This window comes from Rattus norvegicus, chromosome 9, assembly GCF_036323735.1.
Source record: "Rattus norvegicus strain BN/NHsdMcwi chromosome 9, GRCr8, whole genome shotgun sequence".
Taxonomy (NCBI): Eukaryota; Metazoa; Chordata; class Mammalia; order Rodentia; family Muridae; genus Rattus; species Rattus norvegicus.
In genome coordinates, this window is record NC_086027.1 from 99520905 (window position 1) to 99662007 (window position 141103).

A 141103-nucleotide genomic window follows, 5' to 3' on the forward strand; every position below is an offset into this window, starting at 1 on the left:
TGAAATGTTATTTTCCTAGTGGTTACTGTAAACGTTAGAAACAAATGATCGCTCTTTTCTCACACGGAATGGCCGGGTCTCTGTGCGGCGCCCTACGGTGCGCGGGGCGGGCAGAGCCAGGTTCAGGTTCAAACAGCCACAGAGGTGGAGCGCGCTTGTCCTCCTGCACAGCTAGAGAGGCCGGAGGGGATGGGCGGGGCCGGGCGCGCGTCCGTTGCCAAGGCCGCGCGGCCCTAGAGACCCGGTGCTGGTGGCACGCGCAGGCGCAGTGGCTAGCAGCGGTGCACTGTGGGATGGGAGACCGGCGCGCCGGGACGGCGGGCATCTCGAGGCACCGGGCAGAGGCGCGGTGCGCGAGGAGAGGCGCGAGCGGTCGCGGGCGGCAGCGCCATGAACGCGGCAGTGGTGCGGCGGACGCAGGAGGCTCTGGGCAAGGTTATCCGGAGGCCGCCGCTCACCGAGAAGCTGCTCAACAAGCCACCGTTCCGCTACCTGCACGACATCATCACTGAGGTAGGCGCCGACTAGTGCGGGTCAGGTCAGGATCCGGTTGAGATGGGGTGAGGGTAGGGGTAGGTGTGGGACGGGTTAAGGGTTCGAGTAGGGGCGGGACGTGTTGAGGATTGGAGTAGGGTATGGGACGGGGTGAGAGTCGGTGTCGAAGGTTAGGGTTAAGTGCGGGACCGAGTGAGTGTTGGGGTGAGGGTTCAGGTAGGGTAAGGATCGAGGTAGGATGCGCGTCTGAATAGGATTTGTATTGGGGTGAGACTCAGAATTAGGGTCGGGCCAAGATGAGGGACTAGGTAGCGTGAGGGTCGCGTTGAGGGACCGGGTAGTGTAAGGGACGTTGTAGGGTGACAATCAGGGTTCAGGTCAGAATGAGGATTAGTCTCAGATGAAGATGAGGATCAGGTCAGTGGGGAGATCTGTGTGACAGTCAGTCTCCGAGTGCTGACTGGATTGAGAGAGTGGTGAGGGGTGGAGGTGCAGGTCCAGCTGAGGATCAGGGTCAGGGTTAGGCTCCAGTTGGAGTCAGGGTAGAGTAACTGGTGCTGGTCAAGTGGTTTGGGTGGAGATATAAGGCCTGGTTCAGGGTCTAGGTTTGTGGGTCAGGGGCTGGAGCCAGAAGCTGAGGCTGGGTGGTGGTGGAGGCCAGGGATGACATCGGTATGTGAGGGAGAGCCCTGGGGCAGAGTCTAGGCCCAGGGTCAAGTTGCTGTTAAGGAGCTGGAGTGTATGTTGGAGTTCTGAAATTGTGTTGTGCTTATACTTGAGGCCTGGGTAGGGTGTAGGTCCTTGTCTGGGGCCTGGGCAAGAGCTCTCAAAGGTGCCTTCCATGTTAGGTTGCCAGGCCCACTAGGTCTTGGGACTTCAAGGAGCATGTCTTCCATTTGTTAGTGAGTCTCCAGGGAGCTACATAACACTGTACAGTAGTCACAATTGTGTGGAGTCTGTTAGGGTTCTTGGTAACCCTAGAGTGTCACTGCAGGGGGTGAGCACAATTGGCATGGTATTCCAGAGGGTGCTGTGGAACTCAGGGTGTGGTTGGGACTTAGAACTGTCAGTCTCCAGAGCTCAAGTTCTCTCCTGGTGTTGACCCTCACAGACTTTCTTGTCTCAGGAGGTTGAGCACTGTAGTCTACCCTTCTCTTTACTCATTTTGGCCTCCTACCTTACTTAGCTGGTAATGGGTACTTTCTCGGAACAGGGCCCCTTGCCTGTCAATCTTAGGTGTGTCCAGAAATGCTCTGGAATCCACCCACATCCCAAGGGGCTCTGCTGCCTGGTAGCCTCCTCTCCCAGACTGGGAGGCATTCGTAGCCTATCCTGGAAGGTCTGAGAAAGGGACTGACCCTTTCTGTGAGTTCTGTGAGAAAGTGAGTTTTCAGAAATGTTAGATAGGGATGCTCTGGTGGTCTGTGTGCCAGCCAGCTGTCTCTTCAAAATGACCTAGCACAAGCCCAGCCGAGCCCAGCAGTTCATCTTTCTGTAGTTTGCTGTGAGATGGACTCTTCTAGATTAATTAATAACTAGATGATGCAGCCAGAGTAGCTGTAGCCACATCCCTGAGGAGGTGACACTCACGCGGGGATGTCTTGCTGCTGGTGTTTTTTAAAGCCTGCCTCCTGTACCCATGGTAACATGTTTCTATGTATTGCAAGTCTGGTCATAAAGTCCTTACTAAGCACCACATTCACATTCTTGATGTCTTTTTTTTTTTTAATTTATTTCTGTTACCTGTCTTACTGATTTTTTAGTAACTTGCACTTTTGAGAATCCAGGACTCTGGCTGGATGTAGGGGCATTGGCGGATCAGAAAATTATTGCCCTTCTGTAGTGGTAACTAGGGCTACAGGAAGAGGCCCTGTGGAAAGAGAACAAATATGTTTGGATGGGAGAACACTCCTTTATGGTAGAAATGAGGGACTCTTCAGGAGCTTCTGGTTTCAGATACTCAGGCTAAGTAGCTCCTTTTCTTTCTGGAGTCCATTCCCGTGGCTTGGTCTGAGTGCAGTGGGGAAGGGTTGTGTGGTCAGGTCCTCTCAGGCCTAGTGTGACTGATTGCGGCGTCAGGTTCAGGGTCCTGCCACCCCATTTGGCTTTCATCCGTCTAATGAAACCTGTTGGACTGAACTTGGTGGTTGTTTTCTTTTTGTTTGGTGTGTTCTTCCCAGCTTTTCCTTGCAGTCTCTGACCTCAGTGGGATGCTCTTCCAGTATCCCTTGGCCCTCCTTCCCCTACTGTGAACTTCCTAACACCTGCTCAGTGATGGTAGTCTTGGCTGTCTCATAGCTGGCTGTTCTCCAGGCATCAAACCTTTGTTGAGGAAGGAGATGAAGATTAGAGCTGTAGGTGTGACTGGGTCCTGACCTCTCCTCAGTGGGGTTCAGTGGATGAGGTCAGTGAAGGGGCTACGGAGTGAGGTGAATGATGGTCCCTCTCTGTTTGGCAGGTGATTAGGATAACTGGCTTCATGAAGGGCCTCTACACAGATGCTGAGATGAAGTCAGATAACGTCAAGGTAGGTTCCCTTTCTCCACACTCTTGCTTTGCAGAATAGAGCCCATTTTATTCTGGGCTCTATTCATTTATTTATATGGCTGCACACTCCTGTGTGCCGTGTCTACGCTGATAGATGTGGAATGCAAGGCTGGTGGATTCCTGAGTTATATGTACCTTCTCTTGTTTCATTTTCCCATTTGTGACAATTGCATGCTATGCTAGATTTATCTACTGAAAAGCAGAATTAGGGGCTGTAGAGGTAGCTGGTAAAGTGCTTGCCATGCAGACGTGCAGACCTGGGTGGTATCCCCCAGCACCCATGTGAAAAGCTGGCTGACGTGTATACTGGTGATCCCAGAGCTGGAGAGGTACTCGTTGACCAGGTAGCCTAGGGAAATGGGTGAGCTTTAGGGCCCAGAGACGTTGTCTCAAAACACTGAATAGATGGTGTCCTGAGGTGAATCTCTGACCTTCACATGAACAGGCACATGTATGTGTGCGCGTGTGAGTGTGTGCAATAATCCCACCTTTACAGCCACATGTATATGCATGCATATCCATCTATACACATATACATACAGAACATAAAGAAATGTGAAAAAAAGCAATATTACAACCAGATGTGGAGATGCATAGCTATAAGCCCAGCACTCAATGACTAAGGCAGGGGTACTGCTGCAAGTTCAGTGAGTGCCTAGCCAGTCAAGTCTGCAAGACCCTACTCAAAAAGCAAAAGTACATCAGGATCAGTGGCCAGGAATGGTGATGCACTAGCTCTCGGGAGCCATGAGAGTCATGAGTTTGAAGCCAGCCTAGGCCACACAGACCATGTCTCAGAAGCAAAAGCCTGAGCCAGATTGTTTATAGTTAATGCTATCCCATTTGTTCCATTGAAAGATTGGATGAGTAGATTTGGTTGTAAACAATGAAAGTTCATAAAGGTTATTGTCTTAGTTAGGGTTTTACTGCTGTGAACAGACACCATGACCAAGGCAAGTCTTATAAAGGACAACATTTAATTGGGTCTGGCTTACAGGTTCAGAGGTTCAGTCCATTATCATCAAAGTGGGAACATGGCAGCATCCAGGCAGGCATGGTGCAGGAGGAGCTGAGAGTTCTACATCTTCATCTGAAGGAAACTAGAAACAGATTGGCATTCTTTTTTTTTTTTTTTTTTTTTTTTGGTTCTTTTTTTCGGAGCTGGGGACCGAACCCAGGGCCTTGCGCTTCCTAGGTAAGCGCTCTACCACTGAGCTAAATCCCCAGCCCCCAGATTGGCATTCTTAGACAACTAGGAGGAGGGTCTCCAAGCCCACCCCCACAGTGACACACTTCCCTCAACAAGGCCACACCTTCTAATAGTGCCACTCCCTGGGTCAAGCATATGCAAACTATGACAGTTATGAAAAGTCAGAAATTCTGAATTTGTCATACATCTAGAAATAGTTTTTCATATAAAAAGGCACCATTCTGGGTGAACATTGAATATACTGAGCCTATTGACTATATTGAATATATGAACTCCTCAAAGTATTTAAAATCAAAATTTTATTTTAAAACATCTTGTTTTTTGAAAATCTCACACATTTATGCAGTGTATTTGATCATATCTGTTCACCACTGCCTCCCTCCAGCTCTTCTGGTGTTCCCTACACTGTCTCCCTCCTGAGTTCTTGGCTTCCTTTTTAAGAACAAAGCAAAACTAAACTGTGTGTGTGTGTGTCCGTGTGTATGTTACTGTGTGAGTGCGGTTTGTGGAGTCCAGAATAGGACGTCAGGGCCTCTAGAGCTGGAGGTACAGGTGCTTATGAGCCACCCGATGTGGTGTTGGGAACTGAAACTCACGTCCTCTGTACGAGCACTGTACAATGTTAATTACAGTCAGAGCCATTTATCCAGCTGCAAGTATTTACTTTAATGTTTGTCTTTTCCATGGAAATATTTCAGGATAAAGATGCAAAGATTAGCTTCTTACAGAAGGCCATAGATGTGGTCATGATGGTGTCAGGAGAACCCTTGGCAGCAAAACCAGCTAGAATTGTGGCCGGGCACGAACCTGAAAGAACCAATGAGCTGCTTCAGTTGATTGGCAAGTGCTGCCTCAGCAAGGTAGGTGGGTGCCTGCCTTCCTGGTAGGCAGCTTGTCCTGGACTGGCAGAGCTGGTGTGGAATGCTTCCCTAGTTCCTGCATGTGAAGCCTGTGAAGCAGGGGTGTGAGCAGGAAGGCCAGTGCTGAGAGCTGCTCTGTCCCCTGGGTGGCTGTGAGGGATGCCGGAGCCAGAATCTGCTCTTGCTGGGGCTTGAGGTAGTTTTCTGTTGTGGAGATCCAGGTAACAGTTATCTCAGTTGGCACAAGTTTTGTAGTTTGAATACGTTAGTGATGTGTGGCCATCACTGTGATCTACCCTTCATTTGCAAGACTCACTCTCTGTACTCATTACCTCCCCCTCTTCCCACCCTAGTAACAACCTTTCCCTCTCTGCTGCTGTAAGTCTGACTGACAGTCCATGTATGAGGCAGTATGTCACTAACATGGTGTCCTCAGAGTTCATTCACAGTGTGCCATGGGTCAATTTTCTCCCCACTTGGTTAGCAATACTTTGCTGTGTCTGTAGACCACATTGTTTTTCTGTTCGTCTGTTAAGGGACATCTGTGTTGCTTCCACATTCTGGCTGTCATAAATCATGCCACTCAGAGCCCGAGTGCCACTGTCCCTTTAGACCAGCTTTTAGTTCTTTTGGGGTAAACCCAGGAGTGCTGTGGTCATGCTGATTATTGTGTGTGTGATATTGGGAGGAGCACCACACTGTTTTCTGGAGCACGGCACACTCTGCATCCCCAGTGGTTCCCAGGCTCCACTGCTCCCTATTATACCTGCAATTTTAGCATTTCTTTTGTAATAGCTGTCCTAAGTGATGTGTGCTCATTAGACCTGGGATTCTGTTTGATGACCTATGTAGTGCAATGTGGGTTACTAGAGCCACACACATGTCCACACTGACATTTGGATAGAGAGGAGACAGGATCTTAGTAATGGATCTCAAGCATTGTGCTTTGTCACTAACATTTTTGCTTACTAGTTTATCTCCAAATGTCCTTCATGGTAGGAAGAAATCTATTTAATGAGCTGTCCTTTAGTGCTCCATTCTCAGTGCCTGTACTCACTAACATCATCTTCCTTGCCTGGCCAACCAGCTCTCCAGTGATGAGGCTGTGAAGAGAGTCTTAGCTGGGGAGAAGGGGGACTCGAGAGGTCGAGTCCTGAGGACGTCGAAAGCACAAGAGCCCGACAACAAGAGTGTGAAGGAGGAAGAGTCCAGAACACAGAAAGAGGTGAGCTGTAGGACGCCGCATGTCTTTGACACAGCAAGTCTGTAAACTAAAGTCAAATATTAAAAATGACTGTCATGTCCATATGCTTTTCTTCAGGAGAAACGAAGCTCTGAGGTGAAGGAGAGAAGCTCAAGTGCAGAGCACAAACAGAAGGAGGAACTAAAGGAAGACAGCAAGCCTCGGGAGAAGGAGAGAGACAAGGAGAAGGCAAAGGAGGCTGACAGAGACCGACACAGAGAACCCGACAGGGACAGAAACAGAGACGGAGAGCGAGAGAAAGCCAGAGCACGGGCCAAGCAGGACAGGGACAGAAACAACAAAGATCGGGACAGAGAGACTGAAAGGGACAGAGATAGGGACAGGAGGAGTGACGGTGGGAAAGAAAAAGAGAGGCAGAAGGACCGAGACCGTGACAAGGGAAAAGACCGGGAACGGCGGAAATCGAAGAATGGAGAACATACCCGGGATCCTGACAGGGAGAAGAGCAGAGATGCAGACAAGTCAGAGAAAAAGGCATGGTCATGATCAAGACTTCCTTTCCTCTTTAAGATTTACTCATTATTTTTATGTTTATGTGTGAGTGAGTGAATATATGTGTACCATGTATGTGCAGGAGGCCCCGGAGGCCAGAAGAGGGAATCACACCTCCTGGTGCTGGAGTTAGAGGAGGCTCTGAGCTACTGTGTGGATGCTGGGAACTGAACTCAGGCCTCTGCAGGAGCAGCCAGTGCTCCTAACCCTGAGCCATCCCTCCAGCTCCGAGGCCTGTGCATGGAGAGTGTACTGTGCTCTGTAAAACAGCTTCTGCTCTACCTTTGTTTTGTAAAATACTGTTTATTTTTCTGCTTGTTTGTATGTGTCAATGCATGTTATGTATGCTAGAGACACGGGTGATTGTATGTATGAATGCATGTCATGTATGCTAGAGACACACGGGTGATTGTGAGCTGCTTGATGTGTAGGCGCTGAGCCTGAACTCTGCTTTACCAGAGTTAGCAGGGACTCTTAACCACAGCACCAGCTCTTTAGCTCCTGAACCTATTGTCTTACTTAGGGCTTCTGTTGCTGTGACGAAACACCATGACCAAAATGCAAGTTGAGGACAAGAGTTTATTCAGCTTACATTTCCGGATCATAGTCCATCATCGGGTGAAGTTAGGACAGGAACTCAAGCAGGGCAGGAACCTGGAGGCAGGAGCTGATACAGAGGCCATGGAGGATGCTGCTTACTAGCTTGCTTCCCATGGCTTGGTCAGCTTGCTTTCTTGTAGGAACCAGGGCCACCAGCCCAGGGATGGCACCACCTACAATGGTGTGGGTCCTCCCCCTTGATCACTGAGAACTTGCCTTACAGCTGGGTCTCATGGAGGCATTTCCTCTCATTCTGATGACTCTAACTCGTGTCAAGTTGACACATAAAATCAGCCAGGACATCTGTCATCCTTTTAATAGACTTTGGAAAACTTGGAATTGTGAATTGTGACTGTGTTTGATTCCTTGAAGTAATCCAAAGAGTTTCTTGCCAGGTGTCTGTTTGAAGAAATTTATTTATTTCTACTCTAATTGTTGTTATATATGGGTGCATGGAGTATGTAGGTGTGAGTGTGTGCGTGCCACAGTGTGGGGGCCAGAGCACAGCTTCGCAGAGTTGGTTCTCTCCTAACCTTTAGGCTGGTTCTGGACATCAAACTCCAGTTGCTGGGTTTGCATGGAAAATGTTTTTATTCCCTGAACCTCACATTGGCCCAGTTCTTAAAAACTTTAAATGTTTTTGTCACTTATTAATAGTAGCTCAACCACTTAGCTCAGTATTCTTCAGTAAGTTTTCAGACATCTTTAGAATATCCTTAAGCACATAATCTGGGTAGTACTTATGTTTACTGTTGAATTCCTGGCCTAATAGGGAACTGGCACATAGTAGGTATGCAGTAGACGTTAGGTGAAGCAGAGGGATGGTGGCGCTTCAGGTCTTGGGTCTTTGGATGGCTGTGAAGTGTTTAGAATACTGGAAGGTGGATCCAGGGAGGAGGCCAGTGAAACACTGCCGTCAAATGTCTTCTGTCCTCAGAGTTTGACAGTCCCTGCCAGGCCTCTAGAGAAAGCATCAACTGGGAGCAGGAGCCATTTGCCGAGGCCTTGCTTTGTCTTGCCAGATTATTCAAAGACTCTTCGCCTGCTATCATTGTGCCATAGTCCACATACACAGCTGACAGCAGTTGTGTGTGTGGTCTCTTTGGAGCATGGACATGACTCAAGGTCTCTCACGTTGTAAGTGCCAGAAAACTCATCTTCCTGTAATTCCGGAACAATGGCATTTCGGGTAAAATTAAGGTTGGCCAGGGGTTCCTTTGGCTTCTCACTGCTTTCTGAGTCAGGTGACTGGGACTGGCCCTGTGCATGGGTTACACACCAGTCACTTTTCCCATTCTTGTCATTCCCCCTGACAAGAAACAGTTTTCAGGAAGGTTTCCTCTGGCTTGTCTTTCCAAGGTTGAGAAGCCTTTTCCTTCATACTCTTTCTGGGACCCCAGCACATGAAGCTGTGCTTCCTATAGTCGACATGTCTTCCCAATTGAGTTAAATCTAGATGATCCTTCATTGCATGTGCTAAGGTTCCTCTCCCAGATGACTCTAGAGGCCAGTGGAGATCAGCCATCCTAGGTCCAGACTCCTCCAGATGCCCTGGTGGCCCAGTATGCACAGAGCATCCCAGTTCTGCAGCTGCTGGCCACAGGACAGCCGGGATCTGGGCTGGTTCTAAACCTACCTGCGGCAGTCTCTTGTTCCATACTGCATCTCGGTGTGGCTGTTTGTGAGAGGAGTGGGCTCTGTAGGGATAGCCATGCAGGTATCCTGACACTGCCGTCCCGGCTGTCAGCATGTCCCCCTCTCAGCACGGTGCACTGAGATTGCTGTGGTCTCATTGGTAGTTGGGTTAGCATTCTGCTGGGCACTTGGCTGTTTGCTATTAAGTCACATTTTAACCTCCCACTCACATCCTGGAGTAACGTTGTCCGTGTCATAATGTACCTGTGTCACAGTAACCTGGGTTCCTTTGCGAGTTTTGGAAATCATCTATATCTTCTCATTGCCTCTTTTTAGTGGCCTAAGAAAAGTTTTCATTGAGCTGTGTTTTAGAGGCACTAGTGTATTCTGATGTATTTTAGCTGTGTGAGGCAGTCCCTCGAGGGACAACCTTCCTCAGTTCTGACTCCAGATGAAGCATCACCTTGTCATGCTCACTGGAGCTGCTGATGGTGTGAATGCTAACAGAAAGGCAGTTCCAGAGAGGGGTGTTTGGATAAGAACCAAGTACAAGTGATAGTTTGTTTCAAAGGATAGGGCCCCCTCAGTCAAGTGAAATTCAGTTCGCTGGGGTCTCTGGTTTTGTCTGTCTGGCTCTTCTGTTGTTGATCCCAGGGTACCTTTATTGAGCTCTGTGGGTCTGGGAAAACACCACTGAAGTTTACTGTGGCCACAAGTGCCTACAGATGTGAGCTACTTCAAGACTCCTCACAAAGGACCTTCCTAGTGTTTGCTACAGTCTTGCCTGTCCCTAGTCCTGCTCTCTTACTGTCTAGGAGGAGGCAGAGCTGCCTGGTGGGAAAGAAGACAGGTGCAAGCATATGTGCAGTCAGCAGGGTTCCAGGGTGACATTAGAGCCTAGCCACGGGCTCAGCCTTTGCCCCTCTTGAGGCTGTGAGGCTGGACTGAACTTGGCAATCTTAGTGACCTCGTCCATACCTTCACCATGAACTTAATGATGACAGTCTGTCTCCTTTTGTCCAGATCTTTCAGAGAATTAATTTAAGGAATAAGATGGTATTTACTGTACTCATATGGTTCCTGACAATGTTTTCACTGTTGCTATGAAGACTCTTTCCATTCTGAAGTTGTCCATTACTGGGAGACACTCAGAAAACAGGAGTGAGCTTACAGTCACACCACATCTCACTTCTAATCTTGGGTAACTTGGCCCTACCTACTGCAGAGTGTTTCTAGGTGTCCTGCGACTTTCTTGGCGTTCTCTTGGGACTTCTGGGCAGAATAACATGGCTATCAGACCTGGAGTGATGATGCGCTCCTGCGTGAGAGATCATCTTGTTTGTTCCCCAGTGTATGTACAGTTTCTTGGTAGCTTCCTTTCATTGTTAATATTATAGATTTTTAACAATTCTAAAGTGTAAAAAGGATTCTTCTTTTTATAGTCAGCAAGTTCAGGGGAGATATCTAAAAAGTTGTCAGAAGGATCTTTCAAAGATGTCAAAGCAGAGATGGAGGTAAAGTTTTAAAAAACAGTTGGTCCGTTGGTCCGTTGGTCCGTCTGTCTGCCTGCCTGTCTGTCTCTGTTTGCTTTTCTGTTGCCATGATAAAACACTGACCAAACTAACCTAGGGGAGGTAAAGGCTTACTTGGCTTACACTTCCACATCACAGTCGGTCAAGGAAGCCTGGAGGCAGGACCTGAAACAGAGACCATAAAGGAGCACTGACTCCTGCCCTGCTCTCAGGCTCTCTCAGTCCGCTGGTTTCCTGTAGTCTCTGCCTACCTGCCAGATATGGCACTGCCTGTGGCAATCAACTGACGGAGGCAGTTTCTTTTCTTTTTTTCTTTTTTGAGATAGTGTTGCTCTATGTAGCCTTGGCTGTCCCAGAACTTGCTCTGCAGCCCAGTTTAATCTCAAACTCAGAGTCTTGCCCGTCTCTGCTTCCTGAGTGCTGGGATTAGAGGTGCTTGTGGCAAGTTGATAATAGAAACCAGTATAGTGTGTTTGTGTGTGTGTGTGTGTGTGTGTGTGTGTGTGTGTGTGTGCGCGCGCGCGCGCGCGCGCAAATGTAACCGTTTGCCATGATGTTTGTATGTAGATTGGAAGGCATCCTTGGTATGAGTCCTCTGCTTCCAGCTTTTTTGAGACAGGGTCTTCGTTGTTTTTGTGGTGTCTACTTGAGGCTAAGGTTTAAGGTTTAAGTTTCCTGGAGTTCTCCTGTCTTCACCTCCTGTCTCTGTAGGAACAGTAGGGCTGTAGATACTGTGCTGTGTTTGCAGCTCTTATGTGGATTCTGGAGTTTCAAACTCAGGTCCTTGAGCTTGAGTGGTGTTTTAATTACTTTTCCGTTACTATGATAAAAATCCCCTGACAAGCAATATAAGGGAGAAAGGGCGAGTATCAGTGAGTAGATAGCCACATGTGCTTGAGGGAACTAACTGATCATAGTTTTCAGCTAAGTGAAATGGTGCCATGAACAGTGAGGGCAGGGGTATCTTTACATCTCATTGATCTACTGTGATCCCACAGACATACCCAGAAGCCCATTTCCCGGGCGATTGCACATCTATAAAGTTGGCAAATTGAGATGCAGGATCATTTGCAACTGTCACTTTTACCCACCGAGTCATCTTCCTAGCTTCTAAACAGTTTAAGAGATGTCCGTTTAAACCTGCATTGTAGCCGTGAGTGCTCTATCCTTTCTGATCTGCTGGGAGGAGAGCTGTCTCACAGATGCTCCATTACAAAAGCTATCATATATTTGGCTTATTACCTGCTGGACAGGTGGAATGGTTTTCTGTGGGCATTTCCAGGGTTATGCCCAGCTTTGGGTGACAAGCATATATGTTTTTGTCATCTGGTAAGAGGGTGGGCTGGCTTCTGGGGAGAGGCAGGTGAGTCTGGGACCATGCAATATGTCTCCTTTGGCTGGTATGATCATGGCTACCCTGGGGAGGCTGCATTCATCATAAACACCACTGAAAAGTTGACACCAGCTTCTGTAATTCATCTGGAAGTATTCAGAACCATCTGGTGCAGGTGGCTGGAGCAGGGCCTAGGAGGCCGTGGCGTTACATGGGGATGGGAGTCTAGATCTGTGCCAGGCAAAGGGGGTGGTTGGGGGAGGAGAGTGAAGGAGGAAGAGGAGGGAATGCTTGAGAGGAGGGAGGGAAGGGTTGAGGGAGAGGACTGGGTTCTCTCTAGCGCCCCCCCCCCCCCCAAAATGCCCTAGAAGTTCTGACTTTCAGAGTTCTGCAAATCCCATTGTAGTGACATCTTGGTCAGTGATGGGCTGCATCTCAGATACTAAACACCCTGAGGTGTTGAGCCAGTGAGGAATTGCCTACCACGTAGCACAATTCCACCAGCGTCTTGTCCTTGAGCCGGAGGACTGTGTAGTAACAGATGCAGGCTTAGCACAGCCTTATCACTGTTTCTCTTAGGAAGTGGTACAGACAGATCTCACTGCAGGGCAAGGAGGGGCGGTGTCCTCTACCTCCCCTACCTCCCACCTCAGGTGAGGGTGTGGTACAGTCCTTCAAGCCGAGGATATGTCCTGTTCATACTCTTCCAGCAGAGCATGGGAAGTAACTTCAGTTAGAGCTGATGTGCAATGTGCCAACTGATTCTTTTCTCTCTTCTTTAAGGCTGACATTTCTGTAGGAGCATCCAAGTCTTCAACGTTAAAAGCATCAAAACGGCGATCCAAGAATTCACTGGAAGGTACTGACTGCAAAACTGCCTGTGGGTGTAGCTGAGACGTAGGCTGGCCCTCCTATGTCTGGCCAGGGTGTAGGAGATGGGAACTCTGGGGAGGAGTCAGCTCTGCATCTGGAGATTGTGGCTTTTGCTCATTCTCACAGAGGAGCATGTGCATATGTGTGCGAGCTTGTACCACCCAGTGCAGGAGAACCTGTTGAAATCTAAAGGGCGGGTTGGAGTTCCTGCTCAGAATTACTTGTCAGTCATCTTGGTCTCACTGGCTCTTCCACTGTGGTAGAAAGAGTTTACTCTGCTGCAGACCAGACACAGAGAGCTCACAGGTAGCTGCTGTTTCACTTAAAGAAGGAATCCTGTTGAGGGGCTGAGCTCTCAGGACAGGAGAGCCTTGGGGAGCTTTGTACAGTCGTTAGTGTTGGAGCCTTAAGTCACTGAATGCAAAGTGGCTTTGACTGAGCAATAGTAGTTCGAGAAAAATCACCTCCTCCTAACCTGTGACATCGTAAGCAGTAGGAGTATGGCACTTGGGGCTGTTACGTTAGCAATCACCTCTCACCCAGCTTGCGATGCCGTGGTGACATTTTATGCCAAAAAGCCCTTTCTTTGTGAGAGACAGCCACAGAATAGTTATTGACATGAGTTGAGGGAGATGTTAGGTCTCAGCCGCAGGCTTCTGTGGACACCTCATCCCACTCCTTGCCAGTGCTTCAGGTCCCCGTGGGAATGTGATTCCTGGTGCGAAAGCACTTCTCTCCGAGTACCTGTTCCAGCAATCTGAGCTCTGTGGAGAACGGAACAGGGTTTGTCTTCATGCAGCCCTCCTTAGGATGTCTGCAGGTTTAAACATTCTTCTGTCTCCTTGGGTGTGGTTTCTGACCTGCCTGAGGGCTCTACATTCCAGCTGCTTGTGGGTTTGGTGTTACATCTAGAGGTCTGAGAAGTGAAGACTGGTTTTATCCAGCATTTTTATTATTTAATCTTTTAAGTTAGTTACTTATTTTAATTAATGGTGTAGCTGGGGCTCTGGATTGTTCAGGATGGCATCCTGCTTTTCCTGGGCCTCTAGGACCCCGTGTTTTGTGTTAACTCCTGCCTCCTTCTACTCTTCTTATAAAAGAAGTTTTATATAAACTGCTTTTTGTTTTCTTTTGATTTTAGAGACAAGGTCTTACTATGTAGCCCTGGCTGGCCTTGAACTCAGAGATACCTATGTCTCTGTCTCCTAAGGATGGGGATTAAAGGTGAACACATTAAAAGTGTGCCTGGGGTGTATTATTTTGTTCTTTCTTCCTAATAATTTTTTTCTTTTTTAAAAAAATATGGCATGCTTCATGACTTTGCACGTCATCCTTGCGCAGGGCTCATGCTAATCTTCTCTGTATCGTTCCACTTCCACTTGTTTCTCATAAAGTAAGCAGGGTGACTTGTCAGGTCTTGACTTATCTATGTCTTCTGTAATTTGGGAAGGTGTGTGTGTGTGTGTGTGTGTGTGTGTGTGTGTGTGTGTGTGTGATGTGTTGGTGTCTCTTAGTTGAGGTGATTGATGTTCCTTGTGTTGTTTAATTTTATTTACCTCCCTCACCCTGCTTTTTCTTGGTTGCTTTGTTTGAGACAGGGTCTTCCTATGTAGCCAGCTTCAAACACACTGTGTAGTTCAGCAGGCCTTGTCAACCTACTAAGAGCTGGGATTCCGTGCGTACATTATCATGCCCTTGCTTTCTAATATTTGCTAACTTGTAGATGCTGTGTGTGTGTGTGTGTGTGTGTGTGTGTGTGTGGTGTGTGTGTGTGTGTATGTGTGTGATGTGTGTGTGTGTGTGTGTGGGTGTGTGTGTGGTGTGTGACACTGTCTTTCTTTCCCTCTTCCCTCTCTGTGACCCTCCTTTCTGTGACCCCCAAGTGAATTCACCATGAGGAAGAATCATGACTCTAGGCTTCACTGAGTTGGCAGCAGCTCAGTGGACTTCATCTTCCTATCTCACCAGCCAGCCACTGGCTCACTAGAGCCCTTCTCTCAGCAAGGCCGGCACTGCACCAAACATTCTGCCTTTCTTGAGTGGGTCATCATTTGAGCAAATGTCCTGACTCTGAGGTGCCTAAGACATAGGGTGTGGGTGTTTGGTTCACATCATGAGCCTTGCGACCACTATAAAGAACAAGGGGTTTGGGTACCGTGTTTGGCATGGATAGACTCCGAGGCCCTTCTGGAATCACTATAGCACTTAGAAGACTTTACAGGAGAATATGATGCTTACGTACTCAGAAGCAGTTCATTATGTCAGAACTTACTGAATTCATCTTAGTTCACTTGTTTGGTAAGTGCAGCCTTTGTAAGTTTAACACTTATTTTCATTGTGCAATTTCATGTCAGGAAGAAGGGACTCTAGAGCCAGTGAAAATAACCCTTCCCCTGAAAAAGAACGTAAGGCTTCCTACCGTAAAGCTAAGAAGGACCATAGCATGAAGCAGCTTGGTAAGATCTCATGAGCAGTAGTGAGGCTGGGGAGTGAGTGTCTGAGAGGGGACAAACTAGTCATTGTCTGGTCCTTGGCTTCTGCGTGATCTCTGACTATGGAGGGTGGCCACTCGGGGCTTGCCCCTTCATGACCTCAGGCCTCAGCCCCAGAGTGTCTCCCTAGGCTACAGTCGATGGGTCAGGACTGTGGGCTTTTGTCAGGACTGTCCCAGTGAGCTGCCAGGTCCTGCTCTAAGATAGCCATGGACTGAGGTTGCCCATTTGAACCTTCTTCTTGTTACTAGGCAGAATTCAAAGTGTAAAGAGATTGTTGGCGTGTAAACTTGTGTTTGTAGTAAGTCTTTTGAAGGAAAATAAACCCAAGAGAAGCAGGAGTGAGAGACTCAGGCAACAAGAGCCTCACTGAGACAGGCATCTGCTCAGCTGCCTGGGAAGAAAGAGGCCTGGACCAGGAGACCATGAGCTGCTGTAGGCTTGCCTGTATCCATGGCAAAAGCCCCACTGTAGACAAGAGTGGAGAAGGGGACAGTGTTGTAGGAGGGCCCATGTCAGCTGCCAGGGCCCCAAGAAACTGTCTTCTTGGCTGTGTGGACAGTAGGCATGAGTGGAAGGCCTTGGTGTAGTTTTCACAGGGCAGAGATGAGATTTAGCTCTGAAGGGGACATGGAGGCCGGAAGACTTAAGGAGCTTGTAGCACTGAGAGATGGCGGTGACTGAAGATAGAGGAGTAACTGCAGCTCGGCCCCAGAGCCACAATGGAAGCCGGGGAGAGTTAGGTAGATTCGTTATTACAGACGGTGGATTGAACGCCTCCAGTTAGGAAAGAAGGGACTCAAAGGGAAGAACCTTCTGGGAGACTGGGGTGGAGGTGCTGTTGGAGGGTTAGGTGTCAGTGCCAAGAACTCTGGGACAGTCAAGTTTGACATACGCAAAGCAAGGGGAGGTGTGCCTATCTGTGTGCATGTCAGAGAAAGTCATGGAAACAGGCGAGAGCACAGGTGAACGCTTAGTCTGCAGTGACGGTTACAGTGTGGCCTTTAGATGGTCGTAAACCCAGATGCCTGGAGGAGCAGAGAGCCTACCAAGACTCAGATTGGAAGGTGGGGGACAAGAGGAAAGTTGAAGAGGGCATGCATATTGGAGAGGAGAGGGGGGTCTTGTCCGGCCATCTGCGGGGTGTTCTGGGCAAATTGGGCACTGAGAGGACAGAAAGCTTGTTGGTGACCCTGGTAGGCCTTGTAAGCATCCTAACTAAAGCAGCCCAGATACAAACTCCTACAGCATTTTAATCTGCTGTTAACTGTTTTATGTCAGGAAGGAAAGAGGATAATATTTCAGCTAAGATTTTAGACTCCATAGTGTCGGGACTAAATGACGAACCAGATCAGGAAACGACAGCTCCAGAAATAGGTAAGAGAAATGCATCCTTCAATTTGATTCCTCCCGGGTATGATACAAAACAGTCCATGTCAGTGTCGATGCTAAGAGAGAAACTGTTCTTCAGTTTAAACTCTTCACCATTTGACACAGACTATTTACGTGTCAGTATAGCCATGGATCATGGATCATTTGTACTCTTAAGCACTAAGGTGGACTCTGTCCACCTTGATACTGACATTCAATAAGATAATGTGATGGTTACATTCTATACCCCATTAGCTCTACTTGGTTTCACTATGAACTCGCTACCATTAAGGCTTCAAAAAGTGGGTCATTGAGATCTTAACAGGTAAAAGACCTCACCAATCCTGAGTTTGATCCCTGGAACCCACATTGTAGAAAGAGAAAACCGGCTCCCAGAAGTCAATCTCTGACCTTTGACACAGACGCGCATGTGCACACACCACACTGAATATAAAACTTCCTTTAAGAGCATGTCCACGGCTTGTGACACTCAGCACAGTTACGCTGGAGAGGAAGAGAAGTGCAGGCACACCCTCTCTGCGGGGCACTGCAGTCTGCTGCGGCCTTAACCATACTCTGTAGAAACAGAAGCTTGAGCTGTACTCAAGGAAAAACATGAGGTCAACTTTGATTTTAGGAGAAAATAAAACTTTTTGGGGCTTAGCTTGCTTTGTATCTACCAGATTTTGTAGAGTTTGTTTTTCTTTTTGTGTGCATGGTCTGTGTCTGTGCACATGAGTGCATGTGGAGGGCAGAGGTCCACATCCAGTGTGTTTTATTTTGGGGGGAGCTTCTCCCATCTATTTAGTTGAGACTCCTCATCCAAGACCTGTGGGTGAGTCCCACTCTTCTGCTTACCCACCTCCTGGCCTAGAGCAGCCTCTCAGGTCCTTCCTGGGCCAGCCCATGCGCCCGTGCGCTCTTCTTTGCACGTGGGCATGGAGATGCCTGCTCTGAGCATGAGCAAGGTGCAACCTATTTAGCCGACAGCCTGGTGACACCATTAATATAAGATCAATGGAAGTCACCCCTGGGCTCATGCTGAACAGTCTATAGACATAAGTTCTGTCCGAAAGGAGTGTGTACTGTTGAGTGTTCAGTAGCTGAGAATAAAACCCGATGCCCTGGTAGTGTGAGCAGAGTGTTACTCCCATGTTGCCCCTAGTGGGGGTGATTAGAGTTAGGCTCCTAGGCTGTCCCCGGGTCATAGAGCTGATAGTGTGGGTTTAGGTAACTGTGGTGAGGAGCAGAGCCTGGGCTCCGGGTTGTCCCAGGTACCTCTTCCCTGACCCTTCTGCCGTTGAGTCCTGATACTGTTGAGGTCTCAGCCAGGAGCTAGCCCTGTGTCTGCCCTAGCACTCTCACTGTCTCACAGCAGTTGTTCTGGAATTGAGAATTTACCATCAGCTATCAGTTCTTTAGTGTCTTACACGAGCATGGTTTCCAGATCCACTGTCCTGGTATCAGCCAAAGCATCCTCTCCCTGTGACAGCCTTTCATTTCTAGTTCAAGTTCTTCAGAGAGGAACCCATCATCCATATTCATCCACCCATCTACCCATCTGTCCATTTGTCCATCTGTCTATCCATCCATCCATTTACCCACCTACCCATCCACCCACCCATCCATCTATCCACCCATCCATCCATCCATACACACACACACACACACACATCTATACATACATACATACATACATACATACATACATACATACATACATACATCTATCTTTTTCTTCCTTTTCATTTTCTTTTTGAGATAGGGTCTCACTACGTAGCCCAGGCTGGCTGTGGACTCAAGATCCTCTGCCTCTGTCTGCAGGACCTGAGATGGCAGGTGTGCACCATCATGCCTGGCCTGTGTTTTCAGAGAAAGCAGCCCTCTGTTGGCTGGCCAGTCCTACACTACTGATGGGCACTACTGTGGGTTTGCCTTGCCAGAGGAGAGTGTGTGGGTTTGTTTCCATTTCACTTTTCAGGTGTGACGAGCTCAACAGGAGCCCACCCATGTCTCCTCCACCATGAGTCCCTGCTTCCTGCATGTGCTGTGCTGTGCTGTGCTGTGCTGTGCTGTAATGCGAGCTTGGGCCATGTACTGTGTGCTGGTCTGTGGTTGGAAATCTCCTGACTTGTCTGTGCATGAAGCCATCACTCTATTTGCTCACTTTACCTCACTCATTTTGTTTAGTTGCTGTCATCAAAAATGCTGCAAAGCACAACGGTGCAGTTCCCAGTGTCCTGGCTCTCTGCTGCTTTACCTTAGCTGCAGAGTTTCAGGAATGATTACAGCATATGGTAAAAACATCTGCTAACTTTCTGTAAACACTTGAGCAGGCAGCTCCCAAACCCAACACACCAACACAGACATTCTCTAACATAGTCACATCAGATGCAATCATTCTCTGTTTATTATTTGAAGTCCAAGCTGCGTTCTAATTATTTAAAAACTTTCCCACCGTGGTTATGCACTCAGATCTAACAGCATCCCTGCCTTACTAGCTGACATCTGTGTGAAGCTCTACCACAGCACCAGAGTAGTAAAGACTGCTTCAGAATATGGGGCAGTGTGGCTCGGGTGAAGTGCTAGCTGTGGAAGCCTGACTGGAAGTCAGTCCTCAGGACCCATGTGTAGGCAAATAACTGACTGCACAGTGTTGTCTCCGACTTCCACATGCTTGCCCACACTCATGGGTCACATCCCTTCACCCAATACAAATAAAACCAAATAAAAAATATGAAGAGGATGAGTAGAAGCCAATCAATGCTTATCATCTCATCATGAGGGTGGGAGGTGGGCGGAGCAGGAGGATCTGGGGTTCAAGGCCAAGCTTGGCTTCATGTTGTATTTAGGGGCAACTTGGACTATCTGAAGCAAACTCTTATAAACAAAACAAAATAATGCCCCTAACCCCCTCTCCCCAAAAAACTCCAAAACCCAAACAAAGTCCAACAGAGCAAATCTAGTAGAATTTGAGAAGGGTAAAATTGTGTACAATATCTGAACTCAGAGGTCAGCTCAGAGGTAGGATGCTGGGCTAGACCATGTAACACACCACTCCCTAAAATCAATAAATTAATAAAGGCAGGCAGACAGATAGTGTGGTGGCTTCCCATGGCCAGACAGTAGTGAATTTTTACAAAAGTCTGCTGGCTTTTGTAGAACATAAATGCTTGTCACTTGTAAGACCAGTGTGACAGCTTGGATTTGACACAAACTCCTGTTCCAGCACAGCATGCAGGAGGCTCCTTGCAGTTGGCAGTCCAGTCTGTAGCTGCCGAACCTGCCTGCCCTTAGATCCTAAGATCCATGCTCTCTCCTTGGCTGTGCTTTACAAAGCATTTGCAGTACAGTTACATCATTAGGCCAGCATTTTTATAAATTGAAGGAAAGTTCTTGATAAAGCCACACACCACTACTTTATGTAGCTCTTCCTAACTTGAGTGGTCATTTAACAGATAACGGCAGGTTATGGTGAGAATTATTTCTTTGAATGGTTTTAAGAAGTTACACGGTTGGGTTTTCAGGAAGCAGACTGTTTTCTTCCCTGGGCTCTTGAGTGATGAGTCACTTTTAGAGTTGAGCCCACTGCTGTACGTAGCCTGCCCTGTGAGAACCTCCTTTTTCCTTTTGCTTTTAATATTGGAAGTATTTATTTTCCACACTTTATGAACTTTTTTCCACTTTTGAGACTTAAGCATTAGTAATCAGCAGAAAGTATTTGGGACTCTTTAATATGTACCATATCAAAAGTATTGTCCTTTTTCTCTTTCCTTCCTGATGTGCCGGCTGTGTGAAAGCTTAGCTTTCAGGCCTGGCTGGTATAAGTAGTTCTAGGAATGGGGATGTGGGGCCCGTCTGTCTGCCTGGGGAGCTCCCTGAGGTCAGCTGGCCTGAGGCCCTGGCCAGGGTCCTGGTGCTGTCCTCCTGCCCCAAGCTACCCTTGTCATCCTTGGCATGTGGCAGTGCCGAGCCACCCTCTAGTCACAAGCCTTTCAGGGCACAGTCTCGTGCCCAGCTTTGAACTCTTTATGTCAGGATATGAGAAGCCAATACTAACTCAACTAGTATTTCAGATGATAACTCAGCTAGTCTGTGGCGGGAGAACGCTGAGCCAGAGCCAGCAGTAAAGCAGAAAGGTAAGAACGCCCTTCACACTTCTCGGTGGGGGGAGACTGAGCGGCAGGGAGGAAGCCAGCTGCCAGGACCAGTGTCCTCTCAGGGTGCGGCCAGGCCTGAGGATACCATGATCTGGAAAGGGACTCACGCTTGTCTCTCCCATAAAGACCATTGCTTGATAGCACAGGCAAGACACTCTTGTGCCCTAGTGTGAAGTGGTGGCATTTGTGACCTTAGGGGTATCATAAATGATCTCTGAAGTAGCTTCTAAGGCCACTACTCAGAGACCTGCAGGTTACTCCTGCTCAGAGGACTTTAGACAGCCAAAAATATGGCTGCTGCGTGATTGTCTGTGGTGACTCCAGTCTCTGGATGAACATTTTTTTCAGCCTTTTCACCATACAGAGGACTATGGTAGAATACCCCTCAGGTGTTCCCAAAGCATGGGAGCCTCCCTCAGGCCGGCCTTATGCTGCTGGGGGCAGACAGGTGAGGGATGATGCTTGCCAACTAGTTTAAATACAGAGTGTTTGACAGTTACTATGTGTCAGGACCAAGGCCAGGAATGCATGGAAAAGTTGAGTGACATGTTGTCTGCCCTGGAGGTGGTACAGGAGCTGAGGTGAGGCTGCAGACATGGAGAAAACCCATTTGGCAGGAGATGCTGGAGGAGAGGGGGAGGGGGACTAAGGGTGACCTGGGAAACAGGAGAGCCTACCAGCCTTTCCGACAGGTTGTCCCCAATGCAGCTCATGGCTAGGAAGAGTTGTGTTGGCTGACATGGTGTATTAGGAACATCAAAAGCGAGATGTGGACCGGGAGAGGAGAGGGCCCAGCCAGGTCCTTTGAGACTTCGTGTGGTTATGGTAAGGAGGTTTCAGTGCTTCAGTGTAGAGCACTGGAAACGGTAATGTTTATGATAATGGTGACATAGATTATGTTAGATCTCAAAAGATCTGTGTTCACCTAGGCTTGAAGATGAGAGCAGAGATGAGCAGAGCCCAGCCCAGCCTGCAGGAGATAGCAGGTCTATGGGCAAGCAAGGGCCTGAGGATGCCCATGTGCCCTCTTCCTGGATTGAGTGGAGTCCCTGATGTCTGTTGCCTGGAACACTGTTCTGGGTCCTTACTGCTGTTTTTGGTCCCCTAGAGTTTCATACTGACCTAATGTCTAGTCCGTGACCAATTTACCCACTCTGTGTTGTGACATTGGGGTTTCCTGGGGCCCACAGAGAAAGGATCCTAGATCATTTTTCTTTTCCATGGCCTTAAGAACTCCTGCCTCCTGTAGATTACTCTGTCTAGGAGCTCCGCTCTAGTGCTCATGAGAGGATGTCCTGTGGGAGTCTGCTCCTAGGTGCCAACACCCTTGTGTCCCCATGTGGGGCAAGTCTGCTCTCGTATGGAGACCTGTGAATGTGTACTGCTCTCCCCACCCCTCACCATGTTGTCCTTTTGTAAACATGTTCCTGGATGTTAAGTGTGTCACAGGATTGTGTGCCTCCTGTTTTGTTGTCTGGGAGTGCTGGGGTTGGAACCCAAGGGACGTCTGGATGTTTGGCAGGCTGTGCTACTCCCATATTCCCAGCCGTGGTCTCAAATCCACCTTGTGGCACTTTTGTGCACAGAGTGCAGCACTTGAGGGCAAAGGACCCGGGCTGTGGGAAGCTGGTGGAGATGTAGTGTCAGTTCTGTAGGGTGGGCTGAACACGCTGGCATTGCTGGTCCTCCATGCTTCTTGTGGCTTTGTGACTTCAGTATTCACTACTTAGCTCTGTGGCTTATGTAGTTCTTCACAAGACTCTACTTTTTTCTTTCTTTCTTTTTTTTTTTTTTTTTTTGTTTATTTTTTGAGACAGGTTTCTCCATGGGTAGCCCTGGTTGTCAGAAATCAGCCTGCCTCTGACTCCTGAGTGCTAGTGTGGGCCCCCATGGCCGGGCTAGTCTCGCTTTAATGTGCAGTGTTTACGGTTTTGGTTGACTGTAACCAGTAGCAAGATGCTAGGGAAACGCCCAGAGGATCCCTGTCCCTAGCAGCTGTATTTTCCCTGATTGCTCAGGGAGTCACTGTGGTTCCCTTACATAAAGGCTAATTTCCTGATACTCTCTCTTCTTTTCTAGGTGACTCTCCCAGCGACGCAGGTGAGAGCAGTTCTGAGGTATTTGGTGTTGTCACACATGTGCACATGTCAAGCAGGGTCTCAGCTCTGTGCTTAGAAAATGTCCTAGTGAAAGTCTTTTACTTTAAAGAAATATGTTGATTTGCTGTGTTTTAAGTTTCAATCTTGTATGTGGGTTATACGTTTCTGTGTTTGAACTTTGAAGAGATCACATTTCAGGGTTCTTTCTACTCATAATGTTTATTTCTAATGTTCAAATTCTAATTTATCTCTACTTTTTTTCTGAAGTATAAATTTATTTAAATAGAATAAATTCCATTGTCTTAGTAATTTTATTTGTAACTTACTGGCTTGGCCTTTTTACTATAATGAAAAAAACAACTGCGTTTTAGCCAGGTGATTCCGCACACTTCTCTTTTTTTTTTTTTTGGTTCTTTTTTTCGGAGCTGGGGACCCGAACCCAGGGCCTTGCGCTTCCTAGGCAAGCGCTCTACCACTGAGCTAAATCCCCAGCCCCGATTCCGCACACTTCTAATCTCAGCACTTGGGAGGTAGAGGCAGGGAGACCTCTGTGAGCGAGATCCAGGCCATTCAGGGCTACGTAGCAAGAATTTGCTGTAAAATACAAGCAAAATTATGTACTGATTATAAAAACAATATGGCACCCAGCATAAGTGTAGATAATTTAGAAATGGAGCCCAGGGTGACAAAGCGAAAGGCATTTGATGATCCAACTGTTTATAACTGAAGCACACACACTCCTGAGGCCCCCATGTGTGTGACTGAGATCTGTCACTGCACAGTGTGGAAGAGCGCACCATGTGAGTGGGCTAAAGCTTGCTGAGCGATTGTCACACTGTGTGTGTGTGCGTGTGTGTGTGTGTGTGTGTGTGTGTGTGTGTGTGAGAGACAGAGAGATGGTATGATATATGTGGTGTGTGTGTGTGTGTGTGTGTGTGTGTGTGTGTGTGTGCGCGCGCGCGTGCGCATGCGCTGTCCTTTCCTCAGGTTCAGTTCATTTGGATCCATCACCCTTTATTTCCTGATTGGTTGGCTGGTTCGCATTAGCAGAGCTTCAGTGTGTCTATATTCCTAAATGTCTGCCTTCAGTGGTAGATGAAAAGAGTTCATTAAGTGTTCAATCACTTGATTGATGCCTTTTCAATGAATTTATATTTGAATTCATTGATATTTGTAGTTCAGTAAATTTATTTTTGTTACTATTGGATTCATTTTGAATTGTCATCTTTTCAGAAGGAGAAGCTGTACCTACTAGCCAAGATAAGCTGGAGGTGACAGAGAATGCAGAAGTCTCAAATGAGCTTCCCTCCAGCCTCAGGTGTGTCCTCTCCCGGGGTTTGGGAGTGTGGTCATGCCTAGGGCAAGCTGTGGGTTTCCCCCCATCGCACCTGCTGCCCAGTCAGCACTCGTGCTGAGTCCTGAGGAAGCAGCTGTACAAAGTGAGGAAAAGCTACCTCTAGTTTTCTTGTACCAGAGTTACATGCCTGTGGCTGGGGCATTGTACAAATTGGGGACGTTTCTAGTAGCGGGAAGGTCTGTCGTGCTCTGATGAAGGGCAGAGGTGCTTGGTTAATGGTGCCGGTGTTCCTCTGCAAAGTGACTATCATGCCGACAGTGGCGTGGGAGCGAACACTAGTTCTGGCCTGGCTGTTCGTTCTGTCCACTTTGAGATTTGTGTGTGTTTCATATTGTATTTTTTTTCTTCCAAAATTTATTTAGAAGAATACCTCGGCCTGGGAGTGCACGGCCAGCACCTCCCAGGGTCAAACGACAAGAGAGCACAGAAACACTGGCAGGGGACAGGTGAGGCTGCCTGGCCAGGAGGTTCTAGTTACACTGGAGCCACGTTCTCTAGTGCATGGGCCATGGGATGCCAGGGTCTTGGGCCTGTGCAGAGAAACTTCGTAGGATGTAGTACTCAGTGCTGGAAAATGTTGCTTTGAAGAAAGATAGGGTTAGGTCACTGCCTTAAACCACAGAGAAGCATTTATTCCAGACTAGCAAAAGGGAAAAAATACATGTGTTCATGTATAGGATGCCTCAGAATGCATGGGCCATTACTGGGCTGTGTTTCCCTGACCTCTAGATAGAAGACTTTCAAAGCATGAAAAGTTGTACAAAAGTTAAATCACGGGTACCCCAAAGCTGAAACACCCCAGAGGTATTGGGCACGGTAGCTGGACCTGTGAAAGGGGAGGTCCTGGGTCCCGTGGCCTGCATGTGCCACCTTTGCTGTATCTTAGAGTCAATGCCAGGGAACAGGGCGGTCCCTAGGGCCTTTGTGGAGCAGAAGGGCCAGTAAGGCTGGGGTAGAGGGCTGGGGTGGCCTGGAGCTCTGAACAGCATGGAGGCTGCTGTGTGGGAGGTGATATTCTCTCTGTTCCCACTGTTCCCTGAGATTTCCCTTCACCTGTCTTGGGCAATGGCAGTTCAGCTCCTTTCTGAGAACTGTGGGGTTTCCAGAAGCAAGGGGGTGATGATAACTGGTGGCTGATGGGTCACTTCTAACGGAATGACTCTTGTTGCTTAGGTCGGGAAGTGGTAAGACGGTCTCCACTGTGATCATCGACTCCCAGAACTCCGACAATGAGGACGACGAGCAGTTTGTGGTGGAAGCTGCCCCGCAGCTGTCGGAAATCGCAGAAATTGAAATGGTTAGTAAGACGTCTAAAGTGAGGACCTGAGCTTTTCCAGTTCACGTACATACAATTTTTCTAATTTTCCAGTTAGTTGTCTAGTTTATGTTTGTTTTATTTATTTATTTGCTTGTTTATTTGCTTATTTATTTATTTGCTTATTTTGAGGTAACAAAAGCATTGAAAGTTCAGCTTCCCTGATCTTTCTCCTTTCTGCCCAGGTGCCATCAGGGGACCTGGAGGATGAGGAGAAGCATGGTGAGTATAGACCACAGCACTTGTGCGTGTGTATACGTCCCTCTGTGAGTACTCTGAGGATGCTAGTGGCCATCCTCTGCCTAGCACAAGCTGGGTTCAGGGAGGGACACCGATGCTGCTGCCATGTGGGCCTGGAGGACCACAGGACCTGAGATGAGGATGGGCTCTAGTCATAGTGGCGGTGTGTCTTGTCTGCCCAAGACATTGTGTATATACATGCCTGTGTACACACATGAACATGAGACTAGAATTTGTTGTAAAGCTCAGGCTGCCCGAAACTCTCCATCTTCCTGCCTCAGCTTCCTACATACTGAATTATTGGTATACTCCATGTCCAACTCAGTTCTGGTTTTTATTCATGTAACTGTTCCTATAGCTTTAAGGTTAAATGTTCATAGCCAGCTACATTAAGAGGTGTACGTTTGTTTTGTTTTGTTGTGTGAGGCAGGGTCCCATTGTGTGGCTCTGGCTGGCCTAGAGTTCACTGTGGAGACCCACTTTTGACTATTCTTTTGCTTCTGTCTTGTGAATGTTGAGATTATAAGTCTACACCACCCCACCCAGCGCTGAGGTGTAAGACTTCTTGTTCTTCTTCCCTATATTCCTCTCCCCGATAGGTTCAGGTGGAAATATGAGAAATGATTCCATTTAAAAAATGTGAATATGTGAGTGTGTGTGAGTGTGTGTATGTGTGTGTGTGAGTGTGTGTATGTGTGCGTGTGTGTGTGTGTGAGTGTGTGTGTGTGAGTGTGTGAATTTGATAGTCTGCTGGCTTGCACTCCAGCACAGAGGCAGACATGGCCTCTCTTCATAGCAGCATGTTGTACACCATGTACATAATATGTCATCACTCATCCACTCAGTCTGCCTGAGGCATTTCGTATAGAAGATACTTTTAAGTGTAATTTCATTCTTTGAGAATTTCGTGAAATATATTTTGATCATATTTGTGTCCCCATTCCTCGTCCTTGCTCCTCCCAGATCCATCCAGTTTCTCTCCACTTCCTCTCAATTTTATGTCCTTTGTAAAAAGAGAAAAAAAAGAAAAAAGAAAAAGAAAAAATAAGAAAAGAAAACCAAAAAAACAAAACAAAACAAAAAACCGCTATCTACTTCATTTGGGCTGCCTGTAGCTCCTGGGTATATGCTAGGACCATCTACTGGAGCTGACTGACCTAGCATGAGCCACACCCTTCAAAACCAAGTCTCTCCCTCCCCCAAAGCCACCGACTGTCCGAGAGGGTAGCTCACTAGAATGTTGACTGACATTCTGACACTGTTTCTCTCCGTTCTTCCCTATTATCTGGCTCTCACAGCTGTCTTCACCCCTGTTCCATGACGTTCCTGAGCCTTGGAGGGCAGGTTAGGGTGCAGTGGAGCTGTCCCATCTGTGGCTGAGCTTGCTGTTGCCATGTATTGCCTGTTCTTTGATTGGTTGTGAGTTGCACATTAACCACCGTCCACTGAACGAGGACACTTGTCTGATGAGGTCTGAGGGCAGCACTGATCTGTGAGCACAGGGGTACAATGAGTGGGTAGTTTGATGGTGTGCCCATCTAGTAGAGTAGACGCTGTCTCCTGGGACTGGTGAGCTCCCCAAACATAAGTTTTGGGGCCAGACGTACAGAACTGTGTTTGACTTTCCTTTTGTAGAATGGGTCTCAAGTTCAATCAGAAAATGGCCGGTTGCCTGCATAACATTGATGCCACTGTAGCACCTATGGGTGGCACACTGGCCATTGCTGTAGTCAGCAGTGTAGTTCGAAGCTTGGTTACACTGATGGTAGCACACACCCCCTCCCCCCAGCAGCCTACACAGCATTGTAAGACAGTCTTTTTAAGGAGAAGATTGTTCATGAGCTCTTCATACCGTGGAGAATTCTAAACAAAATTTAGTATTCTTGCCCAATCTAAAACAGGCATCAGCACTATGAAACCATTATAATTGCTCTGTTTGCAGTGGGTAGTTTACATTTTGGTGTGTTAATCCACATTTCAATCTGTTTATTTCCAAAACTCCTATCTGTGACACTTTGGGACAAGCCTCTGCCAGCAGCAGGTGGTGCTGTGGTTTGCCTTGTCCTCGGTAGGAAGGCATTTTGATATGGAAAGAGGAAGGGTGAGAACTCCGCACTCTCTCATTCTGAGATGACATCCAAGAGTAAGGAGTAGCCTCTGGGGGCAGACAGTAAGCCTTAGCTGAAAATGACTGGTTTTTAACAGGTGGGCTCGTAAAAAAGATCTTGGAGACGAAGAAGGATTATGAGAAACTGCAGCAGTCTCCCAAGCCTGGTGAGAAGGTAAGAAACAGGCCTCACATGGACATTTGAAAAATCCTTTAGATGTTACAATGTTCATTGATTTTAAATCAGTGATCCCGTTCACACCCTTCAGTGCTGTTCTCCTTCATAGCGGAGGCACAGAGAATGTGCGGCCCTGCCTGCGGAGTCCTGCTCCCCGCGGAGTCCTGCTCCCCGCGGAGTCCTGCTCCCCGCTATCCAGGTGTTGTAGGGCAGCGACTGTTCAGGAGGCTGCTGTGCCTCCATTGTACAGCTTCCCACTGACCTGTTCCTTCTTCCTGGCTTCTGTGCAGAGTGGCCAGGCTGACCATTGACTCTGCGTCATTGTGAATTAAGAGCTGGGAGTTTGTAAGCCTGAATCTTACTTTGAGTTCTATGTGTATGTTGCTCTTAAGGCCTTTCTTACTGGTGCGCTTTTTTTAAAAATAATTGTTATAATGTAGGTAGGTCCTGTCTGTCATTAGCCTCCAGCAAGGTCAGAGGCAAACACATGAGGCTTCCACAAAAGAAGTGCTAAGTTACACTTAGTAGGAGGATGGAACATTAAAATATGGTGAATGAGTTTTGGTAGCTTCGGTGGTTTCAGTGGGAATGTCCCTTGTCAGATCTGACGTTTGAGCACTTGGTCCTCAGTTGTTGGCTCTGTCTGGGGAGGTGTAGGTGGTGTGGGCGTGTCAGAGGAGGTGGCTATTGGAGGCAAGCATTGGGAGTTTCAAAGACTCCTACCATTGTGAGTTTGCTCTGTTTGCTTCCTGCTTGGTGGCTCAAGATGTGAGCTCTCAGCTGCTTCTTCCTGCTGCCGCGCCTTCACAGCATCATGGACGCTAACCCTGGACCTTTAGGCCCAATCAATTACCTTCCTTGGTCACCGCTTCTTGTCACAGCGATGGGGAAGTGACTCTGGATGGTATGTTTATGAGCAGCCTTTCCCTCTGAGGAGCATGCGGGTTTGAACTTGCTGGGTCCCATCATCACCCTTCCCCTTCTGTGTATGTTGTTATTAGTTGTGCTTTCCAGGATACAATGTACATATGGTAGATAGTGTTTGTCTATGTTGCGGTTGCACACATGATGTATATCTTGGGATCAAGGAGCTTGTGTCTTATTCTGTAAATATCTTTGCAGTCTGTTATTTGACTTTTTTTTTAATCCTAAGGAAGTACTATTTTTAATTTTTTTTAAATTTTTTTAGATTTATTCATTTATTATATATAAGTACACTGTAGCTGTCTTCAGACACACCAGAAGAGGGCATCAGATCTCATTACAGATGGTTGTGAGCCACCATGTGGTTGCTGGGAATTGAACTCATGACCTCTGGAAGAGCAGTCAGGTGCTCTTAACCGCTGAGCCATCTCTCCAGCCCACTATTTTTAATTTTTAAAATTGCTTTGAAACTCCTCTTCTGTGATTCAGACTTTAGCTTTTTTCTGCACACAGCACAGTGGGTCTGAGGTCAGTTCTACCTGCTGTAAGGTAGTCATGTTTTTTTTTTTTTTTTTTAAATACCTGAAGCCATCTGCTTCACCCTCAGGTGTCTGGTCAGTCCAGACTCTCTACTGAGTGTGGTGATCCGGTTCCCTGACCCTGCAGAGCCAGCTCCAGTGACAACTACCCTTCATACTTGGTGTGTGTCTGAACAGCATGTATTTCTCCTTGCTTTAAGCAATTGCGGTTTATGTCTGGAAATGTCACTCCCGCCCCTCTCCTTCCTTCTTCCCTACATTCTCTGTGCTGTCTCTGCCACTCCTGAGTCTTGGGCCGATTCATGCGGCCCCTGCAGTGAGATTCCCTTCATGCCTGGTGTGGCAGAAAATCTCGCAATTTAGCCGAGATCTTTATGAATTTAAAGCCATGCTTGATCTAGAGAGTGAATTCTGGAGCAGCCAGGGCTATACAGTGAGACCTTGTTAAAAGAAAAACAAAAACAAGCAAATAAACAACAAAAAACAAAATAAACAATAAAATAATTTCTTCATTTCCTCGGTTACTTTCCTACCTGTTGTATCTTCAAACACCTCCTGGTGACATACATAGCCTTCTCATGCTATGTTTTAATTAAGGCAAACAGTCTGCAGTGAATTCTGTTAAACTGCGTTCCCTATGGGAGGGATTTTGGTCTCTTGGTGATGAGGGTGGCTCCTCAGATTCTTACTTGACCTCTAGGTGGCGTGGTGCTATCAGCCATGTCTCAACTCTCAGGGAATGCTCTGAGTATCTGATGATGTCATACACACAAGCTGTTTTCTGTTGTTATTGTCGTTGTTGCTGTTTTGTTTTAGTTTTGACTCAGTTCATCTGTGGTTCTTATATTCTTTGAGTTGATAACTTAGGGACATTGTTTCCATTGACATTCTGGGGTGGGGGGAGAGGGGACATACTTACTGCTGTTTCCTCAATGACCTTAATAGCAATCATAATATAGTGGTAGTGGCAGTGGCAGTAATTATTATTATTGCCATTATTTCTTTCCTTCACAAAAGCTTAAAGAAGAAGTCTGTTAGTTTGGGGGAATTTGGGTTGTTTTATAAGGAAATAAGATAACTTTTTGCTTTAAGTACAGAACATGATCATAGTGTCATGTGACCTGTGCATTCCTACCTTGCCAGCATAGTCATTCAGGGGAAGGAGAATAGGCCTTAAAAATAATGCATGTGCAGGGCTCAGGTGAGCACAGCTGCGGCGGGTTGCGTGTCTGAGGCTGGGAGAGCCAAGTTGGTTCCTGTTGAAGGTGATATTGACATTGTTTCATTTACAAGTCATAGTAGTTAAAAAGCAAGGTTGTGGTGAGCAGGGGCTGGAATGGACAGTGCCTGTGTCTCTGAGAGGACAGGCACAGAGGCTGGCTTGAGAGATCCAGTTGCTGAAATAGGATCCTGGAGTGTGACTGGCTGGTCTGTGCGGTTCCAATGATGCAATGAAAGACTTCTACTTAAAAAATCATGACCAAACCAACCCTCTGTCTCCTAAGCTATGCTGGGTGCACTCCTGTCAACCCAGTACTCAGGAGGTGGAAACAGAAGGTTTGGGAGTTCAAGGTCGTTCTTGGCTATATAACAAGTTTGAGGCCAGTTGAGACACATCTCAGAACAAAACAAACATAGACCAACCAAAGACTGACATGTGCTTCTTACCAGTGCCTGCCTTCCCATTGCGTCATGGGCAGTTGTCACTAAGGCCTTTCTGCTGGTGTCTGAGCTGAATGGTTTTTAAATGCAGATGTATTAGCTTTCTTTGATGCTTACATGCCTTCTGTTGCTGTTATTGGCTGGGATCAAACCAAAGCCCTTATTGTGTCTGCTGTGTCCCACCTATGACACTCCCTGCTCCCCAACCCTCATCCCTCCCAAAGCATGAGCAGCTGTGGTGTGTTTTTTCCAGAGACCAGCAGCCATTTCACTCTCCGTCTGGAGCCCTGCTATAGGGGAAGATCTGTTCCTGCCCACCGTGCAGGCCCCAGTTTGTTTATGTGACCCCAACATCTTAATAGTGTGCACTCTGCTTGTCACTCTGCTCTAGTAGGTGCTGTGACTACATGTGGCAGACCCACCTGCTTGTCTCCATTTCTCACTGGGGGATTACAGTGTGCACTACCATGCATGCCTAGCCTTTCCATTCCTTCACAAAAACATTTTATCCTGTGGTGATTGTGAGTCCCTCTGAGCTGTGGAGAAGCACTGGAGATGTGTAGAAACTGTCCTAGCTGCCTCTGCACCCGGGCTAGTGACACTAGTGTAGGTAAGATCCAGCATGCTCCTCCTATCATAAGAATGCTGCTTCCCAGTCCCCCCTTTAAACAAAGCCTCTTCCTCCCCCACCTTTTGCTCCTGGCCATCACTAGTGTGCCCCACCTCTGTAATTCTGTCTTCTCAAGCTTGAGTATATAAGAGGACTTGTTTATGGCCTAGAAGGTTTTTTTTTTTTTATTGTGATCTGTAATTTCAATTGTGATTGGTAATTTTCCAAGAGTTGTCTAGGTGATTCCGGATGTTTGGGCTGAATTAGTCTTCCATGATATACAGATACCACAGTTTATTTGACATGTCTGGGTTATTTCTAGCTTGTGGCTGTTTTAATACCTTTTCCTTTGTTTTTGTTTGTATTGAGACAGATCTCAAGGGGGCTTCCAGCTGGCCATGTGGCTGAGGGTAATCTTTACCTTCTGATCCTCCTGACTCTGCCTGCCAAGTGTTAGCGTTACCAGCATAAGCCACCATGTATAGCTTGGAACGAGTTTGGTTACAAAGGTCTCACCATTTCTGAGTAGACTTTGTGTGAATGTACGTCTCAGTTTCCTAAGTGAGTGCTTGGGTGCGCATTTGCTGGATCGTGTGTACATTAGTCTATACACCTGAGGAAGACAGCTCGGAGGGAGGATGTTGTGTTTAGGCTCACACCTACGGGGTTTCCCTGGTGCTCCGTTAGCTCCGTTGCTCTGGGCCATGGCGAGGCGGAGCATCGTGGTGGAGAGGGTGTACTGACAGCAGAGTGCAGCTGCTGACCATGCAGCTGAGGAGCAAAGGTCAGGGGCCAGATGCACCCTCAAAGGCAGCTCCTAGCGACGGAGTGATAGAACTTCCCCCAGTTAGGCCCACATCGTAGACAGTCCTTCAGCTGACAAGTTCCAGAGGATGAAGTGAAAACCTTTGCTACCCAGTCACCCAAGCCTTCGGGAGATATTCTTGGACTCAGGACTACTCTGGAGTAGTCTTTAAAGTCATCCCAAACTGTCTCACCAGCAACTCCAGTCCACCCAGTTTCCACTGCCTGGCACCAGGCATTGCTGTCTAAACTGCACTGAGAGTCACTGCGGCTCTTGGACACACTTTCATGTGCTCACGCTGACCAAATGTCACCTTCAGTGATGTGTCTGTGTCTCTTGTCCCTCTTCTGATTGGTTTGTCTATTGCTGCTACTGAGCTTTTATGTTGTCTCTGAATTCTATTTACTGCACATGTCTTTATGCAGTGTATGATTTGCCAATATTTCCTTTGTCATCTCAGCTCCTTTCGAAGGACTCTGCAGAATACACATTGTCATTTCTGATAAGTTCATTATTTCCCTTCTGTGGGACCTGCTTGGGGTGCAGTCTCTAGTTTGTCTAGTTGGTCCTTAAGACATTCTCTTCCTCCCTGCCATAACCAAAGGAGAGATCCCTTATCTTCGAGTCAGCATGGAAGAAGGAGAAGGACATCGTTTCCAAGGAGATAGAGAAGCTCCGTGTGTCCATCCAGACCCTGTGTAAGAGCGCACTTCCCCTGGGAAAGATCATGGACTACATCCAGGAGGATGTGGATGCCATGCAGAATGAGCTGCAGCTGTGGCACAGCGAGAACCGGCAGCATGCCGAGGCCCTGAGCAAGGAGCAGAGGTGGGGGCTGCGGCCAGGGTTTTTGGGGGGGGCGGGCTTCAGAAAGGGAGGGGTGGGAGGCGGGGCTTCAGGAAGGGAGGAGTGGGGGTGGGGCTTCAGGAAGGGAGGGGTGGGAGGCGGGGCTTCAGGAAGGGAGGGGTGGGGGCAGGGCTTCAGGAAGGGAGGGGTGGGGGCAGGGCTTCAGGAAGGGAGGGGCGGGGCCTGAATGAGACACTGACGAACTCAGAATTGTGACTGAAAGGAATAGAATAGCCCCTGGAGACTGAGATTATTAGAGAGGTACCTTTTATATGACCAAACGTGTAGACTTTTTTCCTTCAGAACATGTTATTGATTGAACGATATATCCATAAGTCCATGTTTCATGAAAGCTGAGTTATATTGGGTCTACTCTTCCCTTCCTTCCTTCCCTCCCTTCCTTCCTTCTGCTTTTTTTTTTTTCTTTTTCTTTTTGTCGGAGCTGGGGACCGAACCCAGGGCCTTGCGTTTGCTAGGCAAGTGCTCTACCACTGAGCTAAATCCCCAACCCCTCCTTCTGCTTTTTGCTTTTGTTTTGTTTTGCTTTGTTTTGTTTTTTGAGGCGGGGTCTCACAGTTTAGCCTGGTGTTCACTCTGTAGACCAGGTTGGCCTTGAACTCACAGAGATTACCTACCTTGTGAACATGTGATTAATGGTATGGACCAGCATGCCCAGCTAAAATTGTACTCTTTTTTTTTCCCCCATGTTTTCAAAATAATTTTATAGTAGAATTATATTCCTTTTCCTATTACCCTTCCTCTAACCCCTCAGATTGATAGCAGCTTTTATCATTGTTGCATACAGGTACATATATGTATGTGTATGCACAAATACATAAACACACCACCTAAGTCCTCTTATGTTGTGTGTGTATGGTGTCAGAGCTGACCGATTTTTATTGAACAGCTAATTTGGGGGCTCTTTCTTACTAGTCTGTTATATTAAAAAGTCCTACACATTTTAAAATATGTCACATGATGGAACGTAGGAAATCACCAATAGTATTGATGGTGATTGCAGCATGTACCGTTAGCCCAGAGAGAGCCTCCCTTGTAAAACCTGATCCTGCTCTCCTGCAGCAAAGTGTGTGTGTCGGGTATGGGTGTCTTTGTGTTGTATTAAAAGCCTGAACGGAGAGTGATGTTTGGCTCCAGCATTTTGAGGTATATTCTGTGTTGGGTCCAGTGCTCAGTCCAGCAATGAGGAGGTCACCTGTCCTTGCTGAACACATGAGCCAAGGACCTGGGTAGAGGGAGTCTGTCTAAGCCCTGTGAGCCTTATACTGAGGAGGTGTCTCCTGGTAAGGAGGCACTGGTTCAGGCTATGTTCAGTGTCTGTGGGACCTTAGCCGTCCGTCCACTTTCTTGCTGCCCCAGGGTCTCTTTTGTGTACTTTAAGGACTTCAAGCCTGTCACCAAGATGCTCCTTTTCACTTTACGTTTTAAGGGCTAGGGAAAGAGCTCTGGGAGAGTGCCTGCCTAGCATGTGAAGCCCTGGGTTCCCTCCCTGCTTCCGTAGGAAGTAAACGAATAAGCCATCAGCACCTCAGGCTGGATTGTACTCTAGGCCTGCCAGCTGCAAGGGGTACCTGTTTGCCATTCTTAGGGGTCTGACACGTAAACCCTTGCCTTGGGGTGGAGCCAGCCCTTTGCTGTTCATGGCCTCTGGGCTGGAGTGAGAGGCACAGACAAAGCTGATGACACTCACTGGTTGTTGTCCACCAGCATCACAGACAGTGCGGTGGAGCCCCTGAAGGCTGAGCTGTCTGAGCTGGAACAACAGATCAAAGACCAGCAGGACAAGATCTGTGCGGTGAAGGCCAACATCCTGAAGAATGAGGAGAAGATCCAGAAAATGGTGCACAGTATCAACCTGTCATCACGAAGATGAGTGGCCAGCACTGCAGAGATGGAACCATCCTCCTCATGATGGACAAGGGGGCAGGAACCGCCCCACTGAGCCCTGTCTGCTAAGACGATGGCCTGCTGTGCCCTGACCCAGCTAAGGTCAGAGCTTTCAGTTTAGGCACTAAACTATTAAAAGGCTGTGTTTCCCTCCTTCCAGCTGCGGTACTCACTGCTTACAAATAGCCCCCAGCTCGCCTTTGTGGGAGGGCTTCTTTCTTTGTTTGTTTGTTTTTTTTTTGTTTGTTTGTTTTGGTTTTTTTTTTTTTTTTTTTTGCAAATACGTTTTTTCTGCTGCAGCCTGTTTGACCCTATACCCTAGTTTTAGCAGGTAAGTTGTCTCATCCTACTGGGCAAACAGCAGGCTTTTGTTTCTGCTTTTGTGTTTCCCAGAAGGACTTCATACTGGCATGGAGCAAAGGACAGCTATGTATTTTTGGTGGGTATTTTATAAATAGAATGAGGCCTAAAATGTTTAAATTGCCATTTTATTTCTACCTGAAGGGCGTCATTTCAGCCCATGTCCTTGTAAGGTGCCTGTCGTCTGTGTGGGGTTGCTGCCCTCTTACTGCACAGGCTTCTTTCTGCAGCCTCTGCAGATTTGCTGTCTGCATTTCTATCCCTTAACGCTCATAGGCTGAGAAGGAGGATTTAGCATAGCCTCTATGGGCATTGTGTGATGGGAACCTGTCACAGGCTACCACTGAGGCTTTCTGCAGCCCCCAGCAGCATCCAGCTCACTCCTGATGGATGAGCAGTCCCCTAGGCCACCTTAAGAGGACATTGTCGCATGAAGAGGTAGCATGGTCCTTCTCCGTGAAGGCGTGCTCCGAGAGTTGGGAGTGAGGAGAAACTGTGAGGAAGAGAGTACACCAATTTACAATTTGTGTTTATTTTCCTTTTTTAAAGACCCTTTTTTTTTAAAGTAAAGTTGTTTTTTTTTTAAATGGTTTTTACTCAGTTTTTCACCTTCTGTAAATACTTATTAAGGTCTTGAATTATCGTATAAAGGATCTCTCTGTGTTTGGAGATGTTCTTACTGGCATAAGGTCTGAGGTGTTCCTTACGTTTCTGGGTATTTATTATGTACACTACGTCGAACCCTGGGAAGTGTGAAGACTGCCTTAGCACGGTTTTGTGCCTCAAGGCTTAGCACAGGTGGCACAGCCAGTGTTTCTCAGTTAGTGGAAGGCAGCAGTCCAGTTCTCAGGGGGGCCTGGACATGGTGGAGATGTCGCTCAGCCTCTGAGTCTCTCCTGTCTGAAGCATACCACCCCACCCTGCCAAACAGATGCTTCCAAACAGTTTAGGAGAGGGAAGGATTGCTTGCCAACCAGCCTCTGTATGTTCATGATCTCTTTTCGACTAAATTAAAAAACTTAGCCATAACCCTAAGTGGACCCCATATATACCAAGTTAATATATATACATGTACATGTATATATATCCTTTTATGAATTTGTATATATGAATAGAATTTTTATGTTGAGAAAATTACATACATTGTATGTGAGTAAAATTTTATATGCTGTAGTCTATCAGATTGTATCACAAAGTTTTATTTTTCTTTTTTATGTAAATCATTAAAATAATCACCTATTTTTCCTATAAGTGTATGGATTGTCAAATTTAGTTGATACGGAAAAAATGTAAGCTTTTGGATTTTTAATTTTTCAGATGCATAACAGGGGAAATTGCTTCTTGCTCATACTGCGTGCGACACATTGCCTCTCTTGTCATTTTGACATCTCATGAGCCTGCTTATCCTTTGCCAGAAGTTTAAGGTTGTTTGTAAAGTCTTGAAGGCCTGTATGTGTACCTGTCTCTGCATTTTGGGATATACAGACTAAGCCCTGACCTTTTTTATATTCCGAGAGTGTACAGAAGCAGGATTCCTAGTTGTCTCCCGGCTGTGGTTTAGACGTTTCCCAGGAGTGCAGAGTCACACTTTAGGGATTTGACCTCAAAGATTCGGATGACATTAATCTGTGCTTAGAGGAAATGTGTAGAAGAAACATGGGGTAGAGGGAGGGAGATGGCCCAGTTGGAGTGTGAGCATCTGAGTGGGAACTCCCAGGACCCACATAAAACTACCAGATGTGGTAGCACACATCTGCAATTGGAGAGCTCCTACAGTAAGATGGGAGGCAGAGATAGGAGAACCCCCAGGAAGTGGACCAGCTAGCTTGGTCTGTGCCGTAGAGAACAACAAGATCTTGCCTGAGATAAGGTGGAAGGTGAGGACTGAGAGCCAAGGTGGTCCTAGGTGGTCCTGACTCCCGCATGTGTGCCTGCACTCACACACACCCAGACACGTGGTATAAAGCAGCTCAGGGCGAGCACTCAGACCTGACACTTGGGTAGTCATACAGTTGTCCTTTCAGTGATCAACTTTACAAAGACGGCAGTGAGTAAACTCTGTGAGAACACAGGCGCCCTTCCCTGTTGTGACTCAGTGCCAAGAGCTTTGTGGGTGGGCATTAGTGGTCTCGGCAAAGGACTCCGGTCCCAACTTGGTCTCCAAACTGCCCTGAACTACCCAAGTTCCCCAAGTTTTTGATGTGCACAAATAAGCCAAGCAAGTAAACAGGCAGGCAGGCAGCAAGCAAGCAGGCAGTAAGCAAGCAAGCAGGCAGGCAGGCAGGAAGCAAGCAAGCAGCAAGCAAGCAAGCAGGCAGGCAAACAAGCAAGCAAACAAGCAAGCAGCAAGCAAGCAAACAAGCAAGCAAACAAGCAAGCAAGCAGGCAGGCAGGCAGGCAGGCAGGCAAGCAAGCAGGCAGGCAGGCAAGCAAGCAGGCAGGCAGGCAAGCAAGCAAGCAGGCAGGCAAGCAAGCAGGCAGGCAGACAAGCAAACAAGCAAGCAGGCAGGCAGACAAGCAAACAAGCAAGCAGGCAGGCAAGCAAGCAGGCAGGCAGGCAGGCAAGCAAGCAAACAAGCAAGCAAGCAGGCAGGCAAGCAAACAAGCAGGCCGACAAGCAGGCAGGCAGGCAGGCAAGCAAGCAAGCAAGCAGGCAGGCAGGCAAGCAAGCAAACAAGCAGCAAAGCGCTTAATATGGGTTTAAGCATTAAACTGGTTCAAGTAATTTTGAAACTTCCTATAAACCCTCCATGTAGGTCTTCAGCCCGCATTGCTGTGACAGAAGCATTTCTTCGGGAGCTTCACAGGCTGCTGCTTCCCAGCCCACGAGAGCGCATGCTTAGAGGCCCAGTGCAGCAGGCTGTCCCCTCAAGAGAGCTCTCCCTGTAAAACTCAAGGCCTCTTTACCCCTTTTTTCTATTTTTAAACCGGCCAAGGCATCCATCTTGCTGTTTAAATACTTTCTTGGACTCCTTAGCAGGAAGAAGGTTACAATGTCTACAGAGCAAGGAAGCTTCTGGAAAGAGTAGTATGGCTTCACTCTCCTTTGGACCCTGCTTGTTTGCTTTCTTGACCAGGAATGAGTGCCTCCTTGTGCCTTCCATCTGTCTGTGGTTTGTGCTTACTGGCCTGTCTGTCCTCTGGCCTGGTGTGTATGTCCCATCTGTCTCTAATGTGATGTGACTGCCCCTAACAGGGCTTAGCTCCCTATTTATTGAAAACAGGTATCACCACAGTTTAAGAAGCTGCTTTTTACTCTATTCTAGCAGTTTCCATTCCTAGGACCAGGAAACTAAACCATAGCTTCAGGATATCTCTTTTCTTACTGTATCTTGATTTTTTTTCCCCTACTGTGACATAAAAAGTATTCTGTGTCAGAGCAAATTTTGTATAGATAATTGAAACATTAAACTCATGACAAGAGCTGGAGAGCTGCTCAGTGGTTAGGGACAAGGACTGGAGGGACAGCTGTGGTTAAGAGCATCTGCAGGTCTTGCAGAGAAAGGACCTGGGTGCAGGTCCCAGAACCACGTGGTGACTCACAAGTGTCTGTTTCAGGGGACCTGTGCTCTTCTTCTGCACTCCTTGGGTACACACTTGTACACATACATATAGGAAAACACTCATACACATAAAATATGTCTAAAAAACTTAAACATAGAATAAAAAGGAAGACAAGGAGTGCATCTACTCACCAAGGTCACAATTTTATAATAATCTTATATGCTTGTAAGGGCATGAACAAAGTAGTTAACTTATGTGTGGTATATGTGCATATGTGGTATATATACGTGTGTGTGAGTGTGTGTGTGTATGTGTGTGTGCCCCTGCCTGTGTACAGAGACCAGAGAAGGATGTCGGGTGTTCCGTACCCTGCCTTAACCTTTAAGACAGAGTCTCACAGAACCTGGATCACTCACCTCTGTTTTCTTATATTTTCACTCACCTCTGTTTTCTTATATTTTTGGTTGTGAGCCTAGCCTTTAATGGCTGAGCCATCGCTCCAGCCCTCACCTCTTTTTTCTTTTCCAGCTAGACTGGCTGGCCAGCAAGGCCCTGTCTGTGATCCTCCTGTCTCCACCCCTTCCCATCCCCCAGCACTGAGGTTGCAGCTCTGTGTGGCCGCACCTGTCTTTTTCTGTGTTTACTGGGGACCCAAACTCAGCTCTTCATGCCCGTACAACAGGCACTCTACCCACCGAGCCGTCTCCTCAGCCCTGGAAAAGTAGGTAGGTAATGTGACTGAGGGAACTGGAGGCAACTTTATTTTGTTTTAAGAATCCCCTTCGTGCACTCAGGTTCAGCATCTGTTGGTCTGGATTGAGTGGTTTTTTTTTTTTTTTTTTTTTTTTTTTTTTTTTTTTTTTTTTTTTTTGGTTCTTTTTTTCGGAGCTGGGGACCGAACCCAAGGCCTTGCGCTTCCTAGGCAAGCGCTCTACCACTGAGCTAAATCCCCAGCCCCTGGATTGAGTGTTTGGCTGTTAGGCCTGTCCTGGAACCTGGAGAACCAAAGATACAAGAGGTTAGAAAGAATGGTTCACAGCCATTGTGGTGTTGGTATTGGTTATGGAAAAGAAGAAAGTGGAGTACAAAGAAGACATGTTAATATAATACTGATGTTAATATGATATATTAATATTATGTTAATGGAACATTGACTTGTGTGTGTCCTAAAGTTCAAAGGTTATTTTAGAATAACAGTTTGGGAGGTAGCCATTCTTCAAGGGTTTCAGTGATGACAGGTCACTGGACGAGAGTTGATACTTTGACTCCACAGAAACCTAAGAAAATGGGACTCCATCTCAAACCTGTCCTTATCGCCTACTAACAGAAGAGGTCTCTTGTTGGGAAGAGGACAGTGCCCAGCATGAAGCCATGAAAGCATTGCCCCTTCACTCCCCTAAGAACAAATCAGAATCACAGGGTGCAGAACTGAGTCTAGATCTGAGAAGGCAAAGGGCAGAGCAACCCCAGACCACCACACCATGACCCACTCTGGGCTGTCAGCTGGCTGTTCTGGTCTTTGTGCCCTCAAGCTGGGATTTAAACTGAATAGATTTCCTATAGGAAACACACACACACAATCACACACATTCACACGCACGTGCGCACACATGCACAATCATACTCTGCTGAAGTGCTTTTATGGACATTTCCCCTCAGAAATATTTCTCTCTGGAAAAATAAATTCACAGGATGTAATTAAAGCCATTATGTGTGTATGTTGGCTAAGCCTGTTCCTAAGTGCTTCACCAAACGGGCCACCGGCTCGAGAAGAGAAGGCAGGCTTTGTTCCTGTCTATCAACAATAATATTTATTAATTGCAGCACAGGGCGTTCTGAGCCTTTACGGTTTCAGAAATAGCCCAAGGAATACCATCGGTTCCAACCCCAGGGTGGCCTCCGTAGGAGCCTGGGCTTCCATAACAGCCCGCCTTCGGGCTTGCGTCCTTTGGCTTGGGGCCTGTGAAGAAATAAATTCTAAACATGAGAATAATTAACTTCAGAAAGAAAAAGTCCCCAAACCGTGCTTTTGGGTATCACAGCTACGAGCAGTTCTGTGCAGTGACTTCTTTGTTTTCTCCTGTCTTCCAAGTCCTCTGGGGGAGCCTTTTCTTCATGTCTGTCCTCGTAGGGGATCCAACGATTTGGCTCAGAAGAGGAATCAGTGTTGCTTTCTGGGACAGTGTGGGCGACTGCTGAAACATAAGGGACTGGGTGGCCCACTAGGCAGGCCACAGAGCCAACTGTCAAAGCTTTTGAGCTGGTGGCAAGATGACACTTTATGGGAGCATGTGACAGAGCAAAAGCACTCACTGCGTGGCCAGAAAGTAAAAGAATGAGAAGGGCTGGGTCTCACAGTCGCATGGTCTGATGTCACACTCCCAGTCACCCCATCCTCTGCCATTAAGCTCCACCTCCTGGGGTTCCCACCAACTTGCAATAGCACCACAGACTGGAGTCCAGGTCTTTAATATCTATGTTTTTCGGGAATAAACTATACTAGGGGTCTATGCTGTTCCAAGTGACTTTAGTCTAAGGATCTTCCCTCACATTTGCAAACTCTTTGCGTAGTTGGCTTGCGCTCACAGGGACCAGTTCTCCTGGAGGCCTCTCTCCAACACTCCACCCATCCACAGGTTCCCTGGGACAGTTTTCCGTGTTGATGGTCCCTACTTTTCTGGGTCTCGTTGGCTCTGGCTGTCGAGTGGTGTTGATCCACTTAGCCCTGTAAGCCCAGGCAAGTTCTCATGAGAAACACACACTCATCTCAGCATGGGGAGGACAGAGTGTCTGCAGGAGATAGATAGCTTCTGGGCAGCTGTGAGGTGGGGTGAGGTGAGATAAACACCTAGGACCACATGGGTGGAGCAGGGCTAGGAGCCCAGGGTCCTGCTGGTCAGATGGGACACCTGGCAGACTGGAGAAACAGTTCCTGGGAGTGTGTGAGGAGGCAATGAAGTCATATTTGTGTCTATGGCGGGGATATGGGGAGAGGCATAGCTGGGCTTCCCTAGGGAAGGGCCTTTAGTATCTGGCTAAGGGGCAGAGGCTGGCCTTAAAAGATCATTACCAGGTTTGTGAGTCCAACTGGCAGAAACCAGATGTCACCTGGCAGTGAGGAGGAAGGAGGGGTCCAGGCTGCCGAGGAGCCATCCTGGCTTACCCTGTGCAGCTGTACTTCTATGTTCTGGAGCCCCTCAGTTGTAGACTAGCTTCCAGATCTGGACTTGGACTCACTTTGGATCCTCCACCATCTGAGTTGCCATTCTAGTCCTTGTCCACTTTGGGCTGAGATTGTGTCAGCTCTAAGTCTCTTAGTACCAGTGCACAGGAAGCACCATGCCTAGGCAGGAGTTGTCTCTGCCCCAGGAGCTCTTTCAGACTCGGCTCAGGTGAGGCCAGGATTCTTCACTGCAGAAAAGAATTTCAGTGAGAGTCACTACAAAGCAAATTTCATGTTTATTTAGAAAAAATCTTCCCAACAACTGAAACATGGGAATTAGACTTAAACTGGGACGGAGGCATGGCTTAGTGGAGAAGAGTTTTGCTGCTTTCAGAGGACCCAAGTTTGGTTCCCAAGCACCCATTTGAGGGGCTCACAACTACCTGTTACTCTAGCTCCAAGGGAACCTACACTCTCTTCTGGTGTCCTTGGGTACTGCACAAATGTGGCAAATTAAAAGCACATAAATCAAAAAATAATTTTTAAAAAGGGAAACATGTAAGAGGACAGTAGCACCCACTCTGGCGTGGGCGTGGGCTTAAGAGAGCCACATTGCAGTGTCTTCAACTGTGCACAGGTTTTGGCTTTTGAAGTTAAATCATTTAAAGGACTTAAATATTAGGTAAAAATGTTTAAGCTAGGGGTGGTGGTTCATACCTGTAATGTCAGCACTTGAGGGACTGAGGCAGGAGATTTGCCATGAACCTGGGACCATCAGAATGAAGGGAGGAGAAAGGAGGGAGGGAGGGAGAGATTTGGGGCTGACTGACTGATTTGAGGAGCTCCTATGCTGAGACCCAAAGCCCTGTCACCAGAAGAGGCAGCTACTGGATGCCCCCCTGGAAAAGGTGAATTTCACAGTTCGGACTTTTATTGCAAGCTATGTGTACACGTGTGCATTCCTGGTGTTTGCTCATCTTTTCTTCAAGTGAAATAGAACTACAGGCACGGGCAGGGAGACACTGAGAATTTCTTTCCAGTAGTTGCCAGTTTCTGGTTCTTCAGTAAATCTGTGAGCAGTGGGCTTTCGCTTCAGGTAGCCGAGGACCAGCTAGGGAGCTGTGACATTGGCTACAGGGCTGCCGCCTTTGATGGCACCGGCTTGCTGTGATTTGTGTACCTGGAACTTTGGGGTTCTAGCTTTGAAAGGCTGGGACCACATGTTCTAGTTATCAGGGCTTGGACTTATACACTTTGAGGGTTGGAAGCCTGACTTGCTTGTTTCTTGTGTGTGGGGCTGTCAGCATGGAGGGAGGCACTGTTTGTGATTTTTATTTGAATCAAATAAAATAACCCTTAGCCAAGTATTATGACAGGAATATCCACAGGTACTCATGTGGAATTTTGGGTCACCACCACCTCAGTGAAGTGCCACTACAGTCACAGGGAAGGAACTGACACATGTGGAGAGATTGCCCCCTTTGGGCACCAGCAGGATTCGGACTCTGACTCCCAGAGTTTAACAAGTTGACTCCAGGGCTTAGGTACCGATTTCTGTGGAACAAGCTGGGGCTGGAAAAGATGATTCTGGGCAAAGATCAGGTCTTCAGGACTCACTGGTGAAACCTGAAGAGTCTTTCTGCGTCCACCGAGGATGGAGAAGAGGGGATGAGGCTGCCTTGGAACAGATACCCCAACAATGCCCAGGGCTTGGCACCAGGAGAGATGCCCATTCCAGGCCCCGGTTGACTTTGCTACTCACTTCTCAGAGGTAGCTTCATGGGCTGTGGAGGGTCAGTACATGTGACGTGGGGGCAGCGTCCTACCCTGTATACTGCTGGGAACTCAGCCTTGCAGCCCCATGTCGCTGCTGTGTTTGTGAAGAGCCCCTGGCTGCTTGCAATGTGATGGGAGGTGCCCTGGCTCCTTCCTGGGTAGGGTTTTTATCTTTTTTTTTCCCCAAAAGAGGATTTTTCTGTTTCTGGGGGTAATGATAAAGTGTGGGCCAGTGAGAATGTGACCTTCCACTTGCCTAATTCCGGGCACTGAGGATCCTGCCATGTGATTTGGGAATGGGAGACCACCTTTTCTTCATGAACCAAGGGCTGCCTGCTTCACTCTTTACAAGAGCAGGTGGCCTCCCCAGGGAGGCAGCAGAGGCAGATGACAAACATGAAGGTGTAGAAGGAAGACTCTCAAGCCCTGTCACCTCCATGCAAAGGCTGTGAAGAAATAGGGCAGCGACTTGGGCTCGCTGGGACTAGGGAAGGTGGCACAGCCAAAACTGGCTGCGTGCTGTAGTCACCAGAAACTCTGAGAGCCTGACTCAGGCCAGACTCTCCTGATCAAAATCTCATCTAAAATGTTTTCTTTTCATACAACGTATTTTGACCATATTTTCCCCTCCCCCTTCCTTCCTTCCTTCCTTCCTTCCTTCCTTCCTTCCTTCCTTCCTTCCTTCCTTCTTTTCACCTTAAGCCAAAACAACAAAAAGTACACAAAAAAATACAGTCCAGAATCTCTTTAAAAACAAAACAACAAGGACAAAAAAAACCAAATTGTGCTGAGAGCATAGTGAGTGGCTCACACCTTTAATCCCAGCACTTGGAAGGCAGAGGCAGGCTGGTGATCTCTGTGCATTGCCCATTGAAGGCTAGCCTGGTCTACACAATGGGTTCTGGAACACCGGGAGCTACATAGTGAGATCTTGTCTTGAAAAGGAAATAGATAAAATATAAAATTAACCACCTTAACCTTATAGTTTAGCCATTTTAAACATAGTTATGACTAGAAGTAAACACAGTGTAATCAACCCCAAACCTTTCCAAATGGAACAGTTTCCATTAAAATACTGACTTCTGAGGCTGGAGAGATGATGCACAGTGGAGCAGAGTTCAGTTCCCAGCACCCAGCACCCAGCACCCAGGTCACCACTGTCTGTCACTCAACCCAGCTCCAAGCTATCTAATCTGGCCTCTGAGACACCTTTACACACTCAGTGCTCCCGGCATGCACACACACACACTTTAAATAAATAGAAAAATAATCTTGCCAGGTGTGGTGGTGTACTTTCCCAGCACCTGGGAAGCAAAGGCAGGTGGACCTCAATGCGCTAAGTCGAGACTCACTTACATATGAGCCCCGGGCCAGCCAAGGGCTACATAAATAAGATCCTGTCTCTATTTGCACCATCCCCTCACCTCCCCCAAAAAAACTTTGAAAAAGTACTCACTTCCTATTTCTTCTGAGATAGGATAGAAAAGGAAATTATGGAGATGTGAGGAGAAAGAGGAGCCCTTTACCCAGGAACTTGGTTGAAGTCACTTGCCAACAGAGAAACGGGGATCCCAGCACGATTAACTGCTCAAAGCCTTCTTCCTTCCACACTTCCACACCTGCAATTTTCCAGGACTCTTACTAGAAACTTTTACAGGAAAAGGACACGTACAAGGCTCATGCAGCCAGTGGCTCCTAGCTTTATTTTGTCAGATTATAATTCCATCCAAGGTATGTCTGAAGCCACCCCATAATCTCATACACACACACACACACACACACACACACACACACCCCTTTTGAGATCTAAGTTGAGAACCATCAAAATGGTGTATATGGTAGCTCCATAAGGGTTGTGGAGCTATTCTTGGGCATGCCTTTCTTAGTTCCTTTCTTCTAAGTCTTGTGGTCAGAGTCTAATGTTAAACTATTTTAAATAAAACCTCAACATTGTTTCCATTAGTCTTAACAGTTTTTCTTTTTCTTTTTTTTCTGAGTCAAAACCATGAGTCTCGTTAGGCCTGAGTTTTGGTCACAATGAAGTTCTCAGTCTAGGGTGACAGCATGGAGTTTTATCTCTGTTCCCTCACCAGTGACACTCCCTTTTCTGGCAGCAAACTGGCACCTACTAATTCCACTCTGTTTCTACAAAGTTGACTCCTTTAGTGACCTCCTTTAGAATCATGCAGTCTTTATTCTTTATTGTGGGCTTAATTCACTGAGCATAGGGTCCTCCAGGATTGGCCCTGCTGTAACCTAGGACAGTGGTCTTTTAAAGGCTATGTGGATAACCACGGCAACGCATTTTGAGGTGTATTTATCTGATCATGCACATCTGGGTGGTTTTACACTTGTGGCATCCCAGTTTGGGATGGAGCAGAGCCATAAGGTTGGGCCACCTCTGGCTCTTTGCCTTGCAGCGTCATTGGTGTCACCTGTCCCGCATGCCAGTGGTGTTTGGTATCAAGACCAAACACCACTGCAGGAATCTCCCCGCTTTCCAATAAACACCCTCAGAGCCCGTGGCTCTGTTCCAGATTGTCTCACACAACTCCCCAGACCTGTGCAACTGATCTAATCTGGGCAGGAGGATTTGCTGGGCACCTATAGTCGCTAGCTCCCAGCTGGTGTGCCATGACCACACAAAGATGCAGACAAGTCACAGCCACGGTGCTGGGGACTGCGGCCTCGCCTCCGCCTCACCGGACGGTGAAGCAGCGCTTCTGTCTCCTTAAGGCGCAGCCTCCCCAGTCCACTGGGGTCCTCCCCCTGCAAGGTACCTTCCCTAAGCCGTGTAGGGGAGAATGAAAGGACCCGAAAGCGTCCATGCTTAAGAACTGTTCGAAAAAGCAATGCGCACAGTGTGACTGATGTAAAATCGGGAGTGCTCGGGGGGAAAGCCACCAGGACAACACGCCTTGGCCAAGTTACAAACACTGTTGGCTCCATGGAGACATTCTGGGCTGCCTTCACCTAACACAACTTTACAAGTTACTTGGAAGGCGCCGTTTGGATTCTCGAAGAAAGGACAGCAGCGTAGGCCAACGTCACTCCACTACCCTCAGCCGCTGCCGGACCGGCCCCGCCCACGTCCCGGCCTCCGTGGGCGGGGACAAAATCTACCAACCAGGAGTTCCTGAGGCATTCGAAGACGCCTCCACCTATAGAGGAGAGGCGTTTCCCCAAATCCCGGCGCTTCCTAGTAGACGCAGTTTTGTCAACCTTCCCTGATTAGCAATCAAGTCTATTAGCCAGACCGGAAGTGGAGGCCCCTGCACCCTGCGCGCAGAGCAGGAAGTACAGAAGGGAGGCGCATACTCGGCGGAAGCCGAGCTCCAGACACGCCCACCTGCCGGAAACGCCGGAGGTGTTTCTCTGACAGGGTTGCTCTTTGACAGGCTCGCTGAGGAGGCGGACAGGCGACGGGGTCTGGGCGGAGGCTGAGGACCAAGTAGGCATGGCGGAGGGCGGGAGCCCCGATGGGCGGGCCGGCCCAGGGCCCGCAGGTAACGTACGCGGCTAGGGATGGTGGGGAAGGTATTGCGTCTCCGGTCAGTCAGAGTGGCCCTCGGGCGTCCCGGGCTCGGGCTTCCGTCCTCGCGGGCCAGGGTCAATAAATGTGTACGTCAGGCTTCGCGCGACCCCAGGCGCGCACCCCCACCCTTGGTCTCTCGTGGACAGCCCTCCTACGGGGTTTCTTTCTGGTGGAGCTAGCCTTGTAACCGCCACCCTGTTAGCCGATCCCAGTCTGCGATGACCCTAGCTCTGCCATGGGGTACGGATTTTCTTCCAGGTATGAGCACAGTGGTCAGTAAAGGCCCTCAGAGGTCAGCCTTCGTCGGACAGGTTCCCTTTCCCCATCCTGCCAGTCAGCACATACCCGCTCGGTAGCCACTGGACAAACGTCCTCCGCCCCACCCCCACCCACCTTAAGGACAATGCTGTCCCCAGAGAGCTTGCCAGTGACACAGCTCTTACAGGGGCGCTTGATCCACCTGCAGCGAAAGGGTGACACTTGTCACCTGACTTAAAGAATCTCCACTTTGCCGTGTTGCTTCTATGGAACTAACAATTCCTGGGAGAATTTCCTGGTACAAGATCCACCTTGGGGTCTTTCTGAACCTGCCACATGTGCCCATCTCTGGTTTTGGAGAAGCACATGTTCTGTTCAAGGAGCTCTCCTAGGTATGCAAAAATCTCAGAAAGCCACAATGTTGACAGTCTTTTGTCATTCTTCCGTCCATCAATTCAACGAACATTTGTTGATGATGTATTATTTATTGGCTTGGCTCACCTGGGGCTGTGAAAAAACAAGACAAGGCCTCTACCACCAAGAGCTATGTTTGGCATTGAATTTGATCTCAGGAACAGACAAGATCTTAGAGTGGATTGACCTTTCATTCAGGAATGAGAGGTGGAAGAGAAGTGGTTGATTAAAGGACAGCTATTTCTTAACACATGAAAGGGTCCTGTGGAAGAAAAAGTGGTTTTACACACACCCGCCCGCCCTGGTCCTTTTAGTGCCTTTTTGTTGGTTTGTGTTTCCAGCTTGGGTGGAGGCGCGGGTCTTGAGTGCTATCTTGTAGGTATGGCCTTTGACTCTAGGACTTGGGGAGATTCTGAAGGTCCATTGGCGGCCTGGGCTGGGAGCATAGAGGAGAGGTGACCAAAGGGAGGTCCAGAGACTTGCTCAAGTCCTCTGATGCAGCCCACTTTCCTGACAGTTACCCCATGCATCTGAATCTTCCCCAACTTTGGCTTTGACTTTTATACCTGTTGGTAACTGCGCTGTGGTTACAGTAATTGAAGGAGGACCTGGAAGCGCTGGACAGAGCCCTTTCCAGGCTTGATGCATCTTGTTGGTCTGCTGTGCATCTGGTTATGGGATCAAGTGAACCACATAGGTGTTTGTGGACATTGTGCTGCCTCTAGCCTTGGTCTTAGCCCAGGCAACGGACTTTCAGAACCTGGAGGGCAAGGATACTTAATCATCACCACCGTGTACCTCTAGGAGAGTCTGTGGGGGCGCAAAGGATATTGTATTCGAATATGAAACAACTTCAGCATCAAGAAAAGACCTGTGTGTGAAGGGATATGCTTTTGAGCTATGCTTGGTAGCATGCTAGGACATCACTACAGGGTGGGGGACTTGAATCTAAGCAGTTAGAATTTGTGCTGTCTTTATAGCACCTATTGGTGCAATGTTTAACCTTTTCAGTTAGTTTGGGCTGTGATGTGAGCAAAGATGCAAGGTCTCCGAGTAGGTGGTTAGTTGTACAACTCTCCACAGACTACATGTCTTAGGTGGATTCTGTGCCTGTTTGCTACAGCTAAGCTATGTATACTAAGATTAAGATTTTCCTGGAGAATTGATTCTTTTCTCAATTGTTTTTTTGAGAAAACAATTTTGTTTTTGTTTTTGTTTTTGTTTTTGTTTTCTTTCTAGTCTGGTACGAGTTTTGTTATCTAGTATGGTAGAGTTCCTGCCACCTGTTATTCTTACTAAAACAACAAAAGCTATTTCCCTTATGTATATCTACAAATACATTTCAAAATCATTTTGGTATATCTGATATCAAATTTCAGAAGAGACTGGCTACATTTGAGAATTTCTCTAATAGTGAATCTCATCCTAGTACGTAGTATAGTCTTTCTGTTCACTGTTCACATCTCTCTAATTTTTTGTTATATAGACTGGATTTGTATTTATGCACATAATATTTTACTTTTCCTTTTTATTGAGATGTGATCTCTCTCTCTCTCTCTCTCTCTCTCTCTCTCTCTCTCTCTGTGTGTGTGTGTGTGTGTGTGTGTGTGTGTGTAGCTCAGAGGTCAGCATTTAGTGTTTTCCTTACTCCTCCTTATTTTTGAATCAAGGCCTATCAGTATCCATGGAGCTTATGCATTGAATTTGGCTAAACGAGCTGCCAGCCGGCCCAGGGATCCTAACCCTAAGTACCCTCCAGTCTGCCTCTCCTAGTCCAGTGGACTTGTAGCAATGTGGTCTTGGCTTTTGTATGAGTGTTGGGATCTGAGCTTCAGGGCTCATATTTGCATGGCATGCACCACCAGTTGAGTGACCTCTCCAGGCTCTTGAAGCGAGATTTCTATACAAAAAAGGTATACATTTGAGGCTTATTCCTTGTTATTTCACTTTTATTGCTATGATAAAAATCCCTGAGATAGTCTAACTATAAAGAAAAGAGATGTATTTAGTTCACAGTGTTGGAGGTGGGATATCATGTTGGTGAAGGTTTGGTGGGAACTGTGACCTCCTGGCCAAACAGGAAGCCAGAGACTAGGTGGGGTTGGTCGCTGCTCTTATAATAGCCCTCTCATAAGAACTAATCAGTATCCCAGGAGAAATTCTTCAGTCCTGCAAGAAGACATTTTCCCACTGACCCTGTGGCTGCCTGGGATGCCGCACTGATTAAAGGTCTTGGCTGTGTCCCAGCACAGCATGCTGGGACTGCACCTCTAACTCATGAACCCCTGTGGGAACAGTAGGGCTCTGCTGAACCCTTGTTGCTGTTTCCAGAGCAGCATGGAGTTCACCCACTCTCCAGACAGGCAACCCTGTTTGCCCTTTGCTTTTGGCTAACCAGCTACCTTTGTAGTAAAGAAAATGACTACCATTCTCCTTTCAAATGCCCCAATTTAAAGATCTTCTTACATCCATGGGATAAATTAGAGTAATTTCATGTTTTTTTTTTTGGCATAATATTTCAAACTTTAGTTTGCACGACTGGCTTGTTGTTCCTTTGTTCGACAGACCATCACATTTTTTTTCTTCCCTTTTCTTTAGGAAAAAAAAAAAGTCTTATTGGGCTTGGTGTCAGGAATGTGTTCGTTTAAAAAGGGAAACTTTCCAGCTTTCTCTTATGAATTATTTTCTGGGGATTTGAAGGTTCCTGTGTGGCTAGCAGGAGGGAGCCACTGCAGAAGGTGTCCTGTTTGGTCGGCCTTGCTACTGTTTCCGCATGCTTATAGGAGCCCCTCTCTTCAGTGCAGGTCCTAATCTGAAGGAGTGGCTGAGGGAGCAGTTCTGTGACCACCCACTGGAGCACTGTGAAGATACGAGACTCCATGATGCAGCCTATGTAGGGGACCTCCAGACCCTCAGGAACCTCTTGCAAGAGGAGAGCTACCGGAGGTGAGCAGTTCTGCTTGGGCTGGTGACGGGTGGGCCTGTGGGCCTGCTGGCCTGCTGGAGGCTGGGGTTTGTGCTTTGGATAGCAGAGTAAGACTCTGATGCTGCAGGTCTGCAATTTGCTTTTAGAGAAGGGATAAAAGGAGGAATTGTAGGTGGCCAGATACAGTGGGCAGGGATTCCTGGGGCCAAGTCGCCTTGGGATTGTCCTGGCAACTTGTCCTATCTGAGCATCAGTTTCCTCAGTGTTTGTTCTGAAGGCAGTGTCCAGAGAGGTTCCTCCAAGCCCCCCAAGACCCTTAAAAAGAGGTTTATTTACTTAGTTATTTTATTTTATTTGAAACAGGGTCTCACTATGCAGCCTTGGCTGGACCAGAACTCATTATGTATACCAGGCTGACATCAAAGTCACAGAGATCTTCCTGCCTCTGTCTCCTGAGTGCTAGGTTTAAAGATGCGCTCTACCATGCCTGGCTATTTTATTTTAATTGTGTGTATATGGGGGCGGGTGGGCGAGTATGAGTATGGGAATATGGGCCACAGAGGCCAGGAGGGCATCCCTTGGAACTAGGGTTACAGATGGCTGTGAGCTACCTAATGTGCAGAATTGGAATTGAACTCAGGTCCTCTAGAAGGGTGGTACGTACTCTTAACCACTGAGCCATCTCTCGAGCCCATCGCTATGGCTCTTTATCCTGGGTAGTTCTTCGTTTACAGCCACTTTATTGACATTAATTTGATGTCTCAGGTGTGTGTGATCAGCCATAGGCCCGTTGACTTCCCACTGGAGAGATGTGGTAGCTTCTATCTCCTTTGTTTTCCTACCCATAGCTTCTTTCCTCTTGATTGCCAAGTCCTTCTGATGCTTCCTTGATAGCAGAGCCTTGTGTGTGCCTCCCTGTTCAGGCTGCTAGGAGAGCACCCATTATTCTTTCTTGAGGCTCCTTGAGTCTTTTGTGTGAATGACCCTGCAGCCCCACTAGATCATTGAATACAACCAAAACTGGCACTTCTTTATACTTTAGTGAGTTTCTACTTTGCCTTGAGGAGAAGTTCAGTGAACTGATGGAAGTGCCTTTGTGTTTCTGCAGAAATGAGCTCTACTACCCTAGTGTAGACAGTTCCCAAGCAGGAGTCCAGCCAGGAGTGTGCTCCTTCCTTATCTATCCAGTGTCTTAGCAGTAGTCCATCAGAGCACATGTCAGTATTTAAAAAACAGCACAGGGCTGGAGAGATGACTCAACCTTTAAACACACTCTCACAGAGGACCCAGGTTCAACAACCAGAACTCACATGAGATACACTCTCTGAAGCACCAAGCATGCGTGTGGTTTGAAAACACACATGCAGGCAAAATATTTATACATGAAACAAAATGAATAAATCTGATAAAACCAAACAAAAATTTAAATTTATTTAATGTAACTCAAGCCCCTAAAAGCCTTAAGCATATGTATACAGCAGTAGAATGAGTTCAGTGTGGTTCATATTGTCCCCCCTCCTTCTCCCTGTCTCTCCTCTCTCTTCCTTCTCTCCTTGTTTCCTCCCTTCTCTTCCCCTCCCCTCTCCCTTCTTTCCTCTCGATTTGGACCTCATGTATCTTTGAAGCCCAGGATGTCTCCATCGCCTGAGCTCGAGATTATTGACGCATGCTACCACACTAGCTTCTCCCTCCTTCCTCCCTTCCTTCCTTCCTTCTTCCCTCCCTCCCTCCCTTCCTTCCTTCCTTCCTTCCTCCCTCCCTCCCTCCCTCCCTCCCTCTCTCCCTCCCTCCCTCTACCCCTTCTTCCCTCCCTTCTTTCCTTCCTTCCTCCCTCCCTCCCTCCCTCCCTTCCTTCCTTCCTCCCTCCCTCCCTCCCTTCCTTCCTTCCTTCATTCCTTCCTTCTTTCCTTCCTTCCTTCCTTCCTCCCTCCCTCCCTTCCTTCCTTCTTTCCTTCCTTCCTTCTTTCCTTCCTTCCTTCCTTCCTCCCTCCCTTCCTTCCTTCCTTCTTTCCTTCCTTCCTTCTTTCCTTCCTTCCTTCCTTCCTTCCTCCCTCCCTCCCTTCCTTCCTTCCTTCCTCCCTCCCTCCCTCCCTTCCTTCTTTCCTTCCTTCCTTCCTCCCTCCCTCCCTCCCTCCCTCCCTCCCTCCCTTCCTTCCTTCCTTCCTTTCTTTTGAGGCTGGAGAGATGGCTCAGTGGTTAAGAGCACTGTCTGCTCTTCCAGAGGCCCTAGGTTCAATTCCCAGCAACCACATGGTGGCTCACAACCATCTGTAATGATATCTGATGTCCTCTTCTGGTGTGTCTGAAGACAGCTACAGTGTACTCATATATAATAAATAAATCTTTTAAAACAAAGAGTTTACCCAACTCCAGAACCACATTAAAATCAACATACTGATGTTGATATAAACCATAAAGCATGCCTTCCTTTCTTCCTCTTCCTTTTTCTTTTTTTCTTTTTTTTGAGACAGGGTTTCTTTGTGTAACTGTGGCTGTCCTGGGACTAGCTCTGACAACCAGACTGACCTCTGCTTCCCTAGTGCTAGGATTAAAGACATAAACCACCACTGCCTGGTGGTTTTTCTTAAACTGGAGGTTTAGAAATCGTCCTTTATATTTTCTACTGCTGATCATCTCTCTGGTGGTGAGATCTGGACTTTATTGGCCCATGTCAGCCCACATGTGACTGGAGAAGGGACATCAGGGACTGGTTAATGAGACACTGCCCACTGCATGTTCTTAGCTTCTGCTCTAGTGCAGAAGCTGAGGTGGGGAACACCTTGGTTGCTACCTGAAGGGTCAGTGCACGGCACAGTTAGTTGGTTGTCTGGTGGCCATACTGCCTGAGAGCTGAATCTGGACAGTTCGCCACCACTTGCACCTAAGAACTCTGTGTCTGTAACCTTACAGATATCTTAGGCTCTCAGGTATTCTGGGTCAGGGTAAGAGGACATAGATTACTATTACTAATCGTCTTTATTGGGAGAGGATGCCAGCCTTGGATGTTTATAGGTAACCACTACTAAGAGAGCATCGTGACTGACCCTGCCTGTCCCAGCATGTGTCCCTGGTGGATCTATGTTGGTTTGTAGAGGCTGTGGAATGTGGGTGAAGAATCTAAGAACTAGAAATCTCAGTGTCAGTGCTGATTATTCTGTGGGAGCCTAAAGGTTTTTTTTTTTTTGTCAATGGTCCCTGAATGCCTGTCCTGTCTGGTCAGCAGGGACAATTATGAACATTTCAGGACACAGAGCACAAATAGCTGGAAATATAGAATATTTAGCATGTACAAGGTCCTTTGATCTTCAGCACCATGAGATGGAAGACAGAACACAGTGGAGGCATTTTAAATGTCAGGGTTAGTTACCTAAATGACTCTCTTTTGGGAACTTCTGCTAGTAAGAGAGGAGGGAGAACAGCTGGTCTGCCTAGGGTGACTCTTACAAGATCCCTGTGTTCCCATGTAGCCGCATCAATGAGAAGTCTGTCTGGTGCTGTGGCTGGCTCCCCTGCACACCACTGAGAATCGCAGCCACCGCAGGCCATGGGAACTGTGTGGACTTCCTCATACGCAAAGGGGCGGAGGTGGACCTGGTGGATGTCAAGGGACAGACGGCCCTGTATGTGGCTGTGGTGAACGGTCACCTGGAGAGCACTGAGATCCTGTTGGAAGCTGGTGCTGACCCCAATGGCAGCAGGCACCACCGAAGCACTCCTGTGTACCATGCCTCTCGTGTGGGTAGGGGTGACATCCTGAAGGCTCTTATCAGGTCAGTACTGCCAGGGCCGTGTGCATTTATTTCCCTTCTTGTGTGCTTAAGAGATGACTTCTCAGAGGCCTCTGTGCTTTCAGACCCACGGATGCCTTCCTTATGCTGGCTGTTAGCTTTCTTTTTGAATTGGGGGCTTGTTTATTTGTTTCCTAGTGGTGTAAACTTACCATGTCATCTACTTTCATGTATAGCTTAGGCCATACCCTCTAAAGTTCCTTATTCCTTCAATGTTTAAAAACATTGTGAGCGTGCATGTCCGTATACACAAGCATATTCCAGAGCACGCCTGCAGGAATTGGTTTTCTTTTCCCACTGTGTGGGTCCAGGGATGGAACTCAAGTCATCAGGCTTGGCAGCAGGAGCCTTTGTCTTTGTGGAAATGTTTTTAGTAGGATCAGTTAATGCAATTCCTTATTAGTTGAGAAATCCCTGAGGCATTTTAGTTAATGCATCCTGTCTCTTCTGTGGAGCGCAGGGCACTGTAGGAAAGCATGGCAGCAGGGATTATTTTATTTAACATTTTCTGTGTTCTAAACTCTATGATGACTGCCCTTTAGATGTGGCAACTTGCTGGTTGTGGAGAGCACCTTTGTCAGCACTGTGGAGGCAGGGGCAAGTAGAGCTCTGAGTTAGAAGCCAGACTGGTCAGGTTCTAGGCCAGTCAGGGAACATAGTAAGTCTTTGTCTAAAAAGAAAAAATCCAAAAACAAAAGAAGGAAAATGGAAATGATGCTGTTAGATTACTTAACGGGTAATATCTTCTAAATATGAACCAAACCTGCCCTCCCGCCCATCCTCTCACCTTCCTGCCTGGCTCATTTTTCTTGTAGGTTTGCCTCTCATCTTTCATTATTGCAATTTCCGGCCGTCAGTAAGGAATCTCCCCTTGTGGTTTGTAAGCCCCCTGCTCTCCGTTACTGATGTTTAGGATAGAAGGTAGAGGGGCTGCTTCTGTGTGGTCAACCGTTACATTGATTTGTCGAGCTGTTTGGCTTCCTTGTAGAGATAATACAAATAGAGAAATTTAGAGAATATTCACAATTAAAATTAATTGGATCTCGTCTCTGAGATCCAAAGCTGAGTTTGATGAGGCTCAGAGGCTGTCTTCCCTACAGCTCACTTAGTATCAGATTGGCATACTGGTTAAGATTATCAGCAGTTTGGCGACCTGTCTCCAATGAGGATGGATAATTCCCGTGTGAAATGAACTTTTCCTGTTGTTAGTCAAAAGTGCAGGGAAGTGAAGTGGGCCACTGGTTTTCTGCTTAACCTCTGAGCCATCTCTCCAATCCCCACTGCTTTTCTTCTTGTAGAGTGCTTTCTCACTCACAGCGCATCTCGAAGGGAAGGGAGGTGCCAATGAAGGACAGTGGCTGTCTTAGTTAGGGTTTTACTGTTGTGAATGAGAGGGCAACTCTCGTAAGGACAACTTTTAATTGGGGCTGACTTACAGGGTACAGAGTCCATTATCATCAAAGCGTGAGCATGGCAGCATTAATGCAGGCCTGGTGCAGGAGGAGCTGAGAGTTCTCCATCTTCATGTGAAGGCTGCTAGGAGAAGCCTGTCTATCAGGGAGCTAGGATGAGGGTCTTAATGCCCACGCTCACAGGGACACAACTACTCCAACAGGACCACACCTTCTAATAGTGCCACTCCCTGGGCTGAGCACATACAAACCATCACAGTGGCCGTGTGTGTCCTCAGGCCTTTGCTGCCCCGAAGAAGCGCTTTTGAGATGAAGTTCCTTTGGGTACTAAAGTGCTGGAGACAGTTATGAAGCAGGACTGCTGGATGAGACTGTGGCCCTCTGCTGTCTAGGGACATGGCGCTAGTCCATCTTCTCCAGTCCCTGAATATTAGGTCCCCACTGTTGAATGCCCTCATCGTTGCTTCCTGTGTGCAGTCACCGCCTGTTTCAAGTCAAATACTCAGTGATGACGCAGCTTGTGAGACTTCACAGAACTACCTGGGGCCAGAGAAGGCTTAAGTACATGGGTGGCAGATCACTGAGTTACCTACTTGAGGATCCTAGGGGGCAGAGATCTTGGCAGAAGTGACTCCTCCTTACATTATCTGGTTCCTGGTGACTTTCACTCTGATCCTGTGATGACAGTGCTGTCTGCCAGGTTTTGCACTGTAAAGCTACCCTTCGCTCTGTAATTAGAGTTTTGTGGGGAGGTACTTTGCACACGTGTATGCCCTATGCTCAGGTTTTATTTGTTAGTGTAGACTTAGGGTTTCTTATTTGTCCAGGGGGAGTTACACCCACCCTCCCTTGTTTCTCAAACACTAATAGCAGTGTGTTTTTGTTAGCTATACTCAAACTAGGTCACGGGAACACGTTCCTGTTTACCTTTTCCCATATGGATTTCCAGTTATCCCTGGAGGGTGGGGTATTAAAAAGTTCGACACTCTTCTCCCTTAACATGGTTCCTTGCTGTATACACTGATTTTCTGCTTGGAAGTTGGGTCTGTTAAAAGAAGTGAGTTTACATGGACCTGCTGGTCTGTCCACCTGTGGGGTTGCGTTGTTTTACAGCTCTCTATAACGAGCCCTTCTCATGGTGGGGCTGTGTCCTCTGCCTTGTGGCTTTGCCTTTTGATCTTGTTTGATCTTCCAAATGAACGACATACATCGTTGAGGGGCGGGGTACTACTTAACTGTAGTTAGCTTCAGCAATTCAGGAACTGAGTTTTCATTCATAAAAATCAAACTTGGGGAAAGTTGGTGGCATGCTGAGCCTTTTCTAGTATTTGGTGTGTCTTTCTGCTTTCTGGGGTCTTTCGGCCTTAGTTGTTAGGTTTATGCATACGTGGATCATTTTAGACATAATTCTGCTTACATGATGACTTTCTGCTTCGTCTTCAAACTGGGCTTTGGTTTGTATCCGTCTGTGTATATGGGCTGTCATTTCAGTCTGCTACCTTCATGCACTATCCTATTGCTTGTCATTTATTCATTCCTTGCAGGCCGTTTTAGATTTTGTAAGCCTTTCCTCTGAGCACAGACAGTGGTTCAGAGCCCTGCTTACTTGATTGCTGTCCTTTGCGGATCACACTCCTCAGTGTTTAGCATCAATGTTACGGAAGCCAGCATGTGGCTGGGTCTGTGTGTGCTCTCCTTGCAGCAGGAGCACCCCTAGTACTTCCTTGTGAAGTAAGACGATGAGTTTACTGGAGAAATGTATTTTATCATTTTAAGGAAATAGCTGTCACTTTCTGTTTCATAGAAAATTTTAAAGTAGGCATAATTGTCTACAGTGGGACCCTCTGGGACCCACCTCTGGTATAAATCATGATACGGAGGCTGTTCTTATAGTTTAAAGCTTAGGCCTCTAGCTTGGACATTCTCCCAGCTAGATCATCCAACTTAACCCAACACTTTTGCCCACAATCCACCATGTGACAGGTTAGCTCTATGCCTTTCTCTGTTCCATGCTGGTCCATCTGTTTTCTCTGCGTCCCTCTCTGAATCCCCTCTTCTCAACCTTCTCTCTGCCTGGAAGTTCTGCCCTTTACTTCCTGCCCAGCTATCATCTGTCAGATTTTTATTATAACCAGTCACCAGCAATGCAATCTTTGATACAATTCTAGGTTGCTTCAGGCATAGAGAGCTTCCTGACCTTCAGGTGTCTGAGCAGGTTGCCTGTGATGCCACAAACATCACAATACCAAATTCCTGCTAGCATTTTGCTCCCTGGGAAGGTACGGAATTAACAATTGAAAATACAGAGACACCTTCACACAGTGTAAACAACTGCCAGCTTTTGCCCTTTTTTCATTATTAGTGGTAATCAGAATTTTTCCTTTAGATCCATTAATAAAATATGTTAACAGAATTTCTAATATTGGAATTAGTTTTAAATTCTTAAGGTGGTCCCTAGTTTTTTCTATACTGCTTTTCAAATATAAGTTCGAATTTTCTTTGTAGTAATTTTTTTGCTTGTTGAAGATTTTTGTTTGGTTGTTTTTTGAGACAGGATTTCTCTGTGTAGCCCTGGCTGTCCTGGAATTCACTCTGTAGACCAGGTTGGCCTTGAACTCAGGGATTCATCTGCCTTTGCCTCCTAAATGCTGGGTTTAAAGGCATGTACTACCACACCCAACACTTATTGAAAATTTTAAATTGAATTGGGTTATTGTATTAGTTTTATAGTGAATGTGAAAGTGTTTTTTCCACTTAACTCTGTATAGTCTTGGAATTATTTTATTTTCGAAGGTCTGAAAGGCTTCATTTTGGAATTTGTGTGCATGAATGGATTCCATGTTTTTACTTGTTACCTCCTTTTGCTGGAAGTACTGATACCTTAGCGTCATCCTTGGTATCTCTGGGAGATCCGTTCCTATCCTACTTGATACCAAACTCTGAGATCCTTCAGTGTCTTACATGCAAAAGTATGGCTTCCGCATGCAGTCTTGGCACATAGACTAAAAATACAAGTCTACCGTAGGTGTGTCCTGCTGGAATCTTTATTAGGCTGTAAGGACAAGAAAGGGACTGCATTCATTATAGGCTGTACTCCCAATATCCCCCAAATGCTGCGTCCTTGGATGCAGTAACTGCAGATAGAGAAGGTGGCTGTGTTTGTGACCTGTAGAGTCTCCAGGGACTCCCTGTGTGACTCTGTAATGCCTCCCAGGGTAGCTGGATAGTCCTTGTGGTCTGAGTTTGACTTACTCTAACTTATTCTTCTCTTCTTGTAGGTATGGGGCAGATGTTGATGTCAACCATCATCTGACTCCTGACACCCGGCCCCCTTTCTCAAGGCGGCTAACCTCCTTAGTGGTCTGTCCCCTATACATCAGTGCTGCCTACCACAACCTTCAGTGCTTCAGGCTGCTCTTGCAAGCTGGCGCAAATCCCGACTTCAACTGCAATGGCCCTGTCAACACTCAGGAATTCTACAGGGGCTCCCCTGGGTGTGTCATGGATGCTGTCCTGCGCCACGGTTGTGAGGCAGCCTTCGTGAGCCTGCTGGTAGAGTTCGGAGCCAACCTCAACCTGGTGAAGTGGGAATCCCTGGGTCCAGAGGCAAGAGGCAGAAGAAAGATAGACCCTGAGGCCTTGCAGGTCTTTAAAGAAGCCAGAAGTAAGTGGCATGAGCTCAACTCTATGTTGTGGTCTGGGGTTGATTGAGCCAGTGAGACCTCGTACTAATTAAAACAGACCCAGAGAGATGGCTCAGCCGTTAGGAGCTTCTCTTTCAGAGGCCTCGGTTCCCAGAGGCTCACAACTGTCTGTAACTCCAAGTCTAGGAAGCCCTTCTCTGGCTTCTGCGGGCACTATATGCATGTGGTACCCAGACATACATGAGTGTAAAACACATGTACATATGAAAAGAAATAAGTAAATCTTAAATAACAAAACAACACCCCACAACTCCCAAAAATTCCAGCTAAGCACTTGATTAAAGCCCTCAGGACCAGCAGTTCTCCAGAGTGGTCATTGAGAAAGAGAGAGAGAGAGAGAGAGAGAGAGAGGTGGGGGGGAGGAAGAAGAAGAAGAAGAAGGAGAAGGAGAAGGAGAAGGAGAAGAAGAAGAAGAGAAGAGAGAGGGGGAATATGTTTCTCAGTGTGGGTGGGTGTAGGTGTGTGTGCGTGTGTGCACTGTTCACCTTTATTTTGAGTCAGGGTTTCTCACTGACCTGGGAGTTGGCAAGTAGACTTAGCTGACTGTCAGAACCCTGGGATCTGCTGTCTCTCTTCCCAGTGCTCGGCCTGCAGTGTATGGCACACTCCTGCTTTCTTTGGGAGGGTGAGGCCTTATGCTTGCATGGCAAACACTTTACTGACTAAATTCCCTCCCTGGCTCAAGATGATTATTTAACAATTCCTGAATACCAAAAGCTGATACCCACAGTCTACAAATGTAGACATATGCTTTCAAAATTCTTAGAATTATATTCTCTACCTTTTTGCTTTTCTTAACTGATGATTTCTGTGCGACATTTCCCCTTTTTTGAGACAGCATTTCTTGTGCAGCCCTGGATATCATGGACCTTGCTCTGTAGACCAGGCTGGCACTGAACTCAGAGATCCACCTGCCTCTGCCTCCCAAGTGCTGGGATTAAAGGTGTGCACCACCACCACCTGGCTTCTTTTATTTATTTATTTTCCTTAATTTGTTTTTTAGGTCATTTTATCAAGTGATGGGTTTTATCATGATATTTAAAAATATTTTAGTATGCGTTACTTAAATGTATGTGGGGGGGAAGCATGCACATGCCATAGAGGTCAGAAGATACTGTGGAGTAGTCAGTCGGTTCTTTCTTTCTGCCGCATGCGTCCATGGGTTATGCTCAGGTGGTGAAGTGTGGGAGCAGCACGCTTACCCTCTGAGCCGCCATGTTGTCCACCATGGTGTCTTCATTCATGGGCCATTAGGTTCTGTTCTTCATCTCTGCCTTCTCTGCCCGTCTTAGCCCCAGACTTCCTCTTCACATGCATTTTAATGACCAGAGATACAAGCTCATTTTCTAGAGTTCCTCTCTTCACTTTAAAAAATTCCATTCAAATATCAGAGGGTAGAGATGTGTGATAAATCCAGTTTTTGTTAAAATGAAAGACAGAGTCCGCCTGTTTGAGTGGAAGGATTTTGACAGGGAATTAACAAGTCAATGGCAACAGAGTCTGGAGTTTACCTGTGCTTGTATTTGCTGTCAGCTCTGTCCCAAATGCAGAGATTAACCTGTGTGTCTGTCTTATTTCCTGCCCGAGGCCAGCCCCTCACTTTTCCCATCTTGTCAGAGGACATATGACCTGATGGTTTTGTCCTTAGTCCCTTGTTTCTCAAACATTAATGGTAGTGTCACCCAGGTGACAGAAAGAAGCTGCTTGTGGTCAGAAACTTTTTTGTGTTACCTTCTCTTCCTGAAGCAGGGGATTAGCTGTGTGGTTTTGATTGAGGGAAGGACTGTCAGCCTATTCTCAGAGTTTAAGTACCATGCACTTGGTGTGCCCAGGCCTCTGTGAGCTGTTGGGACAGAGCAAGAGTGAAGGACTTGCACTTGCACTCATTTGTGGGGTCTTCCAGCTTTTTTCCAGGACACTAAACATTGCAGAGGGCGGGGTGGCTGGCAAGAGAGCAGATGCCCTGGTTAAGATGCAGATAGCCAGCCTTCCAGTGGCTTCCAGGGCCCCCTCCACTCAGATTAAGGTGTTGTGACGTTGGTGCAGTCGTGCCCACTGTAGTCTGCTTTGGGCCTTGTGAGCTAGGAGAGAAGTGACCTTTCCCCTTCTCGTTCTCTTCTCACTCTCCAGGTATTCCCAGGACCTTGCTGAGTTTGTGTCGTGTGGCTGTGCGAAGAGCTCTTGGCAAATACCGACTGCATCTGGTTCCCTCGCTGCCGCTGCCCGACCCCATAAAGAAGTTTCTGCTTTACGAGTAGCATTCAGATGCAGCGCTGACTGCAGTGAGGAAGCCGATCACCTGCAGTGAAAACTGACACAGACTCTGGCGTCCTGGGAACCGTGTCCTCTGCTGCCAAGTTGGTTCTTGGCTGTCAGTGAAGAAGAAACGGCCATGTTCTCTTGGACAGTGATTCCATCTCAGGTGCTGGGGCCGTCGAACACTCCTTGAGTCATTGTCAACTGAGAGGCGCATACAAACTTAATTTTGTTCCTCTTCAAGCTCTTTGTTTTGAATTCTTCCTGATACACATTAATGAAATGGGCTGTGAAATGTGTGCAGTGTGGGCTGAGCCTGGCGATAGCTCCAGTGGGGAAGGCTTTTCCCCAGAGCTATGCATCTGCTTATTTCCTACTTTGCAATTTATTGTCCTTTTAAGGCTTGATATCCAAACAAAAGAGGTTTGCTAAGAAAACATGGAGGGAGCAGGAATGCAATTCGTGCACTGGCTAGCCTGCTTTCTTGCCTGAGTTTGTCTGTATATGCTGCTGATGCTCGTCTGTATGTGCTGCGGGCACACATCCCTTCTCACAGCTGGCCGCAGTGTTCTCTCTTGGGAGTTGTCTTCATCCCAAGATGGCTTCTGGACTGCTATCTTAATGCATGGAGGTTCCAGAACAGTGTTCACAAGGCACCATCTGCCCACTCTGCCAAGGGTTTACTGATGTCTCACCCTGGGGAATCTTCAGACAGTGGTTACCTTTGGGAGACCCACTTGTAACTAACCAGTATGTGACTGCCCACATTCAGACCAGGGACCATCTTAATAGCACTCACTGCCACTCCTCACAAGATAAGTTGACACGGGGTGCTCTCTTCAGACCCTCCCTCCTATACTGGAAGTGGGAAATGTCTCGGTCACCCGGCTGGTTCCAGAGTATAGCTTCTTGGTGTCCACCAGATAGGCCATCTGGGTGTTGGGTGACTGTTTCTCCCACTTCTGGCCCAATGCCTTTGTGGGTGCTCCTAGAGGTCTTTCCTTACCCTGCCCAGGGTTGTTGATGGGTGAGAGAAATGAACTTATTGTAGGTGTGTTTAGCTCTTGAGGTGTGAGAGTCTTGAGCAGGTGCGTGAGTAACCACGGCCTTAAGCACCCTTAGGGTTCACTGCTCAGTGAAATCCCCTCTTGTCATCTTGAAGCCTGTTAGGATTATTGTGTGGATCTGTGCTGATTACAGACCTGAGACTGTTTGGGACAAGCGGGTACTGAGTCTGCTGAGGTTTTGACCATACAAGGGGTCTAACTTGTAGTACTTTACTGTTGCACTGTTTTGTGTTTTAGCTGACCAGTGAGGCAGTGGTAACCTTTGTATTCTGTGGATGGAGTTCCAACCCCAGCCTAGTGTCTCAGGAAGGCCTTGGCAGCAGCACCAAGCTGGTCCATACTGCATGCTCAGTCCTGGGCAGTGAGCACTGTGTGTGGGGCAGGACTGAGCTGTCCCTAGTCTCCCCACAGCGGTTCTGCATGGTCCGGGCCATTGTCCTTCACTTGGACATGAGTAGCATCCTCTGTTCTAGGTTTTCAGACCCTCAGCACTGCGAGGCTCTCCTGCTTTCAAAACTTCGAAGTCTAGTGACTCTGAATGTGACACAGCACTGGCACTGACTGTCTGTTTCCCCTGGTCTCCAGCAGTTCTATGAAAGTAGCTTTCAAAACTTCAAAGTCTAGTGACTCTGAATGTGATACAGCACTGGCACTGACTGTCTGTTTCCCCTGGTCTCCAGCAGTTCTATGAAAGTACCACATGCCATTGCTGTCAAGGATGAGGTGCGTGCGGGGTGGGAAAGAGTAGCACTCTTCCTGGAGTGCCCTAGGTTCCTGAGAGGCACTGGGAAGTTGATGTGGACTCAGTGAGCACTGGCCCTACTCAGCAGACTTCTGAGCTCTGGTTACCCGTGTCCTCCCCAGCATGGAGATGTGGTAGGCCTGATGAACCTGCTGCCTTCTGCTGAGCTGGTCCTAGCAGAAGAGCTCAGTAGTCTAGAGGGAAGGAGCCTGCAGGCCGTCCCAGCTCATCGAAGGAGAGTCTGTGCTTTGTTGCTGTTACTGGGGCAGCCACTTGATTTAAGTGAAGGCTTGTGCATTGAGTCTTGGCCAGGCAGGTTGGAACCAGTGCTGAGTCCTCAGAATTTATCTTTTCAGTTTTGGGCTTTTAGCCGTATGTCTGGAAACCTGCCAGTGCAATGCCTTACATTTTATAGCTATTTTATTTGTGATGTCTGTCTGCCTGTCTGTCTGTCTGTCTGTCTGTCTGTCTGTCTGTATTTATTTATTTATTTATTTATTTATTTATTTATTTATTTATTTATTTATTTATACTCTTCTTCCAGAAGAGGACTTAAGGTGGAGAGTCTTATTTTGACAGTAGGTATATTTAGGCAAAAACACTGGTGAAGTAGGTAATTAGTAACTTTCAACTGTCGACCAGTACTGTTGTCATTTCAAAGTTTCCCCTTTTTTCTTTCATGAATTATTATTTTTTTTTTTTAGATAAAAATTTCCTGACAGAAAAAGTACTGACTGTGAGTCTGAGCAGAGGGAAATTATGCCTGAGAGCTGCCTGTGCTCAGCCAGTTCCTGGAGCAGGGGAGGCTCCGCTGCAGACAGGAAGAGCTTCCTGCTGCGCCTTCAGGGGATGCTGGTGAGGGTCCTGGCCCCTGCAGGCACTTTGTTTGGGAGTGGTCTCTGTCCTGAGGGAACTGCTTCTCAGAGGAAGTACGCTTAAGGTGGTCACAGTGCTGAGAGCCCACAGTCTGGAGATAGGGGATTGACCTTGTGGGGCAGTTGGATCATCTCGGCCCACAGTGCAGCACCGGCAGAGAGCCGTGCAGGAGGAAGGGTAAGGACAGCTGGTAATCAAGTTTCGTCAGCTGACTGGACTGTCTTTTATTCTTTGGTCACGTCCTTCCTGACAAGTAACAGAAGGTTTGCTTGAAAGGGGTGGAATGGTGCTGCGACTTTGCATGTAGAACACTCTTGACTGCAGTCCACTGCAGTGTTCTCGTCACATTCGCTTGCTGCTGAGATCCTGGCGCGATCCGGTGGTAGTGGATGTTACATATTAATAAGGAAGTTTTGGATCCTATAGCCTGCCTGGTGGTGAAAGGCATTGTGGCTTTCCCACCACGTGGGGTCTAAGCGTAACCTCAAGGATCACTATGTATGACCCGAGAAGTCTAGACATGATTTTGATGGGCCTCTAGCACCCCAGATCCATGAGGTCACCCACAGAAAGTCAGTGTGGCCTTCTTGGTAAGGCATGCTTGCCCCTCACTCAGGCCTTGGGAACCAGTGGCACCTAGGATGCTGGTGATGTCACCAGTGGTGGTTTGCTACCTTTGTCTCTTTGGTGCCTATGCACCAGGCACTTGCAGACTAATCCTGACCTGCAGGGTCTAATGACTTTCCTTCAGCACAGAGTGATTCCTGGAAGTGCCTCTTGACCTGGCAGCTCCCTTCTTCCCCTCGTTCATTCCCCTCATTACTCTCCTTCCCATAGTTCCCTGGTGTGAATAAAGGAACATGAGCATAACTGGTTTAGGATTCTTAGTCATCCCAGGAAAGTCCACAGATGGGCACACGCAAGCTTCGAAGTGGGCAGTGACCTGTGGACTTCACTATACACTTCCCTGACAAAGGACGATGATGTGAGGAGAATGCAGTGGACCTGCTGTAGCCTTAACAGGCACCGGGCACCCAGTGTCAGCCATGCACAGGACTCTTCTGTACTGGGCTCGCACCAGATCCTGTGCATGAGAGGCAAGCGCTCTACCACTGAGCTGTATCTCTGGCTTCTTTCTTTCTTAGATTAACCAAGGAAGGATGTTTGTAATCTGACTCGAGATTGGCATTTATGAACGCAGCTGTCTTGGACATGCAATGTGACAGTTTGCTTCTGACCTCTTGCCAGCCGTGCCGTTTTCCCTGCAGTGTCTGCACAGCGTCCACTACTTCTGTTGTTCAATGTGTGTAGTGTTCCATGCGCTGGGGCCTGTGTGCTAGTGCTGAAGACGTGCTCACTGCAACACTCTATTTCCTGTTTGAGGATGAATGTGTGCTCGCTTGCAGTGGCCAGGACTGACTGTTTTTGCCCTTGTGCCTAGTTAAGAGATTTCAAAAGTACAATGACACTTTTTATACGTTGTTATAATAACTGCTTTATTGCCCTCTGATTTTCTTCCCACATGCCTTAATTTTGTGGCCTGTATCTCATTGGATAGAAGCTTCTCTGTGCAGCCTTTTCTTTACATTAGTTCATTTATTCATCCATCCATTCATCCATTGTGTTTGATGTGTGTATCTTCTTGTGCCTGTGCTCCGATGTAAGCCATGGTGTGGATGTGGAGATCAAAGGATGTTTGGGGGTTGGTTCTCTCCTTCTACCGTATGGGTTCCAGGGATTGAACTCAGGTCATCACATGGTAGAAAGTGCCTTTACCGTCCGAGCCATCTTATAGCCTCCATGTGCAGCTGTATGCACAGTTCAAGTGGGAGGGGTTGGCTCTTGGATAGTTTCCTGTGGCTGGAGAGAAGGTCCTGAAGCAAGAGTCTATAGCTGTTCAGTGGATCTTGGGGCTGCAGGGAGAAACCTATACCTTTGCCCAGGATTTGACTATTTAGTGTGGCCTGGTTCACTGGTGGCTCTGCTTCCAGGACTGAAGAGAGTAGCTTCTCACAGCTTTCCATCCAGTAACATTGCACAGCATTCTGTGGTGTGGGGATGTGAGGGACACTGCCATTTGTGCCCCATGTAATATATGACTTATTTTGCCAGTTGAGGGTAAAATCTGGCTGTTTGGGATAAGCCTGGAGTGACTGAACGGAATAAAGGAATTTCTTCACCCCTAGCTCCGCGCTGTGTCTCTTCTGCTTCAGAGGCTGCTTCCATTCCTTACCCAGGGTGTGCTACTGAAGGAAGAAAGGTGTCCTCAGCCCTTCACCATTCGTGTGACAGAGGCCAACTGTCCAGTCACTCTCCATCCATTGCTGTCTGCTATGCAGAACTCTGTATATTTGAGACAGGGTCTCATTCGTCCTTGAAGACCTTGAACTCTGTGATCACAGGTATGCACCACTGTGCCTGGTCTCATAATGGTACTTGGTTTAGTTTGGAGTCTGGACACTTTGGTTTCACTAGTGAAAGCTGCATAATTCAGTCACTTGTGTGGCTCTGTGTGACCATCTACCATCATTCCTCCCTAATCCTTTTGACATGACAGAGCCTTTCAGAGACTGGATGAATGATAACTCAGAATATCCTGAGAATGCTGGTGAGGATGTGGAGAAGGAGGAACACTCCTCCATTCTTGGTGGGATTGCAGGCTGGTACAACCACTCTGGAAATCAGTCTGGAGTTCCTCAGAAAATTGAATATAGTACTACCTGAGGACCCAGCTATACCACTCCTGGGCATATACCCAAAAGATGCTCCAACATACAACAAGGATACATGCTCCACTATGTTCATAGCAGCCTTATTTATAGTAGCCAGAAGCTGGAAAGAACCCTTAACAGGAATGAGCACAGAAAATGTGGTACATTTACACAATGGAGTACTACTCAGCTATTAAAAACAATGACTTCATGACATTCATAGGTAAATGGATGGAACAAGAAAATATCCTGAGTGAGGTAACCCAATCACAAAAACCACACATGGTACACGTACTCACTGATAGGTGGATATTAGCCCACAAGCTCAGATTACCCAAGAAACAATCCACAGACCACATGAAACTCAAGAAGGATAACCAAAATGTGGATGCTTCAGTCCTTCTTAGAAGGGGGAGTAAAAATATCCATAGGAGGAGATATGGAGACAAAGTTTGGAGCAGAGACTGAAGGAAAGGCCATCCAGAGACTGCCCCACCTGGGGATGCAGCCCATACACGTACAGCCACCAGACCCTGACAATATTGCTGATACCAAGAAGTGCATGCTGACAGGAGCCTGATATAGCTGTCTCCTTAGAGACAGAACCTGTTAGAGCCTGTCAAATACAGAGGCTCACAGCCAGCCATTGAACTGAGAACAGGGTCCCCATTGGAGGAGTTGGAGAAAGGATTGGAGGGCTGAAGGGGTTTGCACCCTATAAGAACAACAATACCAACCAACGAGAGCTTCCAGGGACTACTAAAACACTATCCAAAAAGTACACATGGACTGACCCATGGCTCCAGCTGCATATGTAGCAGAGGATGGCCTTGTTGCGCATCAATGGGAAGAGAAGCCCTTGGTCCTGCCAAGGCTGGGCACCCCCCCCCCCCAGTGTCAGGGCATGGAGGGGTGGGTGGTTGGGTGGGGAAACACCCTCAGAAGAAGAGGGAATAGTGATGTAATAGGGGGTTTATGGACAGAAAACCAGGAAAGGGGCTAACATTTGAAATGTAATAAATAACCCCCCCCCCAAAAATGACAAGGGAACAGAGAAGCTGAGCTCCTGGAAGTCTAGCACTGAAGATTCTGGCGCCTTTGGAAGTATTTGAGGGAAAAAGTGAGACCAGCAGGCCTGGCCACCAGCCTTCTAAGAAGCAGGTAGCTCCTGCCCACGACACACTAGGCAGTCGAACTCCCTTTGGCCCCATGGGTGACAACATTGAGCTGCAAGACTTTCAGCTCCATAATGTTCTCAAGGCAGAAAGTGCAGCCAAAAGAGGCTTCTCTGAAAATCCACCTCAGCTCCAAAGGAAAGACAGGAAGAGATCAATGCAGTGTGTGGCCAAAGAAATGACCAGAGGATTCCCAGTGAGAGACTCCTGAGAGCACGGGCTTCAGTGTCCAGGTTACCAGGGAAAGCTTGTGCTGTCAGAGGTCACTCAGAGCACTGGAGAACTGCTGGAGGGGGAAGCAGTGGTCATACAAAGTGCCCTGAGCAAGCGCTGGTGGACTTTCCCAATGCCACTCTAGGATGAGGACCTAATTTCTGAAGGGAAATTATTTCCAGATTAACTAAGTCACTCTGTAAGACTTATGATCTCTAAAAGTTTAGGAAATTACTTGAGGATATACTTCAAAATGAGGGAATAAGCCAAGAAGGAAGGGGGCTTATGGTGGAAATTGAGGTTCCAAAATAAAGAGGTAAGTCATCAGGCATGGGATGTTTGTTGAGTCTTCAGATCAGACACTGAACAACACTAATTACTTCTGAACACCTGGCAAAAGATTTAGAGACGAGGTGGGCTCAAAGTTCTGATAAATATGAGTGTAAACCAGTTAATCAAAAAAAGTTATCACAATAAAAGCCATCATATGTCAGGTGTGACAGAGTGTGTGTTCCTAATAAGAGGGTACTATTAAATAGAGCGGCACCACCAAGTTGAGCCATGTCAGAATGGAGGCAATGGAAACTACTCAGTCCCCATTATCCACAGGGAGGGGCGAGCAGGAAACACCCAGAAGGGAGAAATTAGTATGGTAGAAAATAACCAAGAGAATATAGAGGGTAGAAGGGAACAGTCACAAGGAGAAGAGATTTACTAGATAATACCCCAAATATATAACAAAGCCCAGAATTGCTGCCTTTGAAAGAAAAATGGGTGTGTGGGGATCCCAGGTAGAAGATAAGAAGATACAGAAACTGTGAGACATTTTTCAAATGAGTCTCCTGAATGGATCGGAGAGTTGGCTCAGCAGTTAAGAGTACATTTTACTCTTGCAGAGGACCCCAGGTTCAGTTCCTAGCATTCGTATAGCATCTCACAACCATCCAGACCCAGGGGATCTGATGAGCTCTTCTGACCTCTGTGGGTACCAGGCATGCTTGTGGTACACAGACATATATGGAGGCAAAACACCCATAAACAATAAAATAAATCTAAAAAAGTTTCATGTAGTCCAGGCTGACCTCTAACTCATTGTGTAGCTGAGGATGACTCCAAACTCCTGACCCTTGTGCTCCTAAGTGTTGGGATAACAGACAGTGGATGCTATCATGTCTGGCTATTACTAAAAGGATATGCACCCATCACTTGGCTCGACCTGCACAAATCCTCACTACGTTCCAAATCTTATCTTTATCCCCACAGAAAGTGTGGCTACCACCGCTCATCAAAGAAACTCCTCTTTACATGAAACGGAGACCATCACAGCAAATCACAGCCAGATACATGGCAGAAATCAGTGGATCTCAGGGAGCCCAGCCACAACGGACACATCAACATGTGGCCCTAGCAGCAGGCATCACAGCATTGCAGCCGTTACCTGAATATGGAAATGGGAAACGAACAACCTTTTTTTTTTATTTTTTAATTAACTTGAGTATTTCTTATATACATTTCAAGTGTTATTCCCTTTCCCGGTATCCGGGCAAACATCCCCCTCCCCCCTCCCCTTCCTTATGGGTGTTCCCCTCCCAACCCTCCCCCCATTGCCGCCCTCCCCCCACCAGTCTAGTTCACTGGGGGTTCAGTCTTAGCAGGACCCAGGGCTTCCCCTTCCACTGGTGCTCTTACTAGGATATGCATTGCTACCTATGAGGTCAGAGTCCAGGGTCAGTCCATGTATAGTCTTTGGGTAGGGGCTTAGTCCCTGGAAGCTCTGGTTGCTTGGCATTGTTGTACATATGGAGTCTCGAGCCCCTTCAAGCTCTTCCAGTTCTTTCTCTGATTCCTTCAACGGGGGTCCTATTCTCAGTTCAGTGGTTTGCTGCTGGCATTCGCCTCTGTATTTGCTGTATTCTGGCTGTGTCTCTTAGGAGCGATCTACATCCGGCTCCTGTCGGTCTGCACTTCTTTGCTTCATCCATCTTGTCTAATTGGGTGGCTATATATGTATGGGCCACATGTGGGGCAGACTCTGAATGGGTGTTCCTTCAGTCTCTGTTTTAATCTTTGCCTCTCTCTTCCCTGCCAAGGGTATTCTTGTTCCCCTTTTAAAGAAGGAGTGAAGCATTCACATTTTGATCATCCGTCTTGAGTTTCATTTGCTCTAGGCATCTAGGGTAATTCAAGCATTTGGGCTAATAGCCACTTATCAATGAGTGCATACCATGTATGTCTTTCTGTGATTGGGTTAGCTCACTCAGGATGATGTTTTCCAGTTCCAACCATTTGCCTACGAATTTCATAAAGTCGTTGTTTTTGATAGCTGAGTAATATTCCATTGTGTAGATGTACCACATTTTCTGTATCCATTCCTCTGTTGAAGGGCATCTGGGTTCTTTCCACCTTCTGGCTATTATAAATAAGGCTGCAATGAACATAGTGGAGCACGTGTCTTTTTTATATGTTGGGGCATCTTTTGGGTATATGCCCAAGAGAGGTATAGCTGGATCCTCAGGCAGTTCAATGTCCAATTTTCTGAGGATTCTCCAGACTGATTTCCAGAATGGTTGTACCAGTTTGCAATCCCACCAACAATGGAGGAGTGTTCCTCTTCCTCCACATCCTCGCCAGCATCTCGAACAACCTTTTTAAAGCATCCACTCCCAAGGAAATTGGATTCTTAGTTAGAGGAAGTGCATGTTTAATGACACTAGAAGTCAGATGACTCATAGCAGTGGGCAAGCAAAAATGACAGGAGGTTTAAGATTGTCTCACCTGGGCCCAGTACAGACCTCTCTGTTCCAGGTTTTGAGGTCCTGCCCTTTTCCTGCCGATGCCCTGACTTTGCTTAGGAGACTGATAAAAATGCAAGTTTAGCACTGTTCAGAGCCAATGCAATTAGATACCAGATGTGTGTGTGTGTGTGTGTGTGTGTGTGTGTGTGTGTGTGTGTGTGTGTGTGTGTTGGAGCATGGGGGGGTGCCTTTCGGCTCTCTTACTCTTACTGCCTTGATATTCCGTGCTGGACTACCAAACCTATTTGCCATTCCTTTCTGCTGGTTCCCAGTGCTCCCAGAGGACTCAGTTGCCCACTATAGCACATGAAGTCACTTACCACTGTGACAAGTTCTTCCCAGCAGCTACTGAGGCTCTCAAGGCCCTTGCTTCATTTGGGTTGTCACAGTCCTAAAGGTGATATCTTGATACAATGCAAGTGATGGACAATCAGTTCTGAACAGAGGCATCCTATTTTTTATTGGCTTTGAGCTGAGCCCTACATAGGCCTACCAGTATGACCACAAATCAGTTTCAAAACCCATCCTTGGGAGACCATCTCCCATGTCACCTCGGGTACCGATTCCAGGTGACTATAGCTACATTACTAATATGAGCAAAAATCGGCTTGAGAGAATTTGTAACTTTCTCTGGAGATGGGATAGTTCTAAAGAATATTCTTGGGGAGAGTAGCCAAGCAAGTGGGTGAGCTGGAAGGAGAAGAAGCCCCTCTTAAGGCTCGATTGGGGATTCTAATGAAGAGGTCATATAGTTTTAGCTTAATAGATGCCAGAGAAATTTTCCTGGATGATCTGGGCCAGAGATGGTCTGTGAGGCTGGGATGAACAAGCCAGGAACTAAGCTGTCATAAGGGTACATGGCTCTTCCCCAGCATACCTTGCGGGTGCCTGTGGCGGGGAAAGGTGCCAGCAAATTCTTGGAGAAGTCTGCTGGGGTATGGTTGGATTTGCAAGGCTAGCAGCTAATGGAGGCGGCTTAGGGTGTGGGGTGTCAGCAGCAGTATCTGGGTGTTCCTGAGCCCTCCATGGGGAAGCCAGCTGAGTGGCCCCCAAATCCCTGGGAGGTGAGCCCCCCCCACTGGGTTGCGGGACTGTAGCCACAGCCACTGGGATGGACTGGGGAAGCCTGGCAAGTGAGAACCAGGAAGAGAAGGTACTTCCTCCTCCAGTGTTACTCTGGCGACCCCTGCTGGTGGACAGAGCTTAACCTTGCTGCAGCCGGCAATGGAAGCGTCCAGAACTGCAGCAGGATAATGCAAGGTGAAGTTAAAGCCTAGATGCTGCGCGCTGGCAGTTGGTGCAAGAAACCTTGTGTTCAGCCGATGTATCCGTGATGCTTAACATACAACCAAGACAGGAGAAAAGAACCTCACACTGGCCCATCTCACCGATAAGCCGGCGGTTAGCAGTATGCCAAACATAACGCATTCAGGTCATGGTGGGCACATAAGTGCCAGCTGACTCTCCACCAAGAAGGCTTGTTCTCCCTTCATGGCACACTCTCTGAGCGGTGGCCCTGGTCACCGGGAATCTTGCTTGGAGACTGGTGCGGGGTCAGGCTTTCCAAGTTAGGCTTTGAGAGCAGGGCTTCAAACGCGTGGCCACACTTGAAGGCTATGGCCTTTTCTGCCTTGAGTTCAGGAGATGAGCACTCCCTGGGATGACGGAGTTGGAGATGAAAGCACCGGGTTAAGGACAGCTTCTGATAACCAAGGGTCTTGTCTTGGCCGGTTACATGAACCGTATCCATGCTCCCCATTGTTGATTTAGCATTTATGTTCCAGCTTAGCCTGAGGTCTCCTTGTTTGGATCACTACTGTGTCCTTCCCTTTTCTACGGACTGGGTCCCAGCGGGTACTCTTAAAGATGCATTTACCATTTACCGGGGCTGGGGATTTAGCTCAGTGGTAGAGCGCTTACCTAGGAAGCGCAAGGCCCGGGGTTCGGTCCCCAGCTCCGAAAAAAAGAACCAAAAAAAAAAAAAAAGATGCATTTACCTCCAGGAACCATCACAGAGTCCATTCCTCTGGGAAGCCGCCTGCATTGGGTTTGATTCACTCTTCTTGTCCATTCTCCTAGCAGCTGCTGAGATCCTCCCAGCTTGCTTTCCCCAGCATTTTCTTTCTCAGACCCCAATAAAAGGGCCCTTGAATTAAAGCAAAAGCTCATAACCTCGCTGCTTCTGCTGTGGCACAGTTGGATTTGCGAGCTAGCTGCCAAGAAGCCCTGGTGACTGACCTCAACTCCATCTCTGAGCCCTGAGCTCTAGTGTGCGGTGGTTTTGGAGCCGGCTCTGAGGCTGCACTGCTAGACCTCAGTTCTGACTTGACTATTCACAAGGAGGAGCTGTAGGATGTTCATCTGCAAAGTGGAGGGCAGCACTGCCTATCCAAAGGGGTTCGCTAAGGGGTGGGGGAGGGCAGATGTGGGAGCCCAGGCCGGTAACCATGCACTTGTGGGATGGAATCCATAGAAAGCTGGAATGCACATGTGAGCCCTGAACACCAATTATAGAGACGCCCAGCCTCCTCCATCGGCCTGTGGCTTGCTCTCTGAATTCCCGACTGTTGAAAAGGGTCACCTGATCCCCAGGCTCTGATGTCGGGTCAGAGGTTCCTCTTCAGCCCTCCTTTTTGGGGCTACAAACCTAACATCCCTGGTGTGAAAAAGCCAACATCCAAATGCTCCCACACCTGGAGCTCTTTGCGCATTGACACAAGGCTCCGAATCGAGGATCCCCGTGTCGTGAAAGCTTGTTTCTTTCCCTCTTGCATAGAGTTCCTAAAGATATCACCTGACATTACTGCTAGATTATGTATGCACATATATAAGATATTTGTGAGATACAAAGGAATTTTACACTTAGACTCGGATTCCATTTCCAAGATACCTTCTCATTGTTTCTACGTATTTCCAAGACAGAAAATAAAAATCAATAATAAAAATACATAATTTCTGGCTCCAAGCACTTTGGAGAAGGGATCCTGAACCCTGTCACTCTATCTTTAGAATAGGGACCGTGGCCTCCTGCTGGCAGTTTCTGCTCTGTCTGGCTGCTCACAGCCCAACTGGCAGGCACAAGCCTCACAGAGGCAGAAGGCAGAACACTGACTTTTTAGATTGAGCATTGGGGTGGCACCTTGGTGACAGTGGTGAAGATGATGACTGGTCCTACTTTGAAGTTTGTTTGGTCCTAAGTGGCCCATGGAATCCAGCCTGGTTTTACCTTCATTGAGGACATGGAGGCTCAGGGTAGGGCATAAATGCCACTGGCTGTGGTCACACCCCATTGACCTGGTGGTACTGGACACTCCCAAACTGTGTCCACAATATGCCCTGCCCTCTGGTGCCAGGACTCAGCAATGGCCTTGAGCAGAAGAGGAGCCATTCTTTGGGACTTTTTGTAGCAGCTGGTGTTCCCCATAGAAAACAGTTCTTGTAGTAAGGGAAGAGGCAACTTATTCGCTTCCAGTGTTTCCTTGCCTGCCCCTACAGAGTTGGCTTACTGTAGGTGTGTCATAAATGCTAGCTGGCTAGCTGGCTGAATGATGAATGGATGAAAGAATGAATGAATGAGCAAATAAGTGAATGACAGAATGACATGCTTTGACAATAGTGAATTCATTCTGTAGGTTGAATTGGTTTCTTTTGGAGGACCATCTGCTGAGGCCCTGGGGTGCTGTGTCTTACCCTGGGCCTCGGAGGCTTCCTGAGGTAATCTTCTCTCTCCCAGATCCTGGATCTGAGGTCTGGCTTCACACCCAGCAGCCTGAGAAGGGCCTCTTGGAAAATGTGCATTCATGCTTCTGAAATCCCAAGTGGGCTGTGCATGGTGTTTCGGAAGGAGTGACTGTGGTTCTGGAGCCAAGTTGTGGTGAGCAGTGGACTCTGAGCTCCCTTGAAGGGACCCTGGGGTCAGCTGGGGGGGTCTTACTCCACCCAAGGGCTCGAATTTCAGGGCTTGTGAAATGGGATGGGAATTCCAGGTGTGTGAGAACAGGCTGTGTATGCTTTGAGAGGCTTTGCGGGCGGGCGAGTCATGCCAGATCCAGCCTGCTCCCTTCACATTCACTGCTGCAGGGACTTGGGAAGGCGCCTAGCCCCGTCCTGGCAAATGCATCCCTGGCTACTTGCATCACTCTCCCCTAGCCAAGGTTTCTGGGGACTACTCCCTTTCCTATGTCCCTTCTGCACGTTGGTGACAGCTGCTCTCCAGTGCTCCGTGAGGTCCATGATCCAAGATCAAGTCCACCTTAAGACTGGAGTATAGATTGGCCACTCACCTGTCTCAAGGGCTGGGCTGGATGCTGTGTGAACATGTTGGGGCCTGGCTGCAGAATGCTGGTCTCACTCAGTTGGTCTCAGTCTGACGATTAAACCTTTCGTTTCCTCTCAAAGACCTCAAGGACCAGATTGGTGATATTCACTTAGAAACTAAAATTTTGAACCCCACCCCCCTCAAGCATCCTAACACAAGCATCTTCTGCCATCCTCATTCCATAACAGAACAATGGAAGTTTATTTCCCAGGGTTGGAAAGGCAGAGAAGTCTGAGATCAAGATGCTGTCTTCATGTAGTAGAATCAATGGAGATCCAGCTAGTTCATAATGATGGAGTCTTCTTGCCTTAATCACCTCTTACAGAATCCCACTGGAAAGAGAAGCACCCTCCCATCTACCACTGTACCATGGCATGGAGACACTTCGGAGGGTAACTGCTCATTGCCTGGACTGATGGCTTGGGATGTGGGGGGTCCCTTGGCAGACTCGTGGAAGGGAGAGTTCTCAGGAGTCATTTCCTCTGACTGGAGAGAACCCTGTGTCACAGACTCTGAGGGACCTGCATCTCACAGGGCTGCCAGCTTGTGGACACCCCGTGAGCATCAGGTAAACAGAGAACAGTTTGCAATATTTAAAACAGAGAACAGCTCTATGCAATATTTAAATGAAACCAATCCGGTCTCTGATATTTTTATTGGCTAAATCCAGCAGACCCATTTGGCATAAGCTTGAGATTGAAATTCAAAGTTTTATGAGTGTATGATGCTCTCTGTGGGAAATCTAGCTTACAAATAAGGATGGGGAATATTTTGGAAAGCAGAGTGATCAGACGCTGTTGGTTTTCTTAATGAAACTGACTGGGCCTTTTCTACATTAGCTTCAAACAACCTAATGAGACCCAGCAGTTTCCCAGATGCTCACTATCTTGCCAATGGGAACTTCGAGATGCCTCTCAAGTGTGAAAAACATGAATGTTAGCAAAAGACTCCCCTAAAGCCTGGGTTATCATACTGACTGGTTTTTAAAATATTTTATTTTATGTGTGTGTACACCGTACATATGCCAGAGTTCCATGAAGTCAGAAGAAGGCACTGGATCCCCTGAAACTAGCGTTACGAGTGGTTCTAAGCCACTTTGGGTTTTGGGAAGCAAACCCCAGTCTTCTGCAAGAGCAGCAAATGCTATTGACTGCTGAGCCATCTCTTCGATGTTGACTGTTTTTTTTTTTTTTAATTTGTTCCACCATTTTCTTCCTGTTATTTCAAGATGCCTTCCCATGGGATGGTCTTGATTCCCCCCCCTTTAAAAAACAAGTGTGTGTGTGTTGAATGAATGTACTTGTTAGTGTCACATGTGCACAAGTATGCATGTGTATGTGGAGGCCAGAGGTCAACATTGGGTGTATCCCCCCACCCTACTCTCCCTTTATTTTAATTTTTTTGAATTATGCATTTACTTTATGTATATGGGTAATTTTGTCTGCATGTTTGTCTGTGTGCCACATGCATGTCTGGTGCCCAAGGAGGCTGGAAGAGCATGTAGGATCCCCTGAGACTTGAATTACTAATGGTTGCCAGCTACCGTATTGGTTCTAGGAATTGAACCCAGGTCTTCTGGGAGCAGCCAGGGTTCCTAAGTTCTGAGCCATCTCTACCACTCTTCTACCTTTAATTGTTTTGGGACTGAACTTGAAGCTCATCAGTTCAGCTTTATGACCACCCAAGATGTCGGCAATCTCTCTGTCTCCATCTCCCCAGGGCTAGAGTTACTGGGGCACATTATCACCGCTGGCCATTAGTGGGTATGTGGGATCTGAACTCAGGTCTTTATGCTTGTGTGGCTGTTACTTCACTTCCTCCAACAACAGGCTGTGACCTGGAATTGTTACCCAAATAACTGCTTTCATCCTGTTGCTGTTGCTTTTGGTCAGAGTAGTGTGTGTGTGTGTGTGTGTGTGTGTGTGTGTGTGTGTGTGTGTGTCCCACCCCCAGCCCCCAGCAACATGGAACTCCTATAAAGAAAAAGAAACCCATTTTATTAGGGCTGGCTTACATTTCAGAAGTTTACTTCATTATCCTCACAATAGGAAGCATGGTGATGTGCCAGCAACACGGTGCTGGAGGAGATTAGAGTTCTACATCTTGAACCCCAGGCAGTAGAAGACACTGTGTACCACACTGGGTGTAGCTTGAACATATGAGATCTCAAAGCCCACACCCCATGGTGACATACTTCCTCAACAAGGCTACACCTTCTAATAGTGCCTCTCTCTGTGGGCCATAATAGGCCCACATGAGCCAAGTGTTCAAGCACATGAGTCTATGGGGACCAGGCCTATTCAAACCACCACAGATCCCCTTTTTGGTCTATCTTGGACAATTTCCTTTGAGTGCCTGTTCCATCTCTACCCTACTCTCTCCCCAGAGCTCAGATGAACTGACATGTGGCATCCTGGTTTGGACCTCCTAGGTCTGATCTCCGCTGCTTTTCCTGCCTTTCTGTGTCCCTCTGTTGTTCACAGTGGGTTATGTGTGTGTTCTCTCCCCCATTCACGTTCTTTGCTCTGCTCTTCTTGGCAGAGCCTTTCTGCTGAGTTTGCCCTTTTCATTTGGCGTGGCGTTTCTCAGTTACAATGTTTCCATTTGTTTCTTTTTCTTAGGTTCTAAGTCTTGGGAGACTTCGTCTTCATAAGGGCCCGGAGTCTTTTCACTTCCTTGCTGAAGCATCTTGCTGAGGGCTGCCCTAGGATTCTCACAGTTCATTTCCTCTGTCAGTCTTTATTGACGCGGATCTAACTCAAGTCAGGATGCTGCCGTTTCTTGGTGTGACTGGTGCTTTTCAGCTGGGTTTAGGTATCCTGATCTTGTTCTACTTTAGCAGGCTTCTTCTGATGCCTCACCTGAAAAGGGAGTGTGGGATAGAGAAATATGCCTTATCACCCTGACTGTGGGGTTGGTAGGACCTCTCTGACATCACCCTGGCTCTACGCTTGTTAGGGCCACTTTTCCTTGTCTTGCTCAGAGGGAGCCTATGCCCAGTGATGCTTTCTCAGTGATACTCAGAGGACCATAGATTTCAAGCTTTGTCTGTTAATCTCCATTGAGCATGGGATGAAAAATCAAAGCTGTAATCAGAGCCAGGTGGCCAAGGAGGAGAGGCTTTGGACCTGCCTGGCCGCTGTGCTCAAGTCCTATAGGGCGTTGTGGTGAAGGGACTGGCCACGTTGTTCTGTGTAGGGTGAGTCTTGGTGTGGACAGAGAGCCTGCCAGACAGAGGTTTTGAGTGTGGGGCAAGCCGAACCTCTGTTCTGTATGCTGTTTTCCTCCTTTGCAGACCAAGGAGGAGACCGAGGTCTCTGCAGGGTGACTTTGCTGCTCTACCATTTCATGTTTGTCTGCAACGGGCAAGACAAGGCCATAGGGAGATTGGAGTTACTCTGAATATTGGACCAGAGTGGGGACTTTTAATCCAGTTGTCCTGAATGGGGCAGGGGTGCAGGGCAGCAGGATGAGCACACCAGAGGGACACTGTCCTTCGCATGCAACTCTACCATGGACATTTTCCCCAAAGGCCCTTAAAACTGTGGTCAGCTGTGCCTGTCACTCAGTTCCCCAGGAAGCCCAGAGGACCTAACATTGCTCTGTCATGGGCATGTTGAAGACAGGCTGGCCCTGGGTGAGGCTGTACCTCCACCTTTGTCACTGACCTTGTTCCCAGACAGGCCCAGTGAGGAAGTGGCACTCCTGCTATTTGCCAGACTCAGAGTGGATTCTACCCATTCCAGGACTCTAAGGCATGGTTTCTCAGCCCATGGGTCGAGATCCCTTTGGGGGGTCACATATTAGAAGTCCTACAATCCAATATTTACATTACGATTCATAACAGTAGCAAAATTACAGTTATGAAGTAGCGAGGAAATACTTTTATGGTGGGGGTCACCACAATGCAAGGAATTAGGAAAGTTGAGAACCACTGCTCTAGGGGAGTTGGGTACTATCTTTTGATGTCACGGGAGTCCAGAGAGAAGTGATGGTCTGCTGTGGAATGGTGCTGGGGTTAAACAGAAGGAAAGTCTCTGGAGTCTGAGGAAAAGAGATTTTGAATGTCTTCACTTACCTCAGAAAGTTTTATAGGCAGGTAGGGGTCATCAAAAAGAAGCCTATGCTAGTCATGGTAGCTCGTACCTGCAATACTAGCAATTACAAAACTAAGGCAGGAGGATGTCTGTGAGTTCTAGGCTAGCTTGGGCTATAAAACAAGATTCTATTTCACCACCCATTGGCAACCCCATGCCCCAAACCCAAACCCAAACCCAAACCAAACAAAAATACAAAACTCCCAAACAAAAACAAATAAGTCTGGGTTGCCCTGAAGAAACACATGCCAAATATATATGGGGACCCTAAGTCAGATATCTGGATCCCCAGGTCCTGCCTGGATTGGCCCTGTCAGGTGGGGACTGGCCCAAGCTACCCAAGACATTCTGGGAGAGCCGCCCTATCTGGGACATCCCTGAAGGCAACCTCCCTTGCCCAGCCCAGAGCAAGGAAGGGGCGGTTCCTACTGTCGGTCCTCTGATGGAGGACCTCTGAGCAGCCACAAGGCTAAGATGGTCCCTCTCAGTCAGCCATCGATATTTTTCCAGGGTTTGTAGGGACTAGCTGCAGGATGCAGGGGGCCAAGCAGGGCAGGTTGGGAGGAGGCAGGGAGGAGGCTGGGAATGGGCCAAGGAGATTTGTGCCTCGTGTCCGAGACAGCCTTGGGAAATGAAAAATTTCACTTCAACCTCTGAGCGATTTAATCCCAACTTCGACCAGGTTGCCAGCAAGTTAAAGGTGAACCTCATTCTGAGTTTTATTGTTCAGATGTTGGCTCTTATGTGTGATTTGGCCTGATGTAGGGCTGGGAAAATGCATTGTCTTATTTCACCCTTGACATTTTTATTATAAGGAATTTTCAAATCTGTGGGAAAGACCGCTCGGGCTGTTTCCTTGGGAAGTACTTAAGGAACGAGTTAGCTACCGAACGGGGCAAGAGCGGCAGCGTGGGGGTCGGAGAACACACATGCCTACACCGCCCAGCACTTTCTTCCTCCCTGTTTTTTTGCAACATAGTTCCCAAGGTAATTGGTGGATTCCCAATGGCTCATTTTCCCCCCATTAATCAGTTGTGATCGGAGCTGTGATCTATTTCTTCACAGGGAGAGGCGCCTGCCCTGCTTTGTGACTATTTGACTATTTCCCTTCAGTCCTCTGGGTTTGTAGAGAGAAACCAAGAATGCCTCAGGCTCAGGCTTGTCTCAAAGCAGAAAGGCATTCATTTGCCCCCTCAGCAGGGATTTCTTGAGCCAGCGTGGACTTACTGGTCCTTGCTGGGAACTGGCTTCTGCTCTCCCGAGGTTTACCAGGGGTTTCCTGAGCAAAGGCTGCTGGCTAGTGGACCATGCCTCCAGGCTTTCGAGAGGGCTTCTGTGGGGAAGTTCACTTGACTGACGTCTGACATCTGGGAGAGGATACTGAGGAAGAGACAGATGTGGAGAGACCTATGGGGACATGCACTGGCACTTTAAGGGGGGCCAGAGAGGCAGTCAGTGAGTGTACCAGAGGCAGAGGAACAAGGAGGTCAGAGTGGCCAGCAGGCAAAGGCCAAGGAGCATCCTTGGTCAGGTCAGTGGCTTGTGAGCTTGGAAAACCCACATGACAGTCTGGCAGGGATTGCCACAGTACTCAGAATGGGACATGAACTATGGAAGGAGCCTCTGTGTGCAGGAGTGGCCCTAGGCTTGGGAGAGGCCAGCAGTTTGGTTGTTGCTGGGCCTGGTCATGGGGATGATGCTAGGGCTGGTGGAGAGGATGGACATAGGGCTGACATCAGGCTGTTTAGGAAAGGAAGTGCTCTGAGCCATGGTCAGTGATGATAGTGAGGAAGGGGAGGGTGTCAGGATGAGGCCTAGGTTTTTACTTCGTGCTGCTGGATAGGGCATTTTGTTCTGTAGCTAGGAGATATGAGGAGATCTTGCCTTAGAGATGTTGAGTTTGAGAATAAAATATGGGGTAAGTTAACAAGATGTAACACTTGGTACTCAGAGGTGGGGTCTTGCTCCCCCCCCCCTTTCATCCATTCTTAGGTCATATAACAGCCTCACAACCTTGCTAAAAAATAAACTGTACCCCTTGCTACAGTTTGAACGGGGCCCTTTACTCCCTTGTCGCAGAATATTTGCATCACCCACAAATTCATGCAGAAAACCCAGCCATAACCACGATGGCATCAGAAAGCGGAGCCTCTGTGTGCTGACAAAGCCATGAGGTGGACCCTGCTGGGTGCGGTTGGTGCTCTGGACTAGAGCCCTCCAAGTGCCTTGCATCTCCCATCGAGTGAGCACACCACCAGAAGACAGAGAGCACAAACCCCGAGGGCAAGCTCTCTCCAGATGCTGAATCTGCCAGCACCGCGGCCTTGGACCTTCCAGAACCATTAGGGGTGCCTCATGTTGCTCATAAGCCCTGGACCTCAACACCCCAGTTGCTCGAATTTAGTAACAGCAGAAGCAGACTCCAGTGTTCCTTCAGCCACACCCACTTTTCCCTTTCCTCCCAAGCATGGGTCAAACATCTCCAAATTTGCTGCTCCGGAAGGCAGTTCCTCTCCATCTAGACCGAGCACGCTCACCCTGAAACCAGAACAAGTCACCGGCCTGAAGGTGTTCTGAAGTCAAGCCAAACAAAAAGGAGAAGTTTCTTGCTCTTGAGGGCTGAAGGACAGCCTTGCCTCTGAGCCCCTGCTTCCTCTGCCCGCTTGGGTCATGTTGCTCTTTGTGGTGAAAAGGGCTCTTCCCAGGTGTGGAGCGGCTTCATGGCCTCCTTGTCGGCAGAATGTGAAGACTCAAGCGGTCTCCTTTACTTAAGTGCTAAGTCAGTTTATACAGAGGGCACTTTCATCCAGACACATTTCTCAGCAGTTTTCTGGGTCGTAAGTGAATGTCAGTGGGGACACTGTTAGGACCATGCACATACATCTGTTTGAAAGTCCCTTCTCTCCTTTCTTTATCCCACATGTTTGTCTGTCACTGCCTGTGCCTGTGTATGCAGTGAGGGCAGAGGACGTAGTGTATGAGCATGCAGGAGGTCAGAGGTCAATGATATGTCTTCCTCCATCGCTCTCCACCTTGTGTTTTGGAGACAGAGTGGCCCATGAGCCTGGAACTCACCCCTTGGCTAGAGAGTGAGCCCCTGGGACCCACCATCTCTTCCTTTCACTGATTGCAGACCGGGACTGCCTGCCTGCCTGGAGTGTTGGGAATCAAGCTCAGGTTCTGATGCTTGTACAGACCCACGGAGAGATCTCTCCAGCTTCTTTTTGCTGCTTCCTCCCTCTCTCCTCTCGATCCTCCTCCCCACCTCTCTGTGAGCATGTGTGCATTCATGCACATATGCATGTGCACAGTGTGTGCATGTACTGCATGTGTGTGTGTGACAACACGCATGTGTCGATCAGAGGGCGGCAATCCTGTTTGAGACGGGGACCACGTGCTTTAGCCAGAGTCATCTCTCCAGCTCTGAGTTCTTCTCCATGAAATTTCAGACTTATTCATATTCATATCTTATTTATCGTTTTCTTGTTGTCGGACGTTTGTTTTCTAGACGGCATTGTGAGCAGTATATGTGATAATTAAAAGAAAAAGATTTAGTTTTATTTTATGTGTATGGTGTTTTGCCTGAGTGTTTATCTATGTACTATGTGTATGCAGTATCCACATCGGCCAGAAGAGGGCACAGGATCCCTTGGAACTAGCTGCCTGTAAGCTGTTAAGTGTGTACCAGAAAGTGGACCTCCGTAAGAGCAGCCAGTGCTCTTTACTGCCAAGCCATCTCTCCGGCTCACATGGTAATTTTGTCCACACTGGGCACTGGGGCCGTATTTTTTTCTTTTTCTTTTCTTTTCTTTTCTTTCTTTTTTTTTTTTTTTGGCTCTGAATGATGTTACCTTTCCAAAATATTCTCTTTTGCTCACTTCAGGCAGTTAGGTTAGCAAGGATCAATTTAACCCAAGAAGATAGTGAGCTAACAAGACGATGCCCAGCCCCCATCAGGCACCTCTGTTCCTTGATCATCCTAATTTGCTCTCCATGCTCCCTGGTGCCCTAACTGAAATCCTCTGTAGCAGAGAGGCACGTGTAGGGTTCTGGGTAGCCTTTTCAGATGCTTGACTTTCGCTCGCTCTAGAGCAAACTGGCCATCACCTTGAGAAGGGAAACAACACAGCCTTGTGCTCAGTTTCATGAACTTTATTTGGTTCTGGTATGCTCAGCTCTTAGCTGACTTAATAGCCCCGGACTCCATTTTGTTCCCTCAGCACAGAGACAGAAGAAACTGCTTGTGTCCTCCCTGGAAATTTTGTCCTCCCTGAACTTTCCCAAGGGACAGGGGAAGAGCAGGGTCTTGAGTTGGTACTGACATTGCCCTTGCCCTAAAGCATGTCTGAGAGAATGAATGGGGAGGGTGTCTGGCACCCACGTGACTGTCCCTCTCATTACCTTTGGCTTGTTAGTGTGTTTTTGGAGGATGGGGTACATCTAGAATGGTGGTATTTGGTCCCTACCATCACTCCTCAAGCCTAGGGCTCCTTTAGTTCGACCTTCCTGGTGTCTATGTGTGATCTAGGAAATCTTAGACCCTCAGCATATTATAACATGGCTCCTAGGAGTCCTGGTCTCTCCTACCCTATGTGAACATACTGACCGAGAATCTAGAGGCTTCTTAGTGCACCCTGTAGTGAGGACCTAGCTCCCATGTATGTGTCCTTACATCCAGTTCCTAGAACTTCTACCAAATGCAGAGCACTCCTGATTCCCACCTCAGCCTCCTGGAGAGGGGATAGATTTGTCCTCCCTCCCTTTTTCCAACAACCTGGGGCTTCCTTGCTTCTCAGAGCTTTGTATCTCTGTCTTGTAAAAAGAAATGTTGGCGTGGTAAGCTCTCTCCCCAAATTCCCTGTTGCTATAGACTGAACCCTGCTCACTGAAAACTCGAACACGGAAGTCCTGGCCCTGAGTGTGACTGAAGTTGGAGTTGGGCCCTGAGGGAACTAATGAGGCTAAGTGAGATCATGAGGGTGGACCCTGATCTACCGGATTGGTGACATAAGAAAAGGAAGGGATACCAGCGAAGAAGCTGTATGAGGAACGCAGAGTGGGAGTCAACCTCTGAACCAGAGGATTGCTCTCACCAGCGGCTGGCCGCATAGCATGACGGTCTTGCACTTCCAGCTCCCAGAGCTGTGAGAGAATCCACTTTGCACCGTCTGCCTAGTATGAGGGTATGTTGTTAGGGAAGCCTGGGCTCACATCTCTCATTGAGCACTGACCTCACTCACCCTGAAAGAGTTCCTCCGGCTACCTACCTTACCCTCTACTGGGGAGGCCACACATGCTTTCCTGTTTTTATTTTTTTATTTTTTTTTACTTTTTATTAAGAACATGGCTATGGTTCACGCATGCCAGGTAAGCTCTCTCCCAGCAAGCTACACCATCAACCCTTTTTATTAGACTCAGGGTCTCACTTAGTTGTCGTGCTGATGAGAAAATGTCTCCATTAGACTGGCCTGTAGGCAAATCTGTGGTAGCATTTGCTTGGTTGACTGCACTGCCACCCCTGGGCTGGTGGTCTTGGGTTGTATTAGAAAGCAAGCTGAGCAAGCTGTGGACTGCAAGTCAGTAAAGGGCCTTCCTCTATGGCTTCTGCTTCAGTTTCTGCCTTGGTTTCCCCTAATGAAGGACCATGATCTAGACATGTAAGCCACACGAACCCTCCGCTCCCCAGGTTGCTTTTTGTCATGCTCTTTATCTCAGCAAGTGCAAGCAAACTAGGAAGCTGCCCTGGCCTCACCTGTGAGTTCTCTCTCCTCAGCTGCCTGAGCGGCTGAGTGTACAGGTGTGTGCCACCATGCCTGGCTTGCCTGGTGGCTTCTTTTTCATTTTTTGAGATATTGTCTATGTGGTGTTAGGGCCTGAACCCAGAGCCTCTTGTATGCCAAGAGTGGTTATATTTCCAGTCTTCCCAGCTTAAACTTTTTTTTCCTTAAATCTTACAAAGCATATCTAGTCCTAGTCTTCTACATACAAAGACTTCCAGTTAAGATCTCTCTCTCTCTCTCTCTCTCTCTCTCTCTCTCTTTATCTCTCTCTCTATATATACATACATATATATATATACACATACATATACATATTTATATGCATTTATGTGTACAAATATATACACACATACAAATATGTACATATGTGTATATCCATACGTATATCTCATATATACCATGTATACATCACAGCCCTCTCACCCATACACCCTATACCCTCTACACTCTACCCCCACAATCATGCACATTACAAACATTTAAGTCTCATACCCTCCCCACTCCATACCCTCTGTGCCACATACACAATGCCTTCCACACTCTTGACAGTTTCCCCTACATACGCTATACATGCCCTGTGTACACACGCACACACACACACTATACACACACACACATGGGATCTATCACCATCACTAGACCACACTAATACCCATCAAGTTACTCACTCCTACATCATACATAATATTTACTCTAACACTATATACTATATGTACTCCATACAAGACACAACCTGCAAACCACATACCATATGTACTACACACCCTATAGCTACATATGACCACTTCTCACTCCTATATCATAAATAGCATAAACCACTCCACAACCCCAACTCCCCAACATATATCACATATGCTTCTCAAATTACCACATGTCTCATACCATATATATCACATACACCATGTACTGCACACAATGAATACAAGCATTGTGCAGCATATATATGTATATATATTGATATTACACATACCATATGACACATTGACCTACACATAGCGCACACATCAATTTCATATACCATATATACCACACGCATACCATACCTCACACATTATATGTGCACCTTATCACACACACACATACATCACATGTCTCATATACACCCACATACACACACCCTCCACCACACTCCCGCTTGTCCAGCTCCTTACACAAGCACACTCAACCCAAGCACACCCAACCTCCCGTGTACATCCTATGGCTGCGGCTTGGCTTGTGTGTTTGGGAGGTAAGCGAACTTTGCTTTTGTTGCTGGAATCTCGGGTGTGGGACTGGCGATGGGGGTGTCCCACGCAGGAACGCTCACTGCTGAAGGACTTGATAGATTCTTATGGTGTGTTGACAGTGTCTTCCAATGGCTGTGCTGGTGCCAACCTGCATTATCCATGAGCGTGGTAGATGATGCCATCCCAGGGCTGGGTGGGACGTAATCAGTTTGCTGCCCCTGAAGAGAGCAAGGAGAGGGGGATCTGGACCCGAGACACAGATGAATTTTTGGTAACTCCAGTGACTGGTTCTTCCAGTAGCAGCTGAAGCTGATTGGATTGCACAGGAGCTGGTCTGGGAGACAGTGTGCCCCGCCCTTCTGGACAGACAATGGAAGTGTCTTGCTGGGTTATTGTGTTGCCCCTGCAGGGTAGAGGTGCTCAGTCACACACTGATGGATTCTGACTCTCGCTTTGATTCTAATGTTCTGGGACCCGTGGACCTCAGGGACAACCTGAGCCTCATAATGGAGGTGACCTTTGATACTAGGATTTTTCCAGGACCACGTAGAAAGTCGGACTTGAGGGAGGGTGTTCAGATGGTGGCCTGAATAAAAGGCCTGTGGTTTATGGTTCATGTTTAATGATATCACCCTGGATGAGGTTTGAGTCAGCTTTTCGCTGGCACAGGTTCCTAAACACTGCTCAGTGGGCCGGGGCCTCCTTCCCATGATGCCCCACATCCCACAGAAGACTTTCCAAAAGTTGCTTCTAATTAGCTTCACCTTTGGCCTACATGGCTGAGGCTGGGGGTGGGGTTCACATTCTTACAAAGTGTTTGGAATTGTTCAAAAGTGGGAGAGGCCGCCCTTTGATCACAGTCTGAGTGGATATTGTACTCTGGCCATCATCATCTTGACAAACTTCTTCCCCTCCCAAGCCTCCCTCCCTGCCCCACTCAGAGGGGCCTGGAGCTAGGCTGGAGTGACCTGGACTGTGGGTCCTCCTGCACCCAGCCAGGTTGGCTCACCATGGCAGTCATAGCTATTTTCAAGTCCCGCCCTTCCTGTAGGGCCTGTTCCCCAGAGGGAGTCTCTGGGCCTCCTCTGGCCCTCTCAGTAGAAACTCACCAAAGCCTTAGAAACGAGGAAACTCTGCTGTAGGGCTGACACCCCACCCCCACCCCCACTCCCATCCCCATAACCCCTCCCCCCACCTAGACGCTGATCCAGCCCTGAGAACTGTAGAAGCTCCCCACCTCCCACCCCTACCCCACCCTGGTCCCTGTGTCCTGTCCTTGGTCCCTGTGTCCTGTCCTTGGTTCCTGTGTCCTGTCCTTGGTCCCTGTGTCCTGTCCTTGGTCCCTGTGTCCTGTCCTTGGTTCCTGTGTCCTGTCCTTGGTCCCTGTGTCCTGTCCTTGGTCCCTGTGTCCTGTCCTTGGTCTCTGTGTCCTGTGGGTCCCTGTGTTCTGTTCTTTTTGGTGCCTGTGTTCTGTCCTTGGTCCCTGTGTCCTGTCTTTGGTCCCTGTGCCCTGTCCTTGGTCCCTGTGTCCTGTCGTTGGTCCCTGTGTTCTGTCATTGGTCCCTGTGTCCTGTCCTTGGTCTCTGTGTCCTGTGGGTCCCTGTGTTCTGTTCTTTTTGGTGCCTGTGCCCTGTCCTTGGTCCCTGTGTCCTGTCGTTGGTCCCTGTGTTCTGTCATTGGTCCCTGTGTAGTGTCTTTGGTCCCTGTGTTCTGTCATTGGTCCCTGTGTAGTCTTTGGTCCCTGTGTTCTGTTATTGGTCTCTGTGTTCTGTCCTTGATCCCTGTGTCCTGTCCTTGGTCCCTGTGTTCTGTTATTGGTCCCTGTGTTCTGTCCTTGATCCCTGTGTCCTGTCCTTGGTCCCTGTGTTCTGTTATTGGTCCCTGTGTTCTGTCATTGGTCCTTGTGTTCTGTCATTGGTCCTTGTGTTCTGTCATTGGTCTTTATGTTCTGTTCTTGGTCCCTGTGTTCTGTCCTTTGTCCCTGTGTTCTGTAATTAGTCCCTGTATCCTATGCTTGGTCCCTGTGTTCTGTCCTTGGTATTTGTGTTCTGGTCTTGGTCCCTGTGTTCTATCCTTGGTCCCTGTGTTCTGTTTTTCTTGGTCCCCATGTTCAGTTCTTCGGTACCTGTACTGTTGGTATTGGGTTCCTGAATCCTCCTAAGTGGGCTTCTGCGTTCTTACTATGGCTTCCTCTTTTCTGTAAATCCATGTTATCCTGTAATGTCAGTGAATCTCCAATTCCAACTTGTGGGATCACAATGGCCCAGGGTCGCAGGAAGTGTCCCTGGAGCTTCAACCCCGGATTCCTCAAACATGAGGTCAGTAGAAGTTTGCTACCCATCCTCTCCCAACCTGAGGCCATAAAGCCAGCTCCCCCACGATCGATCGATCGTCCCTGGCAGGAATTTATTACCCTGACAGTTACGAGGCTTCAACTCCTAGTTTGATCCCCAGACCCTACAGCCCATGAGTATATAGATGAATTATCTTCCAACATGTCTGCCCTGGCCAGTGCTACACAGCCACACAAACCTTGCCCCAGAGACCCTGTCTGTCTCCTCAGGGACATAAATACCCCTTTCTCCCCCCATAAAGGAACCAGTTCTCTGAAGCCTGTTCCCAATGTGTTCTTTGCCCATCATCTTCACTCACCCGTGCCCCACTAAGCTTCCCTCCCTCCAGTCCAGCCTGGTGTATAAGGAGCCTAGCTACCCAGAAGGAGAAGTGGACACAGGGTGGCACTAACCTACCCAGGCTTCTTCTATTTAACGGGAGGGAGGACGGGTGGGTCCTAGTGTGTGAAAGGAAAGATTCTTGTCTCTTCACTTGTCACAGGATGCCTAGTGGCATTTGTCTCCAAGAAGTGGTGCTGTACTTTGGCCCCGTGGGTACCCTCAATACACTTACCACACATGGACCGGGTGCTGATCCTGACAGATCTTGCCGTGTTTTATCTGAATCTCACCGCCAGTACTCATCCCTCTCTGCCCCGGTGACTGCGGATACAACCTGACTGGCTGTCTGCCTCCCTTTCCTGTTACCAGGCCTTTCCTGTTGTGATGGATTATACATTCAAATGGCGAGCCAAAACAAACCGTCCCCCACTTCAGTTTCTCTCGTCGATTCTTTTTCTCTGCAACGAGGAAAAGAACTACAATGCCGTCTGTGTTCTTTGTGCGCACTCTTTCTCTGGCAAAGCCTGACTTGCTTATTAACCTCGACAGGAGGTCAGTTTTGCTTGTTGTTTCACTATAGGGTTCTTCTTGGAAGGTCTGAGCAGGAGCTGAGAGCCTCTTGCCTCTGAGAGAGTCAGCATGGGTGTAGCAGGGTGTGGCAGATGGGGGACCTGATCACTGGTTCACACCATTGTCTTCATCTCGTGGGTCTTGTTAAGTCCTAGTACTGGGAATGGGAGTGGTCATGTCTTCCTTCCCAGGCCCTGTAGAAGATAATAACCATGACCTGGATGAAGAGGGTGCCTCAGCCCAAGCTCCCCACAGGTTCCTGGACAGCTCACCTGGGGCAAGAGCTGAGGCAGCCTGAGTAGGTGAGAGCTATGCGTCCTCCAGAGGCCAGACCTGTTGAATGGGCTGTTTGTGTTTTATGAACAGCCCAGGATTGCAGGAATGTAGCCCAGCCCACAATGGGTAAGAAGGAGCTGGAGTCGAGAAGTCATAATAAAACAACCTTCCCAGGAGGGGAGCCTTCCCATGAATCACAGTGAAGGTGATAACAACCCTTTTGGCAAATGCGTTTTCTCTCCCCTGAGCCCAACTACGAGCAGAACACAAAGGGCTCTGTGACAGCAAGGCTGCCTGTCAAGTGGACGCTGTCAGGGTCCTCTAAGTGGCGAGTTTTATTCTGGTTCTGGCCAGGAGTTTAGAGGATGCTGACGGTGGGCGAACTACCTTGAGGAGTCTGATTGTGGGTAACAGAGTATTCACTGGTGTCCCAGTCAGAGGAAGCTAGAACACCTTGCTACTGATCTCACTTTTTGTTTCTTTGTGCTTCCACACATGTGCAGGTGCGTGGACTTGTGCATTCATGCATGCGTGTGCATGTGTATGTAGGTCAGTTCATTCATTCTTCTTCCCTTCCCTTTCCCTTCCCTTTCCCTTCCCTTTCCTTCCTTTTCCCTTTCCCTTCCCTTTCCCTTTCCCTTCCCTTTTCCTTCCCTTTCCCTTTCCCTTCCCTTCCCTTCCTTTTCCCTTTCCCTTCCCTGTCCTTTCCCCTTTCCCTTCCCTTCCTTTTCCCTTTCTCTTTCCCTTCCCTTCCTTTTCCCTTTCCCTTCCCTTCCTTTTCCCTTTCCCTTTCCCTTCTCTTCCTTTTCCCTTTCCCTTCCCTGTCCTTTCCCCTTTCCCTTTCCCTTCCTTTTCCCTTTCTCTTTCCCTTCCCTTCCTTTTCCCTTTCCCTTCCCTTCCTTTTCCCTTTCCCTTTCCTTCCTTTTCCCTTTCCCTTTCCTTCCTTTTTCCTTTCCCTTCCCTTCCTTTTCCCTGTCCTTTCCCCTTTCCCTTTCCCTTCCCTTCCTTTCCCCTTCCCCCTCCCCCCTTTCCCCCTTCCCCCTCCCTTCTCCTTTCCTTTCTCTTTCCCTTTCCCCTTCCCTCTTCCCTTTTCCCTTTCCCCTTCCCTCCCTTTCCTTTCCCTCCCCTCCCCTCCCTTCCCTTTCCCTCCCCTCCCCTCCCTTCTTTTCCTTTCCTTTCCTTTCCTTTCCTTTCCTTTCCTTTCCTTTCCTTTTTCCTGACAGGGTCTTTATTAGCCTGGAATTGGCCAGGCAAGCTAGGCTGTCTGGTCAACAAGTCCTAGAGATTCCCCTGCCTCTGCTTCCCAGCGCTAGGATTACAGGTATCACCACACCCACCAGGCGTTTCTAGAGCTTTTCCTGGGATCCTGGGTAATCAGATTCAGGTCCTTGTGCTGGGAGGCAAACATGTTGCCCACATCTCCTCAGCGTCAAGCCAACTCTTTCTGCTGTTGCTTTGCTTTGCTTGTTAATCGGGAAGATGGGAAACACTGTGCACAACACCATACACATGGGATGCTGAGGGACGCTGTGGGAGTGCACTTCTGCCCTGTTTCTGCCGCCCTTCCCAAGCTTGAGCTGTGATGTGGGACCATCATTGAGGCTTCTAGCCACAGGCTACCTGTGAGTAGAACATTGGAAATTAACAAGAGCAGCATCCTCCATGTATCTCGGTTGGTAGACTGCTTACCCCACACTCACAAAGCCCTGGCTTCCATCCTCAGTGCTATAAACGGATGTGGTTGTGCAGGTCAATAGTTTGGGTACCCAGGAAGAGGAGGTAAGAGGGCCTGAAGTTCAAAGTCATTCTTGATTATGTGGTGATTTGAGGTCATACTGGGTTACAGTGAAAAAGGAAAAAAGAAAAGAGAGGGGAACAAGCCTGTCAGAGCAGCCAGGGTAACCTTGCCAAGAGCTAGACAACAACCATCTTGGTAAGCAAAGCAAATGTGTGCAAAGAGAACTGTGCATTTATCAAATGAGTATCCATGGTCACAACATGCAGGGACCCGGTCTAGGCTTTGTAAGGAAAATGGATGTGGAGTAAGTATAGACTGTGCCTTCTGGGAGGTGGTGTGAGTGCCTGTGCACACACCTGCTGCCTTAGGGTCTCTACTGCTGTGGTGAAACACAATGGCCAAAGCGACTTGGGGAGGAAAGGGTTTATTTCATCTTAAGTATCTTAGGTTTCCAGGTAACGATCCATCGCTGAAGGAAGTCAGGGCAGGAACCTGGAGGACCTGATACAGAGTCCCCAGAGGGATGCCGCTTATTGGCTGGCTTCTCATGGCTTGCTCAGTCTGCTTTCTTATAGAACCCAAGACCAACCTATCCAGGGATGGCCTCACCCACAATGGGCTGGGCTCTTACACATCAATCACTAATACCCTACAGGTTTACCCTCCTACAATGCGATCTTATGAAAATATTTTCTTCAAGTGAGTCTCCCTCCTCCCCGATGACTCTAGCTTGTGTCCAGTTGACATAAAACTAGCCGGGATGCCTGTGTCTTTGCATATATGTGTGTGCACACAGGTAATACAGGAAGTAACTGGCTGTGTCTGGAGCTCTCCTGTGTGAAGGTTGGTCTCTGGCATGTGTTCATGTCTATGCCTCTGGGGGAATCTAACGCTTATTTTCTAGGCGAGAGAATGGAGACATAGAAAGTTAATGACACTCTTCCGTGGATTTGTAGTAATTTGATTGGTGAGCCAGGATTCAAGACTTGCCATCTGTCACCTGTCATGCCACATGCAGCTCCTATACCTGTCCTCTTTCAGTCCAGAGAATGCCTAGAAGATGAGAGACAGTATACTCTGTGTCTCAGTCAAGGGCCAAGGTAGGGGGCACATGGGGCAGAGCCACAAGATTGTACCTTCTTGGAGAGAGTCCTGTGTCCTGGGGATGTGCCCTCCACACAGCCGTCTTTTTGTACATCATACCAGTGGCTGGAATCTGTTGGGGCTTCGAGATACACGGGCAGCTCATGTATGGGAATACAGCATGAGCACTCCTGTCTGCTGTCCACTGAGATGCCCACCTAGGGTGCTGAAACAGCTAGTCTGACTCAGCCTTGGGAACGCGAGTGAATCTATGCAGCCTGCATGCCTTCTGCCCTTCTTACGCATGGAGGGATTGATTTCCTTGGTAGCTGTTGCCATGGTAGCTGTTGCCATGTCTTTTCAGTATTGAAAAATTGATACATACAAGAAACACACACACACACACACACACACACGAATACAAACCCAGTTACATATTCTGAGAGCCCCTTAAAAAAGTTCTATTTTCTTGAAGCTTCCTAGCATGTAAATCATACAAATATGTTCTATGGGGGTCACCCATCCTCCCCTGCAGTCAGAGGAGGACTCAGTGGACTGAGTGGTTCACTCAGGATGTCTGGATGCTCCTCAGGAACAGATATAGACCTCATCTGCAAAGAGACCCCTGTGCACGCGGCCCTTACGGCCACACTTTGGCTGTCTAGGCACGCTGGCCTGGTTCTCCAGCTGCCCTTCCCTTGCGAATGCTCATGCTGGTGTAGCATCTCCAGATCTGGCTCTCGATGCTCTGTCTGTCTCTGTCCCCAACAGAGGTTTATTAAAGAATATTCTGGGATCAAGTCTAGGACCTGGTTGCTCGCCGCTCAGCAGATGCTTTGAACTGAGCTCTCTTTAGTACTTTTGGAGATAATATTCCCCTAACTTGCTCAGGTCAGCCTCGAACTTCCTGTGCAACCCAGGCAGGTATTAACCTCTCAGACTCACTGCTTTACCTTCTAGGTGAGACTGCAGGCCTGTAACCCCAAGGCTCTGCTGTGGGCGGGGTGGAGGGGTGGGGGATGGGAGGTCGGGTGGAGGAATTGGGGGAATGAGGGGAGGTTCAGGTAGGGAAGTTGGGGCTTGGCACCCAGGTGAATCCAGGTTGTTAGTTTAGTGAAAAGTTAAAACACACATGGGTCCTCCTTCGAGAAGTAGGAAAAGTTTTTCATGTGCTTCCCCCCCCCCCCCGCTCTGGACTTAAGTTACTGCCATGATATTTGAAATTCCCATTAAATGGCCTACAGCTACAGACTCTCGCGGGTGCCCAGGCTGACCCCGTGACTTGGTACAGATGACAGGTGAGGAAGCATGCCCCTGACTCCTACCTTCTCCCACCTAGTCCTGGCTCTTCCGTGAAGGAGCTGGGGTGGGGTGGGGCCTGTTGTTGGGTGAGCGACTACGTCGTCTTACAGTCTTTATGATCTCGGGGTACTGACTATAGAGCTGTGACCCCCCCCCCCCGAGATACAGTCTCGAGCTTCAGACATGGAGGAACTCTGAGGCCCTCCAAGACAAATCTCTGCCCTTGACCCGAGTCATCTGTCAATCAAGGTACATCCATCCCTTCCCCAGGATGGGTGGGTTTAGGTGTAGATCTCCTCTCTGGGTAGCCAGCCAATTCCTGGTGTTTTGCCTGTCATCTGCCGTGGGAGTGGAGAGAAAGCAGTTATCACAAAGTTGTTTAAAGGAACCCGCCTCCCGTCCACTTCGCCCTGGGGGACAAGACGGAGCAGAGTGTGATGCGGAGTAAATGCAGGAGAGAATGCAGATGAGAAACACCTGTGCCGGGGCGCCTGGCCAGGCATTGTTGTAGATCTGAGTGTTTCCCTTTCAGTCCGTGCAGACTCAATATAGCGGCAAAATTAAGTACATCATCAGCTAGAGCTACCAAACCCAATTCATAAATGGTGGGATTTGAAAAACACGGGATAGCCAGGGCAAGGCTGGCCCCTGGCCAGCCAGGATAGTTGTACAATGGAGCAGTGTGTGCCCTGGGCCCTGTGTGCACCCAGACCACAGTCGGGAGGAGTGTTACCACCCTTGGGTGGCCTATACATCTAGTCCAGCCTAAGGAAAGGTTCCACGGGGCCCCAGAGAGCAGGAGGGTTGCAGGGGCTCCAACCTGCAGACGTGAGCCCCCAAAGCCAGCTGTCATCAAGCAGACTGCTAAGGGATGTGTGGTGTGGGAAGTGGGGGCAGCCAGGATCCAGAGGGGGAAGGCGCAGAAATCCGACACAAACGCCAATGTTTTACCTTCTAAATCACCTTGGTCTTTGCAGTTGAAATCTGCACTGAACTTCCCACCCCGGTGCCTCCTGGGGGTGGGGGGTTGGGGAGCCCGGCTGCTTCTCACTTTCCAAGGTCACAAGTCGTAATTCTTCCTTGTTCTGTAGCCTCTAGCTGCCTGGATTTTGAAATGTACTGTGGAGACTGCGAGAGTCCTGTTCATGGCCACAAGGATCCCATGTCTCTCTTCTCCAGAGCCAAAGCCCCTAGATATGAGAACCCAGAGAAGCTGCTTCTAGATGCCAAGATGCCTCATTTCTCCCTGGGGAATCCACATACTGAGACAAGTGCACAGCTTAAGAGTTCTTAGGTAGCTTTGGTCTCCTAGGTCTCATGGGTTCCACCTTGTCTCTCTCTGGCCCCTCTTAGTTCCTGCCTTACAGAGTGGTGGCCACTACAGGAAGGCTGTATTTCCAGAGTTGTGTTGCAAATGAGCCCAAGTCTAGTGACTTTGAAACAATGCAAGCTTATCCTCTTATAGGTCTGGGGTCAGCCATCCACAGTGAATTCTTCTGGGGCTCTGAGGGGAACATGCTTTCCTCATGTATTACAGCTTCCAGAACTATCTGCAATTCTTAGCTCAGAGCCCCTTGATCCAGGACTGCTTCTTTGCATGACTCTGTCTTCCACATTGAGGCTTCTGGTGCCAGACTCTGAATGGTTTAATGCTGGCTTCAAAGAGGTCCCACACTTATCTGCAGAACCATGAATGATCCCTTATATGGCAGAAGAGTAGCCTGGTCCACCTCTGCTGTAACAGAGCACCGGAAGTTGGCTAGCTCACAAGTGCCAGGCATGTAATGTCCCCAGTGCTGAAGCCCATGTCTGCAGAGGCCTCAACTACTTCATCAACCCTGTCACTGTCTCCCCAAATATGGGATGGGCAAGCATGTCTCTGAATTCTTATAGAAAGGCGCTAATCCTATTGATGAGGACAGTCTCACTTTGTATCCCATCACATTGGGTTAGGAGTTGTGATGGTTAGCTTTAATTATGAGTTTGACACAACCTAAAATCACCGAGGAAAAGCATCTCAATGAAGGATTGTCTACAGTGCATTGGCTTGTCGGGTACGCCTGTGGGTTGTCCCCACAGTCCCCTACGGGTGGCACCATTCCTTAGGCAAGAGGTCCTGATTGAAAAAAGTGGCAAGTTTTGGCACCAGATATATAAAGTGAGGACATGAAAGCTCAAAGGTATGGTCGAGGGGTACATCTTTATTGTCAGTGTGAGGGAGACTTCAGCCAGAAGTATATGGAACAGTCCAGAGCAGGGAGAGACAGTAGAATACTGAATATGGCCTGTAAGTTAGAGAGGAAGCCGGGGTGGGGGGTGCGCCGCGGGGGGGCACACAGTGAGAAAGAGAGAGATTAGAGAGAGGGAGAGAGACTAGAGAGAGAGGGAGATTAGAGAAAGGGAGAGAGAATGAGAGAGAGAGAGAGAGAGAGAGAGAGAGAGAGAGAGAGAGAACGAGACTAGAGAGAGAGGGAGAGAAGGATTAGAGAAAGGGAGAGAGGATGAGAAAGAGAGAGAGAAGAGAAGAGAAAGAGAGAGAAAGAGAACCAGGAGAGCAAATGGGTGAGTGGCTGAAATGGCAGGGTTAGATAGGAATGAGAAGCTGGGGGAAGGGAAGGAAGCCCACTGGCTGAGAAGTTTAGGCTTGGGTGGGGTGGGGGCTGTGAGAAGAGCTGAGAGGAGCCTGGGCTCTGTGACAGGTACTTGTGAAGCTGAGGGAGCCTGGAGGCCAGCATGGCTTTGGTAGCTAATAGGCAGCATCATGGTTAGCTATTTGTCACGGGTTTCTTTTGAACTTAATTCGCTCGCTTGTGGCAGGCACACATTCTCTGCTCTTGACTGGATGTGACTGGCTGCTCCAAGCTCCTGCTGGTCACTTCCCTGCTACAATAGACTGTAACCTGGCATCTTAAGCCAAGTTAGCCCCTCTTTCCCTAAGTGGCTTTTTTGTCAAGATATTTTATCACAGCAACAGAATGAGACGGGAATAGAAGTGAACGCATGAACCAGGACAGGACAGGCACACATGAACGCCATGGTGGTGCCCTTACAGATGCCATTGAGATCCTGGGATAGGAGGTGTCCTGAATGGAGGGTTCTCTAGAAGGTGGGGAAGGGAGGAAGGGATCTGGCTCTGCTGACCTCCCAGTCTTAGCTCAGGGAGACCAACTTTGGATTTCTAAGCTGCAGATGGGAACATGATAAATCCATGATCCTTTTAGATTTGCGGTGAATTGTGAGAGCAGCGATAAGCCGGCATGGACCGCCCTTGGATTTCCCCACCAAAGAAGATTTTATGAGAAATAACCTGGCTGAGGGGTAAGGGACAAGATGGCTTATCACTGTCTGGACTGACATGTGAAATGATCTTTCTGCCGTGTGGGGGCTGGGGTAGTGTGTGAAAATGGTCTGGAGTTTGACTGAAGGAAAATCCTCTCCCAGGACCTGAACCTCTTCTTCCCTGGGCGTCTAATGGTGGTTGCTGAAACATTTTAATCTTTGTATTGACTCTATCATGATTCAAAATTTTAATATGCTCCTCTAAAAGTTTGTTCTTTTTAAGGTTTATTATTTATTTATTTATTTATTTATTTATTTATTTATTTATTTATTATATAAATACACTGTAGCTGTCCTCAGACACACCAGGAGAGGACATCAGATTTCATTACAGATGGTCGTGAGCCACCATGTGGTTGCTGGGATTCGACTCAGGACCTCTGGAAGAGCAGTCAGTGCTCTTAACCACTGAGCCATCTCTCCAGCTCCCACTTTTTTAAATTTTTATTTATTAGTGGTATATGCAGAGTATTTAAAGATCCAAGCAGGCAAACAGCAGGATTCCACACTTCTGTCTTTAACAGTAATCTTTTGGTATTTATCCTGGTGTCTCTAAGCAGTTTTGTTTCCCAGTTCCTGGTTCTTGGCTTTGGGCATTCATGTGATTCGGATGTGCCTTGTGTTCCAAAGGGTTATGTGATGGGATCTTGGTCCCCATGTGGTGACATTAGGAGGTGGTTGAAACCTTAAGAAGTGGGGCTGGGCTTGGGGAGATGGCTCAGGGGAAATGTGAGGACCAGAGTGTCTTAGTTAGGGTTTCTCTTGCTGTGAACAGAACACACGGTGACTCTTACAAAGGAAAACATTTGATTGGGGGCTGCCTTACAGTTCAGAGGTTTAGTCCACTATCATCATGGCAGGAAACATGGCAGCGTGCAGGCAGACGTGGTGCTGGAGAAGGAGCTGAGGGTTCTACATCTGGATCTGTAAGAGGAGACTGTGAATCACTGCCTGGCTTGAGCATTTCTTCAACTAATCTGTAAACATCTAGGACGCTCAGCCTCTCCACTCGATTGTGGAATCCTGGAAGTCACTTAGGTTCCTGCTAAGCACCTTTCTCATCCTGGACCAGCAGGGAGCACACTGTGCACCCCATGTGATAACCATGAAGGCTTTGAGGTTAGAGACTCTGGGTTCTGAAGATAGTGTGTGGAGAAGTGGGGCTAATGCACTCTGCTTGTGTGGTATCACCTGGTGTGGGGATCCCCAATTCGCTGTCTGAGGGGGACCCTAGTGTCTCTGAGTTGGGATGGAGGAGTATGGTCCAGTGTAAGGTAGTTCAAGTCACAAACAGTGCGGGACAGGCCAAGGGACATCCCAAGGGGAGTACAAGTCTATGACTCAGGTTTCTATCTCATTGTTGGTCCCTGTTTCTACAGCCCAACAAAAATCAAAGGCAGCCGGTGTGATGGAGGTGGGCAGTCCGGGGGAGGGCACAAAGGTGATATATCCACCATTTCCTTGGTGACAGGTGTCACCGGCCACCTCTTCATACGCTTACCGGTCACTCTCATTCTTGGAAAACATCTATTCATCACCTTAGTGTGTTTTCCCCAGTGGTGCTGAGATTTGAACCCCCAGTCTCCCACGTGTGAGACATGTCACCCTGAGCTATGTCGCTAACCTTTACGACTCTCTTTATGTTGGGTTAGGTGCCATTTTATAATTATGTTGTAAGGAACAGGGATGAAGGATATCAGAACATGACTAAGTGGGGCTCACACGGGCTCACGGAGATTGAAGCCACAAGCACACATGGGGCCCGCAAGAGTCTGCACCAGGGTTTCTGTGTATACATTATGGCTGTTAGCTTGGTGTTTTTGTGGGACTCCTAACAGTGGGAGCAGGTGTGTCTCTGACCCTTTAGTCTGCTCTCGGGACTCCTTTCCTCCTATAAGGTCGCCTTGTCCAGCCTAGAGATGAGGGCTTTTGTTTTGCCTCACTGTATTCTGCCTTGTCGTGTTTAGTTGCTGTCTCTTGGGGGTCAGCTCTTTACTGAACAGAAACTGACGAGGAATAAATCTGGGGGAGAGGGGAGGTGGGGGCAGCTAGGAGGAGCGAATGTAGGGGATGCTGTGGTTGAGACGAATTATATGAAATAAAAATCTATTTTCAGTAGAGCGGTGGTGCCCGACTTTAATCCCAACATTTAGAGTCAGAGGAAGGTGGATCTCTGAGTTCAAAACCAGCCTGGTCTACAGATCGAGTTTCAGGACAGCCAACACTACACTGGGAAACCCTGTCTCAACAAACCAAAACCAAACCAAACCAAACCAAACCAAACCAAACCAAACCAAACCAAAAACTCCCAAACAACAACAACAACAACAACAACAACAACAACAACACAGCAACAAAAACAAAAAAACAAAAACAAAACAAAAACCAAAGCAAAACAGAATAAAACCAATCCAAAAAACTGAAAACCAAAACCAAAACCAAAAATCAGTTTTCAATGAAAAAGAAGTGTTTTTGTTTGGTTGTTTTATATTTTCTGGATGTAAATCTGCTCTAGTTTGAATCTTAAATATCTCCAAGGGAATTAATATGAACAAGATACATAGAACCATTCATGCAAGCTTTACAGTCAAGCCCATTCCCTTGCATCTACACCAAGCAGATGTACTCAGCCTGGAATTTGCTCAGTGGCAGAGAACTTGCCTCGCAAGCTCAAGGCTCTAGGTTTAGTCTTCAAGCCAGGTGAGGAAGCTAGCAAGTGTGTTTGCCTTTCTTTTATTAACTTCCTTCTGAACACTGTCTTCACATGATTGGACATGAAACGGAAACTTTTTTTGTAGTCTTTTTCTTCTAGAAGATGCTTTAGGGTTTTCTACTAAAAGACTACGTGACCTGTGAAGGAAGATACTTTTTTTTTTGTCTTTTTTTAACTTCTTCCTTAGAGTCTTGACATTTCTTCTTCTTGCCCAGTTGCCCTTACTGGAAGCTCCAGTGTGATTCTGGATAGACATGTCAAGAGCAAACAGCCTTGCTTTCCAAGTCAGAGAGAGAGGAGACATTCATTCTTTTATCATCAAGTAGGAGTGGCCTGGATGTTTTGGTAAATGCCCCTTTTTGTTGAGTTTTTTTTTTTTAATCACAAAAAGGTGTTGAATTTTATCAAACCCCTTTTCTATGCCTAGTGATTATCATACTTTTTATTTTCTGTATTATTGGTATGGCATAGCGTATCAATCAATTTTCAGGTGTTGAACCAACCTTGGATTCCTGGAACAATGCCCTCTGGGTTACGGCATGTGCACAATTATTTCTAAAGGTGGCCGGGCGCAGATGGCAGGCACTTTACTGATGATCTTAGCTCCGCGTTCATAAGACCCCTTGGTTGAGATTTTCTTTTCTTGGGATTCACTTTTAAGGTTTCAGTCTGCAGGAGCACTGGGCTCCTAGTTGAGAAGGGTTCACTCTTTTTGTTTTTAATGATAACTTAGTTCTTTAGGTGTTTGGTAGAATCCAGCAGTGGAGTCCTGTAGCTTTTCTCCCTGGACACGTGGCCTGTGAAGGAAGATACTTTTTTTTTAGTTATTGGTGAGTGGCTCAATGTCTTGTTTTCTTGGGTGTTTTAGTGGTTTGTGTCTCTTTAGGGATCTAGACACTCCACCAAAGATACAGACTTTGCTGCTGTGGGCTTGCCCGTGGCTTGCCTTTCTAACTCGTCCTGTTTCTTCAGCCTCAGCTGTAGGCCTCCTTCTTTCATTCTGATACTGGAAACAGGCAGTTCTCTTTTTTTGACTCAATCCAGCTAAAGGGTTTTGGATTTTGTTGCTTTTCTCAAGGAACCAGTTTTCTGCCTCACCCATTTGTTCTGGTTTTTGTTTGTTTGTTTTGTTTTTTTCCTATTCTCTATTTAACTAATCTCATCTCTCTATTAATTCCCCTTTTCCACCTGGGTGAGGTTAAGTTTGCTTTTATTTTTTCAGTGTCTCAGGTTATTAATTTGAGAGTTTTTTTCTTTTGTGACCTGGGCGTTTTATGGCTATAGCTATCCCTTTAAATCCAGCATTAGCTGCATCCCATACGCTTTGGTACTGGGTGTTTTTGTTTCATTCACCTCACAGTGGGTTCTAATCCCCACCCCTCTAACCCACGAATCATTTAGGAATGCGTAGCTCATTGTTGAAGATTAGTTTTCTTCAGAGAATCATTGAGACATTACTTTTATTACCTGGTTTCTGAGTGTTTTGTTTTTGTTTCTTGTTTTTTAGAATAAGTGGCTGGGAAAAGAGGGCCACAACTTTGACGTCTCTTTTGTCAAGCGCTGGGGTGACTCTGGAAGGCCTTGTTTGATGGATGGAATGTGGGCACACATACAGAGAGAGACAGAGACAGAGACAGAGAGGCACAAGACAAAATAGACAGACACACATACAGAGAGAGACAGAGACAGAGACAGACAGACACAGAGGCACAGAGACAAAAAGACACATACAAACACACACACACACACACACACACACCAGGACACATATAAATCTTTTGAAAGGTGTGTCCCTAGTGACACACCTCCTCCTTTAGACAACACCTTTGGATCCTTTCCAAACAGTTCCAACAGCTGGGGACCAAGAATTAAAAATATGTAGGCAGTTTTCATTTAAACCATCATACCACTTGATAAGAAAGAATTGTTAGACAGGCCCTGGCTCTTCTAGTCATCCCATGCCAGGCGTCAGACACAGGCAAACAGGTCCATCTTGACACTATGGCCTTAGAAGATGCTACAGCAAGGCCCCTGCGTAAGGCTAGTTTGCATCTGCTGTCCATGCCTTCTGCTACTCTGCAAATGCAGTGAGGATTCAGACAGCTGGGGGTGCGTTTGTGCATGCAAGCTGTCTTCATGATACCTGTCTCACGCCCAACGGACAGAGCAGTAACTGTGATTAAAATGATTTCATGCCACTAGGTGTTAGGGTGTGTCCTAGTCAGGGTTCCTATTGCTGTGGTGAAACACCATGACCAAAGCAACTTGGGGAGGACAGGGTTTATTTGGCTTAAACTTCCATATCACTGTTTATCATCGAAGGAAGTCAAGGCAGGAACTCAAACGGGGCAGGAACTGGAGGCAGGAACTGATGCAGAGGTCATAGAGGTGTGCTGCTTACTGGCTTGCTCATCATGGCGTGTTCAATCTGCTTTCTTATAGAACCCAGGACTACCAGCCCAGGGATGGCCCTCTCCCATCAATCACTAACTAAGAAGATACCCAACAGCTGATCTTAAGGAGGCATTTTCTTAACCAAGGGTCCCTCCTTTCAGATGACTCTAGCTTGTGTCACGTTGATATAGAACTAGCCAGCACAGGGTGGTTGATTTCCCCTTTTTATCCATCTTGTTTTGTGGGCTTCTCATTTGCCCGAGTCTGTGAGAACAAACATTCCTGCCCTATGTCCTGGCCCTGTGGCTGTGGCCCCCAGTCCAGCCTCTGCCCTCTGCCCAGGGACTCCACAGGCTGTGCACACTCTCCTCAGGATTCTTCCAGCACGTCTTCTATGAGGTTGTTCTTCATTATTTCAGTGAGGTGGTTCTTCTCTCTTTTTAGTTGTTTTGGAATGTCCTGTGGTCTGTGACTTATAAAGTCACCTTTGAAGATGCTCATGTTTTTTCTTCCCTCTTTTTACCCATGACGATGGGAGGAGGAGACTGTACTCCTGTCCTGGCCCAGGCTGAGCTGGTTGCTGGGAAACTTCTCTGACCCATTCCTGAGTCTGTTTGTCCTGGTGATGCAACCCAGTCTTCTCCCTTTAGAGCTCTTGGCCCTCACCCGTCAATCACTGCAGGAGTGGGAGATTCAGCAAGAAAGAATTCTTGTCAGGGCTTCAGGGAGGCCTGGCATGAGTCTAGGCCATTTCCTCAGAATCCTGCAGGGTTGCAGTGGTTTTCAGGAAACTGAAGGTCATTCGGAACTTGGGTCACTTAAGTGGAAGCATGAATACATCCATGACGGGATAATGGCTGGCTCCTCAAGAATATACCAAGTCTACGCTGGCTACCGGGAATCTCTCAGGGTCATCCGAGTCTCCATGAGGAAAACGGGAAGCTTGTTTTAATTAGACATGAACTTTCTGTCAGACACATCTCTATGTCTGATCTCTCTGCAGCACTACTGTGGGCACTTGATGCTAAAGTCCATTACACACACACACACACACACACACACACACACACACACGATGTATTTACTTACACACACCCGCACGCACTCCTTCTAGTCTCTCCATGTGTTGGGCAGATTGCAGATGTCCCCTTCTCCCAGGGTTGGCTGGCTCACTATTTCCATGTGGAGGAATATTATTGATTAAATATCAGAAGCAGAGCCCTGGCCTATCAGAAACTGTCCCTGACCTTTTTGCCCCTTTACCAAACCCTTTTGTCCTTCCATCAACATCGTTGGGACAAGGACCTTAGAGCCTTTCTTTTCTAGAGGGCAAGGGAGAGCCAGACGCCTTTTGTGAGGCTGTGTTGTCTTGGATGGATCTGTTACGTGAAGACTGTTCCTCTCTCTCCGTTAGAAGCCTGCCAGCTACCGTGCCTGGGGTCACCAAACTGAAAGCGTGGGGATTGTTCCAGGGTTCACCCGGACTTGATCAGTGTTCAACTCGGGCCTCTGGTGAGCTCGAGCCTCTCCCCTGGTGGTGTGCACATATGTTTCCTCCCCCTGCTATATACATAATTACAGGCATACTTTGGCAGTATCTGTCTGGTTCTGGCCTTACTTTTAAAAACCAGGAAGCCAAGGCCCTGGGTGAATCAGTAAACTGCCGAGACTTGGTGACATATTCTGGATGGGAAGCCAGCTCTCTGGTCCCTGTGCCCTCCCTTTCTCGAATGCAGCCTGGACGGGTGTCAGCTCTCAGTACATACAGCATACCCTCCTGTTCCCTCACCCGGGATGGGGCCTCTCTCAGCCCAAACCTCCCTCTTCTCCTTTCCTTTCTGCTTTCTGCTATTTCTAGACCTGGCTTGGCACCGGGACTATGACCCTCATCATGGGGATATGGGAAGAGTCCCCCCCACATCAGACCCTTTTGGTGTAAACCCCGCTGCACTTCAATCCCAGTTTCCTGAACCTCAGAGGACACCACATTCAGTACTGCCCTCCAGCCGGACTTGCCCCTCTGAACCTGTCTGTTGGGGGCCACAGGAGAAAGCTCACTTTTAAGGTCTTTCTTGGGGTATGGCTTGGTACCAGCCCTGTTGCTTCTTTTAATTACTACTTGGGAAAACTGAAGTCCAGAAGGCTAAATGGGGTGCCCATGTTAGTGCCAAATCTAAGGGACCCCGAATATTCCTCTTCTGTCTTTATGGGTCTTTGTAGCAAACTGATCCACTGGTCTTGGAGGGATGAGGGAGGGAGGTTGGGCTGCCGACAGTCCTCTCTCTTCTGAGTTCCAGAGGGAGGTAGTGGTGATGGTGGTGGTGGGGATAGAGCCTAACTATATGGCAGAGGCTCTGACAGGCCCCGAGTGATCCCTGTCCACATGGTCACACTGGATTGGCTAACCCAGTGATCTCCACAGAAGCCGCTGAAGTTGGGTAGAGGGAAATAAGTTTGATTGTTGTTACCAGAAAACAAAAACAAAGCAATGTCTAAGTAGCGACAACCTCTTGGGTGGTGGTGTTCCAGGAAAGAAAGCTGAGAAGTGGGCTGGGGTAGACCTGGAAGGGGTTGGCAAGGAGCTAGTTTTAGTTTTAAGACAGGAGAGCATGCTAGCACGTTTTCCCACAGTGAAGAGTGGCAGAGAGTGGGGGGGAGACTCAGAGCTGTTTAGACAGTGGTTCGGGGATGGTTCCCCAAGGGCCCCTGGATGGGGCAAGACCAGATGCCATTCGTGGGGAGCAGGTGCCTTGGTTAGAGACTTTAGAAAGGGAACAGGGCACCGTTTAAGAAGGACATTTAGTGACACTGAGTGAGGTACCAACAGACCATAGGAGAAGGTGGGTCACAAGAGACCAGCCCCAGGGTTTGGAAAATGTATGTGTAGCTACTGTTCATAATCATGGAAGAGAGACAGACAGGAAGGAGATGCTGGGGGTCCTTATCTAGAACTAGTGAGGTCTGTCATGTCACTTTGAGGGGCTTAGTTCCATTTTTAAACATTCTGGAATGAGTATTATTGATTTATTGGTCATGAAAGGAGTATTTAAACATGAAATAGTCGAGGAAATTATCTAAGTTAGGATAAAAAAGGCTCAAGGCTGCGTACCAATTGTCCTCAGATATTTGGAGGTGAAGGGACAGAGTGCTTCTGGGGGGGTTGTGTGTTTTTGGTCACATGAAGATTGTTTGGCAAGACGGGCCCTTCAGGGACAGGGCAGGATGCTTCATGGTGGGTTTGATGTGACAGTGATTATGTTGTTAGCTTTCTGTCCCTGTGGTAAAGTGCCAAGACTCCTCACTCTCAGGGAAGAAAGGCAAGCTGATGGTAGAAGGAACTCTTTCCCTCAGGTTGACCAGGAAGCCAAGAGAAAGGAAAAATGGGTGGCAAGCCCATTGTTCCTTTAAAAGATACTCCCACAATGACCTAGCCTCTTCCCGTAAGGCCACTCCTCCAAAAGCTGTCACTGTCTCCCAGAAGCACTGTAGGACACAGGGCTAAACCTCCAGCACATGGACTTTCAGGGTCAAAGTCCAAATCATAGCAGTGGTGATGGTATCTTAGGTAAAGGAGGTTGATGATGGTGACGATGTTTACAGCATTCACGGAGAGGCTGGTGCTGATAGGGTTTCTCTTTGTAGCCATGGCTGTCCTGGAATGTACTCTGTAGTCCACGCTGGCCTTGACCTCAGAGATTCGCCTGCTTCCACCCCCCCGAGTGCTGGGTTTATAGGTGTGTGCCACCACACCTGGCGTGGTAGCTATGAACTTCAACATCCTTATATTCATGTTATCTTGACAGGGCACACACGTTTTATTTATATTTATTTATGTGCATGTAAGGGGCATGCACATTCCATGGTGCACATGTAGAGGTCAGAGGACAACTTGTAGGGTTGGTTCCCTTCTACCAAGTGTGGCCCAGGGATGGAACTCAGGTCCTTAGGCTTGGCGGAAAGCGCTTTTATGTTCCGAGCCATCTTTATGCTCTACAGACATTTGTTTGTGTCCAGCTTCTCTCGACACAGGCGCTCTGGAAAGTGCTCAGCTGTTACCACAGCCAGCGCTGAGTGAGACTAAGAGAACGTGGTGTCTGTGGGCCAGCGCCAGAGTTGGAGTACAGACCTCCCCAGCCTAGGGCTCCATCTCCTTCACCTGGAGAGTTTGCATCTTCTGTAGACCAAAGGCACCTGGGAAAGCATGGCTGTCGACCCCAGCACTCCGGCTTGGGACCTGAACCATGTGAGGTGAGGAACAGCACAGAGGTCAGAGGGTGGCTCTGCCTTGTGGCCTTTCTTCCCGTAGCGGTTTTCCAGCATCCTCTTCTGGCTTTTATGGCTCTTTGTACTTCTTTCCCAGCTCTGAAATACGGAGGCTTCCCTGGACTCCTGGGACCCAGACTCTGCAGTTCCACAGGTGCTGTAAGCCTCAGCCTCCAGCTCAGAGTAGCATCCTGTGGCCCAGTGCTGTGGTTTTTGTATCTGCCTTCTCAGTTCTCCCCTGTTGCAGTCACGCTATCCTGCCCCTCCCTGGTGCCACCCTCTACCCTGGTATCTTGTTCTGGAGGGAGCACTGAATGCCAGGTCCTCCGCGGCTGCCAGGCTGCCCTCACCCCCATGCTCTCTGCACTAGCACCTGGCTCTCCATGTGGTTGGTTTCTGACCCTTCGCGTTGCCCCTGTGCCTTGCTCTGGACCCTGTAGGGCTTCTGGGGTCTCATGATGGTATCAGATCTCTGCCACTGGTTTCTCCATCACTCTTGGGTACACGCTCATATCTTTCCCTCTGGAGTTTACAGTCTGACTCAACACCCCAGACTTTGTCTATGACTTGGAATGGCTTTCCTTTTCCTTCATGGAGAAACTCCACTCTATTTTGGCTCAGGAAGGGCATCAGCCTGCAAGGTGGTTGCCCAGTTCTCTTTTGGGTGCCACAGCCCTGTTTACCCTTCCTCCTGTTTCTCAGATGGGTGGGACACTCCTCTTTGCCAGGGTCTCTGTCCCAGCCTGAAAACACTAGTTACAGTGGAGATCGTGGGTGCTGTCCCTTCCTTCTGGTGCTCGGAAGGATGCTCAGGGTGCTTGCTGGGTGTAGCAGAGCTGGAATCTCTATCATTCAACAAGCATGTGTTGTGAGCCTCTGTACCCAGCCAAGTGTGCAAGCTCAAAGCCTGCAGGCTAATGACAGGAGGGTAGTGGGCTGCCGTACTGCACCTTGGGCTTGAATGAGTGAAGTGTGGCCAAGGGACTGCAGCCCCCAGCTGCTCAGGGCTGCTCTGCTGCTGCGCTGACGCGCTGGGGACACCAGAGGACTTGGCAAGAGCCAAGCCTCATCCTGTGGGCAGCAGCCACTGTTGAGAGGAATACTCGGCTCTCTCTGTGTGAGCTGAGGTCTGTGGGGACAGGAGGGGGAGCTGCTGAGCAGCTCCCAGGGTGCCTGCTTTCTCTCATCAAAGGCTCAGCTGGGTAGCAAGGGCACAGGGACTAAGATGGACGCTGGCTGGGTGAAGCCAGCATCACAATTAAGCAACAGCCCCAGATCTCTTTGTTTCTATGCTCCTTCCAAAGTGGCAAAAGATCAAGGCCCCAAGCTTGAAATAACAAAAGGGAAATAGCTTGCAGACGGTGCATCTGGAGGCCAGAAGGGCTGCGAGAGCTATGCACAAGAGGAGTGGGGGAGGGGCAGGGTCTGGACCTGATTCATAAACTTCTCTGAGCTCCTATGGCCTGGCAGGATGGGCCAAGGTTGGCCTGGTGTAGCTCCTTCCACTGGCAGCGGGGCACGGCTGCAACACCTTGCCTCTGGGCTTTGGGACCCCAGTGCTGGCTGAGTCTGTGTGCAGTTTCTGGCCACGTTGCTGGCTTGTCATTGCCAACCTCCTTAGGTCCTGAATGCTTGATTCGGGTCACATCCTGGGGCTGAGGTTAATGAAGATCTACTGCAGATCTCTGCAGCCTAGCTGGTGACACGTGTAGACACCTGCCCGTGATTACCAGGGGCCTGAGGAAAGCCAGTTTATAGAGCCCTGCGGACTTGCACTGCTGACAGACAATAGGGCTTCCTCTTGGGGCTAGAGTGTTATATGCAGGGCATCACACCTGGGCCTGGAGTCCGAGCGTGGGCTCCATAAGGACTGACTTCAGTGAAGTTAGCCCACCTGTTAGTTTGTCCCGGAGTTAGGACTTTCAGAGGACTTTGCCCAGCATCAGGTCTGAAGTGTCCTCTGCAGAACCAGTAGGAAGGGAGCTAGAGTTCTTGAGAAGTAGGGAGAGCTGGGCTTTCTTGTTGTCTATACACCCTAGCTTGGATCCCGCAGAAGTCAGCTAGCATGACTGTGGGGGACATCCAGGTGGCAGCGGACACTAACTCGATGCTGCCACCGACAGAGACTTGGCTTCCAGGCTGGCACACCTGGTACCATCCCATGCTTGGCCCAGGTGGGTTTTCTGTCCTTGTCAGAAACAGCTGGGATTGAGATGGTGAATGGGTTGTCTGAGGTCACGCAGCTGGCCAATCAGAGCTTCAAATCTGAGCCTCCTGACAACCAACTGGGGCACTTTCCAGAATCCTTGTCTCCTGAGACCTCTAGCGGTCCAAGCCCCTTTTCGGAAAGCCTTCTTTCTAAAATGCTGTTTGGGTCCCATCACATCCCACGTCAAAAGCTGGCAGCAGCTCTCGCCTTAAGAGGTTCATTTGGATACTGGGTGACAGTCGACCAGGGTTCTGCAGGAGTTCATTGATCAGCCCTCAGGGAGACACGGCAGAGGCAGGGTGTTCACTGGCCATGTGTGTCTTGTCAGCTGTCCAGGGTCCTGGGTGTCTCCTTAGAGGTCAGGCACTGGGTGGGCACTGATTGTCTGATACTCTAGCCAGACCACCAGTAGGAGACGCCGCTGTAGGGGTGAGCGTGGGTGGGTGGATGGAGGGAGGCGGGGCTTCTCTCTGATGCTGTTTCACCATTACTGTTGCTGGTGGGGATAAGATTGGGCAGGATAAAGCTGCAGTCTGGCAAGTGGAGGTAACATTTGCTGAGGCGTCTAGGGACACCTGTTTCAGACCCAGACTGCATCCTGCCTCCCTCCCTTACGTTGGGTCTGGCATTCTGGGGCCTCCTTAAGCCTCTGTTTTCAGAGCTTTGGGAAGTAGAGCCTCATTTCCTGGTTTATTTTCTCATTTTAGTGGGATTTGCGTCAGGGGTTATACACTCCTTAGTCTGCCACAGCGAAGCAGAAGTCAACTGACTGTTAATGTCGGGAAAGATGCAGTGTGAGCACCGATTCAGATGTGTTTACACAGTGACCTTTTCTGATGGCAAGATGGCGGGGCTGAGGCCTTCCACTCGCTGGTTTCCGTCGCTTTCTGCACATGGGCTTTCGCACTGCAGCAGGGAGAGCCAGAGCCTCAGAGAGCAGGTGCACCTCTGTGCAGTGATGGGCACCAGCTTGGGGCTTCATCTGCAGCAGCTTGTAGTGGCATCTGGCCTTCCCCTACCCAGCATCCTTGGTAGACCATTGGCAGAATCTGGTCGGGGTCTGTAGCTGAGCTGGTGTTTTCCATCGCCATGGCCCCGGGGCTGCTGTGGCTGGAAGGATGTTGATTCTTGGTCCAGTGCTTGGATTCCCAGGGGCTGATGCTGATGGGCTTCTGCCTAGGGTGTAGAGGCTTTCTCACCACAATGCTCATCTTCTCCCCAGTCTTGTTCCTTAGATGGGGTTGGCACACCCTTGGCCTTTCTCAGAAAGCCTTTGCTCCCTGTGCGTCCCGACCCTTGGTGTTTGCTCACTGTAGGTTCCCAGAGCGTCTGGAACTTGCTGACTTGGAACAAAGTTTCTGTCCATCAGGATAATAGAATGACCAGATCAAATCTCCCTCAGACTCGCTGACCCTCTCAGCGTCTCAAGTCCAATGAATGCAGCCATCGGGAAAGCACAGTTCACATAAGGGTGGCATGGGGTGGGGCGAGTTTCCCATTTAGAGGGTAATGGATTTCAGTAGGGAGGGAGACTTGAACACTACACTTTGGGCAATCATCTGCACATGGGGGAACATGTTTACCTAAAAGTTAACATTCCTCTGCTATTCCACACCTATAACAACCAGCACAGTAAAGTCTAAGAAAGGCAGACTGATGTGTTCCGGAGGCATGTAGGGAAATGTTTTTATCTTCTTGAGGAGCAGAAGATATTTTGAGGCAAGACCCAGAAGCAGTTGATATTAGGAATGAACTAGAACATGGAATCTCAGAGCTTACCTTGAGTTAGGTCCATTTCTCCCTGTGCTGTGTGCTCCATGCAGGGAAGGACGGACTCTTTGCGTGAACACACAGGGACCCGCATTGACTGAAACTCTACTATTTATGATGCACTGTGGGGGAAGGGACATGTGGGGGGGTCACATGCTAACTTTCTTATGTTCTGACTCATATAGGATATGCATTGCTTCCACCCGTTGGTTAGAACTGGTTGGTTAGAACTGATTGGTTAGAACTGGTTGGTTAGAACTGGTTGGTTAGAACTGGTTGGTTAGAACTGTAACTCAACTGTATGGTAAGGGTCTGGGGCAATGTAGGGATCCAGTTGAAAATTTATGAACAGTGTAGTTCCTGCTACAAATCCTATGGCAGTGCACTAAAACACAGAAAACTGAGACGGACAGAGCGGCTTTCTCGGAAGTGTAAATTAGCACAACTGATCTGAGTTGCAGGTTAAGATGCATAGGGATCAATGGAAGAAGAGTAAAACCCTTGTTCCTGTGGGGACTGGGTCACCTGGAACACTGCATGGTATTCTTGGATGGATAGTGTGTGTGTGTGTGTGTGTGTGTGTGAGAGAGAGAGAGAGAGAGAGAGAGAGAGAGAGAGACAGAGAGAGAGACAGAGAGACAGAGAGACAGAGACAGACATAGACAGAGAGAGAGAGACAGAGAGAGAGAGAGAGACAGACAGGCATAGAGAGAGAGACAGAGAGAGACAGACAGGCACACAGAGAGAGAGAGAGAGAGAGAGAGAGAGAGAGAGAGAGAGACAGACAGACACAGAGAGAGACAGACAGGCACAGAGAGAGAGAGAGACAGAGATAGACATAGATAGACAGAGAGAGACAGACAGGCACAGAGAGAGAGACAGAGAGAGACAGAGAGGCACAGAGAGGCACAGAGAGAGAGAGAGAGACAGACAGACAGACATAGAGAGAGACAGACAGGCAGAGAGAAAGGCAGAGAGAGACAGAGAGACACAGAGAGAGAAACAGACAATGACAGAGACAGAGAGAGACAGAGAGACACACACAGAGTGACAGAAGGAGAGGAAGACAGAGAGATAGAGACAGAGACAGAGATACAGGGAAATTATCCCAGAATCAACTTGGGGATGAGTGCTAGATGTGTAAAAGAACAGATACCCAGCTCTAGAGGTCGGGGTGGGAGGGGTGTTGTAGGGAAGGCATAGACACCCTGTCCTGGTCTCCAGTCCTATCAAATCTAGCAAACATGTGCTCAGGTCTGGTCCCTTTTTTTAGCCGTGAAAGCTCACTCCCTGGGATCGTCTTTTCAACACAAGAATGTGACAGGGAAGAGGCAATGCCCCACTCAGGAAGTGAGGTGCTGTTACACTGGGGAAGAGGCGCCTGCAAACCACGACGAGCCCCCAATGGCCACTAGACTGTGGAAACTGTTGGACAGTGTGACAGAGAGCCACGTCCAGCTCATTTGTCATCGTAAGAGGCTAAGGGCATCGCAGCACAAGAGAGCTTGTGATTTAGGCCTGGCGGTGCATGCCAGTGGTCCCAGATACTTGAGAGGCTGAGGCAGGAGAATTGCAAAGTCATCCTGGGCTACATAGCAAATCAATTACTGCCACACTGTCTTTAAAAAGGGAGTAAATGCTATGTAGGAACGCATATATTTAGAGTTTATGATCCATAGTCTGTGGCTATGGGTACTGGGGTGGGCATGTTTGTCAACAAAATCACAGTGCTGTGGAAACTTACCTTCATAGCAGGGCCCTTGGCCTTGAGTCTCGAAGCTGTGTCTGACTATGTGGGAGCAGAGGGATGACTTAAGCATCTTCCAGATGTAGAAATAGACACAAAGACGTCTTACAGGGGCAGGTGAGGTCAGCCTGCCTGGGAATCTGGAGCAAATGGCGTGTCACAGGATCTAGGCTGGCAGAGAGCAGAGAGAGGTTTGAAAGGTAAGAGGTCCTTTTCAGATCTTCTTTAGAGGGGTGGAAGGTATCTTCTTTAACACGAGTCTTGGAAGGGCCTGGCTGGTAGACAGTTCTCTCTTGGAGCTTGCTGGGAGCTGTAAACTAGTCTTATATAGAAACCCTGAGCTCTTAACACACTCCCCACTCCCTCCCATGTTTCTGTTCTCAGAGGCTCTGCGACCTCTATACTATTCAACCAAAAGCGGAGAGAGATGCCATCTAAACGTTAGTCTCTGTAGAGCTGGATGACTGGGGATAACAGAAAGGTCTGGAGAGGAGGGCAGGTGACCACGGAGACTGATCTGTGTGATTCAGTCAGCAGCAGCTGTGAACTTGAGGCTGTCTCTGAGTTCCATGCCGGAGTGGCTAAACACATGGCCTCTTCTTGTTTGCCTTGAGACATAGCTGTCTGCGGCACACGGCAGGAGCCCACAGCAAAGAGCATTCCAAACGTGGTGCCTCTGAGTTGATTTGTCTCAATTTATTCCAGTTACATTTGAGCACAGTGTGATTATACATCTCCCGCTGACTGGAGCCCATGGCTCGTGTGGAGGGGCGAGCGTGGGGGTGGGGAGAAGCCTTTCCTAGCTCCATCTAATTTAAAGCACCTTTCGCTGGGTGAGACAGTGAAAAGGATGTGGGTAAAACGAATAAAAATCCTCGCGGGATCAAAGCGCGTGCACAAATGTATTCCTTCTGGGAAAGCAGTGGCTCCTTCTCCTTCTCTCTCAAATTTCCCTAGTCGTCCTCTCTCCCGTCTTAGCAGTTCTTGGTGGCAAACAGCCAGGCCATCCTTTGCTCCTCAGAGCCCCTGCACTGTTTCGGTTCTGACTGATGGAGAAAGGGCCTTGTACAGCCGGTTTGAAGGAGATCTGAGGCCTTCCCAATTCCATGGTGGGCATGAGTAAAGAGTGTGAAGTGTCACACCGATTAGAGCATTTTACGAACAGTTCAAAGGCGGGCATGTTGGCGAGGGCTTGTTTGAAGCCCAGAGCCCAGGGACTTCAGGGTTTCGTTAAGAGCCCACAGTTTCCACCCTCTGCCCTCAGCATGTGGTGGCATACCATGCTTGGCCATTAATGAATGGGATTTTCTGTTAGGATCCCATTGTAGAGGACACCCTGACGCCACCCCATCCTGTTTCCCATGTTGCCATCAATGTGACCCACTCATCACCCGGGCTCACCTGGAGGTCTTGGGTGGCTCAGGCCTCTGGTTACTGTGATTGCACAGGGGGAATAAGGCAAGGCAGTAGTTTTTGAAAACTACGCGTGCCTCACGGAGACCCACTTGGAACAAAGATAATGTGCCTATGATGAGAAGCCACGGGGTAGACCTTGGTGCAACCAATATTTGCCCCTTTCTGCCTTGGGATTCTTCCCTTGACCCTGCCTGCTGGTGGCTCTTCCTGCAAAGGCCTCAGGCTGCTCAGGGCGACACTGTCACTCTTTGCCCATAAAGAGATGTCCTCTCACCAGCCATACTATGCAGCTAATCTTGGGGCAAGACTTTGATTGGTCATGCATAGTCACGTGCCCAGTCCTAGATCAGTACTGTGCTCAGAAACACGGAGTCTACGATTGGCTAGGTTGGATCACATGCTCAGTGGAAGCAAGGCAGTGGAGACTGGGATTGTCAGTCGGCAAGACCATGTGTGGAACTGCTGTCTAGTTACAGGAAGGGCTGTGGGCAGTAAATTGACAATGGTAAAGGCTTGGAGGTTGTTCAATGGGAGGGTTAAGTAAGCAATGTTGATGCTCTCTGAAGAAAAGAGACTTGGAGCCAATAGGCTGGGGTATGCCTCTCTGGATTCCTCAGTGTTTTAGTCCATGGTCAGTTCTATCTATTGTTGTGGGCCTGTGATGAGGCAGGATGCCATTTTTTTTTTTTTTTTTTTTTTTAGGAGCATGATGTTGCTCACACTGTGGAAGCAGAAGGATGGGGAGGAGAGGCCTCCAGGCAAGACACGTACCTCACAGCCACACCCCTAGTGATCCGTTACCTCTGTTCAAGTCCCTTTGTCCAATGGTCCATTTGGCTATGACCTCATCATTGATGAAGCTAGAGCCCTCACGGTCTGGTCACTGCTTGAGCACCCCCTTTACCTCATGTGCGTCTTGGGAGGGGATGTACTTTATAACAGCTGAGCATTTCCCGCCCTTCCTCAGGCTCTTTGTCTTGTGAAATACTAGGAGGGAAAATGAGCCTTTTAGATACATTTTATTGGATTTGGCCAAACTCTAAAGTCTCCTGACTGGGAGGGTTCAGGATGAGCCTACACCATGGCTGGGTATTCCTACTCTAGGCCCCAGTCTGAGTCCGTGTGCAGGCTCTGCTGCTGTGATGGGCTTCTTCTGACGCTGATGCCTGAACGCCCGTCACTCCACCCACACTGACCATTCATCCTGTCCGTCCCAGCCTGAGCAAGCACACACATGATGGAGAGACACACGCCGTGCGCAGACATCCTGGTGCGTTCCTGAGTACCGCTGTTCCCAGAGCGCCTGCCTCTGTGGACTGTGTTACCTTAGCCTGTCTCTTTCCTCCCAGACTCCTTGATGATGGGGGCATGTTTTCTTTTTCTTGTGTATTGACTTGCTACCAGCAGCAACAGAGCCTGAACTCAGGAAATCATCAATAAGTATCATAAAACACCTGTGCAATAAAGATTGATCATTTTAGCAGGATAAAAATCGTAACAGGTTAACTGAGTGGCCAAAAATATTTTCCGAGTACACTGATCAAAAACAGGTAGGTAATGGGGCGAGAGAGATGGCTCAGGGGTTAAAAGCATTTGCTGTTTGTCCAGAGGACTGGGGTTCAGTTCTCAGCACCCACATGGGAGTTCTCAACCATCTGTAACTCCAGTTCTAGAGGATGCAGCACCCTCTTCTGGCCTCTGCTGGCACAAGGCATGCATGTGGTAGATAGACAAACACACAGGCAAAACATTCATATACATAAAATAAAAATGAATACATCTTAAAAGATAGGCAGATGGGGGAATCATTCATTTTTAAAAAATTTTTAAAACAGGGGGCTGGGGATTTAGCTCAGTGGTAGAGTGCTTGCCTAGCAAGCGCAAGGCCCTGGGTTCGGTCCCCAGCTCTGGAAAAAAAAAAGACCCCCCAAAAAATTTTTTTTAAAACAGCATACATTCACAACAGAGAATCTGTTAAGATGTGAAATATGTATAGTAAAAGCAACAGTGACCGTGTCCTTTCAGCAAATATGGGAGGAGAGAAGGTAGAGGAGACAGCCTAGTAAGGCACAGAATCCTAACATGGAGGGAACCCCAGGAAGTGTGGACATAGAAAGCCTAGGTGAGGTCACAGGATGGAAGTCGGTGTACCAAGGATAGTGACCTGGGCCCCACCATTCCTGTTGCCTTCCCTATGCTTTGGCTTGTTCCACAGACTTTGTCTACACTGCTGCTCCTCTACTCAGGCCTCAGCTCCTCTCAGTAGCAACAGCAGCAGCAGCAGCAGCAGCAGCAGCAGCAGCAGCAGCAGCAGCAGCAGCAGCAGCAGAAGACAGGGGGACATCTGCCCAGATGCCCCTCACCCCCCAGATGCTGGGAGTGGAAAGCATGTGGCTTCCCTCTGATGGTCCTTTGGGATCTGCTCAAGGAAGAGATCGCCTGTTCTCGGTAGAACTCATGGCCCAGCATGTGAATATCTTTGAGTAAGGTAGAAGATGAAGACCAGGTTTCCTCCATTCAAAGTGGGCACTGGGACCAGCATAACCTGGTCTGGAGTTCCATGAGATGCAGTTAGGGCTTGACCAGTTAGGCATCAATTTCGCTTCTCTCTGTGCTCAGTCCTACACTTCTCCTTTCCCAGGATTCCCTAAAAATCCTGCACCAGCAACTCAAGGAATGGCCATTCAGAGCCTGACCCACATGTGGCCCATATATATACAGCCTCCAAAACTAGATAAGATTGATGAAGCTAGAAAATGCATGCTGAAGGGGACCGGATATAGATCTCTCCTGAGAGACACATCCAGAGCACGTCCAATGCAGAGGTCAATGTTAGCAGCAAACCACTGAACTGAGACTAGGACCCTCTTGTGGGGAATTAGAGGAAGGATTGAAAGAGCTGAAGGAGCTTGCAACCCCTTAAAAACAACAATGCCAACCAATCAGAGCTTCCAGGGACTAAACCACTACCGAAAGACTATGCATGGACTGACCCAGGGCTCCAGCTGCATATGTAGCAGAGAATAGCTTTGTTGGGGCACCAGGGGAAGGGGAAGCCCTTGGTCCTGCCAAGGTTGAACCCCCAGTGCAGGAGAATATGGGGGAACAATAAGGGGGATGTATAGGGGAAATACCCGTATGGGGGGGATGGGGGCTTATGGACAGGAAACCGGGAAGGGGAATAACGTTTGAAATGTAAGTAAAGAAATATATCTAATAAAAAATAAAAAAATGAATGAAATTCTACCAATAGACAGGTTTCAAGTCAGTACTGGGAAAAGTGGTTTATTTGGAGGATGGGCAGTGGAAGGAGGCAGAATGGTACCAATGTCAATTATTAAAATTCTACCAAGCTGAAAAAAAAAAAGAATCCCGCACCATGACCTTCAGCTTAGCTTCTGTTTCTCAAGAGTCCCATGAACCAGGATGGTCTCTCTCCAGGTTCTCTACCTGTGATCCTCCCCCCACCCCAGATCCTCCACCTGTGAGGCTGGTTCTCTCTCACAAGGCCCTATACTTTTGAGGCTCTCCCCACTCCCTCTCCAGGTTCTCCACCCATAATGCTCTCTTTCCAGATTCTCCACTTGTGTGGCTCCCCCAGATCCCCTACCTGTGAAGCACCCTGCCCCTCTCTCTCCAGGCCCTGTCCCTGTGAGACTCTTTCTCTTCCCAGGTTACAAGCCTGGTATGAAACAGAATATGAACATGAGATGTTTTTCTACAGAGAAAGCAAGAAATGTGCAGGAATAGGTACTTCCTGCTGGGATCACACTACCCTCTTATAGGTCCATCATCCTGGATGAACCCAGTTCAGGAGTCCCCGTGGAAAAGGGGCCTCCTGCTGGAATGCTATCCACAAGTATCACATGCTGGCTTCCTGGGCTAGTCTTTGAGGAGGGCAGCATACCTCCCGCCAGGGAAGATCCCCATGATTTGCTTACAAAATACATCCCCAGGATTGTCTGTCTAATGCATTCTGAGCGGATATATGGTCAAGGCACCCCACCTGGCTCTGTGCGAAGAAAGACTTGCTCACAGGGTTCACGGCCTTCGCACAGAGGTGGATAACACTCCCAGCAGGGAGGCACAAGGAGAATAGGGGACTGGGCATGCAGGAAAAGCTTTCACATAGGGTAGTTTGGCCCTAGGCCCCAGAAGCCTTTAGGGATGCAGCCAGCTTGAAGAAAGGGTGATGCTCCCCCATTTCTTGTGGTTTTCCAAGGGCATTAATGGTTTAAAAATAGGCCTGTATTTTGGGGAATGGGGACAGGAAAGAGGCAGCCACAGGGAGGAGCTGTGGGCTGGATGTGGGTGTAGTCAGGGTTAGGTGGTGTCCCTAGAAGTAGGTCATTGTGGAAGGGCAGGTCAGGGTGGTCCTGGCCAGCTTCCTGATTGAACCAGAGTTCATTAAAGGTCAAGGAAATCAGGTTAGTGTCTCTATTTACCCTGGCCAAGAGTCAGCACTAAGCTGTGAGAACTCATGGCTCCCACTTCTTGCTTTTATTCCTCTTCTGGCCTTCAGCAGATTGGCCTACTGAGAGGAATCTTGCTGTTTTGGGGTGCAGAAGCCAGACGTATGCCGCCCCCCCCGCCTCACTCCCTATGAGAGCTGGGCTGTGCTTTCTGTATCTTGTAAAGTGGACACTCTCCAAGGCCCCACACAGACCAGCACTTCCTACCCATGATTCTACATTACCTATCTGGCTTAGGTGGGGTCACCCTACCCATACCTGCTTCTAGCCAGGGCTCTATGGATATGACGGAGCTCCACTGTAGTGGGCGGGTGGGGAGCCAGGGCCCTAGTCTGTGGTTGGACATGGCATAGACAGCCTGGGTGCCAGCTCTACTGCATTCTTGGAGTTTCCTTCAGGGAAAGTTTTCTATACTTGTCCCTTGTCAGGGAGTGAGAGCCCTGTACCATTCTAGTGCTTGGGTGGGAGCCTTGCAGTGTCAGCAGACCCCTTGAAAGTGGGACCACAGTGCTTCCAGTTACTAACACAGCGATCTGTCTTCTCTATGGCCTGTCCCAGCCTCAGGTGGGTTGACCGCATTTTCTGCTAAAGCCATAAAACTATAGTGAAAATAATATGGACATGAACTTGGGATTTCCCCACACCTTCAGAGGTGGTCTTAAACTGAGGACAAGAAACTGAAAGTAATCAGTCTCAAATTTTACCCTTTTGGATGAGGCTTTTTCTGGGAGTTGGAAGCTTAAGAAGGAGGTTAGCTCTGCCTGGCCTGGATCTATGTGAATTAGGGTTTCCCAGTATATAAGTGACCTTTTGCATTGCTGCCGCAAAATACCTAGCACAAGCCTCTTAGGAGAGGAAATGTTTGAGGATACAAGGGCAGCTTTGGCTGGGTGGTGGGAGTGTGAGGCAGCTGGCCACATTGCACCCACAGTCAAAGCAGAGAGTGAGGAACCATGAATGCTGGGGTCAGCTTGCACTCTCCAATTTCCTTTCTCCTTCAGTCTGGCATGCCTGTCAGGGGTGGATTATGCCACCCATGCTTAGGATGCGTCTTAATTCCTCAATTAAATCTCTCTGGAAACACCTTTGCAGACGTGTGTGAAGGTATGTCTCCTCCACCCCAGGACCTAGGTGATTCTGAATTTCATCAAGTTACCAGGGAAAATTCACCATCACCCGTGCCAGAGGCAGCTCAAGCGCCTTAGGCCGAGGAGGGAGTCTGATGTGGAGGGGCCTCAGAGTTCACCACTCCAATCCCAGCTCAGCCAAGGTCACTAGGGTACACAGAATGGCTTCAGGCTCAGGCCCAAGTGTGGTTTCTCAAGGTCTACGGTGAGACACACCAATGATCTGGAGATCTGTTCTTGTGGAGAGGGGGAAGCTGTGAGGATCTAATCTGAGCTGCTGAGAAGCAAACCAGAACAGGCCCCCGGTAGGAACTGCTGTTCGCTTAACCTCGGGGAGACTTAAGCATGGAACTTGCCTCACAGTGCTTAAATTTGTTGCACTAAGTGGTTTGGGCTTTATACACTCTGGGGCTCTCAGTCCGGGAAGAAACCTTTTAATAAGTCATTACTAAAACCATTTGCCTTTCGACTGTTTGCATGCACGATTCTTGAAATATCTCCTTCTTAATTCTCCAGGATATTGATCTTTGCCAGTACTCTTTCCCCGTTGAGGCCCATCACCCATGTCGTAAAGATGCTGTGGTGAGTTGAAGGCTTGAGCAGGCATGGAGGGCTGCAGACCCCTCCTCCACCATCCAGGCCCACCCTGGAGGAAGGGGAGAGGCATTTCTGTCTCTCTGCCAAGCCTGGAGGGCCGGGAGCTGTAAAGTATCCATGTAAAGTTGGAGAGAGAGTTCTTGGAATGTCAGAACTTCCCATGGCAGTGTGGGGGTGGGGCTGTGGGGCTTCTCTGACCATAGCTGGGGCTAAAACCCATGAGCTTCTGATGCCTTGATGGTGGATACCTGATTCAGATACATGGCCTGGCTAGGGTCTCTTGTGATGTTTCTAGGCCTGGGTAGAGTGTTTGTGAGCCTCAGGGCAAAAATGCATGAGTGTGGCACCTTCACAAGGTGCCTGAACTCTCTGGAAGGTAGAGTGGCTCTAGTTAAGTACAGGTCCTGCGTGGCCATCCAGGTAGCACATTCTGGTCACTGTCCTAGCATGTCTGGACAGGTAGCACATGTCTGGTCACTGTGTCCTATCTTTTGTTGATGTTGTTAGGAAGCAGAGGTGTCATGGTGTCTGTTCTAAGGCATCATACACTGGGCTTGGAACCAGGCGACCCCAAAATAGACACTGACTCTGTCGGGTGTCCTAGGGAAGTGTGAGAGAGTCTGGTGCCTTGCTGCTGTGCTAATATTGGAATCCCAGAGGAGTCCTGAGCCTGTGCCCACGCCTGCCACATTTGGGGGGCCTGGCTTGTCTGTGATTAGCATTCTCCATTCCTGACACTTGGCATTGGCAATCCCAGGACAGGAGGCAATAGGGTACCCACTGTGGTAACACAGTAGGTGCCTTCTTGGTGTAAGGCATGGCTGGGAGCTGGGCACAGTGACAGAAAGGTAGAGCTAGTTGGTTCCAGTTCCAGGGAGCACTTGTCTCCCAGGCAGGGGGCACATATTAGCCACATATTTTTTTAAAACTGTGCATGCGTGCGTTTGAGCATGCTTCTTTTGCATACCTGGCCTTTTGATCTACTTGCAATCTGTTTTGGAATATGGTTTGGTCTTTAAAAAGGTGGTGTGAGTGTGTGTGTGTTCTTGTAGGGGCACATGCGTGTGTGCGTGTGTGTGTGTGTGTGTGTGTGTGTGTGTGTGTGTGTGTGTGTATGTGTGTGTTTTGTGGATACCCGAGGAGACCATAGGACAACCTTGAGTGTCATTTTTTAAGGAGAGGTCTGTTTTTTTTTCTTTTAGGACAGGGTCTCTCATTGGCCCAGAGCTTGCTAAGTAGGCTAGGCTGACTAGCCAGGGAGCCCTAGGAATGTGGTGCACTTCTTATGTGGGTTCTGAGGACCGAATTCAGTGTCCTCGTGTCCGCAAACATTACTCACGAGCCGTCCCCCAGCCCTGAGTTAGATATTTTTACCCTGAGTGGCCCGTGTGGTACATGGTATGTTCCTGGTTGCTCCCTCCTTTTCCACATGTTTATGCTGAAAGTGTAGTGTGACTAGAAACGTCTGGAGGTTTGAAGCTCCCCTTGTGGTAAGAGAACCTTTGGGGCTCAGGAGTCTGGGCTCCATGCTATCCGTCTGGGTCTTGGGGAATGCTGTGACCTGCTGAGAGAGAGGTGATGGGGGTCTTCTCCACTGAGGGAAGGGAGGGGCCTCCAGATTCCTCCAGCAGTGTTTGGGAGCTTAGCCTTAGAGCAGAAGGTCAACCTTCAGTGGTCAGATGGAGCCTCAGCTCCAGGAATGGAGGCATTTGAAGTCTGGAAACTTTGTTTCCTGGCAACTTCAGCTTCCTAATGTGTGGGTGGCCTTCCTATACACTGACACATAAACCAAGCAACCCTCGGCTCTCTTAAAGGGGAAGGGGAGTGGGTGAGAGGAATTGCCTGTGGAGTTTCTCTTTCTTCTGGAACATTCCATCCAGCAGTCTCAGTGTTCTTTAAGGAAGAAGGCAGCAGGAAGCAGTGGTGGATGGGAGGTCTAGACACTGAGGCTGCCCAGGATTCATGGTTGATGTAGAGGGAGAAATGGTTCCCACTATTCCAGAACAGAGGGTTTGGGCTGTCCTTTTTGCTCTCACTGTTTTGAGGCAAGGTTCTGTGTTGTGGTTCAAACTCACAGCAGTTCTCCTGCCTCATCTTCTCAGATGCTGGTGTTACATGCACCACCATGCCTGGCTGGAGTGTCTTCCTTCCTATGGCCTCAGAGAGCCCCGAGGTACCCACGTCCTGCTGAAAGTTCACCCCAGGATTGGCTCCCTGCACATGCAGCTGGGGGAGTTCACTCTCGTGTCCTCTACTGGGGCCAAGTGTGTCTCAAAGAACTCATGAGCTGTGGGATTGGCAGCCCACAGTCTTCTGATGGGTCTTGCTGCTGACGGAAATGTAGCCCTTTTCCTTCTGGTTCTCTGCCCACATTGATAGTAATTGACTGTTACCCATTATGATTCCCCGCAGAAATGGGAATAGCAGCCCAGAGTCTTAAAACAATGTCCTTTGATCTGAAAATTCCAGGAAATAAAACACCTTTGCGATTGTGGAGTCCAGACAGGACTTTGTTTCCAGAGGGCCTGGGGCTGCTGCCCTGGACCAGCAGGTCTTGGGTATAGTCTGGCTCCTTCACCCTTGGTTGTCTGACAGTCAGGGGCTGTGAATGAGGCAGGTCCTCATGACAATGGCTTGGTAGTTTTAACAGGACCCAGGACGAGGCAATAGGCTCTATGGTCCCCCTTTCCCCACCTCTCCCAGGGCTAAGCCACATTACCTACATGGTAGGCATCTGTGTGATGTGTGATTGTCTGCTAGAATCAGCCATGCAGGGACCTAGGGCGCAGGAAGCCTGCTCAAGGGCATCGTCAGTTGGGGAGTACCCTGCACCAAGTACCCTGCTCCAGCCTGGCAGCTGACCAACGGGTGAATGAATTGGAATTTATGGGCTAAGTTAGGTCCCTACCCACTTTCATATATTAGAAATCAACTTCAAAAATTTTAAGGATTTTAAGTCAAAATGAGGTTATGGGGGTGTCCCAATCTGATGTGACTGGTGCCCTTATAAAAGGTGGAGACTGAGACAGGAACACGGAGAAGGTCATAGGAGGACAGGGAGAAGATGGGGTCTACAAGCCAAACAGGGGAAGTGCCAACCTTGGGGACACCATGGCTGTGGACATCTGGCTTGCAGGCTGAGGCTCCATTCTGTTGATGGGAAGAAGTTGCTGTGATGTTTGAGGGGCTTTGACTTGGCAGCCAGGCGGAGCGCTGGCCAATGAGGGCTCCCCCAACAGACTCCTAAACTTAGCACAACACGAAGCGCCAGCGGAGACCCTTTGAACCCCAGAAAAGCAGGAACTAGGTGTGAGCATTTAAGACAGTGAAATTCAGAGGTGATGCCTCTCTGGGTGTCCTTTGGATGCTGTAATAAACATGACCCCTAGGTATGGCCTTCAAGGGGTTAATGAGTGGTCCCAGCTGGGGCACAGATGATAGGAGGGCGTTGTGCATGCTGGGCACCCACTCCAGGTCTCCATTGCTCTGTTTACCCTTGTAGGTCATGGGGTCTTGCCCTGATGATAATCTTTTTGGGGGCTCAGCAAGTGGAGTAACTATTGGTGGGCAGGCTTATTTCCTGTGCAGCGGGAACAATATTCTCCTAGGCCACACAGATTCCTCCACGAGGGAAGGATTATGAAGTTGAACTTGGATGTATGAAAGCGGATAGGGACCTAACTTAGTCCGTAAGTCCCAATTCAGCCAGCCGGCTGTCCATTTGGTCAGCTGCCAGGGTGGGTGGGGTACGTGGTGCAGGGTACTTTGCACCTGACAATGCATATGAGCAGCTCCCTGCACCCTAGATCCCTGCATGGCTGATTCTAGCAGTCGGTTGATTCACATATCACACACGGCGCCACCATTTTCTCTCTGTTGCGCTTCCAAGTGTGTGTAGTATTTTCTCATGCCCAAGCTTCCTTTTGAATCAAGGCTCAGTAGATCCTGAAAACACAAACACACTCCAGGGTTCAGGCGATAGACCCAGTCATGGAAACATGGTTCGGGGCTCATTTCCATCCCTCTGGGCTGGGTTGAGAAGCTGCTGGGCTGCTGGGCCTCTGCCTGGCAAAGGTGGGGTCTCTCCTGGTCTTTGTGTTCACTAGGCTGGGTTACAGTAGTGTGGGTGTTTGGAGGGCTTGAAACCCAGGTGTCCAGATTCTTTGCATCCCCACCAGGAACAAAACAGTGTGCGGTAGGACGAAGACACAGCTGAACCCAGATGGCTTTAAAACATCAATCAAGGGGAAGGTGGAGAGGGTGGAGGGTCTTGCCATCAGGGGATCAGTTGGGTGGGTGGTGCCAGCAGTGTATATGGGGACAGGCAGTGTCTGGCTCATTATGGAAAGAGTGTAGGCAACTGACTCCCTAGCCACCACTGTGGGGAGTGCCGGTCCCAGGGAACCACAGCAGCTGCAGAGAGTGGGTAAAGGATGGGCACAGTACTCTACCCTCTGTGATACCCTGCCCTGATGCCATCCCTGCCCTAATGCCATCCCTAATCTTAATCTGCTGTGGTCTGAGGTGGGCTGGGGGAAGTCCTCAGTGCATTGAGAAATTTAAGTTGTTACTTAGAGAACCCACTCCTCAGGAGTGATGAGAGCCTGGCAGTGTGTGTGTGTGTGTGTGTGTGTGTGTGTGTGTGTGTGTGTGTGAGAGAGAGAGAGAGAGAGAGAGAGAGAGAGAGACCAAGCGCCTCTTTGTGCCGCAGACTGCACCATGGCATCATATGTAAATGTGAAACTCATGCCCACAGAGGGGTCTTCCAGGACAGTAACTAAACCTCAGTGTCCCCTCCTGGGCTGCACTGTGCCATACGCCATGGGGAAAGTCCTCTGATCACAGATACTTGTGCCACAGAGAGGCCGTGATTGTTTTGGGCAATGACTGACCAGTGACAGGTGAGGTAGGCACTTAAAGTCCCACCCCCATGCCCCCCCCGACTGCATGGTCCCAAGGCCTCAACTGTACAGTGTTTTGGTGACCTCACAGTGCTGACAGCTGCAGTTGGCCAGGAAATATATCCCGCACTGTTCTTCCCTCCTGGCCCGCCTCTCCTCTCTGACTTTTTTCTTCCTGGGTCCTCCATCAAGCCAGACCCATGAGCTCTGCCTCAGGCTCTGTTTACAGTGGGACACTGGGGCGGCAGTGCCATTCCCATAGGCCACCATCCAGGTGTCCTATCTGCATGGAAGTCCTGGAGCTCACCTATTCATCAGAGCCAGTCACAACCTTTCTGGTTTCAAGGTAGCTCTACTGGGAGCCACCAACGGGGCTGAGGGACTCTGCCACTCATTTCTGTATCCTTAATTCTTTTTGCTTTTCACCATTATTAGATTGCTTACAAAACGCACTGTGCATCATTGTCACAAAGTAGTAAAGTAAAAAAAACACATTCAAGTGCACACACATGTATCTACACATATCTATATACACATGTATCCACACATATCTGTATCCATGCATATCTGTACACATACGTATCTACACGTGTCTGTACACACATGTATCCACCCATATCTTTACACACATGTATCCTCATATATCTGTACACACATGTATCCACACATATCTATATACACACGTATCCAATGCATATCTGTACACATATGTATCTACACATGTCTGTACACACATGTATCCACACATACCTGTATATACATGTGTCCATGCATATCTGTACACATATGTATCCACACATATCTGTACATACATGTATCCACATACATGTGCATGCACAAATATAAAGATGGACTCAGGGAAGCCAGGTGACTTATATTGTATCACACAGCAATGAGCCTGTGAAGGTTACATGCCAATCCTTTTGGCTCCAAAGTCTGATTGATTGATTGATTGATTGGACTTCAGATCCCCTGGGACTAGATTTTCAGACAGTTGTGAGCTTCTGTGTGGATGCTGGGTGCTGGGAATCAAACTTGGGTCTTTTGCAAGAGCAGCAGGTGTTCTTAGCTGCTGGGCCATCTTTCCAGCTCTTTCTGTGCGTATGTATGTATGTATGTATGTATGTATGTATGTATGTATGGTGTTTTTTTTTTTTTGAGACAGGGTTTCTCTGTGTCACAACCCTGACTGTCCTGAAACTCTCTTTGTAGATCAGGCTGGCCTTGAACTCACAGAGACCTTCCTGCCTCTGCTTCCCTAGTGCTGGGATTAAAGCCTGGCTTTTCTGTGCATTTTAAAGGGAGGTAAAATTACCTGCCCACTGGCGTAGCCATAAGGACTAAATTGACTAAGATGTTCAAGGTGCCTGGTCCAGAATGGGGCAATTCAATTGAGATGGTTATTATGGCAGAGGTGCCAGAAGTACTAAGCCAGAAGAAAGCACCGGGGAACTAAGCACCAGTACTTGGGTTCCATCTGAGTATTTGAGGAGTGCCACCAAGTGAAAGCCTTTAAGCCTCCTGGGTGATTTTTTTCCGAGGACAATGTATGAAATGTGAGAAGAAAACCCTCGGGAGACAGCAATAGAGGCCTGTTCCTTCCACGGCTGGCACAGGCTGGTGCCCACTTCTGAGCGCGACCTGCCTCTAACTTCTCCGACTACTCACGCTCCGGCCCACTGAGAGGAAGGCAGCACAGTTGTAAAATTCGCTTTTTGGAAAGCTAAGAATTATGGGGACTGACATTAATTTAAAACCTTTTAAGGAGCCAGTTCACCTGTGAAAGTGCTCCCCTGGCGACGGCCTTCCTGTGTGGAAAAGCTGCCCGGCCTTTAAAAGGATTTTAATTAATGTTGCTGAGAAACACAGGGATGGCATTTAAGGCCGAAGAGGAGCAAAGGCAACAGCCAGGAGTTTTACTGCGTGAAGCTAGTTTGCTTAAAGGCGGGTGAACTGATCCCACGCATTTAGCCTCTAGCCACAGCCAAGAATAAGGTGTGTGTGTGTGTGTGTGTGTGTGTGTGTGTGTGTGTGTGTGCGCGCGTGCGCACTCGCGCATGTGCATGTGCTGTTGACCTCACCCTCACCCTCAGGATGGAGTGGCTGCCTTCACCAGGACCTTCGCCATTGGATTTTACTGGGCTTTCAGGAACTCCTCCTATGCACACCTTACTGGGTGGCAACCCTCTCATTGGCTGCCCTGTGTGCTGCGACCTGAACTTGAACTCCCCTCTCCTTGAACAGATGCCCAAGCCTGAGGGGCGTGTGGGAAAGTGGGTAGAGGCCAGCTGGGCAGATGCCATGGACAGAGCTGCTTCAACAGGGAGCCCAGACTGCTGCTGATGGCTGTGCCAGTTAAAGATGGATGTTCTGTGGCTGTGTCTCTCCTGAGACAGAAGTGACGGCCCTGTCTCCTGCTGCCTTAGACACACTTACAAGAACACTCTTGGCCACACTCGGCAGCGCTATGGAGGTCACACGTCCATCTTGCTATCTCCGCATTTTGGATCCCCTTGTCCAGCCTTGCCACATCCTTACCTTGCTGAGTATGGCTGTCATATCTTCAGGCTGTCCAGTGGCATGCTGCCTGGTGTCACAGGAGGCCCTGTGTATGTGGCTGGGTCTGGAGCAGGAGCCATCGGTACCCACAGACACCGGGGATGACAAGGAGACTGCTGGTCTCTGTATCTACATCTGCCTTTATTGTCCTTTCAAATGCAGGTCAGGAAAAGGCCTGTGTTCCTACCCTCTGAATTGGTACTCCACGTGTTTTTAGATACTCTAGATGTTTCTCTCACAGACTGTCTCCTTATAATGGAGGTCCCTGGCTTTACAACTTGGAGAAGGACTATGTGTGAATAGTCACCAGCCTCCAAACTGCAGTCCTTGCTACCTCATACCATCACTGCTTGAGACTGGTCGCCCACGGACCCAATAGGTACCCAAAGACCCAGGGTCTCCTGAACCTGGCTCCTTGAGCAGGTAGCCTCTTTCTATAGTGTGGTCTCTTCCTCATCCTCCTCAGGGCCAACGTCCAGCTGTCGAGGGAGCACAAGTCCTTGCATGTCTGAGGGGACAGAAGGTGACTGTGGGCCATGCTTGCACCAGCCAAGAAGTCAGAGTGAGAGAGCACAAGCCCACTGGCCTCTCTTCCTATGTGTGCATCAAAATAGGGAAGTTCATGTTACTTGGCCACAGTAACAGTCATTATTGTCCTTAGTCTACCTGTTCTGCCGAAGATTAGCCTGAGGCAGTTTTCTGTATTCGAGTTGAAAATTTTCAATGTTTGAAATACTCAAATGAGGTAGAACATGGAGGGAACCTTATTAGCAAACACGTTCAGAAGCTAGATTTCTGCACCCAGTGTCTGTCTACGCACGTTTATACCACAGAAAGTGGATTTGGGAAGAGCAGGCTGAGTATGAGAGGCAAATCCTGCTCCTCCAGCATGATGAACATGGCATGGCTGGGAGACAGGGAAGGGATCTGGCAAAACCAAATAACTAGGACGGTAAAGAGGACACAGCTCTCCTCAAAGCTTACATGACAGGGAGTCCTCTAGAAGGGCTTCTGTGGAAGACTTGGTAGGATGCAGAAGCCTGTGTAGGACCCCACGATCAGCCTACAGGGTGTTGGGAAGGATGGCTGGATGCTAAAAGCACTGTGGAGAACACTGTGCTCCGAAACAGCATTCCTGAGGACTCTTGGGAGTCCTAGCCTCTCTGCGATAGTGATGGGGTGGAAATCCCAGGGCAGGGTCTTTGAGAAATTCCCAGAATGTTTTTTTTTGGGGTGGGGTAGACAAAGAGACCCTGAGCTGTGGGGAGAACCAGCTTAAGGCCAAATAAGACCTGGTCCATCAGGACCACTTCAGCAGAAGGGACTTAAATATGGAGCCGTCAGCTTAGGGCTGAGGGTGGAGGGCATTCCACACCTTTGAGGGTATCTCTTCCTCACCTGTCCTGGCCAACAGCGGGAGTTAGTTCTTCACTTCCAGCATGGAGGTTCCGGGAGTCGAACTCAGATTCTTAGACTTAGCTGCAAACACCTTTACTCATTGAACCATCACACCAGCCCTTAGTTTTTGAGATAGGATGCGATTCCATTCTCCATAAGGCAAATGTTAGTCAGTGGGTTTGTTTGTTTTTTTTTTTTCAATTTTTATTTTTTTGGTCTGCCATTTGACAAAACAACTGGCTCGTAGCTTTCATCCATGGCCACTTGCCTCTGTTGATCCTGAGTTCGTGTGTGGGGACGCAGATTGAACATCATAGTGAAAGGCATGGTGGGGGAGCCTCTAACCTCACCACATCCTAGAAGCAAAGGCAGACAGGAAGTGTCTGGAGCCAAGACACGCCTTTCAGAGGCATGCCCAGTCCCACTTCCTCCAACTAGGCCCCACCTCCTAATCGTCCCCCATTTTAAAAATAGATTTGTTTTTAAACAGTTTTAGGTTCACAACAGTATTAAACAGAACTGTCAGGGAAGTCCATATACTTCCTGTTCCTGCCGGCCTCCTCCGATCTTGTCCCTTCTCTGATCGTCCTTATGTCACTTGGTCTAGGATTCGAGGTGGCATTAAATTCTCAGACCCGGGGAGAGCTGATTTACTGACATGGTAACTTCTCAGAGGTTCCCATCTCCCTTCCCTTTTGGGTCTTCTCTGAGCGAGCCTTAGCCTTCTGTTGGGCTGCAGGCCTCGTCCTGGAGGGTTGTCAGTACATCAGGTGCAAAGGCAAGGTCACAGCAGATATTTAAATCCATCCTTTACCATTGTGCTTGTGGACTCAGTCTGTCAGCTTCCTTCCTTCTGAGGCCACCTTTGCTAAGAACAGTCGGTCGGCATCTCTCTCTGGGAGGGAAGGGAAGGGCATTTCCTGCTAGAAACACGAAGGAATTCTTCTCCAGCATTTCCTGTGAGGAACTGATGGACAAAACCTCACAAAACTGTCAGTCAGGGCTGGGGCTGGAGAGATGGCTCAGCCATCAGGAGAGCTGGCTGCTCTTGTAAGAGACCCAGATTTCTTTCCCAGCTGCCTCATTGAGGCTCACAACCATCTGCAACCCTAGCTCCAGGAGATCCAATACCATCTTCTGAACTCCACTGGCTACTGCACACACACAGTGCACTTACATATACACAGGCATAACACTCACACACATAAAATAAAGGTAGATAAAAAATATATTTTTTAAAAATGTCAGGGTGTCTGATGAGTGGGCTGGAGTTTCTGCTCTCATTCTTGCCTACCCAGACCCTCCAACAGTTTGCTTGCTCTGAGGCAGGTTTTGTAGACTGGTACCAATTCTTTGATTGACACTTGAGTCTCTCTTTCCAACTGTTTGTCCCTCTAGTTCTGGAAGCAGAGGCTTGCTTCATGGCCTTGCTTTGCTGAGCATTTGCTGTTTCTCCGTTTGTTCAGGTTTTTTACTTCACAGAATAAAGTTGACTCCCAGCTCTTGGTATGTGTAGATGGAAGTCTGAACTCTGACACGGTTTTAAAATGTAAGTTCCTTTTCTGTGTGGGTTGTGATATTTATCTAGCAGAACTGTTACTTTAATATCGAATACTCAAGGGGGCAGATAGTACTTGCACTCTGTGTAAAGAGAGATGAGCGTTATGGACCAAGATGCCCATGGCAGTGGTGTAGAATGATCTGGAAGGAGCAAGGGTCTCTAATGGAAGGAGGAGGTACACATACATTAGGCTCAGTGAAGACAGCTTAAAAGGGCTCGGAACAGGCACAAAGGGTGTGGCTGGAGCTTGTAAACAGTGCTTCAAAAGTTTTATAGATTCCAAGTTTTCCGTAATATAAATATTTGTTCCGTTTGTGCTTTGAACGCATGCTATGCAGTGTCACTAAGCAGAAGGTCCGCCGACTCTTCCAGCCTTTCCCTCACGTCCCCACTTGCTGCTTCTTGTGACCAGGCTTGGCTCAGAGGTCTCAACTGGACTGCACTCTCCCGGGGAGGACTCTGCAGTCCTAGCCCAGCCATCTGTGCTTGGCGGTTGGTTTCCCAGTCAAGTCCACTCGTCTGGGTCATAGAGGCCTTCGTGGCTGCCTGGTTTAACTTCTGTTTAGCAGGCTTCCTTATTTTCTGCTGCTGTCCCTTCAGCCTTGGCTTCATGAATCCAAGGTATTCACCCTCTTCCTATATGGTCCAGGAACCTCAAGAGGGCAGATTTCAGAATGAATGGGAAGCCACCAGAATCTTCCAGACAAGAAAAACAGGAATCAGAGACCCTGCTCTTCCAGTGACTCCTAGGGAAGGATCGAGCACAGGATGTGGTAGGTGGGTGGGTTTGGGAAAGCCTCCACATTAAGTTCACTGATTGACACTGTCCTCTCTCTGGTCTGCACTGCAACAATGTTTCTGTCTCCACAGAGTGCAACCCCAGCTGGAGTGGAGTCAATGGTGGATACCTTTCCGTGGCTGCCTCTTTACAGCCCAAGTACGGTCAATCCAGCACAGCTTGGATCTTGGAGCCTCGGAGAGCTGTCCGCACAAATCCCTTCAAACATGAAAAGCCAGCATGCTGGCCTCTGGCTTGCATCTCAGAGCTTTGAACTAGCAGTTCACCCGCCAAGAACGTGTTCTGAATGGCCGTTTTGCGTGGCAGGGGAGAGCTCTTGCAGACTCAGAATCTAGATCACTACCAGAAAATGGGAAGCGCCTGGTGATTTTGGAAGTAAATCCTTCCAGACTTAATTTTCAGGGCCACATGACTTCCCAAACTACAAAGAGCACATTTTAGCTGTCGAGTGTGGAGCAGGCAGCGAGAACCACTTCTACCAGCTTTGGCTGCCCAGAGAGCATGTACGCTCTGGGAGGAGGGCTAGGATAGGTTTGCTTGGAAAGAGAGTTCCTGTGGGGAAAGACGATCTAGGCTGGGTCTTGTGATACTGGAGCTCTGGGACTGTCAGAGGAGCTGTGGTTTCCTAGGGACTTGAAGTCAGGGGTGGGCTGTCTATCTTTGACTCCATCCTTCAGTGTCCCTGGCTGCAAGTCTCTGGTACTTTCCGAGCTGTTCAACAGAGAACTAAACAACCTCCTGCCCTGAGTAAATACCCAAAGGGAAGGAGGGAGAGAGGATATCAGAGCTGGACGTGCACAGGTGCTATCCAGGGACACAGCGTGGGGCATACACGTGTGAGGGCGTTCCTGGGTCTCCGAAATAAATGGCTGGAGACATATCAGGGAGCAGTCTGGGCTACCTGATTCCTGACTCATGTCAGGTATACAACACCAGTTCATTTTTATAGTTTGTCCTTTGGGGGGGGGGGGATGCTGGGAACAGCATGGAGTAAGGCACAGAGGTTCCCCTCCCCCAGAGTTTCCATCAGGAAGAGAATGAACATGAGACACAGACCTGGAGGTGGCACTGAGACCGAAGAGAGAGAAAGAACAGAAAAACCCAGGCGGCTGCAGGTCAGAAAGTGGTGGTGGCAGGTAGGGCTTTTGAGCCAGGAATTGACAATCTTATCACAAACCCATCTGAGGGCCCCTTGGCAGCAGCTGTTGATCATGGTGGGGAGGTTTCTGGGTAGCCCAATGCCACTTGCTGGGGAGGCCTTCGGAGAGTGACTTCTCCCTGTTTGAAGATTCACTCCTGAGTGCAGGAGACCAAAACTGGCTTCTGCAGGGCCGTCCTCCTTTGGCCTCTGGAGATTTAGCCTATCTTCCCTACCTTTCGCCTCCACTGCACACTGCACACCATGAAACCCAGGCCTGGCTTCCTTCTTCGGGCTCTGATCTTCCAGGCATCCATGGAGGGGAGAAGGACGCATGGGAGCAAAGCCATACTCCTCAGCTCCATTTTCCTCTTGGCGCCTCAATCTCCCTTGTCTGCCCATGGAGGGACTGAACAGTCTCTGCTTTTCCCACTCTGTCGACATCAAAGGTGCAATAAAACTACAGGCAAAAAACTTCGGAAGTCGTGAGGAGCTTTGAAAGCCTCCCCGAGCCTTTCTGGAACCGAGACTGCTTAGACAGGAAGTGGGAGGCATCTGCTTCTCCTAATTCTTTGATGATTAAACATGACAGCCCGCGTGACAGGACTGACACAGCACAGGTGCTCAGTTATAACAACGCTTCAAACACTGTCACATCTCCAAGGCAGCATTTGGTGTGTAAAATCTATCATATACACAAAAGGAGAAAAAGCGTAAGATACACACTTAAGCAAAAATTAAAAGTTACATTAAACACGAGATTATCTTTAACATCTTGTCTCGGCTCATTTTAGAGTGTTTACAAAATAGCGCACACTTATTTTTTACAAAAATCAGATCAACACTTATATTTTGTACCATTATTTTTAACATATGCCCAGAATTTAACTCTTAAATTTTTGGTTGTGAGCCTAGTGTTTAGTGGCTAAGCCATCTCTCCAGCTCTAAAATCTAATTGATTATTATTAAATATTTAAGATTTTCAAGTTTTTTTTTTCTGAACTGTGGGAGGACACACACTTAAATTCTTTGTATACACTCTAAGTCAGGAGTAGCAGGAGTCTGAGGGCAGTCTGAGCTACAAAACAAGACCACTTCCCAAAATGAACGAAGGAAAATAAGTCTTTTGTTTCGGCCTTAATTCTGATAGGAACAGGTGCAGCTAAGTCTCTATAGTTTATCAGGTGGAACACATAGCTGGAGGCAGAGAAGGTGCGTCAAACCGTGTGTGTCTTTTATACGTTGCAAAACCACCAGACATCAAATCTACCCTACGTCCATTTCTAAGTACACGGCCCAGAGATGTTAGGCTTCCACCCTCCAAGGAGCATTTACCCCACTTCATCCACCTCCCCTTAACCTCCATCCACAGTTCTTTGTCCTACAGTTTGGAGTCTTTGAACCTGTTGGGCATCCCCCTCCAGGCCACCCCTCCGCAGCTACCATTGGCTTTCTTTGTGGATTGACTTGCACTGCAGACCCAGCTTGAAGGGCATCTTGCAGCAATTGCCTGTGCGGATGCCTTCATTGAGCACAATGCCCTCCAGGTCCTGTTAGAGGTTGTCACCATGTCCTCCATTTCAAGGTTGAGTGACATTCCATGCTTACCACACAGCTTATCCCTCATTCTGCTGTTGGCGATCGATCTGGGTGTGCCGTCCTCAAAGCCCTGCTCTGTTCCTGGGGCGTATGTCCAGATGCAGGGTTGCTGGAACACAGTCACGCTCTCTACGTCTGGGGACTGATCTGCCACTCTCAGCAGCTGCTCTGATGGTCATTCCTGGAGTAGTGCACCTGCCTTTGGTATCTCCCCATCCTGGTCAACATGGGATGTTTTCTGTGTTGATAAGTAGCCCCTAGTGTGCACAGTGGCAGGTAGGTTTTTTTTTTAATATAAAAATAAACCATCAAGCCATACATCAGAAATGTCATACTGTGCATTCTTACTAGCAATTTTGAGTAGAGGCAAGTGTCAGGTTTATTATTAGTAGTAGTAGTATTAGTAGTATTATTACTATTAGTATTATTATTTATTTTATGTGTGTGTGAGAATTTTCCCTGTATCTCAGTGTACCATGTGTGTGCTCTGTGCCTGGGGGATCCCCTGGATCTGCAGTTTCAGACAGTTTGAGCTGTGTGGGGAACTGAATCTAGGTCTTTTTTTTCCTTAAAGATGTATTTATCTATTATATATAAGTACACTGTCGCTGCCTTCATTCACACCAGAAGAGGGCATCGGATCCTGTTACAGATGGTCGTGAGCCACCATGTGGTTTTTGGAATTCGAACTCAGGACCTCTGGAAGGGCAGTCAGTGCTCTTAATCACTGCGCCATCCCTCCAGCCCCGAATCTGGGTCTTCTGGAAGAACAGCCAGTGCTCTTAACTGCAGAGTCCACTGTCTACTGCCACATGCATCGACTGGAAGGACAGGCAGGCAGGCGGAGGGCGGGAAAATGGCAGCTTCTCAAGGCAAGTCGACAATAACTGTGTTTTGATTTTGTGCCTGAGTTATATTACTCAAAGGACGTAATTTACGAGGGTTAAAGATTAAACAAAGTTTGGAAATTAAGTAAAAACCTATGAGTTGGTTTATTTGGTTTTCTTATCTTCAAGAGTGCCCTTTTGCAAATGACGTTGTCAGGTGGTTTTACGAGGTGAGCTCTCTAGATGTAGGAGTGGGAGTAGCACTAGCACAGCTAAGGCTCCAGCCACTCTGGTCCTTAGGCACCACGGCTTGCTTTTAATACCCGTGCTGAGTGCTGACGTGCGAAAGATCACAGGAAGCAATACCTCTCTCCATTGTGATTGTGACTCACAATCTCCCCTGTGATGCCCTCCAACCCTGTGATGTGCCCCCCCCCCGCCAAGAACAGTCATTTTTTTACATAGTATTTTATTTTTAATTAGCATACAAAGGGACAGGCTTACTGGCAGCATTTTTGCATGTATTTTACGGTTTCCCCCACCTGGTCCTCTGGGCTCCCTCTCTGCCTCTATCTTCTTCCCCAATTTTTTTCCCTGACCATTTTCTCATTACACACGAATCACAGTCATTGTTCAAATTGCTTTTTTTTTCATGTTTTGAGACTATAGTATAATTGTGCAGCTTATCTTGAAACCATGATTTCTTCACCCACTTTCACCTTTCCATCTTGCCTCATGACCAGAGGCTTGTAGGAACACCACCCTGTCAGTCTCCTTGGAGCTCAGCCTTTCCCAGGTCTGCACCCAGTGACTTTATGAACTGTTGTCTCCAACCAGCCGTTGCTTTGTTGGGACAGATGCTCATGTGGTGGGAGAGCATGGAGGAAGCTCTTCACTGTGGGTGCTGTGATGGCTGATTGTGACTTCTTGACACGACCTAGAATCATCTGTGGAGAGATGGGTTTGATTGACTTAAGGCAGCAATTCTCAACCTGTGGTTGAAGACTCTGAGGGTGGGGTGGGGGGATCGAACCACCCTTTCACAGGGCCACTTAAGACCATTGGAAATATCAGATGTTTGCACTACAATTCATAGAGGAAGCAAAATTACAGTTCTGAAGTGGCGACGGAAATAATTTTATGATTGGGTGACCTCATCATGACCTCAGCACAACATGAAGTGTTAGGGGTTCGCAGCCTTAGGAAGGTTGAGAAGCACTGATCTAGACGGCTGTGGTATGCGCTGCAGCCCCAGATGACAGCATCTGGGCCCTGGCAGGTCTTGCTCCGGTTTGGTTTTGCTAACCATCCTTGCCTCCAGGAAGCAGTGGATGCTGTTTTCAAGACTCAAGACACTTCAAGGAAGTGTCCATATCATACAGCATACAAAGAACTATTTTACTACAGTGAGAAGAATTCAGAGAACTGTAAAAGGTTGGGAAGGTTCTCTTTTGGTTGGCACAGGTGGTGAGTTGGTTCCCTCTAGACCAGAGATTTCCTGTTGGATGAGAGCAACTTCTCCAAAGGGACCACCTGGCTTCATCCATACCTACAAAGGCACTGTTGGCCTACGAGAGCGGCAGCGCCTGACTACACCCTCTCCTCACAAATGTGGGTTAGAGGCTGAGTAGGTGTTAGAAAGAGTGCTGGGCTCACCAAGGGGTAAAGTGAGGGTGCCTGGGCAAACCCCACTGCTTCTTATCCCCACTCTCCTGATTACCTTTCTCAATTGAATAACAAGGCCGCGGCTGCCAGAGACACAGCAAATGTCTTTGCCCTTCTTTCATGGAAACCACATCGTTCCTTTCCCTCCAAAATGCAGATGGGACTGGAGGGGGCCTATCCTCCTGACCCAAGCCAGGGAGACAGTTTCCTACTTGGTGCTGATGGCTGTCCCCAGGACCCCTGCTGGCCCGGCAGTGTGAGCACAGTGGCAAAGCATTCGTATTCCCTCCAGCCTCAGCACTCTTGGGCGGGCACCGAAGGCTGTGGGTGCCTTTTCCAAAGGCAGGCGAAGCCCTGGCAGTCTTGGGAGGTTAGTTATAGATACTCCCGGTGCCAGAGCGCGCGAGCGGCCCGTTCCCTCCGTTCCCTCCGTTCCCTCCGTTCCCTCCGTTCCCTCCGTGTGCAGGAATGCATTTGCAGCGTAGCCCATCACTTTGAAGATGAGTCCAAACATCTATTCACATTTATTGACAGGAAGTTGTTTTTCAAAGCTGCAGGCGGCAGGTGGGCCGTACGCCAAGTGGCTTCTGCACCTTCTTGAGCTGGCGTGTACTGGGGACCATAAATCGCACCCCCACCTCTCTTCTTTTTCCTGCAAATTTGCCCAGAGGTTGAACATTACTTTTTCCATTCATAAAATTTCCTCCCTTTAAAATCTTTTTTTTTTTTTGTAATAGAGAAAATCATTTATTGGGAGTGTTAAGGTTTCCTTCTTCATTTTTTTCCTCCAAAATCCTTCAAAATGTGAGCGGATGTTCCCCGCAAGTGTCCCCTCCCATCCCCTCCAACTGAGCAGTTCCCTGGGCTCTCTGCCACAGTCCTCATGGAGATGAAGAGGGCAGCTAGGCTCTGCTGTGCACAGGCCTGGGACAGGCTGTGAGACAGGGACCTTTCTGGCCCATTCTGAGACTCAGTTTCTCTTCCCTGACATTTCTTTTGGCGTGTGGGAGCTGCTGGGAGTGGGGACCTGTTGTGATGGTAGTGTTGTGTCTCCCAGCCATTTCCCGGTACCTCGTGCCTGCACTGGCCCTGTGAGGCCAACCTGGGTGTTCCTGACCATGAGGCCCAGGCATTTGTGTCTGATCCTTCCACATGCCCCAGACATGCCTGCCAGGAAACTTCTCTCCTCAGGAGGATTCCCTTTCTCGCCCTGGGCTTCTCACTACTCTGATGTGGGACCCCAAAGCTTTCTACGCCGAAGGGGGCACTGGTTCCTGAGAGCATGGAACCCCGTCTTCTCCACCTGCTCTGCCACACCTGTTTTTCAGCCTGTTGCTGGGTGAGATCCACCTGCTGGCGGGCGGCGGCTTTTAAAGAGCTCATGTCTAGGAACTAACTGCAGATGTCTCCGCTTTCTTAAGTGCCAAGTACCAGTAAACCAGTCACCACCATAGCTGGTTTCTGGGCCGCCGGACTTCACGGGTCCCCAGGACCTATCCAGGGCTGCTCAGCCTGCAGGTGGCTGCTCTCAGAGTTGACTTTGCTCTTCCTTCCCTTCCCCGAGTCACCTCTCTACCCTCCTTAGAATCACTTTGGGGACTTGGCGACCCTCTACTGTTTTATCCTCCCTGCTCAGGGCTCTTTCCCATGCTTTCTCTGACTTAGACCTTGCTGGTTTTCCGGGAGGATGTGAGTGTGTGAGTTCCTTCTGTGCCTGCAACAGATTGCGCCCTGACATCTAGATTGTACTAGAGTCCACGTCAGCACCAGTATGCAGATGACTGACCATAGCATAGCTGGGGCCCTCCAGTGATGGCCACAGGTCTGGGTGTCCCATGGTGGGATTCCTGAGGAAGTTTTGATTCTATCTATTGATGGGCCAAGCTGCCATTTCATTTTATATTATATTTTTATTTTTAGCTTTTCTTTGCTTTGTTTCGTGTGTGCATATCTTAAATCTTTTATTATGCGCATCAGGGTAGGGTATATGTATATCTATATACAGGTGCTTTCTGAAGCCAGGAGGCATTAAATCTCCTGGAGCTGGAGGTGCAGGTGGGTGAGAGCTGTCCGATGTGGGTGCTAGAAACTGAACTTGGGTTCTCTGAAATAGCAATGCTTGCTCCTCCTCCTCCTCCTCCTCCTCCTCCTCCTCCTCCTCCTTCTCCTCCTCCTCCTCTTCCTCCTCCTCCTCTTCTTCTTCTTCTTCTTCTTCTTCTTCTTCTTCTTCTTCTTCTTCTTCTTCTTCTTCTTCTTCTTCTTCTTTTTAAGATTTATTTACTCATTATATAGGAGTACACCATAGCTGTCTTCAGACACAGCAGAAGAGGACATCGGATCCCATTACAGATGGTTGCGAGCCACCATGTGGCTGCTGGGACTTGAACTCAGGGCCTCTGGAAGAGCAGTCAGTGCTCTTAACCGCGGAGCCACCTCTCCAGCCCAATGCTTGCTCTTCTTAACCACGGACCTGTTCTTCGAGTTTATTTTCTGACCTCTATGAGTACCCAGATTCCCAAATAAACAGACTTCGCATGCTGGTCTACTTCTAATATTGTCACAAGCTGTGCTGGACTGGGGAGGGGAGAGGCGTGTGTGAGGCGGTTGGAAGGCGAATGGATCCACTTTGTCGCATAAGAAATGGGAAGGGCTGGTATAGAAGAGGGTGACCAGTTTGGGCGTACATGTGAGGAGTCTGGGTATCTACCCCTGGAGATGAGTGTGAGAGTCTGCGTCGTGTACTGCTCCCAAGACAGAGTGGTGAGGCAAGCTCTCAGGTGCAGGCTCCTGGATTCTCATCTCTTCTTGTGGTTCCGTGAACTCTCTGTCCACACCTGACCAAGAAGACCACTGCTGGCCCAGCTTGCCTGCAAGTCACCTGCCAGAGAGGAAGAGCCGCCGAGGATTCTGGTAGCCAGGCATGCATAGTCATCCATTCACGCTTTGGTGCCTCAGTCGGGAATTGGTAGTGGGACCCAGTGGGTCTGTTTGAAGTTCTGTGAGTTCCTGGACAGGCTCCGTGCCTACTGAGGCTATGCCAATGGGTGAGTTCTTGAACTCGTCACAGAGGGACTGCATGCACATTGCTGTTGGTATGAGAGCCAAGGGTCTGAGGCTCTGTCCAGTCCTTGGGGTCATCTCCAGAATCCAAATGACAAGAATGCATAGTGGTCCAGCCATGAGCCCAGCCTTCCAGTTCCGCTGTTCTCCAAAGGACTCTTGCTGCAGGGGGTGGGGCTCAGGGGGTGGGGCTCAGGGGGTGGGGACTCTTTGGACTCAGCAGAGGACTCCTCCTGCCGCACCCCCATCAGGGTCTTTTCACTCCCTCCTCCTGGCATGTGCAGACCCGTTCTCGGGTAGCTTTCATCGCTTTGGGGGGTGCTCCTTCTACATTCTCAGGTGGAAGTGTTTAAGCACA

The 141103-nt window shown here is 48.4% G+C and overlaps 2 protein-coding genes, 2 long non-coding RNA genes and 1 other non-coding gene across 22 annotated transcripts; 3 read left to right on the forward strand and 2 right to left on the reverse strand.

Annotated features, from left to right (window-relative positions):
• The first annotated feature begins 271 nt into the window (after positions 1-271).
• Traf3ip1 (TRAF3 interacting protein 1) lies at positions 272-37062 on the forward strand. Of its 6 annotated transcripts, XM_017596540.3 has the most exons (17): positions 382-513; positions 2954-3022; positions 4951-5112; positions 6200-6337; positions 6434-6850; positions 12752-12827; positions 15196-15297; positions 16615-16710; positions 20781-20843; positions 22944-22964; positions 24197-24281; positions 24683-24766; positions 25494-25617; positions 25821-25857; positions 28081-28157; positions 33305-33528; positions 35272-37062. In XM_017596540.3, the coding sequence occupies exons 1-17, from the start codon at positions 391-393 to the stop codon at positions 35435-35437; spliced, it is 2064 nt and encodes a 687-aa protein (XP_017452029.1). In that variant the 5' UTR covers positions 382-390; the 3' UTR covers positions 35438-37062. The 6 variants fall into 6 exon arrangements, with proteins under 6 accessions (NP_001012204.1, XP_017452029.1, XP_006245499.2 ...); NM_001012204.1 differs by lacking the exon at positions 15196-15297 and having other exon boundaries at positions 272-513; positions 35272-35610; XM_006245437.5 differs by lacking the exons at positions 15196-15297; positions 16615-16710; positions 20781-20843 and adding an exon at positions 10546-10617.
• Positions 14138-14240, reverse strand: LOC120094985 (U6 spliceosomal RNA). The gene has a single exon (XR_005489651.1). It is a non-coding gene; the product is annotated as a U6 spliceosomal RNA (small nuclear RNA).
• An 8885-nt stretch (positions 37063-45947) lies between the features above and the next one.
• Positions 45948-67417, forward strand: Asb1 (ankyrin repeat and SOCS box-containing 1). Of its 9 annotated transcripts, none has more exons than XM_039083762.2 (5): positions 45948-48439; positions 51261-51407; positions 54855-55157; positions 59866-60251; positions 62422-67417. In XM_039083762.2, exons 1-5 carry the CDS (start codon positions 48384-48386, stop codon positions 62547-62549), a joined length of 1020 nt encoding a protein of 339 aa, XP_038939690.1. In that variant the 5' UTR covers positions 45948-48383; the 3' UTR covers positions 62550-67417. The 9 variants fall into 9 exon arrangements, with proteins under 9 accessions (XP_038939690.1, XP_038939691.1, XP_063123392.1 ...); XM_039083763.2 differs by having other exon boundaries at positions 45948-47765; NM_001108232.2 differs by having other exon boundaries at positions 46997-47760; positions 51266-51407; positions 62422-62846.
• A 21395-nt stretch (positions 67418-88812) lies between these two features.
• LOC134480414 (uncharacterized) lies at positions 88813-90641 on the forward strand. Its single transcript, XR_010054872.1, has 2 exons — positions 88813-89865; positions 90383-90641. It is a non-coding gene; the product is annotated as an uncharacterized LOC134480414 (long non-coding RNA).
• Positions 90642-90657: 16 nt separating this feature from the next.
• On the reverse strand, positions 90658-92853 carry LOC102548291 (uncharacterized). 5 transcript variants are annotated; one of them, XR_005489325.2, is made up of 4 exons: positions 92758-92853; positions 92406-92688; positions 91065-91205; positions 90658-90986 (listed from the first exon to the last, which is right to left on the reverse strand). It is a non-coding gene; the product is annotated as an uncharacterized LOC102548291 (long non-coding RNA). The 5 variants fall into 5 exon arrangements; XR_001839898.3 differs by having other exon boundaries at positions 92769-92845; XR_005489326.2 differs by having other exon boundaries at positions 91065-91125; positions 92769-92842.
• Positions 92854-141103: the final 48250 nt, after the last annotated feature.

What these genes read in the sequence shown, in the direction of transcription:
- Asb1 (XM_039083762.2), top strand. Translation starts at nt 48,384, where the DNA reads ATGTGCCCATCTCTGGTTTTGGAGAAGCACATGTTCTGTTCAAGGAGC. An exon ending in CAAGAGGAGAGCTACCGGAG is followed by an intron (nt 51,408 to 54,854) that starts GTGAGCAGTTCT and finishes GTTCCCATGTAG; the next exon opens with CCGCATCAATGAGAAGTCTG. An exon ending in GGTCTTTAAAGAAGCCAGAA is followed by an intron (nt 60,252 to 62,421) that starts GTAAGTGGCATG and finishes CTCACTCTCCAG; the next exon opens with GTATTCCCAGGACCTTGCTG.
- Traf3ip1 (XM_017596540.3), top strand. Translation starts at nt 391, where the DNA reads ATGAACGCGGCAGTGGTGCGGCGGACGCAGGAGGCTCTGGGCAAGGTT. An exon ending in AGTCCAGAACACAGAAAGAG is followed by an intron (nt 6,338 to 6,433) that starts GTGAGCTGTAGG and finishes GCTTTTCTTCAG; the next exon opens with GAGAAACGAAGCTCTGAGGT. An exon ending in AAATCGCAGAAATTGAAATG is followed by an intron (nt 25,618 to 25,820) that starts GTTAGTAAGACG and finishes CTTTCTGCCCAG; the next exon opens with GTGCCATCAGGGGACCTGGA.